At 51.6% G+C, this 140,785-nt stretch overlaps 2 protein-coding genes, 3 long non-coding RNA genes, 3 other non-coding genes and 2 pseudogenes across 8 annotated transcripts; 6 read left to right on the forward strand and 4 right to left on the reverse strand.

Annotated features, from left to right (window-relative positions):
- Window positions 1-13,160: 13,160 nt before the first annotated feature.
- On the reverse strand, window positions 13,161-14,234 carry LOC134509656 (olfactory receptor 5B21-like). The gene has a single exon (XM_063322237.1). It carries the CDS (start codon window positions 14,232-14,234, stop codon window positions 13,161-13,163), a length of 1,074 nt encoding a protein of 357 aa, XP_063178307.1.
- A 13,329-nt stretch (window positions 14,235-27,563) lies between these two features.
- Window positions 27,564-39,154, forward strand: LOC134509658 (NACHT, LRR and PYD domains-containing protein 12-like; annotated as a pseudogene).
- Window positions 39,155-45,405: 6,251 nt separating this feature from the next.
- LOC134509746 (uncharacterized) lies at window positions 45,406-46,438 on the reverse strand. The gene is made up of 2 exons (XR_010069399.1): window positions 45,826-46,438; window positions 45,406-45,695 (listed from the first exon to the last, which is right to left on the reverse strand). It is a non-coding gene; the product is annotated as an uncharacterized LOC134509746 (long non-coding RNA).
- Window positions 46,439-46,444: 6 nt separating this feature from the next.
- Window positions 46,445-62,678, forward strand: LOC134509692 (medium-chain specific acyl-CoA dehydrogenase, mitochondrial-like; annotated as a pseudogene).
- Window positions 62,679-67,130: 4,452 nt separating this feature from the next.
- On the forward strand, window positions 67,131-67,215 carry LOC134509770 (small nucleolar RNA SNORD45). Its single transcript, XR_010069424.1, has one exon. It is a non-coding gene; the product is annotated as a small nucleolar RNA SNORD45 (small nucleolar RNA).
- Window positions 67,216-70,038: 2,823 nt separating this feature from the next.
- LOC134509765 (small nucleolar RNA SNORD45) lies at window positions 70,039-70,120 on the forward strand. Its single transcript, XR_010069420.1, has one exon. It is a non-coding gene; the product is annotated as a small nucleolar RNA SNORD45 (small nucleolar RNA).
- Window positions 70,121-72,234: 2,114 nt separating this feature from the next.
- On the forward strand, window positions 72,235-72,319 carry LOC134509760 (small nucleolar RNA SNORD45). The gene has a single exon (XR_010069415.1). It is a non-coding gene; the product is annotated as a small nucleolar RNA SNORD45 (small nucleolar RNA).
- Window positions 72,320-77,849: 5,530 nt separating this feature from the next.
- On the reverse strand, window positions 77,850-94,849 carry LOC134509732 (major vault protein-like). The gene is made up of 10 exons (XM_063322340.1): window positions 94,783-94,849; window positions 93,570-93,744; window positions 92,766-92,961; window positions 91,944-92,067; window positions 91,738-91,869; window positions 90,700-90,795; window positions 89,785-90,017; window positions 88,926-89,051; window positions 87,076-88,467; window positions 77,850-85,708 (listed from the first exon to the last, which is right to left on the reverse strand). Exons 1-9 carry the CDS (start codon window positions 94,793-94,795, stop codon window positions 88,255-88,257), a joined length of 1,308 nt encoding a protein of 435 aa, XP_063178410.1. The 5' UTR covers window positions 94,796-94,849; the 3' UTR covers window positions 77,850-85,708; window positions 87,076-88,254.
- A 15,835-nt stretch (window positions 94,850-110,684) lies between these two features.
- On the reverse strand, window positions 110,685-113,111 carry LOC134509748 (uncharacterized). Its single transcript, XR_010069401.1, has 5 exons — window positions 113,000-113,111; window positions 111,947-111,982; window positions 111,783-111,821; window positions 111,304-111,372; window positions 110,685-110,810 (listed from the first exon to the last, which is right to left on the reverse strand). It is a non-coding gene; the product is annotated as an uncharacterized LOC134509748 (long non-coding RNA).
- Window positions 113,112-129,015: 15,904 nt separating this feature from the next.
- LOC134509750 (uncharacterized) lies at window positions 129,016-131,442 on the forward strand. Its single transcript, XR_010069404.1, has 5 exons — window positions 129,016-129,127; window positions 130,145-130,180; window positions 130,306-130,344; window positions 130,755-130,823; window positions 131,317-131,442. It is a non-coding gene; the product is annotated as an uncharacterized LOC134509750 (long non-coding RNA).
- The last annotated feature ends 9,343 nt before the right edge of the window (window positions 131,443-140,785 follow it).

The following is a 140,785-nucleotide window of genomic DNA, read 5'->3' on the forward strand; positions in this document are numbered from 1 at the left end:
GCGGTGGACCAAGGAGGCGAGCTCAGATGGCATGAGGAACCAGGCTGAGATAGCGCAAGGAGCAGAGCTGGCCCTAGGAACCCTGCGGAGCCAGCGTTGGAGCCTCCACCCGGCATGCCAGGAGCTGCGATGTGCCGGCCAAGGAGTTGGGCAGAGCTGGCCACAGGAGCCCATCTGACTTTGCGCCAAAAGACAAGGCAAGGCTACGACGAGGTCCGAACGGAGTCAGCTCAGGAGTTGGTCCAAGATGCCCCACAGGCTGGGTGCAGCAAGCCGCAGGAGCCGAGGGCGTGTGTCCCAGGAACCGAGTGGAGGCATCCCCAAAAGTGGAGCTTCACTGGCCGCAGAATCTGAGCTGAGCTGCCACCAGGAATCAAGGTGGGTTGGCCCCAGGAGCCAAGCTGAGGCGGTTCAAACAGGGGAGGTGCGGGGACAGAAGGAGGCATGTTGAGTTGGTGCAGGGAGCTGAGTTGAGTGTGCCGTAGGATCGATGCAGAGCCAGGCCAGGAGACTTCTGGAGGTGTCCCAGGAGGCAAGTCGAATACAGCGCGAATGCCGAGCTGCGCTGGATACAAACATTCAGAGGAGTCCGTCACAAGAGCCAAGCTGATGCGGCCCCAGGTGCAGAGCAGCGGTGGACCAAGGAGGCGAGCTGAGATTGTACGAGGAACCAGGCTGAGATAGCGCAAGGAGCGGAGCTGGCCCTAGGAACCCTGCGGAGCCAGCGTTGGAGCCTCCACCCGGCATCCCAGGAGCTGCGATGAACCGGCCAAGGAGTTGGGCAGAGCTGGCCACAGGAGCCCATCTGACTTTGCGCCAAAAGACAAGGCAAAGCTGCGCCGAGGTCTGAGCGGAGTCATCCCAGGAGTTGGTCCAAGATGCCCCACATGCCGTGTGCAGCGAGCCCCAGGAGCCGAGCGCGTGTGTCCAAGAAACAGTGGAGGCGTCCCAAAAAGTCGAGCTTCGCTGGCCTCAGAATGCGAGCTGAGCTGCCACCTGGAGTCAAGGTGGGTTGGCCCAAGGAGCCAAGTTGAGGCGGTTCAAACAGGGGAGGTGCGGGGACAGAAGGAGGCATGTTGAGTTGGTGCAGGGAGCTGAGTTGAGTGTGCCGTACGATCGATGCAGAGCCAGGCCAGGAGACTTCTGGAGGTGTCCCAGGAGGCGAGCTGAGGTGTTCCCTGTAGCCGAGTCGAACACAGCCTGAACGCTGAGCTGCGCTGGATACAAACATTCAGAGGAGTCCGTCACAAGAGCCAAGCTGATGCGGCCCCAGGTGCAGAGCAGCGGTGGACCAAGGAGGCGAGCTCAGATTGTACTAGGAACCAGGCTGAGATAGCGCAAGGAGCAGAGCTGGCCCTAGGAACCCTGCGGAGCCAGCGTTGGAGCCTCCACCCGGCATCCCAGGAGCTGCGATGTGCCGGCCAAGGAGTTGGGCAGAGCTGGCCACAGGAGCCCATCTGACTTTGCGCCAAAAGACAAGGCAAGGCTACGCCGAGGTCCGAACGGAGTCAGCTCAGGAGTTGGTCCAAGATGCCCCACAGGCTGGGTGCAGCAAGCCGCAGGAGCCGAGGGCGTGTGTCCCAGGAACCGAGTGGAGGCATCCCCAAAAGTGGAGCTTCACTGGCCGCAGAATCTGAGCTGAGCTGCCACCTGGAGTCAAGGTGGGTTGGCGCAAGGAGCCAAGCTGAGGCGGTTCAAACAGGGGAGGTGCGGGGACAGAAGGAGGCATGTTGAGTTGGTGCAGGGAGCTGAGTTGAGTGTGCCGTAGGATCGATGCAGAGCCAGGCCAGGAGACTTCTGGAGGTGTCCCAGGAGGCAAGTCGAACACAGCCCGAATGCCGAGCTGCGCTGGATACAAACATTCAGAGGAGTCCGTCACAAGAGCCAAGCTGATGCGGCCCCAGGTGTAGAGCAGCGGTGGACCAAGGAGGCGAGCTCAGATTGTACGAGGAACCAGGCTGAGATAGCGCAAGGAGCGGAGCTGGCCCTAGGAACCCTGCGGAGCCAGCGTTGGAGCCTCCACCCGGCATCCCAGGAGCTGAGATGAACCGGCCAAGGAGTTGGGCAGAGCTGGCCACAGGAGCCCATCTGACTTTGCGCCAAAAGACAAGGCAAAGCTGCGCCGAGGTCTGAGCGGAGTCAGCTCAAGAGTTGGTCCAAGATTCCACACATGCCGTGTGCAGTGAGCCCCAGGAGCCGAGCGCGTGTGTCCCTGGAACCGAGTGGAGGCGTCCCCAAAAGTGGAGCTTCCCTGGCCTCAGAATGCGAGCTGAGCTGCCACCAGGAGCCAAGTTGAGTTGGCCCAAGGAGCCAAGTTGAGGCGGTTCAAACAGGGGAGGTGCGGGGACAGAAGGAGGCATGTTGAGTTGGTGCAGGGAGCTGAGTTGAGTGTGCCATAGGATCGATGCAGAGCCAGGCCAGGAGACTTCTGGAGGTGTCCCAGGAGGCGGGCTGAGGTGTTCCCAGTAGCCGAGTCGAACATAGCCTGAACGCTGAGCTGCGCTGGATACAAACATTCAGAGGAGTCCGTCACAAGAGCCAAGCTGATGCGGCCCCAGGTGCAGGGCAGCGGTGGACCAAGGAGGCGAGCTCAGATGGCATGAGGAACCAGGCTGAGATAGCGCAAGGAGCAGAGCTGGCCCTAGGAACCCTGCGGAGCCAGCGTTGGAGCCTCCACCCGGCATGCCAGGAGCTGCGATGTGCCGGCCAAGGAGTTGGGCAGAGCTGGCCACAGGAGCCCATCTGACTTTGCGCCAAAAGACAAGGCAAGGCTACGACGAGGTCCGAACGGAGTCAGCTCAGGAGTTGGTCCAAGATGCCCCACAGGCTGGGTGCAGCAAGCCGCAGGAGCCGAGGGCGTGTGTCCCAGGAACCGAGTGGAGGCATCCCCAAAAGTGGAGCTTCACTGGCCGCAGAATCTGAGCTGAGCTGCCACCAGGAATCAAGGTGGGTTGGCCCCAGGAGCCAAGCTGAGGCGGTTCAAACAGGGGAGGTGCGGGGACAGAAGGAGGCATGTTGAGTTGGTGCAGGGAGCTGAGTTGAGTGTGCCGTAGGATCGATGCAGAGCCAGGCCAGGAGACTTCTGGAGGTGTCCCAGGAGGCAAGTCGAATACAGCGCGAATGCCGAGCTGCGCTGGATACAAACATTCAGAGGAGTCCGTCACAAGAGCCAAGCTGATGCGGCCCCAGGTGCAGAGCAGCGGTGGACCAAGGAGGCGAGCTGAGATTGTACGAGGAACCAGGCTGAGATAGCGCAAGGAGCGGAGCTGGCCCTAGGAACCCTGCGGAGCCAGCGTTGGAGCCTCCACCCGGCATCCCAGGAGCTGCGATGAACCGGCCAAGGAGTTGGGCAGAGCTGGCCACAGGAGCCCATCTGACTTTGCGCCAAAAGACAAGGCAAAGCTGCGCCGAGGTCTGAGCGGAGTCATCCCAGGAGTTGGTCCAAGATGCCCCACATGCCGTGTGCAGCGAGCCCCAGGAGCCGAGCGCGTGTGTCCAAGAAACAGTGGAGGCGTCCCAAAAAGTCGAGCTTCGCTGGCCTCAGAATGCGAGCTGAGCTGCCACCTGGAGTCAAGGTGGGTTGGCCCAAGGAGCCAAGTTGAGGCGGTTCAAACAGGGGAGGTGCGGGGACAGAAGGAGGCATGTTGAGTTGGTGCAGGGAGCTGAGTTGAGTGTGCCGTACGATCGATGCAGAGCCAGGCCAGGAGACTTCTGGAGGTGTCCCAGGAGGCGAGCTGAGGTGTTCCCTGTAGCCGAGTCGAACACAGCCTGAACGCTGAGCTGCGCTGGATACAAACATTCAGAGGAGTCCGTCACAAGAGCCAAGCTGATGCGGCCCCAGGTGCAGAGCAGCGGTGGACCAAGGAGGCGAGCTCAGATTGTACTAGGAACCAGGCTGAGATAGCGCAAGGAGCAGAGCTGGCCCTAGGAACCCTGCGGAGCCAGCGTTGGAGCCTCCACCCGGCATCCCAGGAGCTGCGATGTGCCGGCCAAGGAGTTGGGCAGAGCTGGCCACAGGAGCCCATCTGACTTTGCGCCAAAAGACAAGGCAAGGCTACGCCGAGGTCCGAACGGAGTCAGCTCAGGAGTTGGTCCAAGATGCCCCACAGGCTGGGTGCAGCAAGCCGCAGGAGCCGAGGGCGTGTGTCCCAGGAACCGAGTGGAGGCATCCCCAAAAGTGGAGCTTCACTGGCCGCAGAATCTGAGCTGAGCTGCCACCTGGAGTCAAGGTGGGTTGGCCCAAGGAGCCAAGCTGAGGCGGTTCAAACAGGGGAGGTGCGGGGACAGAAGGAGGCATGTTGAGTTGGTGCAGGGAGCTGAGTTGAGTGTGCCGTAGGATCGATGCAGAGCCAGGCCAGGAGACTTCTGGAGGTGTCCCAGGAGGCAAGTCGAACACAGCCCGAATGCCGAGCTGCGCTGGATACAAACATTCAGAGGAGTCCGTCACAAGAGCCAAGCTGATGCGGCCCCAGGTGCAGAGCAGCGGTGGACCAAGGAGGCGAGCTCAGATTGTACGAGGAACCAGGCTGAGATAGTGCAAGGAGCGGAGCTGGCCCTAGGAACCCTGCGGAGCCAGCGTAGGAGCCTCCACCAGGCACCCCAGGAGCTGCGATGAACCGGCCAAGGAGTTGGGCAGAGCTGGCCACAGGAGCCCATCTGACTTTGCGCCAAAAGACAAGGGAAAGCTGCGCCGAGTTCTGAGCGGAGTCAGCTCAAGAGTTGGTCCAAGATTCCCCACATGCCGTGTGCAGTGAGCCCGAGGAGCCGAGCGCGTGTGTCCCTGGAACCGAGTGGAGGCGTCCCCAAAAGTGGAGCTTCGCTGGCCTCAGAATGTGAGCTGAGCTGCCACCAGGAGCCAAGTTGAGTTGGCCAAGGAGCCAAGTTGAGGCGGTTCAAACAGGGGAGGTGCGGGGACAGAAGGAGGCATGTTGAGTTGGTGCAGGGAGCTGAGTTGAGTGTGCCCTAGCATCTATGCGGAGCCAGGCCAGGAGACTTCTGGAGGTATCCCAGGAGGCGGGCTGAGGTGTTCCCAGCAGCCGAGTCGAACACAGCCTGAACGCCGAGCTGCGCTGGATACAAACATTCAGAGGAGTCCGTCACAAGAGCCAAGCTGATGTGGCCCCAGGTGCAGAGCAGCGGTGGACCAAGGAGGCGAGCTCAGATCGCATGAGGAACCAGGCTGAGATAGCGCAAGGAGCAGAGCTGGCCCTAGGAACCCTGCGGAGCCAGCGTTGGAGCCTCCACCCGGCATCCCAGGAGCTGCGATGTGCCGGCCAAGGAGTTGGGCAGAGCTGGCCACAGGAGCCCATCTGACTTTGCGCCAAAAGACAAGGCAAGGCTACGCCGAGGTCCGAACGGAGTCAGCTCAGGAGTTGGTCCAAGATGCCCCACAGGCTGGGTGCAGCAAGCGGCAGGAGCCGAGGGCGTGTGTCCCAGGAACCGAGTGGAGGCATCCCCAAAAGTGGAGCTTCACTGGCCGCAGAATCTGAGCTGAGCTGCCACCTGGAGTCAAGGTGGGTTGGCCCAAGGAGCCAAGCTGAGGCGGTTCAAACAGGGGAGGTGCGGGGACAGAAGGAGGCATGTTGAGTTGGTGCAGGGAGCTGAGTTGAGTGTGCCGTAGGATCGATGCAGAGCCAGGCCAGGAGACTTCTGGAGGTGTCCCAGGAGGCAAGTCGAACACAGCCCGAATGCTGAGCTGCGCTGGATACAAACATTCAGAGGAGTCCGTCACAAGAGCCAAGCTGATGCGGCCCCAGGTGCAGAGCAGCGGTGGACCAAGGAGGCGAGCTCAGATTGTACGAGGAACCAGGCTGAGATAGCGCAAGGAGCGGAGCTGGCCCTAGGAACCCTGCGGAACCAGCGTAGGAGCCTCCACCAGGCACCCCAGGAGCTGCGATGAACCGGCCAAGGAGTTGGGCAGAGCTGGCCACAGGAGCCCGTCTGACTTTGCGCCAAAAGACAAGGCAAAGCTGCGCCGAGGTCTGAGCGGAGTCAGCTCAAGAGTTGGTCCAAGATTCCCCACATGCCGTGTGCAGTGAGCCCCAGGAGCCGAGCGCGTGTGCCCCAGGAACCGAGTGGAGGCGTCCCCAAAAGTGGAGCTTCGCTGGCCTCAGAATGCGAGCTGAGCTGCCACCAGGAGTGGACGTGACTTGGTGCAAGCAGTCAAACCGAGGCGGTTCAAAGAAGGCTGCGCTGAGGTCCCAGCAGAGTCAGCTCAGGAGTTGGTCCAAGATGCCCCACATGCTGGGCGCAGCGAGCCCCAGGAGCCGAGCGCGTGTGTCCAAGAAACAGTGGAGGCGTCCCAAAAAGTCGAGCTTCGCTGGCCGCAGAATCTGAGCTGAGCTGCCACCTGGAGTCAAGGTGGGTTGGCCCAAGGAGCCAAGTTGAAGCAGTTGAAACACGGGAGGTGCGGGGACAGAAGGAGGCATGTTGAGTTGGTGCAGGGAGCTGAGTTGAGTGTGCCCTAGCATCCATGCGGAGCCAGGCCAGGAGACTTTTGGAGGTGTCCCAGTAGCCGAGTCGAACACAGCCCGAACGCCGAGCTGCGCTGGATACAAACATTCAGAGGAGTCTGTCACAAGAGCCAAGCTGATGCGGCCCCAGGTGCAGAGCAGCGGTGGACCAAGGAGGCGAGCTGGGACCGAATGAGGAACCAGGCTGAGATAGTGCAAGGAGCGGAGCTGGCCCTAGGAACCTTGCGGAGCCAGCGTAGGAGCCTCCACCAGCCATCCCAGGAGCTGCGATGTGCCAGCCAAGGAGTTTGGCAGAGCTGGCCACAGGAGCCCATCTGACTTTGCGCCAAAAGACAAGGCAAGGCTACGCCGAGGTCCGAACGGAGTCAGCTCAGGAGTTGGTCCAAGATTCCCCACATGACGTGTGCATTGAGCCCCAGGAGCTGAGCGCGTTTGCCCCAGAAACCGAGTGCAGGCGTCCCAAAAGTGGAGCTTCGCTGGCCTCAGAATGCGAGCTGAGCTGACAGCAGGAGCCAAGTTGACCCAAGGAGCCAAGCTGAGGGGGTTCAAACAGGGGAGGTGCGGGGACAGAAGGAGGCATGTTGAGTTGGTGCAGGGAGCTGAGTTGAGTGTGCCCTAGGATCCATGAGGAGCCAGGCCAGGAGCCTTACGGAGGTGTCCCGGGAGGCGAGCTGAGGTGTTTCCAGTAGCCCAGTCAACACAGCCCGAACGCCGAGCTGCGCTGGATACAAACATTCAGAGGAGTCCGTTACAAGAGCCAAGCTGATGCGGCCCCAGGTGCAGAGCAGCGGTGGACCAAGGAGGCGAGCTGGGACCGCACGATGTACCAGGCTGAGATAGCGCAAGGAGTGGAGCTGGCCCTAGTAACCCTGCGGAGCCAGCGTTGGAGCCTCCACCCGGCATCCCAGGAGCTGCGATGAACCGGCCAAGGAGTTGGGCAGAGCTGGCCACAGGAGCCCATCTGACTTTGCGCCAAAAGACAAAGAAAAGCTGCGCTGAGGTCTGAGCGGAGTTAGCTCAGGAGCTGGTCCAAGATGCTCCAGATGTTGAGCACAGCGAGCCCCAGGAGGTGAGCTTTGTGTGTCCCAGGAACCGAGTGGAGTCCTCCCTAAAAGTCGAGCTTCTCTGGCCTCACGATCCGAGCTGAGCTGTCACTAGTATTCAAGTTGAGTTTGCCCAAGGAGCCAAGACAAGCTGGTTGTAAAAGGAGAGCGGAGTCGGCAGAAGGAGGCATGTTGAGTTGGTGCAGGGAGCTGTGTTGAGTGTGCCCTAGGATCCATGCGGAGCCAGGCCAGGAGCTTTACGGAGGCATCCCAGGAGCGAATTTGAGGCATTCCCGGGAGCCGAGTCGAACACAGCCCGAATGACGAGCTGCGCTGGATACAAACATTCAGACGAGTCCATCACAAGAGCCAAGCTGATGCGGCCCCAGGTGCAGAGCAGCACTGGACCAAGGAGGTGAGCTCAGAGCACAGAAGGAAGCAGGCTGATAGCGCAAGGAGCAGAGCTGGCCCTAGGAACCCTGCGGAGCCAGCGTAGGAGCCTCCACCAGCCATCCCAGGATCCGAGATGAGCCGGCCAAGGATTTGGGTAGAGCTGGCCACAGGAGCCCATCTGACTTTGCGCTAAAAGACAAGGCAAGGCTGTGCCGAGTTTGGAGCGGAGTCAGCTCAGGAGTCGGGCCAAGATGCCCCACATGCTGAGCACAGTGAGCCCCCGGAGCTGAGCTTTGTGTGTCCCATTCGCTGGCCCCAAGAGCTTAGCTGAGCTGCTACCAGGAGCCAAGGTAACTTCGTTTAAGCTGCCTAGATTAGTCTGTCCAACATCCCAGCTGAGTTGCCTTCAGGACAGAAGTTGCAATCAGAATTGTAGCTGAGGAAGACCCGGAAGCCAAACTGAACTGGCCCTAACAGTTGAGTGTCCTTTTTTGGGACGGACGGTCCACCTAAATTAAAGAGAGATGTTCTACCCAACTCTCTGAGGAGACTTGTAAGAGAGAGAAAGAGACGAGTTCAGAAGAACTAAACTAATTTAATGGAAGTTTTAGGATAATAATAAAAATAAAAGAATGAAAAATATACAGTTCTTTCAAAACTGCATTTAGCTCCATCACCACAGACATTACTGTCACCACAAATCACCTTTCGCCCAGCCTGTTCTCTCAGGTACTTAATTACTTTTTTCTATGCTGGTCCGTTTGCTTGGATGGCATTCAATATCATCCCTGAAGGGATATCTGCCTTTTATGGCTGATACAGTTGCCTCCAGAGACTGAGAGTGTTTGTCTTTCTCCCAGTCACTTTATTGATAGCTCCGTCTCTGGCCAGGTTTCCCAGCTGCCTAGCTTCTTTACCTTCTAAGTCTATGGTATCAGCCCCATTGTCCCAGCATCAGAGCAACCAGCAGATAAGTATCTCACCTTCATGACAACTAAAGTCCTTCCTCATATTTCACAAATCCTTCACAGAGAAGGATTTAACAATTATCTCTGCATCTGAATCCTCCTCCTGCATTGACACTGCCTGAGAAGGACCTTCTCCCTGATCTGCTTTAGAAGGAATCTTTCCTTTGTCTGTTTTAGAAGGACTCTTTCCTTTGTTTGCTTTAGAAGGACCCTCTCTTGGATCTTCATCAGAACTCCCATGCTGTCTGGCTTGTGCTGGTCTTTTTCATAAGGGGCAGGGGAATGAGCTGACCTCCTTTTCTGCTTCCTGGTCACTGGGGCAACTTGTACCAGTTCTGATGGAGTTTGAGTAGCAGTGGTACTTGTTGTTAAAGCAGCTGGAGTAGTGATGGTGCTCGTTGTTGAGGCTGGAGTAGCTTGTGGCAGTACAGGCTGCAGAGGGGCTTGTGCCAGTGCAGGCGGCAGAGTGGCTGGTGCCAGTACAGGTCAGGGAGTGGCTCGTTGTCTTTGAGTAGCAGCAGCACATGTTACACAACGCTCACTCCTGCACTGGTTTAATAAAAAACTACCCCTGCAACACATTCAGAAATACCAACAACTAAATCATGATTTTATGAAAGTAACATTCATTTTTTAAACAGCCCAAAAGGTTTCCCCTAGCTCTGATGGTGTGACTTTGGGGTAAGTATTAAAGGGCGAAGTAAACTTTCCCCAGGTAAAATTGAAAGTGTAATTAGTAATAGAATACATCACTTGATGCCCAAGATATGCAGGAAGAACTGTTATCCAAGTAACCATATTATACATCTGAATTCCAAACTACAGCAAAATTGCACATTTAAACCACCGCATTCAAACCCAAAGAGCAAATAAACCATGCAACACATTCAGCAGGTTAAGCAGCGTTGCAACAACTAACTTCAAACAGAGCTGTCTAAAGGCGTGATACAACATTTTGCTTAAGAATGATATGATGTCAGCTTTCTCTTTTAATCTCTGAGCAAGCTGGAATTCAAACTATTCAGGCAATCTATCAGAGCTCTGGTCAAGCCCCACTCAAGCCCCACATTGGGCATCTGTCACGGTTTGGGCCAGACTGGCCACCGAGATGAATGACAGATGCTCTCCCCCACCTCTGTCTCCAAGGAGAGGAGGGACAGAGAAAAAGAAACTTATGAGTTTAGGAAAAAAACTGAACTACTTTAATGAAATATTATTAATAAAATAAAAAGAAAAGAATGAAATATATAAAATATACACAAAACTGTAGTAAGCTCCCAGGATGATGATCACGTTACCAGCAGGCATTGGGAAAGTCCCAGACTGGACTCAGCAATGGATGGGAACTGGATTCTGGATCTGGATTCAGGAAGGCACAGATTGGGATCAAAGGCAGATGAACAGAGTCCTCCTCGGACGCCAGCCATTGAAGAAAGAGGCTGACCCATTGATCCCTCAGCTTTTATTCTGAGCATGGGGCAGATGGGATGGAATACCCTCTTGGTTACTTTTGGGTCACCTATCCTGAACTCTCCTCACTGTGGGTGCGACCCCTTTATGCTTTCCCACTTTTGTCCCTCCAATGGGGCAAATAACAAAAGTTATCTGGCCTTGGTTGTTATAGTGGTAAGTATAAGCAAGAGCCTCTCTGCGTACCATCCCTTGGTCTTATCGCTCTGAGAATGAACAGTGTCTCCATAAGGCTTAGCTAAAAGGTAAAATTAATGAACAGAAAATTGGTTCACCTCAAACCAGGACAGTGACCTGGATCCCTCCAGATCCCTGCCTTTGGCCCTTCTGAACAACCTAGCATAACCTTTGTGTGTTCCTACAGTCCTCTTCATACATTCCCACAAACCCCATTCAATATCCCACAAGGAGTTTGCTCTTTACAGGAGACCAAGGATCATTTTATCCCTTTGTGATAGGGCCTTTCTTGAGCCTCTCCCAAGTTAAACCAAAGGAAGATCCTTCAGTGCCCATCCACCACTGACCCAAGAGCTCTGGTCTCTGTTAACTGCTGCTTGAGACTCTGGAAGCCAGGTTGCTATTGAGGGGCATCTTGAAATTTCTATGAAGCCGGATGGGATCCACCTAAGGGAGGATCCAACTGAGGGAGTTGGTGAATGTGCTCACGAAGCCACTTTCCATCATTTATCAGCAGTCCCGGCTAACCGGGGAGGTCCCAGTTGATTGGAGGTTAGCAAATGTGACGCCCATCTACAAGAAGGACTGCAAGAAGGATCCGGTGAATTACAGGCCTGTCAGTCTGACCTTGGTGGTGGGGAAGGTCATGGAGCAGATCATCTTCAGTGCCATCACGTGACGCGTACAGGACAACCAGCTGCTCAGGCGCAGTCAGCATGGGTTTACGAAAGGCAAGTCTTGCTTGACAAACCTGATCTCCTTCTATGATAAGGTGACCCACTTAGTGAACGATGGACAGGCTGTGGATGTTGTCTGCCTAGTCCTTAGTAAAGCCTTTGACACCATTTACCACAGCATTCTCCTGGAGAAACTGGCTGACCGTGGCTTGGATGTGAGTACACTTCACTGGGTGAAAAACTGGCTGGATGGCCCAGAGTTGTAGTGAACAGGGTTAAATCCAGTTGGCAGCTGGTCATAAGTGGTGTTCCCCAGGGCTCAGTATTGGGGCCGGTTCTCTTTAATATCATTATCAACAGTCTGGACAAGGGGATTCAGTGCACCCTCAGTAAGTTTGCAGACGACACCAAGTTGGGAGGGATGTTGATCTGCTTGAGGTAGGAAGGCTCTACAGCCTTCCTGGATCGATGGACCCAGGCAATGGTATGAGGTTCAACAAGGCCAAGTGCCGGGTCCTGCACTTGGGTCACACCAACCCCATGAATGCCTCAGGCCAGGGGCAGAGTGGCTGGAGAGCTGCCCGGCGGAAAAGGACCTGCGGGTGTTGGTTGACAGTTGGATGAATATAAGCCAGCAGTGTGTCCAGGTGGCCAAGGTGGCCAATTGCATCTTGACTTGTATTAGAAATAGTGTGGCCAGCAGGACTAGGCCAGTGATGGTCCCCCTGGACTCGGCACTGGTGAGGCCGCGCCTCAAATATTGTGTGCAGTTTTGGGCGCCTCACCACAAGAAAGACATTGAGGTGCTGGAGCGTATCCAAAGAAGGGCAACGAAGCTGGTGAGGGGTCTAGAGCACAAGTCTTCTGAAAAGCATCTGAGCCAACTTGGGTTGTTCAGCCTGGAGAAAAAGAGCCTGAGGAGAGACCTTACTGCTCTCTACATCGACCTGAAAGGAGGTTGTCGCGAGGTGGGGGTTGGTCAGTAACAGGCGATAGGACAAGAGGGAAGAGTCTCAAGTTGCACCAGGGGAGGTTTAGACTGGATATAAGGAAAAATGTCTTCACTGAAAGGGTTATCAAACATTGGAACAGGCTGCCCAGGGAAGTGGTTGAGTCGCCATCCCTGGAAGTATTTAAAAGACATGTAAATGTAGTGCTAAGGGACATGGTTTAGGGGTAACTTGGCAGTGCTAGGTTAGTGGTTGGACTTGATGATCTTAAAGGTCTCTTCCAACCAAAATGATTATATGATTCTATTATATGACATGCTGCAGAATGGGACTTTCAGGAGCATCCTGAAATCCAGCCAAGGCAGGGGCAGAGTCCTGCACATTGGGGTGCAGTAAACCCAAAAGCCCCGTGCAAAGCGTCAGCTAGGGCCCAAGTGATCAGAGAACAGCTTTGCAGAAGAGGCCACAGGGCTCTTGGTGAGGAAGCTGAAGAGGAGTCAGCTGTGTGTGCTGGTGGCAAAGGCTCCCATCCCAAAGGGGACTGAAGCAATCGAGATCTGTGGGAATCCAGACCCCAAGCCCACTCCTGTCCCTGGGCTCTGGAGGAAGGCTGAATCAGGGCTTTCCAGTGGAGAAATATGGCTGAGAAGGAAAGCCTGATCCTTCAAGGTGAAGAAGCTAGGATCAGGCTGTCCCTATTTCCCTACCAGAAAGGTGAAGAGAAAAGAACAAAGGTACAGCTGGAGCCAGAGGAGTGCAGCTGGGGCAGGGGCTTGTTGACCCCTCAGGGAACAGAGGAGGGAATGATATGCCCTCATGCTTGTCTGGATGATACTCGGATGTTGTCCCAAATTTGGTCTTCTACTTTCTCAGTAAAGGAGAACTGTCATTTAAGAAGTTCACACAAATAAGGTCACCAAACCATTTATCATGAAGGGAAAGGCCAACCCATTGCATTTTTCACAGTCTGTCCTCTACAAGAGTATTTATTTATAAGAACTCTCCTCTTTCATCCCTGCGCTAGTTTCAAGTAGGCGCAGTGGCACACACTTCTGGAGGTGTGCCCAGTATTCAGCACTTGCCCTTGTGAAAGACTTGCAAGTGGTTTGTTCCTACTGTCACCCTCACGCCAGGAGTTCTGGGTGCAGGCCTTTGCTTTCCTGAGCACCTTCCAGAGGGCCTCCCTGACCTCCTTGTTCCTCAAACTGGAGATGAGGGCGTTAATCAGGGCTGTGAGGACAGTGTAGAAAAAGGAGAATTCTTTGTTGAGCTGCCTCGGTGGAGTTGTCCTGGTCAGCATATAGACAATGATAAGAGTGCCATAGAAGAGAGTGACGACAGTAAGGTGAGAGGAACAGGTGGAGAAGGCTTTTTGCCTGCCCTGATGGGACGGGATCCTCAGGATGGCAGCTATGATAAACACATAGGAGGCCAGTGTGAACAGAAAAGGGAATACTGCATCCAAGAAGACAAAGATTAAAGCGGCCCCTGTAAGCACGTTGGTGTCACTGCAGGAGAGCTCCATCAACAGAGTAAAATCACAGAAGTGGTCAATTGCCTTGGGGCTGTAGAACTTCAACTGAAATAAGAGGAAGATGAGTACTGCAAATAGCAGCAATCCCCCCAGCCAAGACGCAGCTGCCAACTGGAGACTCACCTTCCAGGTCACGTGGCTTGCATAGAGTAAGGGCTGGCAGATGGCTAAGTACCGATCATAGGGCATGGCTGCCAGCAGGTAACACTCAGTACCAGCAGAACTGGAAAAAAAGTAGAACTGAGCCATACAGCCATGAGCAGAGATGGTCTTGTCCCCAGTCAGGAAGCTGGCCAGCAGCCGGGACAAGATGGTGGAGCTGTAGCAGATCTCCAAGGAGGACAGATTGTCCAGGAAGAAGTACATGGGGGTGCGCAGATGCTGATCTGCCATCACCAGTACAACAATGAGGATGTTCCCAAAGACAGTCACAGTGTAGATGACAAGTGAAAGGATGAAGGGCAGTGTCTGGAGAGAGGGATCATCACTCATTGCCAGCAGCAGGAACTCCACTGGTGGTGTCCCATTGACCCATTGCCCTCCATCCATGCTGTGGTGTTTCTCTTTTATTTCTGCAGTTCCCAAGAAGAGGAGCACCAAGAAGGAATGTGTATTTCTGTCTTTACTTTTAAAAAGATTTTTTTAAAGAAATCTCTTCACATTGACTCTGTGGACTCTGTGCCTAGAGACAGCAGCGAAACCGTTTCTTCCAGAGACCTCCTCATACCAAGGAGTTGAGCTGCCCTGTAGAGCTGCATGTTTCTCCCTACAGAACAAAACCAAAACGTGCACTTGGTCTCTCTGAGAGAGCTTTCCTTCGTGTGCCCAAATTTGCTCCCAGGAAGACCCAGTTTAGGTATCAAGGACAGAGGTCCTTCTGCTCTCAGGAGAGAGAAAGGTATTGGATATAACACACTCCTTTCACTCTGAAAGTCCTTTGTGTGAACTATGCGACACCAGAGACCCTTCTCCCTCCGAAGAAGAGGATGGACGCTGCACAAAGCAAGTGGTCCCAGCACTTCATGTAGGAGTCCCCCCAAAGCCACTTACTTCCCACACTGACCCAGAACAATCACTTCCACTGGCAAACTGAGTCTGGAATTCCTGCCTTGGAGAAACAGCAGGGTGGGGCTGTCGATGCTGTGGGACTCTCTGAGAGGATGCCTAAAATCACTTTGTGTATCAAACCATGGAGGAAAAACTGGTACAGAAGTTGAAAAACTAAACAGGAGGAAAACCATAACTGAGAGAATCGGGAAACAGGAGAGACTGTGCAGGAAGGAAGGGAAAGGGACAGGGAGGATCATTTCAGTCATGTCTTTCCCTCTTCGTTGGTGGATCCTGAGGGCTTTGGGGCTGCCTCCCTACACATCCCAGACCAGTAGCAGGACCTCATGAGGTCATCCCAGCCATCTGTGCTCACAGGGCTCACTGCCCAGCATTGCTGGGCACTGGCAAGGGTGTCCCCAGAGTGCCTGGGGGTGAGGTGGCACAAGAGCAGGGTCGGGGGCATGTAAAAGTGCACAGAACATGCCTGAGAGTGCAGCCAGGGGAAGTCCATGCCTGAGAAACATCCTTCTGCTCAGCACTCCCTGGAAGAGGGATCCCTTGAAATCCCATCTCCTGGTCTGGATGAATTGCTTCTGCAGGTGATGATGACAGACACCATTAGGAGAGGTTACTAGAGTCACTGCAGAGTCACTAATGTCTCCAGCCCTCCTCACAGACTAGAAGTGAGAAACATGACCACTGTAGATCAAAACCTACATGATCATCATACAATCAGAGAAAAAGTAAAAAAAAAAAACAGAAACAAAGCAGCAATTTGTGTGGCAAAATGAAGGTCACAGGCAGTCTGGCTGAAAACACCCTGCCCAGACACGTCTTCCATCCCAGCCAAGGCAGTGAGTGCCCAGGGATGGTCAAACACAGCCCAGCCCAGCTGTAACCCAGCACCACCAGCTCCTCCCAAGCTTCTCTGGTCCATGGTGCCTGGACTCAGGGTCTCTGGGGGAAGGAGGGGGCTGGGGTTGGAAGACATGCAGGAAAGGACAGGACCCTGTTCTCCCCTTACAAGTTTCTTCTTTTGAAAGATCCAGCAGTTTCATCAACAACACCCAGACTTCACTTAGAATCTAAGAATCATAGAATCATAGAATGATTCCACCCTTCCACCCTCAGCATCTTCAGCACCTACCTCAGCATGAAGGGGTGAATTCTGTGCTGACAGTGGCTGGAAATGAGGACTGAGGTCAGGGTCTCACTCTCTGCTTTTTCTCCACCATGCTGTTCCTTTCCCTGGGCTCTCTGCAAACCAGAGTGTCTCAGCCCTGTCAAAACCCTGTCTCTGCCCTTGCTGTCTTCCCCCAGCAGCTCCTGCAGTGACTTTTCAGCAGCACCCAAATGCTCCTGTTCTCCAGTGTGTCCTGGGGTTTAGAGCAGTGTTCAGTCTCCCACATGTTTTTTTTCTCTGTGTCTCAGCTCTCCCTAAGGATTACTCTTAATAAAGAGAATATAATTGATTCCCTGGTGGAATGACAGCTCTGAGCTGGTCGGAACCGCGTTCCCATCTCAAGAAAGGGCTGAGCTCCCCTAAAACCTCTAGGGTAGACTTGAAACCTGCTCTTTCAAAAAGGGAAAGTGAGGCAGAGCAGTGAGCACGGGCATGTCTGAACTTGGTTATCGGGAACACAAGACATGATGGGATCCCAGAAATGGTATTCAGCCCCTCTCCTCACAGATGACTGCGCTGTCATTGACTTTTAGACTAATACAGCCCTGGTGGCCTGAGCTGGTCCCTCCAGCTTGCTCCAGTGGCCAGTAGGGAGGAAGAGGCAGAGCCAGAGCCAGGAGCATTTTCTCCAGCCACAGAGACTTGCCCTGTTGGATGGGTTGAGTCCTCCTCAGGTGACAGGCTCTGTTCCCTGTTGGAAGAGGGCCTCCGAACCTCTCCCTGAGGCACAAGGGCCTGGAGCGTGATAGGATGAAGGGATGTTATGTTCTCTGAGGTGCTGACTGGAGAACAAGGATCATGTCTCGTCACCTCCAGGCCATGTTCCTCTTCATGCAGCCCTCAGTGCTGTGTGCACTCCTCGCTGCTTGAGCACACAAATGGCTAACAGCCACCTTGCTGTGCACCACAGCACCAAGGGCCTTTCCACAGAGCTGCTCCCAGTCCTGCTGATGTCAGGGCCCCAAGGGCAATAACAGGACCTGGGACCTGCCTTGTCCCTGTGGACCTGCCTGTTGAGTACTGGCCTCTCTTTGACCCTCATTACCCTCATTGAATCTAATCCTGATTTGCTCATCTGTGCTCCTCTCTTGATCTTGATCCTGCTGCATCACCACAAAGCCATCGGATGATCTGGACTCCCAGTTGACCCAGGCCGCCATCTCCAGGCCTGCCCCAGTCCTCTTGCTAGGTAGATCCCTGCCCTGGTGGCTGTGCTCCTGTGCTGGGTTCACAGTTCTCCATCCCTTAGAAGCTGGACCTCTCTGCTCCCCAAACATGGCATGACATATTTTCACTTAAGGATATTTCTGGAACTGAGATTTCTTTTTTCAACCTCTCAGCACAGGGAATAACTGAACATGGGAAATGAGGTCCTCTCACCCCAAGCTGTTGGACACTTTCCATTAAGGAAGAAGCATGAAAAAAATCCCTGAAAGGGCCTCCTTTACTCAGCTGGTGCCCCATAGAGTCCAGACTGCAAAGGGCCCTGAGGCAGATGCCTTTGTCCCACCTGGGGGCAGTGGGTTGTGTGGGCCCAGGGCCAGCCCCATAGAGAGGTCCCATAGAGAGGCCAATCCACACTCAGACACTTGCTTTTCAGCTCAGGTTTTCCCCTTGCCCTTTCCCTCTTGCAGGTACGGTCCCACCTGGTCTCATTCCTCACTGACTTGGCCCTGATCCCAACCTCCTGACTTGCCTTTCACAACCCACCTCAAACCTGTCCCATTATGACTAACCTACTGAGTACTGACTGGGCTCTCGGCTGACCCCTGCACCCATCACCACAACTGGTCTGTACTTCTTGGTCCAGTGCTGTCCATCACCAGACCTTGGCCCTCATTTGACTCACCAGAAGGAGGACAGATGTCCAGGCATCCTACCAGTTGCCCTTCCAACCTAGAGGAAATGTCAACCTTCCAGCCTCCTGGGCATGGCTGGAGAGAGGAGCCTGAAGTGCAGGAACAGCCTTCCAGTACCTAAATGAAGCCTACAGGAAAGATGGGGAGGGACTCTTTATCCGGGAATGGAGCGATAGGACGAAGGGTAACAGTTTTAAACTGAAAGAAGGGAGACTTAGATTAGGAAGAAATTCTTTGCTGTGAGGGTGGTAAGCCCCTAGCCCAGGTTGCCCAGAGAAGCTGTGGCTGCCCCATCCCTGGAGGTGTTCAAGGCCAGGTGGGACGGGGCTCTGAGCAACCTGGTCTAGTGGGAGGCGTCCCTGCCCAGGGCAGGGGGGTGGAACTAGATGATCTTTAAGGCCCCTTCTAACCCGAACCATTCTATGATTCTGTGAACAGGAGGGATTGAGTTCACTCAACTTTATGGTCAGAGGTGTACCCGTGCTTCTGTATTCTCCAGGTAATATAAGGCTCTCACAAGACTTTTCTGGAAACTCTTGAAAACATGTCCACTTGTGGCTCCCTGTATGCTTGCTCCCTGGACTGCAAGGAGAAGATACCCTGTGTAGAGGGAAGAACAACTTTCCCTTGAATTACAGGTTCACCCTCAGTGAGCAAGAGATTTTAGTCTCTGTCCATCTTGTCTCTCTGAATGCATCACCATGACTTCCAAGGAGCCTGACGGTTCCAACAGATGAGAAGAGCAGCCCAAGAGGGCAGGATGGTGGAACAGTGGCTCTGAGCAGCCCCAGTAAGCACAGAAGGCAGCACATCCACAGTCATGGCCACCAGCCAGATTTGCAAGGAAAGCAAAAGCTTTGTGGTTTAACCCCAGCCATCATCTAAGCACTACACATCCGCTCGCTCACACGCACCTCAGTGGCGTGGGGGAGAGAGTCCAAAGAGTGAAAATGAGAAAACTTATGGATTGAGATAAAGATAGCTCAATAGGTAAAACAAAAGCCACACATGCAAGCAAAGCAAACCAAGAAATTCATTCACTACTTCCCATTGGCAGGCAGGTGTTCAGCCATCTTCAAGAAAGCAGAGCTCCATCACATGCAATGGTTACTTGGGAAGACAAATGCCGTTAACTCCATACACCCCCGCTTCCTTCTCCTTACCCCAGCTTTATAGGCTGAGCATGACATCACATGGCATGGAATATCTCTTTGATCAGTTGGGGTAGGCTGGTCAGCTGTCCCAGCTGTGTCCTGTCCTGTCTTCTTGTGCACTCCCAGGCTCCTCGCTGGCAGGGCAGTATAAGAAGCTGAAAAGTCCTTGACTCTCTGTAAGCAGTGCTCAGCTTACACATGAGTGAAAACATCCCTGTGTTATCAACACCGTTTTCAGCACAAATACAAAACATAGCCCCATAATAGCTACTGTCAAGAAAATTAAGTCTATCCCAGCCAAAACCAGCCCACTAAGGCACTCGAGCATGGTTGACACCTCCATGGGGATCCTTCCACCAAAGCTGAGGAGAAGAGGTGCTTCTTCTGTAACTATCTTTGCAAAGATGATCCTCAGCACCTCAAGTTGCTTTTCTTGGGTTCGCCCATCGTCCCATCTTGGATTTGGACTGAGGATTTGGCCTGAACGAGTGACTTCCAAACCTCCTACAATACCAAGACAAACAATGGCTCATAAATGAGTTCCCGCTCATGGGGCCTCTGGAGATCCTCTGTCCCAGCACACTGTTGTAAGCATGAACAGAGATTTGGTTGTCCAGGTCCCTGCCAGGCTTAGCCTTGAGCATTTCCAGCAGGAGGTGAGGATTCATTGTGATCCCAGTAACAAAGGCACCCAGACTCTGTTAGGTGTCATTCACAATCCTATTTCTCAGAGCTATCAGAAGAATAAGAGAACACAGATAATCTTACATCCCTTCAGGTGCTGGGAACCTGGAGTGGTGCAGTATCAAACATGACTCCAACTCACGTGCAGCACGCTGAGCAGACACTGTCCACAGAAGAGAGTGTCTCTCTTTGAGTCATTCAAGCTATTATAGAGCTTTCTTACAAGAAAACAACTCTATTTGTCATTTCTATTGTGGTGGACTGACTGGTTTGCCCCCAGGTGCCCACCAAGCCACCCTATCGCTCTCCCTCCTCCACAGGACAGGAGGAGAAAATATGACAAAAAGCTCCTCAGTTAAGTTAAGGACAGGGAGATCACTCACCAATTACCCTCATGGGCTGAAAAAACTTGACTTGGGGAAATTAATTTAATGTATTGCTAATTAAACAGAGCAGGATAATGAGAAATAAGAACAAATCTAAAAACACTTTCCCCCTATCCCTCCCTTCTTCCCAGGCTCAACTTCACTCCTGACTTCTCTACCTCCTTCCCAGTGCAGGGGGATGGGGAATGGGGTTGCCATCAGTTTATGACACTTCATCTGCTGCTCCTTCCTTTATAACACAATCTCTGCTGCTCCTTCCTCCTCACACTCTTCCCCTGCTCCAGCGTGGGGTCCCACCCATGGGAGACAGTCCTTCACGACTTTCTCCAATGTGGGTCCTTCCCACAGGCTGCAGTTCTTCATGAACTGCTCCAGCGTGGGTCCCCCATGGGGCCACAAGACCTACCAGGAGCCTACTCCAGCATGGGTTCTCCACAGACTGCAGCTTCCTTCAGGGCACATCCACCTGCTTCGATGTGGGGTCCTCCTAAATATAGGGGGTGTGAATAAAAGTAGGTGCGGGAAACAGGTTTTTGAAGTGACACTACAGTCAAAGGGGAGGTAGCCAGTGCGGATGCTGGAGACTGGCAGGAATTTGACCTCAGTGTGCGTTTCTGCTTTCACTGGAAGTCTCTGAAATACCTCCAAGGCGCAGGGGCTGGTAGATCTGCCCCAATAAAACCTGAGCCCTCCAGGAACAGAGACATGACATTCCAGAAGACACGTCTGGAAACAATCAGAGAAATGTGGCTGTTCGGCTGCCTGTAAGAACCCTTCCGCCAGAACAGGAGCCTGACATGGCTAAGTAAAGTGGAAAAGTTTGCCATGCAGACATCTCAGGGTGAGTGAGATCTGCTTGAGAATGTCCTAGACCAAAAATTGTGCAGAGGAATCATGTTCTAGTGCAGCCAGTGGCAGCCTGTATTTGGTTGACCCTGGCCAGCTGCCAGACACTAACCTAGCTGCTCTCTCACTATCCCTCCTCAAACAGGACAAGAAAATAAGATGGAAAAGATCTTATGGGTGGAGTTAAAAGGGAGATTACTTGCCAGTTATCATCATGGGCAAAATAGAATTGACTTGGTGAAAATTAATTTAATTTGTTGCCCACAGAAATAGAGTTGGGTGGTGAGAAACAAAGAGAAAACTAAAACACCTTGTCCCCACCCCTTTCTTTTCCCAAGACACAACCTCACTCTTCATTCCTGACTCCTCTACTTCCTCCCTGCTGAGCAGCGCAGTGGGATGGGGAATGGAGGGTTTCAGTCAGTCCATAACAGTTCCTCTCCACCGCTTCTTCCTCCACATACTTTTCCCCTGGACCAGAGTGGGCTCTTCACAAGCCACAGAGAATAAGAAGAGCAAAAGTGACAAAACTTGTTAGCCAAGATAAAGAAACAGTGAACCACACATGGTGTCTTTGAGAAATAACCACGTAAATGTAAATTATTCACTTTGAGTGACTTAGTCCAGGCCTTATAGTTAGGGAGGCTGAATCCCAAACCCTTACAAATATCTAACACCTACTGAAGGGTCTCCCCTCCCAGCTGCCCAGCTGTGGCCCCTACGTGATGAGCACCCTCTGCTCTTGGCTGTAGAAGCACGGCAGCAACATGGCTGTGGCCTGGGCTCCTGTGTATCAGTTGGCATCCTGCTCACCCCAGGATGATTTGGCTGGCTCTCTCCCTTGTGTTTTTACACCACCTGGACCTGTCGCTTCACCTTTTATGTTTAAAAAACCAAAACAAACAACTCAGAGAATAAACCTGGCAATTCTGAGAGAAATGCTGTCAGGTGTAGACATTGCTTGATACCAAGCAAATAATACCAAGAGAAAAGGCATTATTCTAAAAATCCCATGCAAGAAGCTAAATATTGAAGTTACAGCATTTATTTATTTATTTATTATTTTTAAGGTAAGAATGGCTGACAAGACTAAAATTAGATAACTTTGGTTATCTAATGAAGAAGATGTACATTCCACCATTACTGTTATTAGCGATAGCAGCACTAACTCTAAAACCTCCCTGAGAACTTTTTAATCTTTCCTCTGCTGCACAGGTCAGCCTGCTTAGGCCCGAAGTGGATGACCTCAACCCTTCCAATCGCCGTTGCTCCCAGCACTTTTTCCATAGGAGATAGAGGTGTAAAATAACCAATGACACTGCTGGGACGAAGTTCCTCAGCCAGGCCACAGGGAGGACAAGTCCTCTCCTGAACCCTTTGCAGGGCTGGCAGCATCTGGGAGCCCCACAGGAGAAGGGAGCATGTGGAGGAGGTTCTGGGGCCCTGTAGAGCATTGTCATACCCATAGGGGTCCTCAAACATGATCCCTGACTTCAAAGATCCAGCCCAGCTTCTTGTTGTTTGAACAGGCAAAGAGACTGCCCCGGACGCTCCTTCCAAACCCAAGCCCTTATATCAGCCATTTCCAGACCTGGCCATTGATCACAGAGCAGGTGAGGTCTGTTCTTTGAGATGTGATCAGCTTCATTCTCCTTCTGGGCTTCAGTGCCTGTATTAGGTGAATAGTCAATCCTGCCTGGTTCCTCTCCCAGTCCAGACCCTGGCAGACCCCAGAGCACGATAGAAGCAGTGCTGGCCACGGGCTGGGCACCGGGGGGAGCTCTTGTGCTCTGAAAAATGTCCTTCAAGAGCTGCCAGCGGCCGTTCACTTCCTTTGTCCCTGAGGGCAGTTTCCCAGGGGGTCCCATCTGCTGTCTTAAAATTCAGGGTCCTGACTCTACTCTTCACCAAGCCCATATCCCTCAAGACTGTGAATTCCACCAGGGTTTGATCACTGCAGTCCAGGCTGCCACCAGTCTTGACATCTCTAATTAGTTCATCTTTGTTGGTAAGCAACAGGTCCGGTAATGCTTCTGCTCTGATGGGACTGTCTGTCATCTAGATCAAGAAATTATCTTCAACTCTCTTCAAGACTGCTTATATCTTCTGTGCTGCTTTTCCAGCAGATGTCAGGATGAGTGGAGTCCCCCAGCAGGATCAGAGCCTGCAAGTGTGATGCTTCCTGTAGTTGAAGAATGCTTCATCTACAGGTTTCTCCTAGTCAGGGGACCTGTAGTAAACACCAACCACGAGGTTTCCTTTGTTATCTTGGTCCCTAGTTTTTACCCAGAAGCTCTCAACCTGTTCCTCGTTCCTTTCTCTGGCAGCTCTGGGCAGTCAATCCATTTTTTACAAAGAGGGTAATGCCCCCAACCCACCCTATCTTGACTGTCACTTCTGAATAATTTGCAATGCTCCAGTCGTGTGATTCATCCCACCATGTTTCACTGATTAGATTGTAGCTTTTTAGATGCACGGTGGCTTCCAGATTCTCCTGCTTGTTATCCGGGCTGTGTGCAGGGTGCCTACAGAGGCACTTCTGCTGGCCTATTGACGATGACACCTTTTTAGAGGAACACACCCTAATTCCTTTGAGGCATTTCACAGGTGTTTCCCTGTTGGTTCCAAATACACCAGCAGTTCCTGGCTCTTCTCTGTTGCTCAAAGCCCCAACCCCTTATCCTTCTTGATTTTTTCATTTTTCTTGACATTTTCAAAACATTTCTGTTATAGTCAGGACTGCATCATTAAAAAAAAGAGCATTTTGCTTCTTGCAGAGACCTGTGCCCTAAAAACGCTCCCGTCCCAGCAGTGTGCATTCCACAACTCACTAAAGAGTGAGTCAGCCAGCTGGGTTCTTCACAGTATCTTTTACCTGATACTGGGAAGCAGGGCGACCAACTTCAGTGAAACATCATTTTTGTGTGGCCAGATTTGCACACTCCCGTTGGCTTAATGATATGGGACTCCATTTTTGGTGAAGAAAGGGAGGAGACAGGTCTCCTCAAACACCAGATACCTCAGTGCAGATATCCATCTCTAATCAACTAGTCTAGACTTTGCTTTAATGGAGAGAAGGAAGTTGTCTCCAATGAGGTGTTTGGAAATACTTTAACTGGTGACCAGCTAATGCTTCAGAAGAGCTCCCATAGGTGCTGGGTCAGGTTTCCAAGCAGCATACTGATACTTCAGCTACCCCAGGGCATCTTGGACGCTAACAGCTGCTGGATGTAGGCAAAGGAATCAAACAAATGGTTTTGCTCCATCAGCTTCCAAGGGGCTGAGATAAGGCTGACCAGCCTGTCATTCCACGGCTGCTCCTTCTTGCCCTTTTTGAAAATGGGTGCAATGTCTTGAACAGGGTCTTGATTTGAGAAGTACCTGCAGTAGGATGAAGAGCCAAGTATCTGTCCAAGTAGGCTACTTGGATCTGGAACCTACTGGTCTCCAACTAAGCTCCAGACCCTGTTCAAGCCCCTACTCAGCTCTCGCCCCTGCTGGGGCTCCAGCTTGTCTCTGGCCCCTGTTTAGGCATCCACAGCACTACTGCACCTGCTCTAAATACAAGAGATAGAGCAGGTAATTGTCTCTGCATCTTCCTTGGGGAGCTATTACCTCCTTAGCTCCAGTTCCTGCTTTGATGGCCATTCAGAGCTGGCATCTGTTGTGGCATCTACTTGTCTCTGGACATTTCACTAGCTTTGCTCCAGCCCCTAAACTCTGGTAACAATCTTGAATGAGTACTGTCTGAGACAGATCAAAGACCAGTGGCTGACCAAATAGGGGCTGAAGGTTGTAGCAGCCAGAGCAGAGGCTGGCACAGAGTTGGAGCCCAAGGACTACAGAGCTGAGTGCACAGCAAGGAGTGGCAGCAGCTTGTGGGAGCCCAAGGAGGGACTTCAGTTGAGTGGCATCATGAACCAGTAGAGATGTCGAAGCCCAAGAAGGGGCCAGAGCATGGGCTGGAGCTGAGTAAGAGCTTGAGCAGGGGCTGCATTTGAGTTGAAGGTTGAGCAGGGCCGATAGCCGAGTTGGTGTCTGAGCATGGGCCAGAGGAGAGTAAGAGCTTGAGGAGGGGCTGGAATTGAATTGGAGCCTGTCATACTTTAACTCTGGTAAGCAGCTAAGCACCATGCAGCCACACACTCACTCCCTCCCCAGTGGGATGGGGGAGAGAACTGGAAGGGTGAAAGAGGCTCAGCTTTGGGCTCTGCTTGGATCCTAACAGTGCTCCACTGACCCAAAGATCAGAGCTCCTTTCTTGACCCCAGAAGCCCCCTCCCCATCCTGCCCTTGCCTTCTCCTCTCCACTCCTGGGCCCTTTTGTCCTGTCACCCTCATGCTCCCAGGCAGCCACTCACCTCGACCCCAGGCCCATGGGTAAGGGGAGGACAGACCCTTCCCTGTGGCCAAAGGGGCTCCTGGCTCCCTCTGCCACTACTCACAGATGCATGCAGAGCACCCCAACATCCAGTGATGCCCCCATGTTGGGGGCTTGCTCAGTTTTCACCCTCCTCCTTGGCGTTGAGGGCTTTATCTTCATGGTGGGTGCAGCCACGGACAATGGTGAGCGCTCCCAAAACCCTGTTCATGAGCACGGGGGTATCTCCTCTGGGTGCTGCTCCATTGGCTCTGAGGGGGAGCAGAATGAAGTGAGTCTCCAGCATGGGACCCCAGTCCCAGGATGCGGGGGCCACCCCTCCCTCAGCGCAGAGCCACCGCTGCCCTCCTGCCCACTGTGACACCACGGGGACACAGCCACCACTGCCCTCCTGCCTGCTGTGACACCATGGGGACAGAGCCACCACTGCCCTTCTGCCTGCTGTGACACCACAGGGACAGAGCCACCACTGCCCACCTGCCTGCTGTGACACCACAGGGACACAGCCACCACTGCCCACCTGCCTGCTGTGACACCACGGGGACGCAAACATTGCTGCCCTCCTGCCTGCTGTGACACCATGGAGATGCAGCCACCTCTGCCCTCCTGCCTGCTGTGACATGAACAGGACACAACCACCACTGCCTTCCTGCCTGCTGCGACACCACGGGGACACAAGCCACTGGTGCCCTCCTGCTCACTGTGACACCATGGGGACACAGGCACAACTGCCCTCCTGCTCACTGTGACATGGCCATCACAGCACCGAGGCTATAAAACAAACTCACAGCATTTAACTTATGTGTTTGATTTCTCCCCAGATCCCGGTAATCGCGCTGCAAATATTGAGCAATACTTTTACATATTGCCTGGCTGCAGGTTAAATTTGCCTGTTTGTACCCTGTTTATCTACCTATTTATCAATAACATGATGGCGAGCAAGCTCTCAATAAACATTACTGTTCTTCCTTCATCATTAAAAAGCTGTAGTTCAGCAGCTTGACTTGTCTATTGCCTAGAAAAGAGCAAAAGTCCCCAAGCCCTCAAACAGTGTAAAATCAAGTCTCTGCAGCTTCCAGGCCGTTGGGCAGGAGAGTGCTACGGAGCTGCCTGGCTGAAGCCCCTGCAGCTCCTCGCAGTGCCGATGTCGTCCCTCTGTGGAAGATGCTGAGAGTGCTCTACAAAGGGAGAAACCTTCTAACAGTTTGGTTACAAGTATATCATTGCGGGCACATTAGCAAGGGATCAGTCCCCCATCACATAATCATTATAGACAAGTAACGAAGTAATCTCGGGAATGCTCACGGCTGGACCAGATCCTGCCAACTGTGAAACTGTTAAGGGATGTCAGGAGTGGCTGCCTCCTGCCTGGCCACTGTAGCCTGGTCGTCCCAGTGCCAAGGGACCCAGGGTCTCTGCCCAGGATGAGGGACAGGGCTGCTGCTTTCCCCTTTGCTGCTTCAACCAGCGGCGAAGCTGAGCACGTCTCCCAGAGACACACACGGACACAGGACACAGAGAGGACACAGACATGGCTGGTCACACAGCCTGACACAGACAAGACACTGCCGCCAGCAGCACCCGCACACAGGACCCCCATCACACACCAGCACCTGCAGCCATGTCCCCTCCTCCTCCGGGGCCAACACCGGCAGACGGTCACTCCTGCAGGCACACGGGCACGCTCGGGACCCTGAGCACCAGCACGGCGCCTCTGCCACCCGGGACCCCTGCCCGGACCCCAGCCCTCTAACCCACCCCATGGGTCCCTGACCTACCCCATGGGTCCAGCTCGGTGCTGCTGCTCCACACAGGCAGCATTCGCACCCCCGTCCCACGGGCACCCAACACCCACGGGTCCCCCCAGCTACCAGCACCGACTCCTGCCCACCTGAGACCCCAGCCCGGACCCGAGGCCCCCCTGCTCCTGAAGTTTGCTAGTGAATACACACACACACCCCCAGCACATGTGGTTGGGGGGATACAGACCATTGGAACTGATTTCCCCAAACCACTTCCCTTTTTGCACTTTTTTACTGCTTCCTTGACAGAAGAGTTTTTTCTTCCTTCTTTTTCTTTATTTTCTTTTTTGTTGGTCTGAGCTTATCCAGGGTTGGCCAGATGGCTGCATACGTCTCTCAAGAAATATTTATGTGCCAGGCAAGTGACAATTGCCCTGCTAGGTCTGTGGGTTCGGGGTATTTGCCTTAACCCTTCACCCTCTGGTGTTTTGAGACCCGCCCCACACTGATGACGCAGTTGAGGGCGTGCACAAGTGCTGCGGATCAGAGGTTGCAGTGGATGAAGGTGGCCGTCCATGTGCTGGAAGGGAGACATGGTAGCTCACCTGAGGCAGAAGGAAGAAGAAGGTGAGGAAGCAGGAGGTTACTGACAGCTTTTCTTTCTTTTTCTCTGCCTGCTCCCTGGAAAAAGCATGAAGCTCACTCCTCCTCAAAAGGCTGAGAGCAGATTTCAAGTCCTAGGGCAAGGGGAGAAGGAGAGGAGGCCAGTGCTCTCCTTGCTGGGGGGAAAGCTGCAGGGCCCCCCTCCTGCCAATGCCACCCTTGCCCATTTTGGGGACTGCTGCCACGATTGCTCTGGGGCTCTATGTGCCCTCTTGATGAGGTGGGGTGGGTTGTGGCCCGCAGCTCAGGTAATTTGTTCTGCTCTGGGACGGAAGAATGTCCCCCTGTGGGACCTGGGGCTCCCCGGGAGGAGAGGGGGCTCCTTCCCAATGTCAAGGCAGGTTGATTTGCAGAGGACAGGGAACGTTCACAGTGCTCGTGTGGCACTACCAGTAGCAGAACTCTGCCTTATCTGCTAGGATTTTGGGCAGGCTCATGAGGGATCCGCTGCCACTGAGTGTTGTCTCTGGGACTCTGCCACACCGCTATGGTAATACTCATGTTCATTTTGCAGTTTCAGCTCCCAGTCCCGGAACATCAGCTGACGGTATGTGACATTTCAGCAGAAGCTACTATGCTACACGCAGCTATCTCAGCCAGGAGATAACGGTGCAGAGCCATCTGTGCACGTAGGGAATACAAGGGACACATCAGATCCTCCTTTTCTGTCAGAGTTTGAAGAAGAGAGGTGATTCAGTGGGTGTTCTCTAAGCAACCGACAGTATCACCCGCTTATTGCAGTGGAGGTTGGCTGGAGCTCTGCTCTCCGAGTCTGATTTGGGCCAGGGGACACACCATTAACCATGTGTCTTCCATTTGAGAAACGAAGGTGTAAGTCCTCTCCTGCTTTGGTAGAGAAGCCAGGGTGCTTTACGGAAAGAGGAGCATGCTTAGCAACTGTTTTCCAAGTAAATACTCACCAGTCTTTCCCACCAATGTGTTCTTCCTCCATTGGGTTCCTTCTGCCCTACTTGGTTAAACTTAATGGAGCCGTGTGAGGAGGAGCTGGTTCCCCCCACCTTCCCTAAATAAGAGGTAGATAGAATTGCTCAGGTGGTTACTCAGTGCAAGCCATTGTAAAGGTCTTTGGAAATCTAAAACCGTCGTGTAGAACAAGTGCTGCATACTGGGAATGTGTTGTGGGAATAATTTTGAGAGGCTAATGCGAAGTTTGCCTTTATTAGAAGGTGGTGCTCATGTTTCTCATTGGTGTAGATTACAGGCAGAAGTACAGAGACCATGCAGCAAGAGAGTTCTGTACTTCTAGAGAGGTGAACACTCGCCAGGCTGGGAACATGTCTCTAAGCAGCAGATATGCCAAGCTGATGAAGGTTGCAAAGACTCAGAACAGAACTGAACAAGAACACAAGGTCCTGTGTTCTTGACATGAGACATGAGGAGGCCAGTAGGGAAGGTGCTGACCCTACCATCACTGTGGAAACTCTTTTTCAGCCTGATAAAAGAGGGCAAATACCACAGATCTTTGTGCTAGTGGGAGCTGCAGGGATTGGAAAGACGGTGACATCAAGAAAGATCATGTTAGACTGGGCAAACAGAGCCCTTTATGCGCAGTTTGACTATGCTTTCTACATAAGCTGTAGAGATCAACCTTTCCTAGCAGGAGGACATGCTGAGTCTGGGTGACTTGATGTCAGATTGCTGTCCTGATTGACAGGCACCACTTAGAGACATCCTGGCTAATCCCCAGAAGCTTCTGTTCATCGTTGATGGCTTTGATGAAATGAGGTTTTCCTTGGAACAACCAAAATGTAATTCATGCTCAAGTGCTGAGGAAAAGAAGCCCATGGAAATTATTCTGAGCAGCGTATTGGAGAAGACTCTCCTTTCAGAGTCCTCCTTACTCATCACCACAAGACCAACAGCTCTTCAAAGCCTGGAGCAGTGTTTAAAGACAGAGTGTTTTGCAGAGATACTGGGGTTTTAGGAAGCTGAGAGGGAGGAATATTTCCACAAGTTCTTCATGGATGAAGACAAAGCAAGGAAAGCCATTAGCTTTGTCAAAAGAAATGACATTCTTTTTACCATGTGCCTTGTACCCGTTGCGTGTTGGACCATCTGTGCTGTTCTTGAACAAGAACTTGATGAAGGGAAAGATCTTTCACAGGCTCCTACAACAATCACAGAGCTGTAGGTGTCCTACCTTTCCAGATTACTCAAGTGTGGGAAAGAAGATCTGAAGCAGGATCTGAAGAAGTTCCTGGGCAGACTTTGCTGCCTGGCTGCTGATTGAATCTGGAAGCAGGAGATGCTCTTTGAGGAAAAGGAGATTGAGGAACATGTCTTAAATCACCCAGTTCTCTCCTCCCTTTTTATGAATGAGAGTGTTCTGAGAAAAGATTGGGAGTGCGTGACTGTCTACAGCTTCATTCATCTGAGTTTTCAAGAGTTTTTTGCAGTGTTGTTCTATGCACTGGGGGATGATGGGGATGCAAGGGGACACTCAAGGACTCCTGAGAAGACAATAAAGGTAGTGCTTGAAAATGAGAGTGAATGTAAAACACGTTTGATAGTGGTGTGATTCCTGTTTGGCCTGTTCAACAAGGAACTAAAGAAGAAGCTGAAGGAAATAACTGGATGTGAAACTTCACCTCAAATTGAGGAAGATTTGCTGAGGTGGATTCAGATAAGCCAAGGAGTAGCTTCAGGTTCTGATAGAGTGATTTATGACTTGATTATATTTCACTGTTTGTTCGAGAGTCAAGACGAAACATTTGTGAGCCGTGCATTGGAGCCTTTCACGGGGATTGCTCTGAGAGACATCAGCCTGACCCTGATCAAAGGGTTTTCTCCTTCTGTGTCAAACACTGGAAGGGACTGGACTCCCTTCATCTTGAATGGTACTTCCTTACATGGGAAGACCATGAAAATGAGGTTATTCCAGGACCCCCAGAGAGACCTTGTTTGTAAGTATTGTATTGTTTGACCACCACAGTGACAAAGTTCCTTGAGCCACTAAGTTGGTCTTCTCTCCCTTTTTAATAACTAAAAATGCTAGAAAAATGGTAGTTTGCTTTCCCGTCAAACTAATGCTATTATAGCGAAGGGACTCTTCTCACGTTCCTATTAACAAAACTCTTCCCCCGACCCCTTCCTCATTTTATTCCGGATTGACTAAGGCTGTTGTGGAGACCATGCTGATGGAGTTGAGACCTGCTTATGTGAGCAGCTCCATAAAGGACCTGCGGAGCTGTGTAGCCATCCACTGTCTCTACAAAGTCTCTTCTAGGTCCAGGAAAGGACCAAGCCAGAGTGGTTTTTCCTCTGCAGGAAATACAGGTGCTTATCTCCACCACATTGCCCTAGTAGAGGGAGGCACTGCAAAGATATTTTTAAAAGCCTTTTCATTTGCACTTCCTGAAAATGCAAACCTGTTTTTTTTTTTTTCACTACCCCTTTCCCTGTAGCCCTTGGTCTGAAAGGCTGGAAGGTTTGACTTGGATTAAGAGAGGGACCTAGCAGAGAAGCAGAGCAAAAAGCTTGGACCACCCTGTTTGAGTCTGGAAGGGGTTAAGCTGCAGGCTTCTCCCTTGATGCACTTGACTCTGTTGGCGTCGTGCAGGCTGGCAGTCTGTGGTGGAGATCTGCTCACAAGAGTGCTATGCTTGATTGGGAAAAGGGCTCTGGTAGCCAGCTAGGAGAGATCTGTTCACCTCTCAGCAGTATGGCAAGGCAAGTGCCCACGAGTCCTGAGTGAGCTGGAAGAGATGCTCAGCACAGCAGAAAACGAGCCCGGACTCCTGAGACGGGGCAAGAGATGTCTCATGTTGCAGAAGGCTTTTCAGGAGTTTGGTACTGGAAAAACCATAACCCCTGTAAAAGCATGTTTTTTGCCTCTATCCCCTCTCCTCTGTGGGGTGCAACCTCCTCATTGTGGTGAGGCTTTCTTGTGGCATTGGGCACTATCAAAGCACAGTCTTCTTTCACGGCACTGTAGGTGCACTTCCAAGGTCAGCAGTGGGACTGGCGAGGAGTTTGAGGAGGTGTGGTAGTATTGGGCACTACCCTGCACCTGTTTCCCCATCAGTGTCAGGAAGAGAGATCCCAGAGTTCCCTCCCCAACACCGAGGAAGTGTGGTGAAGAATGCCTCAACAGCACAAGCAAGTCAGATGCAAGCGCAGTGCGAGAAAACAGGTCTGTTGTCCTGCTCCACGTTGCAGTGATCGTGTGTGGGGCTGGTGAATGGGTACCCCCAAACAGCATGCCCACCTGGATTCTGGGCCATCTGGGGCTCTGAGTGTCCACAGACCTGGTCAGATACAGCCCCTCACGGGCTGTATCCCATAGCCAGCCTTCCTGAGGTAGCTTCTTGCCCTTGTACTGGGGCTATTGCTCATGGCACCAGCTGTCAATACCAGGCTGGACTCGACCCCTGTGGTTTTTCCCTGTGAGAGGTGTGTCTGTTCCAGCAGCTCTGATAACCCCCGTCCCCTCTTTGGTGCGTCTCCCTGCAGCCTGTGGCAGTGCCAGCTCACCAGCCTCGCGTGCAGGGACCTGGCTGCAGCACTGAGCACCAGCTGGAGCCTGAAGAAGCTGGACGTGCAAGACAGGCAGATGGGAGACACTGGGCTGCGGCTGCTGTGCGAGGGGCTGAAGCATCCCTCCTGCTGCCTGGAGACACTGTGGTGGGAGACCCGGAGCTCCTCAGGGTATTTCCCTGGGCAGCACTCTGTGGGGCTGGGGCTGGGCAGCTGCTTCTGCCAGCTGGGATGTGGAGATGGAAGCGGTGTCTCCCAAATGGTGCTCATCAGAGAGGTGCGCTGAGAGAGGATATAACACCTAAGAGGGAAGGCAGCTCTTCCGCGATGATGGGGTGGGTGAAAGTGCTGCTGAGCTTGAGGTCCCCACTGTTGTACTGGGACATGGGACATGGCTGAAGCTAGGGTGGTCGCATGGAGCTAATGTGGGAGGAAATGGATCCCAAAACACAGGCAGGTGGGCTGGACAACTAAAATGGTCTTGCTTGCCCTCTCTTCCATGCAGGAAAAGAACAGCTGGGCAGAAGAAGGATGTCCTGGAGAGGCCAGTGGAGGTCTTTACATCAGCCTTTGCATGGCGGGATTTTGCAACCCTGCCATGAATGAGCAAGCCCAGCAGTAAGGGTTGGGTTGGCAAAGGGGGAGTTAGTGTTGTCACGTTTTCGGTTGAAGGAGTGCATCCTTACGTGTATGTCCTGAAGGCAGGCAGGGTCTGAAGGATTGTAGGAATAGGCCTGTTTTCCAGACTCTCCACAGCTCCAGCCATTTGCAGAAGGGCAGTTAACCAGCAGGGTCTTGTCCAGATCCAGAATCATAAAGTACTTTAGGTAGGAGGGTCCTCCAGAGGTCATGTAGGACTTCTTCACATTCAAAGCTGGGCTGCCATAATGAGTTGTTCAGGGTCCTGTCCACTGGGTTAGGAATGTTTCCAAGGATGAGGATCCCACAGTCCCTCCGGGGTCTTGTTCCATTGTTTGACCACACTTATGGTGGAGGGATGGGGGTCAGAGAGATCTGAAGTCTAATGAGTTTCCTGTGTTGCGACTCGTGGCTGTTGCCTCTTATCCTTCCATTAGGCAGCACTGAGAAGAGCCCTTTGTTCCCTTCTGGAAAGAAATGGGTTCAGAGGAGGCCAAGGGCTGGGCTTGGAGCAGGCGGTGGCTCCAGCGCTGAGCCCTTGGCCAAGCACTGGATCCCATGAGTGTGGGCAGGGTTTCTGGCCGTGGTGTGTGGGCATAGGCCCTTTGAGAGGCACGTGGGTGGTTACATCTCTCCGGGTGGCTGTGATGGTCTTGTGGCTCCTTTTCCTGCATCTCCCTTGCAGCCTGCGACATTGCCAGCTGACCAGCGCCGGCTGCGGGGACCTGGCTGCCATGCTCAGCACCAGCCCACGTCTGCGGGAGCTGCACCTGGGTGATAATTATTTTGGAGATGCTGGGGTGCGGCTGCCGTGAGAGGGGCTGAAGCAACCCACCTGCCGGCTGGAGATCATGGGGTGAGGGACCCAGGGCCCCCTGGGGCATTTCCCGGGCATTTCCCTTGATGGGGTCTGGGATGGCACTGGAGCTGGGACGCAGGGATGGGGAGAGGCTGCCATGGAGGTGAGCCTGCAGCGCTGGCTCCCTGCTCATCCCATGCTCCCCACCTGCCTGCACGGGGAACGAGAGGAGTGTGTGAAAGTGGTGCCCTTCCAGGTGCCTGTTTCCCCAGACCTGGTGTCTGCTGAGCCCGGGGTGTTCAGTCCCACGTGAGCAGGCACCAGAGGAGGGCAGAGGACACATCCTTGTGAGAAGTCCCTCTTCTGCCATGGGCAAGTCATCCTGGGCTGGGCCACAAGGCTCCCTCCCCGTCCTTGCCTTTACTCCCATCTCTACATTGGCTGCTGTGTTGAGCGTTGGGGCTCTTGTGCAGGCCCTGTGCCATCTCTGCCACCTCTGCCTGGGTGTTTGAGCCATTTTGGGCATCTCCTGTGGCTCTAGAGTGCTCTGCCAAGCCATGGGAATGAGCGGCACAATTACTGCTTCCCTGGTGGGATCTTAGTGGGTGCCCACTGAGAGGACTTTGTGAACAAAACAAAGTGCCCAGAAATTCTAAATTTGTTTTGTCTGTAGCCTTGGGGAGAGCCCAGTGACTGGGGAAGCTCAGGGTCGCGGACTAGTGGGACTGAACTGGGAAGGCTGGTGGGTGGGTGGGTATGGCTTGTCTCCTGGTGGCTGTGACAGTCCCACAGCTCCTGTGTCCCTCCCCTGCAGACTGCAGTGGTGCCAGATCACCAGCTTGGCTGCCGTGCTCAGCGCCAGCCCGAGTCTGTGGGAGACACTGGGGGGCAGTTGCTGTGCGAGGGGCTGAAGCATCCCTCCTGCCGGCTGGAGAGGCTGTAGTGAGGGACTCAGGGCTCCCCAGGGATTTTCACATGCTGTTAACACTCCCTCTCCCATCAGTCCTTTTTCCTCACAGCCTTCTTGGCCCTGGGGCTGCCATCACAAATTTCAGGGCTCAAGTACAGGCCTTGTATCATGATGGGCCCAAAGTAGTGGGAAGGATGGTTGGGGATAAGAACCAGCAGGAATTATTGAGAAGATGGGTCTGATGAAAGGTTGCATCCAAATTTGCAAGAAGAGAAGAGCTGGGACATTGGATACATGGGGAGTGTCGTGGTTTAGCCTCAGATGGCAACAAAGAACCACGTGCCGCTCGCACGTGCCTTCCTAATACAGGAATGTATTAGTTTGGGGAGGAATAATGAGGAGAAATAACTGGACTCCAGACGATCCAATGTGAATCAACAGAAGCCGTTTATTAAGCACAGATCATCATCTTTTATACCCTGTGTTGTAGCTGTACATGCTACTTGCTTATTTCTGATTAGCTAGTTACACCGTCCACGCGCTGTGCAGGCAGTTCATTCACAGATCAGATTGGTTACAAGAATTCACATAGTAAATTACTTAGTCATTAGCACAACATGTTTTCTACCTTCTCAGTTCTCATTTTTCCCATATACTAATTCCATCTTCTACCACCTGTTTTGCTCTTAATCTAATCTCTCATAGTAGGGAGGCTGGCTCACATGACCATTTTCTCTCAGACACATTCCTACAGAATAACCCCATGCATCATGTTAGGGGCTGACCTGCTGGAGAGCAGCTCTGTGGAAAGAGACCTGGGACTCCCAGTGGACAACAGGATGACCATGAGCCAGCAATGGGACCTTGTGGCCAAAAAGACCAATGGCATCCTGGGGTGCATCAAGAAGAGTGTGGCCAGCAGGTGGAGGGAGGTCATCCTCCCTCTCTACTCTGCCCTGGTGAGGCCGCACCTGGAGCACTGTGTCCAGTTCTGGGCTCCCCGGTTCAAGAAGGACAGGGAACTGCTGGAGAGGGGACAGCAAAGGGCTACCAAGATGATGAAGGGACTGGAACATCTCTGTTATGAAGAAAGGCTGAGGAACTTCTGTCTTTTCAGTCTGGAAAAAAGATGGCTGAGAGGGGATCTTATCAACACTTATAAATACTTAAAGGATGGGTGTTAGGAGGATGGGGCCAGGCTCTTTTCAGTGGTGCCCAGCAACAGGACAGGAGGTAACAGGCACAAACTTGAGCATAGGAAGTTCCATCTCAACATGAGGAGGAACTTCTTTCCTGTGAGGGTGGCAGAGCCCTGGCACAGGCTGCCCAGAGAGGTGGTGGAGTGTCCGTCTCTGAAGACATTCCAAACCCGCCTGGACGCATTCCTGTGCAGCCTGCTCTGGGTGACCCTGCTCTGGCAGGGGGTTTGGACTAGATGATCTCCAGAGGTCCCTTCCACGCCCTATCATTCTGTGATTTTGTGAACAAAACTGCTGATGTAGAGGGCCTGATGTTCACTCTTGGGATGTTTTGGGTTGCTTTCCTTTCGGCTTACCTTTGGGCTTGTGCTATGGACTGGAAGCCTACAGACAGCCGGAGCGCATTAGTTGTGCTCCCAGAGTAGAACTTCTGGGACCAGCTCATCACAGAGGCACCCAGTTCCCACCCTCTGAGGCTGCTCCACAGGGTGAAACGAAGCACAACAACTGGGCCAACCCACAGGTGTATCTCAAAAACATGCCACTGACAGGAGTGAAAAGACTCATGGAAATGCTCAAAGAGAAAGTGCCCCTGCCATTTCCTTCCACTACTACCACAGTCCTCTGTCGGCTGATCTGTGTGACTCCTGGCTACCTGGGCATGGCTACAGTTATCGATCTCCAAACACATGCCTCAGTGTTTCCAGGCAGTTCCTCTTGCTGGGCTGTGCGCTCTCAGCCATGCTTCTCTGTCACAGTCACTGCTGGTGGGGACACTCTCTTGGGATACCTTTGCCCAAGGAAGCTTTAAAACCCAACCCAGAAGAAAAGGTTCTCTGAACGAGGTGCCCACCTGCCCGTCTCTGTTCCCCATAGGCTCTGCTGTGGGCAGCACAGACCCCATCGGTGCAGTTGTATCTGCGAGCCAAGGCCTGGGCTGTCAGCCACTCCTCTACTTTTGTGTCACCTCCAAACTTGCTGAGGGTGCACTTGGTCCTTGTGTCTAATGAAGATGTTGAACAGTATCAGCCCCAGTGTTGATCGCTGGGGTATCCCACTGGTGACTGGCCTCCAGGTGGACCCAGTGCCACAAACCTTGAGTCAAGCCGTTCCGCCGGTTTAAAATGTTTTAAATCCATCTCATGTCTGCTTTCCTAGCCTTTCCTAGCCACTAGTGTGTCTAAGTGGGTGTTGCAGAAGACAGTGTCAAAATCCCTTCTGAAGTTCAGATAAATGACATCCAGTACTCTCTCCTCATCCACCAAGCCACTCATTTTAGCAAAGACAGCTGTCAGGTTGGTCAGACGTGGTTTGCCCTTTGCAAATCCATGCAGTCCTTCCAGTCACCTTCCCGTCCTTCCTGTGATCAGAATTGGTTCCCGGGATTATTTGCTCCATCACCTTTCCTGGGATGGAGGTGACTGACCAGCCTAGAGTATTGTCCCAAAGTGGGGTCATTTACCTGGTGTGCGACGCCAATATACGCACAGAGTAGCGGTATGAGCTATTTATTTAATGTCTGCAGAGATGAGTGCTGGGTGGTGATCCACAAAGCTAGCACACTGGCCTACAAACCCCTCCGAATATTTATATGGTCCAAAACACAGAAATACATGCCCTTAATTATAATAATTGGTTAGTACCTTATCATAACAATTTCTATTGGTTAGTACAGTCTCTCGCTTTCATTTGGAGTAACAAGGTCCTTTCATTGCTATGTGCATGCTCCAGCACCTTGGGGTCCAATCCAGTCTCCACTTGAGTTGGTGGTCGCGATCTCCCACTGCCACATTTACCTCTCCCCCCAGTTACTGCAAATTTTTGTTGACTTTATGCCTTATCCAGCAGCTGTCTGCTTTTCAGACGGTTTCGGCATCCCCTGTGATGGGATGTTCCTTATTATCAGCCTTCTGTTCTTCTTCAAAGGTATATACATTAGGAAGGCATTTATTGTTGATACCAAGCGTCTGGTTTCACAGGGCCTTTTTACAGCTCTTTATTCTTACTTACTTAATGAGAGATTCTACCTTCTAAAATATATTTTACCTTTTTAAAAGTACATTCTACCTTCTTAAAGTACATCAGTGGTTCCCTGGATCCTCTTTCTTGTCTCTCTTGAAGACAGGGGCAATATTTGCATTCTCCAGACCTCAGGAACCTGCCCTGACCATCATGACCTTCCAGACATTATCAAGAGTGACCTCGCAGTGACACCAGTCAGCTCCCATGGCCCTCGTGGCTGCATCCCACCAGGTCCACGGACTTACCTGTGTCCCATTTGTTTAAACACCAAGGATAAGCCTGCCTTACCGTGGACTCTCCCATTGCTCTCAGGGACCTGGAATTGCTGAAGGCCAGTCTTACCAGTGAAGACTGAGGTGAAGAAGGCATTCAGTACTTTGGCCTTCTGCATGTCCTTTGTGACCAGGCCCCTGCTCCCGTTCAGCAGCAGGCCCACATCTTCTGTATTATTCATTCTGCTGGGGATGTACCTAGAGAAGCCTTTCTTGTCGCCCTTCACATCCCTCACCACATTCAACTCCAGTTGGGCTTTGGCTTTCCTAACCTGATCCCTGCCCTCGGACAGCATCTCTGTATTCTTCCCAAGACACCTTCCTGTGCTTCTACCTCCTGTATGCTTCCTTTTCGTGTTTGATGGATGGTCTGGTTGTTGAGCCTGGAGGAGGTGATCCTTGATTGTCAACTAGCTCTCCTTGACCCTTCTTCCCTGGAGGACAGTCTCTCATCAGATTCTTCCATGCAGGTCTTTGAAGAGGCCAGGGTCGGCTCCCCTGAAGTCCAGGGCTGTGATCTGCTGCTCTCTCATGTAAAGGGCAAGTCCCCCACCCTTCTTTCCCAGCATGTCCATCCAAAAAAAGCCTGTATCCACTCATTTTGAGCTACCCCAGTATGACTCTGTGACCCCGATGAGCTACTAAAGCCCTGAGACTGCACGCAGACCTCCAGTTCCTCTTGTTTCTTCCCTGTCCTGCGTGTATCTGTCTAACAGCACTTCACAGAGGTGCCCAGCTGGGCCGACTTCCCAGGAAGGGGGGGGAGCTCTCCTCATGGCTGTGTCCAATGGGCACTTCCTCTTGTATGTGGATATTCTTGGGCTGCGCTGGGAGCAGGGGTTGTCTCCAGCGCTGGTCCCTCACTGGCCAAGGGACGTGCATTTTGGGGTTATAGGTGGGATTTGTGGCCATTCCTTTTGGGCAACGGCCTAGTGAGGTGTGTGCACGTCTGTCATCCCACCTGTGACGAGACCTGTTGTATTCCCCCGGGGAATACAACCCCGGGGGGGGCTGACGGCACCCCTGGCTCCTCTTTGGGGCATCTCTCCGCAGGCTGCGGTGCTGCCAGATCACTGGCACCGGCTGCAGGAACCTGGCCGAGGCGCTGGGCACCAACCGGAGCCTGTGGGAGCTGGACATCGGTTTCGATGAGCTGGGAGATGCTGGGGCGCTGCTGCTGTGAGAGGGGCTGAAGGATTCCACCTGGCAGCAGCAGAGCGTGGGGTGAGGGACCTGGGGCTTCCCAGGGCATTTCCCTGGCTGCCCCACAGGCAGCGCTCGATGGGGCTGGGGCTGGGCCGCAGGGATGGGGAGGGGCTGCCATGGAGATGAGCCTGCAGCAATGGCTCCCTGCTCATCCCATGCTCCCCGCCTGCCTGCCCCGGGGACAAGAGGAGTGTGTGAAAGTCTTCCTCCAGGCATCTTCTTCCCTTGACCTGGGTCCTACACCCTTGGGGTGGCTTCCAGGTGTACCTTGTGTGGAGGAGTGGATGGATTTTCACTTAATGCCCACTGGTAGCTCTAATTTTGCTATTGCTTTGGTCCAGCCGCATCCAGTCAGTTCCTGGCCATGTTAGCCTCCTACCTGGAGAGTCGTATCCCATTTCTAGAATTGCCATTCAGATATTTACCTCTTTCTTAAGGTTGTTGAGAGGTTGAACTATATTGCTGTTTCATGGTGTAAGATCTGAGGTTGGATTTAGATGGTTGTCCTATCCCCAGCCAGCACGGAGCAAAGACTCCACGTCTCCAGCACTGGGAGATCTTTGCATTGCGAGCATGGGGAGGTTGTGTCTCTTCTCAGTCAAAGAAGGGTTCTGCTATGAAGGTCCTTATTCTGAAGGAAGGCCAGGGTCTGTTCAGAACAGGCTCATTCGTGGGGCTGCTGACGGAGTTCTTCCAAGACCACAAGGTCTTGTGCTGTGCTGTTTTGGCTGGAGGATCAATTAAGAGGGGCACCCTGCTGCACGAAAGGCGTGCTGATTGTGGTTTGCACGCTTTGAACAAAGAGGAATTGCCTTGGTGAAGGGTCTTCAGGGGAACAGAAATCCTCAGACCAGCTCAGCCTTTTAAGCTCCCCGCACCCCTCCCCATGACAGCTCCTGGGCAGGGGGAGCAGCAGTTGGGGAATGGGGATGACAGCAAGAGGGGGCTCTGGAAGGCACTTGGAGCAGGATGGGGTGAAGCAGAGGTCTTGCTGGTCCCTGCAGTGCACTGGGGTGTCAGGCAGTGGTCACTATCGGGCAGATTTAACAGTTGTTCTTCTCTGCTTCCCTCCAAAGGTTGATCAGATCTGGATTAAATGAAAGAACACAGCAGAATCTGGCTCCCTGAAAGAGGAAAAGCCCAGGTGGAATAAATGTCACACTTCTTGAGCAGGCTGGTCCGCAGGCAAGGTCTCTGGCCTCATGATGCTCTCACAGAGACGGGCTAAAAGTTAAAAGTGATTTGGGAATGAGGGGATGTTCCCTGCATTTATGGATATTTCCTTTAAAGCCAAAAGGGGGTAACCAATGTGTATGGTTGGGATGTCGCTGCAGTCTTGGCTGGCCGTCATAAGGAGGGTGGGAGATGCTGGCCTCTGCTCAGGCATAACAGCAGCTTTTTGGGTCCTGCCTGGATCTCCGTTAGGTTGGGAGGGGAGCAGAGGGCAGAGGGAGTGAGGGTAGGGATGTAGAGAACAGCACTGAGGGATTGAGTAGGCCCTCCTTGAAGTCTCTGAGAGCTTTGCATGTGAGGATGGATGTTTAGCCTGTTCCCAGGAATTTTTGATTTTGATCGTTCTGATTTGACAGCTTCCAAGGAGGTTGCTACTCTCTCTTTTGTTTATGTATGCTTTTATCCAGGAGAATTTTTTCTGATTTTTGCATAAAGGGCCTGACTCGGGGATCTCCTCAGGTTGTGCCATTTTCCTCCCTTCCTGTAGTTGGTGGCAGTCTCTGGGCTCTCCTAGTTCCAGACAATCCCTAGGGATGGCACCCAGGAAATCTTTCCAGGGTCTGGTTTTCAGTCCACGACAAACAACATCGCAGTGGCAAAGTAGGAACTCCCTGAGCCGCAGAGACGTCCTCTTCTTTTCTCCAGTAAATCCCTGTAAATACGTGTCCAGGTACTTCCTCCTCCTGCCTTGCTGTTCTTCTGTGTGTGTAGTGACAGGATTAAGGATCGCTTGTGTCGCACGGGGACTTTGGCGTGAACAAGCAGCAGTTTGTACCTGTAACCATGTAGAGAAGCCAGGTGTGCCCGAAGGAGCCAGGGGGAGGATCCACAGAAGCACCAAATCACAGAACAGCTGCGCTGGGAAGGAACCAAACCCCTCGCGTCAGCTCGGGCAGGCTGCCTAGGTCACGTCCCATCAGGTTTTGAATACCTCCAAGTGCTACCTGAAATGAAAGCCCTCGAAACCAAAAGTAGTTCAGAGAGGAGATATTGCTTTATTCGCTGTCGGGTGCTAGGGGGAAAAACCCACAAACCTAGCACCCCTTACCGGGGATATTCACCCATTATTTATACACAAAATATTCTCATTATTCCGCCTACCTAATACATAACTCCACCTAAGCTTACATATTCATTAGGATGACTGAATAGTCTTTTTGTACACACATACCAAATTTTGCTACGTCAGCAAAACACTTCTGCGCAAGCATGAGTGTCTCGGTGGTCATTTGGGTAAGGAGACCCTTCCTCACGTTATCCTTTTAAGGCATTGAGTCATCTCAGGACAGTAAAAGTTTGCTGTAAGTTTGCCAACTTCTTGAAGATAATAAGGATGTTCTTTCAAGTAGCTGTAACTCTATCCTAATTGGTACAGGCGTACATACTTGATGTACAGAAGAACCTTGAGGTGATTAACTACTTCTTGTGATCACACCCTTGGTGATGAGCTACTTCTGGCTGTCTCCTCATTATCGCTATCTGTAACATCAGCTCAGTGAATAACTGTTTTTTTGTACACAGTAAGAAGGTCAGTAATTAGCTACTTTCTCACACAATAAGAAGGTTAGTAAGAAACGATCATTTTAGAAACAAAGCAGAGGCCTGTCTTTGGTAACACAAGGACTGAGAATCCACAACTCCTCTGGGCAGCTAGCGTAGCTCACAGGAAAGAAAGTATTTTCTTATGTTTGCAAAGTCCCGAAGTGCAAAGTCCAGCACCTGGGGAGGTGTGACCCCCTGCACCAGCACATCCTGGGGGCAGGCCATTCGGAAAGCAGCATTAGATGGCTCCTGCGAGGCTGCAGGCTGGGATGGGGGAAGAGGGGGCTGTGTCTCAGCTGGGGACTGCTCCTGGCACAGGGCTGCACCACAGAGCGCAGCCCCTCCAGGCTCTCTGCCACCGCGGGGGGGGTCAATGCAGAGGAGCACATCCCTCCTCCTGCACCGCCTCTGCCACCCCCGTGTGTGTCACATCTGTCCCCGACGGCAGCAGCGGGAGCAGGGAAGGGGACAGGCAAGTGCCCTCCCTTGCGTGAGGGCTCCGATGGCCGGGGGAGCTGTGGCGGGGACACGGGATGGGAAAGAGGGGCTCCAGGTGAGTACAACCCCCCCCAGCACACACAGCTGGGGAGATACAGACCCTCACCCCCCCCAGGCACAGGGGCTGTGACCCACGGTTCCGCTCCAGGGGCCGGCGCGGAGCCCCTCACTCATTCCACACCCGCCCAGTGTCTGGTTTTGGGGACACAGACCCGCCCTGCTGCAGTGGCTGGAGATTAAAGACTCCCATTTGCCCCCGCAGCTGCGCTGGGAGCCCACTGCTCCAGTACCTGCGCTGGGAGCCCACTGGCTCCGGTAGCTGACACCACAGCTCAGGGACACTCCACCCTTGGTCTGCCACCAGCAGCTGGCACCAAATTCCACTCACACACACAGGGGTGTCACCAGCAGCCGGCACTTGGTCCTTGCAGCACAGAATCACAGAATCATACAATGTGTTGGGTTGGAAGGGACCTCTAAAGGCCATCTAGTCCAACCCCCTGCAGTCAGCAGGGACATGTTCAACTAGATCAAGTTGCTCAGAGCCTCATCAAGCCTGGCCTTGGATGTCTCCAGGGATGGGGCATCTACCACCTCTCTGGGCAACCTGGGCCGGTGTCTCACCACCCTCACTGTAAAGAACTTCTTCCTAATGTCTAATCTAATCTAAACCCACCCTGCTCTAGTTTAAAACTGTATGTCTTTTAACAATTAACTCCTCTACGTTTCACGCAGGTGAAATACAAACTTAGATGGTTTCCTAAGTCCTTGTTCCTTAACGCAGTTAGTCCTGAAAAGCCCTACACCAAACTTCATCATATTTTGGAAAAGGTCAGGACCTTTCCTCCAGGGGACGAGGCAGAAGCTTTGTTCTGAGCCTTGCTCTGACCGTCCTTGTCTTCACAAAGCCAGACAAGCCAACATTACTACCAGACGCAACCAAATGGTATATCCAACCCTTCTTTTTCTTCATAGTTCATGTTAGATCGTCATAGAAATGTAACCCCGTACCTTCTTATGACATTAAAAAAAAAAATTCCATGTGTTTACATGCAGTAGTCAAATTAAAAGCCTCCAAGGCTAGGAGGAGATATGGATTTGTAATTAAAAATAAAAGACTGACAATTTGAAATGAAGTAATGTTTGTGATACTCAGGAATCGAACAAGCTAAAAACATACCTGAAAATATTTTAATTATATTTTAAAATGTTCTTTCATGGCAGTAGCTTCAGTAAATTGCACTACATCAGTCCCTGCATACCATTCAAATTGCGTTCCATTTCTAGAATAATGGTTCACTAGCAAATGACAGAATACAGTTTGTTCCTAATAATTTAAAAAAAAACAACAACAAACAAACTGTAAAACATTTATAACTACTACTAAAAAAATAACACTTCAGCCTAGATTAGAATTGCTAGCTTTAAGGAATGAAATATATTTTGTGGTGTAATATTTTTACTATGTTTTCTTGCTAATTTATACATCTCAGCAACAAGCGTGAGGTATCCTGGTGGTTGGTATAAAAGAGGATTCCAGTCTAACAATGCACGGGACTGCGGAGGTTGTCATTTACACTGCAGTAAAAGTAAATGGCAGAGTAATAAGGAATATTAGAGTTCTTACAAAAGAGTTCAAGAAATAAAAAGGAAAGAGAGAGGCTGTTATTTCCTTCTTCTGTAAGAAAGGCTACAAACACTAGATGTGCCTAACAGAAACGTCTAGTGTCATTTCTTCACTAAACAACTCGGGAAGTCAAGGTTCGAGCGGTTCAGGCTCTGGCAGATATCCCTTTCTTCCCAAATACTTAGCAGCGTTGGGGATTTTTTTAATGTACCCCTTGAGGTGAGTTGAACATATCTGGGCTTAAATATATATTAAAAAAAAATAAAATAATGAGCAACGCTTGGGGCAGAGTCCTACCACCACGAGCAGTTCTGTGAGGGGTCTGCAGAGAGGGGGCAGGAGCCGATTCCTTGTGGGCCCTGGGACCCTGCACCCACCCTGTGAGCATGGGGCCGGGGGTCCATCCCCAGCCCAGCGCTGCTGCCCGCAGGTGGTCCCTGGGCTGCCTCGTGCTCCACGGTGGCTGCAAGACCAGGCTGCTCCTTCCCTCACCACCAAGGGAAACCTCACCCGGGCATTCCTGCCTCCAGCCAGTTCAACCCCTGCCGCGGCTGGACCTTCTCGCCCTCTGTACCCCAAATTAAAGGAGCTTCTTTACTTGCCAAAGGGTTATGGATCCCAAGCTTGAAGACGCTTAGAAATAACAGTTCCAATCCCGGCTGTATCTAAATCCCTTCCAGCAACTAGTAAAGGTCCTTAGTCTATGGCATTCTTATAGGTGTCCCTGCAGTGCTGCCTCCAGCTCTGGGGCCACCAACAGCAGAAGGACACGGAGCTGTTGGAGCAGGACCAGAGGAGGCCACGGAGATTCTGGGAGGGCTGGAGCCCCTCTGCTGCGAGGACAGGCTGAGAGAGCTGGGGGGGTTCAGTCTGGAGAAGGCTCCGGGGAGACCTTCCAGCCCCTTCCAGTCCCTAAAGGGGCTCCAGGAAAGCTGAGGAGGGACTCTGGATCAGAGAGGGGCGCCATGGGACTTGGGGGAAGGGTTTTACACTGAAAGAGGGGAGACTGAGATGAGATCTCAGGCAGAAATTCATTCTGAGGGCGGTGAGCCCCTGGCCCAGGTTGCCTGGAGAAGCTGTGGCTGCCCCATCCCTGGAGGGGTTCAAGGCCAGGTTGGACGGGGCTTGGAGCAACCCAGTCGGGTGGGAGGTGTCCCTGCCCAGGGCAGGGGGTGGCACTGGGTGATCTTTAAGGTCCCTTCCAACCCAAACCATTCTGTGATTTTGTGATACTGACCCGCCTACCTGTCTCTAGAATTGCGTTGTGGGTGGAATCCTCGTTAGCGTACTCACAGTAAAAGCTGCACTGCTCATTAAAAAAAAACCAAAACTGTTAAAACCTTTATTGGTAAAATGGGATGAATATATTTCTCTACATCACAGGGCTGTTGTGATGTTAAATGAACTGAGGAATACTGAGATATGAGGTATGCAACTATACAAATAAGAGATAAATAATACATGAATAAAAAGTGGTCTGCTCAGGAGTACCACACCATAGTCAGAACGACCTATGGAGAACCACCATGTAAGATGCCACACAGAACGCAGGCTTGAGAGATGATATTTAAAAGCCCCAAAGCCACACAATTCCGTGTCCTTGAGACTCCATTTAAAGCTAGAAGAACACAAAAAATCTTCATTAAATATTTTAATAACAAAGTTACAAATCCCCTTTTACTCAACTGCTCTCAAAGTACAGGGAGAAAAAAAATCCACTGGTAATGGAGTGAAAAATCAGTACTTACTACAGTCAGTAAATGCCCGGAGTCACGTCAGTACAAAGCCTGTACGAGATTACCATCAGCTTCTTTTTAATCTCCTGATAAGTGTGCCAAAAAATAACTCTTACATGGCCAGCTTCCTCCTAACGCCTTTCTGCTGCGGTAGGTACAAAATCAACAGTTACAGCCGTCGGCAACAAACCCAGCAACCCAGAACCCAACACACCCAGGCAACAACGCAACTAAAAATACTTGGCACACCTTACCTGGAACCGTCATGCAAAATTAAAACGCTGCCCCAAAACCCAGCTTTCAGAGAAAGGGGCTTCACGTCTCAGTAATTCGGTTAAAAATCTCGTACCAAAGGAGGTTGCTCATAGAGAAATCAAATTTCTCTCCAAAGCGTATTTTAATAAAGCTTGAAGTAACACCGCTTTAATCCACTTAATTTTAATAATACAAAAAAAAAAAAAAGGGCTGATAATTTGCAAGATTGATGATTTTGGGTGCAGCCGGAGCCGGGAGCGTTTTACAGCCCCGTCTCCCCCCCCCCGCACACCTCCCGGCGGTGCCTCAGACCGCCATGAAACCTCACGTTTTAAAACAAAAAAAAATAAAAATAAACATGTTACCAGCGTGAGCGGCTGCGGGCGGGGAAATGGAGGGCGCAAAGGCCCCTCGGGCCCGCGGGGTCCGGACCCGCCCCGCCCGGGCCGGGGCGGGCAGGCCCGGCCCCCCTCGGCCCCGCCTCCGCGGCCCGGCACTGCCGCGAGCCCTCCCCAAGATGTCGGCGTTTGCAGCCAGCCGGGTGAGCGGCCCGAGGGAGGGGGGAACGGGGAACGCTGGAGGGTGAAGAGCCGGGGGGGGAGCCGGGCGGGCGCTGCCAGCCCCCATCGGCCCCGCGGGCTCCCAGTCCGCCATCGGCCTCGCGGGCACCCTGCCTCCCCTCACGGCCTCCGAGGCGGACTCGGCTGCGCCGCCGGTGGCATGCTTTGATACGCCGTCCGTGAAAGCTGTTTGCTGAAGTACTAACCCTCCCCCTAGGAATTAAGAGCGTTCCTGCCGTAAGAAGTTGTGGGTGACCTCCCCGCCCCGGGCAGCAGGGCGGCTCACGGCTCGGGCAGCCCCCGCTGCGCGCCCGCCCGCCCCCGGCTCCCCGCCCGGCTCCTGAACTGGGGGAAGGGTGAAGGGCGCTGGGACGGGGCGGCTGGGCAGCCGTCCCTCCTTCCCTCAGACAGCCGCGTCTGTCTCTCCTTCCCCGGGGCAGCCGTTTGCTCCCCTCAGACAGCCATGTCCCTCCTTTCCCCGGGCAGCCGTTTGCTCCCCTCAGACAGCCGCGTCCGTCCCTCCTTCCCTCAGACAGCCGTGTCCCTTCTTCCTTCCTTCAGGCAGCCATGTCCTTCCTTCCTTCCTTCAGGCAGCCGTGTCTCTCCCTCCGTCCCCCGGGTAGCCGTGTTCCTCCTTCTCTCTGGCAGATGCGTCCATCCTTCCCTCAGACAGCCATGTCCCTCCTTTCCCCGGGCAGCAGCTGTGTCCATCCTTCTCTCAAGCAGCCATTTTCTTCCCTCAGGCAGACATGTCCTTCCCTCGGGCAACCGTGTCCCTCCATCCCTCAGACAGCCATGTCCCTCCTTCCTTCAGACAGCCGTGTCCTTCCCTTGGGCAACCGTGTCCATCCTTCCCTCAGACAGCCATGTCCCTCCTTCCTTCTTTCAACATGGTCTCCCAAAGCATCCTCACAGGGAAGCTTAGAAAGTGTGGGTTAGGTGACTGGACACTGGGGTGGATTGAAAACTGGTTGAAAGACAGAGCTCAGAGGGTGGTGATTAGGGGCGCAGAGTCCAGTTGGAGGTCAGTGACGAGTGGTGTTCCCCAGGGGTCAGTTCAATACATTCATCAATGACCTGGATGAAGGGACAGACTCAGCAAGTTTGCCAATGACACAAAGCTGGGGGGGGTGGCTGACACACCGGAAGGCTGTGCCGCCATCCAGAGAGACCTGGACAGGCTGGAGAGTTGGGCAGAGAGGAACCTTATGAAATTCAACCAGGGCAAGCGTAGGGTGCTGCACCTGGGGAGGAATAACCCCATGCACCAGGACAGGTTGGGGGCTGACCTGCTGGAGAGCAGCTTGGTGGAAAGACACCTGGGAGTCCTGGTGGACAACAGGATGACCATGAGCCAGCAATGGGACCTTGTGGCCAAAAAGACCAATGGCATCCTGGGGTGCATCAAGAAGAGTGTGGCCAGCAGGTCGAGGGAGGTCATCCTCCCCCTCTACTCTGCCTTGGTGAGGCCGCACCTGGAGCACTGTGTCCAGTTCTGGGCTCCCCGGTTCAAGAAGGACAGGGAACTGCTGGAGAGGGTGCAGCAAAGGGCTACCAAGATGCTGAGGGGACTGGAACACCTCTCTTATGAAGAAAGGCTGAGGGATTTGGGTCTCTTCAGTCTGGAAAAAAGACGGCTGAGGGGGGATCTTATCAACGCTTATAAATACTGAAAGGCTGGGTGTGAGGAGGATGGGGCCAGGCTCTTTTCAGTGGTGCCCGGGGACAGGCACAAACTTAAGCATAGGAAGTTCCACCTAAACATGAGGAGGAACTTCTTTACTTTGAGGGTGGCAGAGCCCTGGCACAGGCTGCCCAGGGAGGTGGTGGAGTGTCTGTCTCTGGAGACATTCCAACCCCGCCTGGACGCATTCCTGTGCGACCTGCTCTAAGGTGACCCTACTCTAGCATGGGGGTTGGACTAGATGATCTCCAGAGGGCCCTTCCAGCCCCTACAATTCTGTGATTCTGTGATTCCCTCAGACAGCCGTGTCCCTCCTTCCCTCATGCAGCTGTGTCCTTCCCTTGGGAAACTGTGTCCATCCTTCCCCCGGGCAACCATGTCCATCCTTCCCTTGGGCAGTTGCGTCCTTCCCTTGGGCAGCCGTGTCCATCCTTCCCTCAGGCAGCCATGTCCTTCCCTTGGGCAGCAGCTGTGTCCTTCAACGTGGCCAAGCGCTGGGTCCTGCACTTGGGTCACATCGACCCCATGATTGCCTCAGGCCGGGGGCAGAGTGGCTGGAGAGCTGCCCGGCAGAAAAGGACCTGGGGGTGTTGGTCGACAGCCGGCTGAGTATGAGCCAGCAGCGTGGCCAGGTGGCCAAGAAGGCCAGCAGCATCCTGGCCTGTGTCAGCAATAGTGTGGCCAGCAGGACTGGGGCAGTGATGGTCCCCTTGTACTAGGCACTGGTGAGGCCCCACCTCGAGGGCTGTGTCCAGTTTTGGCCCCTCACGACTAGAGAGACATTGAGGTGCTGGAGCATGTCCAGAGAAGGGCAACGGATCTGGTGAGGGATCTGGAGCACAAGTCTGGTGAGGAGTGGCTGAGGGAGCTGGGGGTGTTCAGCCTGGAGAAAAGGAGGCTGAGGGGAGACCTTCTCGCTCTCTACAGCTCCCTGAAAGGAGGAGGTAGCCAGGGGGGTCGGTCTCTTCTCCCAAGGAACAGGCCATGGGACAAGAGGAAACAGCCTCAAGTTGCACCAGGGGAGGTTTAGGATGGATATTGGGGAAAATTTCTCCACTGAAAGGATTATCAAGCATTGGAACAGGCTGCCCAGGGCAGTGGTGGAGTCGCCATCCCTGGAGGGATTTAAAAGCCGGGCAGACATGGTGGTGAGGGACATGGGTTAGTGGTGGTTTTGGCAGTGTTGGATTAATGGTTGGACTCAATGATCTTAAAGGTCCCTTCGAACGGAGACAATGCTATGATTCTAAGATCCCTTCCCTCGGGCAGCCTTGCCATGTCCCCCGGTGGGACGCAGATGCTTCCCAAAGCGTCACAGTGATGCTGGAGGTCAGAGAAGGCAGCTCCACCTGACGGCAGCCGGTCCCTCACAGACCAAGGGTGATGCTTTGGGCATCAGTGGTTGGAGTTCAGCCCCCACCAACCATCGCGCCGCGGCCGCATTTCCAAGGGTGGCAGAGCTGGTGTAATGCGCGAGGAGTTGGCTTTGAGCATGGCCACCGGCGACATTGGCCACTGGGGACTTGTCGCTGAATCCACCCAACGACAGGGAGGTTGGCAGAGCGGGCAGGTCGTTGCCCAAATCCCTACATGTTGTGAACTGTGGTCCTTTGTCACCCCTTTGTGCCACCTCCAGGTATGAACCCCCCTCTCCAATCCGTATTTCTATTTGTTGGGGGCAGTGTTGGGTGTTTTCAGAGTAACCGTCAGTGTTGCCCACCACTCAGGTACGAAAACCATGATCGACTTGGGTTTTCTAGCATGAATTTGGCAGCTTCTTTCTTGTAGGGTGTCACCTTTAGCATTATATTGAATTTAGGACTTTTGCTAGTTTAGACAAAACTTTTTGGTGACAAAGTTATATGGGACTGGGTCATCCTTAATTAAAAAAAAAAAGTCATTACAATTACCTGGCTTTTCCTCAACCTTATCTTCTTGTCTGTTTCCAGGTAAAATAAGGTATGAAAAGTTGGGAGGACTGAGGTCTCTCTAGGTGTTTGTGGGTATTGTTTGATTGGTTTGTTTTTTTCTATGTAGTGGTGGTAACAGTTAGGTAAGAAAGCTGAGGCAAGAAGGTAAAACTGAGGTGAGAAAGCAACGTACCGTTTTGTAATGGCTGTGGCTTGGGAAAACTCCAGATGAGTAATACATTGCCTACTGGAAAATACAATCCTGAACCATTAATACACTCACTTACCTCTTCAGTATTCAGAGCTTCTACGCCTAGCAGTGGTCTTCCTGCATTTCTTCACCTTTTAGCTTTATAGATGTTTTCGGTATTTTCTGAAAATACTTCTTTTTCGCTGTGTTGATACTTGTCATTGCCCGTGTTCTTCATGCTTCGTTCTGCAGTTGTGCTGCAGCCGGGCTAGTGGCTTTAGGAGACTTGAGCTGCAAAGATCTTACACCTCATCTTCTCTTTCTCTTTAGCAGATGCTCCGAACCATTGCAGGCCACGGATGGAGAGCACGTTCTAGTAAACCTGCTCAAAACGTACACATAAGCAAACCTGGAGCTGGCTTTAGCTTTGGTAAGTACTGCAGTTTTTACAAGAAGTACAATGCTTAAGGACAAATTGCAGTGTGTGGAAAAAACCAAAACAACTGTATTGCCGTTTGGCATGAATTTACAATGAAGGTGTTTATTCTGAATAGATTTCTATTCTTTTTTTTAAAAGTGTTCGCAAACCAAAATTATGTTTTTCTCCAGGTATGCGTGTGATATTTATGAGATTTTCTTCCTTTTTAAACTAACATCTGTCTTGAGCTTTTTTCATTGCCAAAGTTGCCTTAGCTTTGCATAATTATCTCATGCTGGCTTTTAAAATGTTAAAATAACTGTATGTAGCCTTAGTTGAACTTGATTGTAAAGAATTCATCCTCATCTTGGTGTATTATGTATGTAAAAGTGAATTTAGTGGGTCAGCAGGTAGATGTTTGGAACTGGGTAGCCAGAATTGTCAAATAAGGAACATTTATCTGCCTCCGTCTCCTTCATTCAATTAGCACAGCCAGCTTCTCATTTCTGTTGGTACTGCATTTTATGGTACATGGTACGTCCTTCTGCATTTTCAGTATTTTGTGAATAATTGCGTCAGAAGTAATTAAGTGCACTGTACATGTTCGTTAGAGATGAGTGGAGGTTTTCTCCAGACGAAGGAGGAAGCTGAGCTTCCCTGGTTTCTGGAGAGGCCCAGGACGGTGGGTCCTCACAGTTTGAATTGTCCTGGAAGGACCTGAGACTTGTCGTGTTTTTTTTTCTTTTCTCACAGTCTGACAACTGGCAGAGAATACAGAATTTGTGACTTTATTTTTTACTTTTCTTTTTTTAATAGAACTTACTGATGAACAGAAAATTTGCTTTGGAGGAAATTATTCCTGTTGCTGCACAGTATGACAAAACTGGAGAGGTAAGTTTACCATAGAGTAGAGGAAAAATAGATTTTTATCTTAACCTGTGTAAAATTTAAAACATCAACTGTGATGAATCAGGCAGTGACATTCCCTCTCTATTTCAGTATCCTCTTCCGCTCATAAAACGGGCCTGGGAACTCGGTCTTATAAATTCACACATACCAGAAAGCTGTGGTAAGTAAACATTCTTTTTAATCTGTAAAATGAAACAAAGAAAAGGCCTTGGAGGATTTTTATATGTGTAATTATGCGTTCTGTATAAAATGAAGAGTTGCATGCTTGAGCACTGTAAATTTAATCAGTAGGCGGGTTGACACATACAAATGTTATTAGGGGTGGATGTAATCCGGCAACAAATTAGACAGATCACGATTTAGTAACTTACAACCAGTTTTTCTACCACAATTACAACTGACTGATGTTCCCCTGGTGCACCGCCTCAGCTGTGGAGGCAGAGAAATTGGAAAGTCGTATTTTGATCTAGTCTCTGACGCAGGCTGCAGCAATTTAAGAGTTTTTTCCAGAAGGACAGTTTTCCAGTTTCGGTGACAGGTACAGCTGTGCTTTGGCAGTGCTTGGGTATGTGACTGACCAGGGTAAAAAATGTTAAAATTTTTAGATTTTCTTTATTGCATCTGTATTGTGTGAAAAAGAATTTGTGGAAATGTCCATAGCAGACCCTATTTTTTTTTTTGAAGACTCATCAGAGTGTATAACTTGTATCAAAAATGTAATTAATGAGGCTAAGGCACAAAGAGACGAAAGGAGCAATTGTGATGATGACATTTACTCCATCACAAATTCTAGGGAAACTCACAGCTGAAATAGCTGGATTATTGCAATGTGTAATCGCTCCGTTATTAAATTAAAACTTAAAAGTGACAAATTGGACACCATTTACAGGCTCTCCCGAGGGAGAGCTGGGAAAATACCAATGAGCCTGATACGCCGTGTAAATAACGAACACATAAGGTGAAGTACAGCTAGAGTGGACATACACAAACGAAGGGTTTTTGTAAAAGGAAGTCATGGCACAAAAAATAATTAGGGTTCTCTGAAGTAGCTAATAAGTGTGTGAACAGGAGCTGCCTGCTTGGTGTAAAAATGCTGGAACTTCCAAAATGAATTTGAAAAATCATCAGGTTTCACAGCAGAAAAATCAGCGGCATGGTCTTGTTGGTGCTTGTGCTATTTGGAATATCTAGAAATAATCTGGAAAAGGACATCAATAGTGAGGCCACAGAGTTTACTGATGATCCTAAATTATTCAGTATAGGAAAGGTGAGGCTGGTGCAAAGAGCTGTAGAGAAGGTTGTGAAACCAGGTGACTGTTAAAACGGCAGATGGAAATTCAAAATAGGAAAAATGATGCACACAAGGAAGGAAAGAAGCAATCCAAACTTCCTAAATAAAACAGTGTCTTCTGAACAAGTTACTACCTCTAAAAAAAAAAAAAAACAAAAAAAAAAGAAGATATTTTTGGGGTTATAATATATAGTTTGTTGAAGATGTCAGCATGATGCCCAGAAGTGGTCAAAACCGTAACTGTAAGGTCAGAAATTAAGGAGGGAATGACAAAAAAAAAGCAGAAGCCATAATTCTGCTGCTGCTTGAATCCAGACTGCTCTTGCCTCTTTAATGTGTTGATCCTTCCACCCCAAAAGGGTGTTGTGGGAGTGGAGAAGGTTCCTAAATGGATGACAAAGATGATAAAAGACAGAGAACAGCTTCTGTGTGAGAAACACCTGAAACGCCAGTGTCATGGAGTGTGTGAAGAGGGATCCATGGCTCGTTGTCCCCTTCACACAACCAGAAGGCAGCAAACGAAGGCAGCAGGCTCAGGATAAACGAAAGGAGATGGTTTTACGCTCAGTGCAGGGTTAATTTGGGAAACTCATTACCCCTGGATGATACCGATGCTAAAATTGTACACAGGTTCAAAAAGAGGCCGGGCAAATTCACAGAAGTGTCTATCAGGGGTTAGCTGACAAAGACACCGAAGATCCTTTTGGCTGAGGAAGTCACCTGAAGGCTGGGGAAAATATTTTGAGGGAGTATTGCTGTAGTGTTACTGTATTTTTATGCACTTCCCAAAGTGTTGGCTTGTGTCAGAAACAGACCACTGGGTTGGTTTTCTGACCAATACAGATGCTTTGGGTTTTTATTTCTAAGCGCTGTGGTAGCCCCTGTGGCCCTTTCTCTGCTTCATAAGAACTCTTAAAAAAATTCTCAGATGTAAAGTAGTCAAAAGATTCCAGTGGTACATTCTTGCCGTTCAGTGCAACATGGCCCACAGCAAGAAGGCAAGCAGCCTGGCACGGCGAGCTGTCCTTCCAAAGTCACCTGTTAACTAATCTGACGAAACTTCATTTAGAAAGCTTGGATGGGAAGGCCTAATCGAACACCGTGCTCAATTAAATGGACGTGGGGGAATGTGTTTTTGATAAGTAAATTTTGTAAATCACTGATACCATAATGGTATCAGTGGGTTGGGGTGGGTTGAGAATGGTTTGGGTCGGAAGGGACCTTAAAGACCATCTAGTGCCACCCCCTGCCCTGGGCAGGGACACCTCCCACCAGACCAGGTTGCTCCAAGCCCCGTCCAACCTGGCCTTGAACCCCTCCAGGGATGGGGCAGCCACAGCTTCTCTGGGCAGCCTGAGCCAGGGGCCCAAGTTCCACTTTTAACTAATTTTAGTCAAATATTTCAACTGTAGGTGGCCTTGGCCTCGGCAGTTTTGAAGCTTGCCTTATTACGGAAGAGTTAGCCTATGGATGTACGGGCGTCCAAACGGCCATCGAGGCGAACTCCCTCGGGGTGAGTTCTGTCTTTTCTTACCTCCTCTAAACTAGAAGCAGTGCCCTTTGAAAAGGTGAATGAATGGTCCATTTTCTTGCAGCAAATGCCAGTAATCATTGCGGGAAATGAGCAGCAGCAGAAGAAATACTTAGGAAGAATGACAGAGGAGCCAATGATGTGTGTAAGTATAGCTTAGGAACACTGTGGAATGTTCCTAAATCATATTAATCAGGTTGGTTGGTTTGTTTGTTTAAAATACTGATACCTACTCACAACTTAGCCTGTTTTAGTTTGTAAATTAACAGTGGTATTTACTGAAAGATAAGGAATATTGAACTAGATATATTCAATAAGCAAATGGAAGATGTTACCTGGAAAACTATCCTAAGTCACTTACTGAAAATTAATACCTTTCATTTCCCTTTCAAGAGAAGGTGTAGGAGTTTAAGAAAAATGCAAGGCTTATGTGAGCACACACTCAACTCAGATGGGCGTTAAACTGCAGTTACGAACCTTAAATATTACCTAAGCAGTACTTGTTACACGGGAAGGAGTAAAGATTCACGTGCAATGGGTTAAAATCTGAACAACTAAGCCTCATAAAATGGAGCGCACAGTAACCGTAGAATGTTACCCTGTGCTCTTATTTTCAGATTTTAGAGATCCTTAGCTTTTCTATCAGAGTTTGCGAAGCATGAGGAAGTGATGACTTGTTAAAAAGTACAGAATGGTCCTGTATATCATTAAAGTAAAAGACAATTTTAAGTATTATTATGGATTTATAAGGAAAATTAACCTTAGCGTGTTTGGATTCTTGCTCAGACAGCTGTTGGGGTTGTTTGCTGTCATATTTTGGTGTTCTCCGTGCAGTTAATTTAAAACCTTTGCAGGTCAGTTTGGTGCATGTAATTCTGCAATAATTTGTGGTTGCTTAAAATGAAAATTTTTATTCCTCCAGATTTTGTGTTTTGTTTTCTTTTAGGCTTACTGTGTAACAGAGCCCGGAGCAGGCTCTGACGTGGCTGGGATAAAAACAAAGGCTGAGAAGAAAGGAGATGAATACGTTATTAATGGCCAGAAGATGTGGATCACAAATGGTGGGAAAGCAAACTGGTGTGTTGACTTTTGACTCACCTTCCACTTTCTGTTATTCTGTTCTATACTGACATGTGTCATTCCCCCCCCACAACCCAAGGTAGATGCTGGTGTTTCTTTAAAGATCTGCTATAAATCCGAACGCTCATTATGTTTCATCGCACTGCGCTTTAATCAGTGACCACTTTGTCAGGACAAGGTATGAGAAAGCAGTCCCAAGTGCTGTGCAGTGCCTAAAAAGGAAACTGAGCGATGACAAGACTCCCTTCAAAAATGCCTCTCAAATTTTGCTGCTATCAAACAAAATCAATTCCGCTTTCTCTTCAGGGAAGGGCAGCAGCAGTATGAGTTAACTCGCAAAGTGCTCGAGAGGCTCATGTTACCAGCGACCTTGCTTTGTGAGTGTGCTGACCCAGACCAGTTGCTTCTGATTCTACTGGAAACATCTCTCACTTTTAGTGAAGATAGGCAACACCACAGTCCGGGAGTTTGTCTTTCATTTTCTTAAGGAAAGATATTTTCCAAGTGTCAAAGAATCCAGATTTTGCTGTGGTGCCTATGGATCGTGCTTTACAATATCGACCTCTTTCATCATGTCTCACATAAGATCGTGCTCATCCCCAACACATAAATTCTTTCGAATTCAAGAGGAAAAACTTTATACATTTATGGATAAAGCTGAATTTTCTCGTTATTTATTTCCTGGTTTAAGGCAGAACCATCAAAGAGAATCTACCAGCTATCTTTTCATCTTACTGAACACCATAAATGTGATTTACAACTGTTTAACTTCTAACAGAAAAAAACTTACTTAAAGCTTATACTGAGAAGAATAAAATTATGATGTTTGAAATCAAGAGGATAACATAACATTCTGTAAGCAATACTGTATTTCCTAAATAACAATTTTCACGTCTGTGCTGTGAATGCGTTTCTTTTGTACTATTTGTGAAGCTGATCGTATTATTAAGACTTGGATTACATGGAAAAGGTGCAGAACCTTTGCACGTTGATCTGAAGTAATTTTTTTAAATCTTGACTTTTGTGGTAAGAGGTGCACTGCCACTTCCTCTCCCTCACTCCCTTTCGCTTTATTTTTGGAAGGTCCAAGAAAGAAGGGTTGTTAACTTACTGATAGATGTATTATATGGTACAAACGCACATAAAAATATTTAACATACGAGCTAAAAAAGTATCTGCTTGTTAATTGTGAGGATAAACTGACTCCCTTCTTCTTTGTTTTCCACTAGGTATTTTTTGCTAGCTCGTACCGATCCAGACCCAAAAGCTCCTGCAAGCAAAGCCTTTACTGGATTCATTGTGGAAGCAAATACCCCTGGAATCCAAATTGGAAGAAAGGTGAGCAGCGATCTCTGATTTGACAAGCCAGGAATTACTATTCACTTCCAAATCCGTAATGCATCAAATTGCCATCAAAGAAAAAAGCCTGTTAAGCCACCGAATGTTTTCATGTGCTCAATGATCTTTCCATTTCCACAGCACACAGAAACTATTCATGAGACGTACTTAGTAATTACATTAGTTCAGATAAGGAATTACTCAGAGTGGTCTCAAGTAAGATGACTTTGCAGAGCTGCAAAAGAATCTTTGCCACCCACTTAATTGACAAGTGCCAATTAAAATGAAGTAGCAAGCCTTGAAAGTGTAAGCAGCAAGGTGGACAACTAACCGTAAACATGGCGTGCTTTAATGTTAGCTTCTCCTGCTCAGGGAACGGGCCTCTGAGACACTGGGCGAGTTCTTGTTTGAGGGGGGAAAGAAAGAAAGAAAGGAAAGAAAGGAAAGAAAGGAAAGAAAGGAAAGAAAGGAAGAAAGAAAGGAAGAAAGGAAGAAAGGAAGAAAGGAAGAAAGGAAGAAAGGAAGAAAGGAAGAAAGGAAGAAAGGAAGAAAGGAAGAAAGGAAGAAAGAAAGAAAGAAAGAAAGAAAGAAAGAAAGAAAGAAAGAAAGGAAGGAAGAAAGGAAGGAAGAAAGAAAAGAAGGAGAAAGAAAGAAGAAAGTACTATTTTTGGTAGCAGGGAAAATTGGACATTGAACATTAGGAAAGGAGTCGGAAATCTTGAACATCTCATTTATTTATTTGTGTGTTTGTAGTACAGCTGCATTTTACTACTGCCTGCGTTTTAGGTTCTTTACTTTTTCCTCTCTCATCTCAAAAGGATATAATTGAACTAGAAAAACACAAACGAGTGATTACAGCTACAGAATTAATTTCACAAACGAAGAAAGTAAACTGCCCGGCTTTGAGAAATAAAGGGCATGCGGATCAGTAAATGCAGAACTAGTATTTGGTGTGTATGTGGTGATTTTTAGATAAAAATGTAGTGTTTGACGGGGGCGGGGAGGGGGGAGCTTTCTTTATGCTTTGAGGAAACTAAGGAATGAAAACGTGTTGTACCTTGGAAGAATGTAATTTAGTTGCCCGTCTGTAAACTTCCCTTTTCAGGAAATGAACATGGGTCAGCGCTGCTCTGATACAAGGGGTATTGTCTTTGAAGACGTAAGAGTGCCAAAAGAAAACGTGTTAATAGCTGAAGGAGCTGGCTTCAAGATCGCAATGGGAGCTTTTGATAAGACCAGACCACCTGTAAGTATCAGAAATAAGTTACTTCATAAATATGATAGGTATTTCTGATTTTCACTCTGTACTGTGTTTAATTCAGGTAGCAGCTGGTGCTGTTGGGTTGGCAAAAAGAGCGCTCGATGAAGCTACTAAATATGCTTTGGAGAGAAAAACCTTTGGGAAACCAATTGTTGAAGTAAGTTAAATATATGAAAATGAATATATCGAAAAGCTCTGTTTTCATACCAGATGCACTACTAGTGAATTTTCAAGGTCATTCCTTGATATTTAGTATGTGTGATTTATTATCTCTGCCATTGCTTGTTTTCAAGTGCATAGGTCAGTGCTATCTAAGTAAATGTAGCTTTGCAGTAACTCCTGGGATTCTTCAATAATTTATTAATGACAATAGTAAAATCACAAAGCAAACTCTGCCCCAAACCCTGAAACTCGTGGACTGTCAGGCCATACTTAAGTTCTTCAACGCTAATGCACAGGGAAGTTCAGGGAAGGAAAAAACCTCCTTGAGGTACGTGAAACAAGACTCAACGGTATTAAGACTAATAGAATACATCGCTGGTCACGCTGCTTACCAGGCCGAAAGAAATACCAATAAACATCAAACTAAATACAGATCTCATAAAAAGTAAAGCACAACTTCATAATTCAGTACTTGATCTCTGTGACTACATGAATTTTAGAATTAAAAGTCTAATTCAACATACAGTTATGAGAGCCTGATCCAAATTCGGTACAACTCCTCAAGTCGAATCTCCCCAGCGTGTTAAATTTGCAAACTAAGAAATTGAGAAGACTGTATTCTTCTCGGATGCCGTGGAATTTTCAGCGGGCGGTGTTAACCCAGTGCATTCCATCACCCGCAGCACCAAGCAGTGTCTTTCATGCTTGCTGAAATGGCCATGAAGGTGGAGCTGGCTCGCATGGCTTACCAGCGAGCTGCCTGGGAGGTGGACGCTGGTCGCAGGAACACCTACTACGCCTCCATTGCAAAGGCCTTCGCTGGAGACGTCGCCAACCAAGTGGCTACAGACGCAGTGCAGATTTTTGGAGGGAACGGATTTAATACCGAATATCCTGTAGAAAAACTAATGAGAGATGCTAAAATCTACCAGGTAAGTAAACAAGAGAACGTCATCTTTATAGTAATGCATCCATGTTATATAAAACAAACTAATGGCTGCTTACTTGCAATCATGATATACGTATATAAAAAAAGTTTCATGGATGAGAGCAATAATCCATTTAAAGAAAGGGCGTTCAAGTCAGGCAAATTCTTTCATGCAAAACTCTTTGCGTTAGATCAATAACTTGACCCACGCAAGATAAATAAAGTTTGTGGTGTGGGTTTGTTTTTCTGATGTGGTAACTCTTGGAAATTCTCGGACTCGAGAATTCTTGCACTCGATTCAAATTCTTGCACTCTTCGTTCCAAAGCTTTTGGACCCGTAGGAAACAACACTGCAGAGAACACTGATGAAAACAGCAATGCGTGCTGGGGGGTTCTGTAAGTGCAGGTGGTTTATGTACGTTCTCATCATCGCTTCTTGCTGTGCTTTAACACTTCTGTCTGAAACTCTGGTGTCATAAGCCGGGCAGATTACTTCAGTGAAGATATCACCAGCGCTGTGTGTCATGGAGTAATTATCTTGCACGTATTAGCAGAGGTGTGACACAGCCCGGAGCGCTGCGCCTTTTTTTTAAAAAAAAAACCAAAAAACAAACAACAAAACTCAACAGCAAAATGTGCTCATATTTACTGATGTTTAGCCCGTAGTCACCCATAATCCCCAAATCTTTTTCTGCAGTTTTATTACCAGGAAATTATTCGATGTCGTAATTCTGCTCTTAGCAAATACTAAGCTACAGTGCTTTATTCAGCAAACGCGATTTAATTATGTTCAGGAAACCCGGTAATTTTGTATCTTTTCACCTCTTTCTGACATTACTAGTGACCGGATAAAACATATAAAAATAGACGATATCAAGAAATGCATGTGGCCTGTGCTCTGTAATGTTGGTTGTAACCGCTGCCATCCGTGAGATTCTGGGTGGTTGAAGTTTCTCTTACAGCTGACTTTAAAATGAAAAGTATTCTCACTGGCCACGAATTTTTCTGTTCTAGGATAGAAAACTGCTGTTTTGGAATCAAAAGGTTCTTAGCCCTAATTGCGCTCCTGCAAGCGAGGAAATGAATGAGCAACTGAACTTTGTTATGATCGGGCTTTTTTTCCTGGGGGGTTCCATATGTTTCTAGAGAAAGAGGGTGGGAGGGTTAGAAGTTTTATTTGAAAGCTGAAACTCATTTTACAGGATCCCAGTTACTTAGAGTTTCCATTACACTGATCTGTCATGAATGCCTGGCTAGATAGACTTTTTTGGTTTTGATTGTTCAAATTAATCAGATTTAGTATTACTTTTTTTTTTGGTGTTTTTCTGCTCCCCTTCATTCCCAAAAGAATACAGGAAAGGCTTTTGTCTTTACAATTATTTCATCCGTGTCTCTTGATTGCGCATCACTATATTTCTGCCCAGTTCCAGACGGTAAATGCTTTTGGCCGTATGTTTCCTGTAAAGAAACTTTGTTTTCCACCTGTTCTTTTCTGCCGTATATTTGGTATTTCTCAGGGTGACACAGTTGTGCTGCGGCGCTTACTGGTGACACTCTTACACGTCCAGGCTGGGCTCTGGGCGTCTGTCTGGCCGCAGATCCAGGCTGCTGGGACAGGCCCTCGTGACTTAACTTCTCCAATTCAGAAAACTTCCCGTCTTTAATTGGCAGGGATTCTTGCAGCTACTCCCATCGCCTTACGAGCCAAACCCCTTTGTAAAGCCTAAATTAGGTATTTTCTTCCCCGGATAAGACATTTTCCCCATTGTTCTTCACCCACTGTGTCCGTTAATTTCCTGAGAGCCTTCCTGAGCTTTGATGGGGGCGTGTGAGAGCATGACTGTCTCTCCATGTCTCCTCTGGGATTAGCCCACTGTCATTACTCAAGCCACGCTGGATTTTTTTTCGGTTTTCTCTGTCTTTCTGCACACACTAATCGACATCGGATTAGTGCTACAAAGGCTTACAAGCGTAGGAAGACCCGTTAAAATATTTTCTTAAAAAATGATCAGCTATCGTTACTTTAATTCCACTTTGCAGATTTATGAGGGAACTGCTCAGATCCAAAGGATGATCATTGCTCGTGAACACGTTGGCAAATACAAGGCTTAAAGATGTGTTTCAAGCACGGCTGGCGCCGCTGTAGTCCTGTGTTCTCATGGAAGAAGACAATTAGAAAGGCCTGGAAAAACGCCTTTTCCTTCGAAATCTTTCTGTTGCGTATGCAATTAAGCAGCACTTCTGTACTCCCCGCCCCTTCCCTCACTTCGTGCCTCCTGACTAGCAAACTTGGTGTTTTCTAAACGTTTCTGAATTCCAAAGTGATTGGTGGTCGTCTTTCCCCACTCACTCTCTTTCACTCAGATCTTTGGCTTTTGGTGGGAGAAGAGGTAAACACCTTCCCTGGAAAATTTATACGATCAAAAAAGTGCACAAAAGTCAGATTTTTTTTTTAATTTCTCTTTTTTTGGTCTGTGAAGGAATTGGATTTTAGGTGTTTCTGTATTGTTTATAATGATACAGTTTTGCTCCCCCTCCTTTAGCCCTGGAGTTTGGGCGGATTTCAAATTAATAAATCTCAGGGAAATCTAAAAAAGCGGTTCTGCTTCCTCGGGAATGCCATGCTGCAGCACACGGTCTCTACGTCACCACTTGCTAAAATAAACATGCTTACAGTGGGGGTTTGTGGCCTTTAGCAACTTGCGTCTTTTAAAAAAATTGGAAGTGACTATATACTGACTTATGGACCTTTCAGAAACGTACAGTCTCATAAATTACAACACGGATTGGTGTTATTTTTCTCAAACAGTGGTGATATTACTACTTGCAGATTATCTGTATTTTTACCTGCGTCCAGAAACTAGTTTTTTGTTTTCAATAATAGGGCTGCTTTTCTGTGACTCAGCCATCTCAGTCCTCTGAATCCGGCAGACAGAAATTGTCCTTTAACGCATTTATCTCTGTGCCTCCAAGAAGGCCGTAGCGTTTATGAAGAAAACATCTGTTTGCTTGTGCCTTAAGCAAGATTTCTTCTTCGTGGATGAACGTTAAGGACAGCTCTTGAGAAATTCAGGTATGTGTTTTTATCAACGTAGGAAAAAAGAAGTATGATCGTTCAATTTTAAGCGTGTTTTCATTTTAACTGGTCCCATGTGGGAGAACCTGTAGGAAACTGCCTTATGTTCAGTTATAACGGCACTGTTCTAAGCTCGGGTATTACCCCAGATACAATAAGCGGCAAGAAATGAGAACCTCGCAACGCAGTGCTTTTCCACTGTAAAATTAGATGATCAAAATGTTGTTTCCAACAGGCATCACTGCATTCTAATAAAAAAAAAAAAAACACAACTACTTTTAAGCAGAGAGGTGCGGTTGCTTTTATTTGCTTTGCTTGCCCCATCGTTTAAATTGTATTTCAGGCGAGTTGTGCAGTGTCCGAGGCGCGTTCCGGCCCTGCTGCTCTCCGCCACAGCCCTCCCAGCTCAGCGCCCCGAAGCCCTGCGCTGCCGCCCTCTCTCCTCAAGGATTTAGATGCTGCCCAGTAAGAGAATACCGGCTTCCCGGAGCGCGGCCCCTCTCACCACCTCGCTTCCTGAGCAAGGCAGTGCTCTGTCAGGGTGAGGCAAGTGGAAGTGCGTAGCTTTTCCTCAGGCATCGCGTTTATTTCAAATCCAGTATATTTAAACCTATTATTCCTTTCCATTAGTACATGTGTATTATAGTTTGAGAAACCCACAATTTAGACAATATATTTAGACAATTATTCTGTCACACGGTGACCCCTCCCCACCCAGGAAGGAGAACTGGGGAAAAAACAAGGAAACCCGAGGGCTGAAATATAAACAGATTTAATAGGCTAAGACTAGATAACTGACACTAAAGAACAGTATTGATCCTGATACCAACATAAAACACACAAGGTTTGTACCCACCTGTTCCATCATCAGGAAGCCGTGCACTCCCCGCAGGGGACAGCAAATGTTGGACACTGCCAGCGCTGCGGCTTTGGGAGGAAGGGAAGGGCTCTGGGCTCCGGCACCGGGGCGAGGAGTTCTCAGGATCGCAGCCATCAAGGAAAAGAGAACTCCTCAGCAAATTTCCTAATTTTTATTGAACGTGACGTTCACGGCATGAAATAACCCTGTTGGCAGCTTGGGTCAAGTGCCCGGGTCTCACTCCTCCTCATCCCCGCACCTAGTGAGCTCGAAAACACTGAGACCTTGAAACCTGCCCACCAGAGCTGGCTCTAAAGTAAATATTTTCAAAATTCAGACACTAGAGTCTTGTAAAAGTGCAGTCTTCCCAAGCATTAGAAGAGAAATTAGACCTGTGTCCCTCAAACCAGGACAATGTATTTAACGACATCTGCAGCAAGAACAGCTGGGAAGGAGGAATTTTTCTGAGATTTTTTACCATGGATGGCCCTTCTTTCAGCGCTGGCAGAACGCACCTTCCCCAGACCTCCTGGAAATGGCTGGCTGCTGGTGAGTGCAGTGTCCGGCGCTGGGATCCCCGTGTCCAAGGCCTGGATGTACTGGAGAGAGTCCGTGGTGACGGCAGAGGGTCTGGAGCACGAGGCTGAGATCTGGGACGGTTCGGGCCATGGAGGCTCGGGGGGATCCTGTCAATGCGCATCAACACCTGAGGGGATGGAAGGAAGCGGAGGGAGCCCACTCACAGCGCGAGAGGCAACAGGCATGAATTAAAACATGCAAAATCCCACTAGGAACACAAGGAAACATGCCTTTTTTTTTTTTTTTTTTTTTTTTTACTGCCAGGGTGGGTCAAAACCTGGCACAGGTTGCCCAGATGGGCTGTGGAGTCTCCATCCTTGGAGACAGTCAGAGCCCACCTGGACGTGGTCTGCTGGAGTAGGTGGCCTCCAGAGGTGCCTCCCCACCTGAACCCCTCTGTGATTTCCTCTGCAGCTGTTCACCAAAACGCCCTTGCTCCACCATGGTCCCTGTCACCCCCACTCTGGGCAGTAGACATCCTGTCACAGCTTGCGTTCCGCTTGCCTTACTGAACCACAGAATCATAGCACTGTCTCGGTTCGAAGGGACCTTTAAGATCATTGAGTCCAACCATTAACCCAACACTGCCAAAACCACCACTAACCCATGTCCCTCACCACCATGTCTGCCCGGCTTTTAAATCCCTCCAGGGATGGCGACTCCACCACTGCCCTGGGCAGCCTGTTCCAATGCTTGATAACACTTTTAGTGAAGAAAATTTTCCTAGTATCCATCCTAAACCTCCCCTGGTGCAACTTGAGGCCGTTTCCTCTTGTCCCATGGCCTGTTCCTTGGGAGAAGAGACCGACCCCCCTGGCTACCCCCTCCTTTCAGGGAGCTGTAGAGAGCGAGAAGGTCTCCCCTCAGCCTCCTTTTCTCCAGGCTGAACACCCCCAGCTCCCTCAGCCGCTCCTCACCAGACTTGTGCTCCAGACCCCTCACCAGCTCCGTTGCCCTTCTCTGGACACGCTCCAGCACCTCAATGTCTCTCTAGTCGTGAGGGGCCAAAACTGGACACAGCCCTCGAGGTGGGGCCTCACCAGTGCCTAGTACAAGGGGACCATCACTGCCCCAGTCCTGCTGGCCACACTATTGCTGACACAGGCCAGGATGCTGCTGGCCTTCTTGGCCACCTGGCCACGCTGCTGGCTCATACTCAGCCGGCTGTCGACCAACACCCCCAGGTCCTTTTCTGCCGGGCAGCTCTCCAGCCACTCTGCCCCCGGCCTGAGGCAATCATGGGGTCGATGTGACCCAAGTGCAGGACCCGGTGCTTGGCTGTGTTGGCCCTCACACCATTGGCGTGGGCCCATCCATCCAGCCTGGCCCGATCCTTCTGTGGAGCCTTCCTGCCCTCCATCAGACCCACACGCCCGCACAACTCCGTGTCCTCTGCAGATGTACTGAAGGCCAAGCGCTTAATGGCTGTAACCTGCCACCTCCTTTACCTGCGGGACGATCAACACTGTGACAGGCTGGACAAGTATTTGCTCTAATTAAAAAAAAAAAATAACACACACCCCCCTCCCCCCCCAAAAAAAACAACCCCACCACCACTCCATAACCCCTCACACCCATAACCCAGACCCCCCCAAAAAAACACCCACCCCGAACAAAACAAAACAAGAGACCTCATTTTCAACTGCTCTATGCCAGCCAGCATTACAGATATATAGACTATATATTACACATACATATATATATATATATACATAAATATTATATATTTATAGATTTCTTGTATAGTCTCAAAATGGCGTTGCCGCCCGGCAAGGATCACGGCTGCCGGTGCCCCACGTTGGTAATTAACAGCGCAATCAGAGTAATCGCCTTTAATGAGGGACGAAAAGGGTCTGTTTCCCAGGGGAAGCTCCCGGGGCTGAGCTCCGCCACCGGCTCCCCCACAGGCCGCGGGGCGTCCTCCCGGAACGCCTGCTCCCGCCCGCCCGCGGCGCCGCCTCAGCCGGCCGGCGCCACTCAGGCGAACGGCGCGGACAGCTATGACGGGGTCCTGCCGGGCAGGTACCCATAGCCCCGCCCCGGGACGGGACACTCTTTTCGGCGCGGGCGGCGAAAGGGGCGGATGTTGTGCACCGCGTGGTGCGGACGGGCCTGGGACTGGTGGGGGCTCCAGGCCCTGGTGGCTCTAGGTCCAGCGGTGCGATGGGCCCGCCCGGGCCGGGCCTGGCGGCGAGGGGCGTCCGCCGGGGTGAGGAGTGGGGGAGCCCGTAAGAGGGGCACGGCCTCGGAGGGATGGGGGGGTGGGTAGCGGGGTAGCCGGGGGTTGGGGGGTGGCTCCGGAGGGGGAGCCCGTAAGGTGGGGGAGGGGTCTTTGGGGGAGGGCGTCCGTAAAAGGAAGGGGGACTATTCAGCGGGGGGGGGGGGATTGTCCATAATGGGGGAAGGAACGGCCTTGGCGGGGGGGGAGGTACGGTTCTCAGGGTGGTGGCGGGGGGGAGCCTCCGTGAGGCGGGGTAGACGGTCCCGGAGGTGAAGAAGGGGGGCGTCCGTAAGGAGGGGGGACACAGCTCCCGGGGTGGCGGTGGTAGGGCCTCCGTAAACGCGGGGGGTCGGCCCCAGAGGTGGGGGGAATAGGCGTCTATGTGGAGGGGGGGCGGTCTCCCACTGGTAGGGCCTGCCGGCGGCGAGCTGGTGGTTCGCCTCGGCTCCTCGGGGGGGTTTCCAGCGCGAGCTCTTCCCGGGGAGGGTCCGGCCAGGCGGGGGTGTGCCCGCGGCCAGCGCTGATTGGCGGCATTTGACCTCGTTTGTGTTTCAGCCTCACTCTTGGGATCATCACCAACTTCTCCTGAGCCCCACGTTGGACCGAGACTTATCAACGGGTGGCCTGACAGAGGCAGGCAGGTAAGTAAATACCGACTGATCTCAGCGCAGCTGTGCTATTATGAAGAGTAACAAACCTCACTCAACTTATTGAGAGTTAGGGGTTCTTTTTTCCTGACAATTACACTGGTCTGTTCAGTGACTATTTATTTAGTATGTCCTGTTCCCCACAAAAAAAAAGACTTAATCTCAGTCTTATTTGTTTACTGTAGCTATTTCCATTGTAAGCTAAATTTCTTACCATCATGGTGAAAAACAATACCCGAAAGGCTCTAATGCTTCCAGCCAGTGGCTTGATGGCCTGTGTAATGTATCTCTTGTCCCATCTCAAGAAGAAAGAAATATATTGGTGGTGTTACAAATAAAGCAGGTAGCGTCCTGTTTTAGGAAGAAAGTGTGTTGTGTTGGAAACCCTTGGGTAGAGCAGAAGGAGGTGTCCTGCCTGGGTCAGTGATGAGTGTTGGCATGTATTATCTGATCTAAAGTTGATGTCCATCACCACTTTAGCTCTAGAATTACTCTGAGACCCAGACAACTCCAGTTTTATGTAAAATCTCTGTAAGGAGAAGGGGGCACAAGTTTGAGTTCTCTCTCCTGGATGTGTTAGCAAGGTGTGGCTCTGGCTGTCACTCAGAGATGCTTCTGCGTGACCTGAGAGCAGCTCAGGATAGCCGGAGCTGAGCAGTGCCAGCAGATGCTGAGGGAGAGATTTGGGGGTAAGCTCAACCTGCCTGTTTCAGCGAGTGTGTTGTTGAGTTGCACCATTTCGTGCCACCTGCAGGATGCTTAAAGGGTGCTGTCCCATCTTCCTTTGGTCACAATGAGCAGTCAGCTGTTTGGAGTTGCTTTTTAAAGAGAAAAAGCAATGATGATATTGTGTTTTCTGTTGGGGCTGTATGTTGCATTTTGCAGTTCTGTAAGACATAAATTTTAGCTAGCTGGTGATTAGAAGATTCCAGCTCTCTCCAGGCATGGAAAGCTAAAGTTGCTGAGGGTAGCCCCAGGAGTCTTCCTTAGTTTCATCTGTTCCTTCTATTATGCTTTGTATCATAAATTCTTAATTACTGTCTTTGCTCCCAACTTGTGTAATGTGTAAAGACACAAAGGCAGCTGGGGCTGAGGAGCAGCGCTGTTGTATTCACAGGACGTTTTGTCACAGGGATGTACTGGCTCCAGTCAGTGCTAGCTCAGAAATCTTTGTATTCCCTGCTCAGACCTTTCTTTTTCCTCCAGAATATATTTCCTGTGCGGTTTGTGTCTGACCACATTGTTCGTGGGGTTTTGTTTTTGTGAAGTTTTTAGGCAGCAATAGATGAACTGCAGTTGAACAAGTTTTACTTTAACAGATCTTACCAAAGAGTATTCACAATCCATTTAATGAAGTCTTGTACAAATCTAGGGGTTTGATTTTCCTTTTTTAAATAACTAAATGTTAACACCCTTGCCCCTCTGTGATTTTTTGCTGTGTTTTTTTTTTCCCCCCAAGTTCCTTTCTGATGTCTCCGTGATGTAAATGAAATTGTTGAATCTATAAAGAAGTTAACCAAAGAAGGTGAGTTGCTTGCTGACCACAAATGGGTTACATTTAGATGTTTAAAACACAGTGACGAGGCTGAGGTGTGTAAGCCTATGAACTGAAGTTTGCTTGGGTGATCTCTTTGCTTACATATTATCTGTGAACGCTTGTTCTTTTGCAAAGGACAGAGTTGGGTCTCTCATTCCTTTCTGAAAGATTCTAAACTTCATGTCTCTTGCATGAAAAATAAATCGTCCTGCTCCTAAGGAAGGAATCCTTTGGGCACTTGCGAGTGCTGGCTGATGTACCAGTTATGCCAGTCCCTAGGGAATGTTTTGTGTTTGGTTATTAATGGCCATCAGTTGTGACTGTTGGCTGTGAAGGACACTGGTCTTGCTGTATGGGAATGAGAAAGAGAAGAACTTTCTGTGCTCGTCAAGTGTGGTTGCTGGTAATTTAGTTTGTGCCCATGACGAACTTCTGTGTGACCACAGGCAGTGTTTATCAGCTGTAGCATGAATATTTAGCAACTCGGTCTTTCCGTGGGGATAGGGTTTCTTCCAAATCTACTGTATTTCCCTCATGTTACTGTTCTAGCAGAATTCATCAGTCAAGACTCTGACAGTGGATGTTTGCGGCACTAAAGCTGGCTGTTTTGATGCTGAGTGTTGAAATGGCTCATTATTCGCAGCACCCTTTTTGTTAGCGCACTGAAACTGATCTGCCGAGCGCACAGTGCCTTTGTGTTGTTTCTGAAAAGCGATAAAAGCTCAACTGAAGGAGGGTGATACCTGATACCGCAGAGAAGAGTGTGTGTTTTGTTGCTTTCAGTTTGTGGATTTCTTAAGGAGAAAGGCCTTGCATCAGTTTTACCCCAAAATTGCATTGGTTCAAAGTTCGTCTCTGGGTTGAAGTCGAAATGCTGACTTGAAAATTAATTGCTGCCAGTGTGTGTCACGAGAGCTCCGTTGGTGCGGGCGTGCTGAGCAGTGGTTCGTCTGCGTGTGTGGTGTTTTGGGTTTAGCTTCCAGGTGTGAGGATGCCGAAGAAAACTTGCAACTGGAGTCAGTCTTGCTCTAAAACCAGGGATGGTTTCCACTTGTGCCCGGGCGTCTGAGGGAGCTGTGGCCATTTCAGGTGGGCCAAGAGTTGTGCCCCAGAGTTTCCCTGGGAGTCCCCAGCTCTGCAGTTAGCCAGTGGAGGCTAAAATGGCATAGCTGTTAGCAGCTTACGCTCGTTGAGTTGTGGGGAATGTGGGGGATGCGTGTCTGACTGTATCCCCAGCTGAATGGAATTGTTTGCTTTTATGTGCCCTAAACCCTCAGGTCACTTGTGTGTATGTGTCAGTTCTTGAGGAAGCTCTCTGGGGGCTGGAAAAGGAAATGGTGCAGGGAAACTGTTTATTTAGTTTTTGCGTTCAGTGTAAAACCTGGAGTTTAGCTTTTTGTCCCTTATTTTCAATGCTGATCTAAATGTCTTTTTATTGTTATTAAATAGTATGTATTTCATTCCCTCCTCTCTTATGTTTTAGGAGAAATAGCTACAAGGTTCTCCCTCTGCGCTGCAAGACAATGCTGCGAAAGGACCTGATAAGACAGCCTGCTGCGCCGAGCATGTTTCTTTGGGGAAGCACGTGCCCTGTGTAGCTTTGTGAGGGAGAAGGAAAGGTGACTACATGAGTATTGACTTGTTTCAGCCCAGCCATGCTTTTCTCTAGAGGAATAAGCCTCAGGCCCTTGTTGGGAGTTGGGGGCTGGGTGTGGGTCCCCAGCTGCTCCTCTCTTGCCCTGCTGTTCCCTGTGACACACAAATGGGAGCTGCTGTGTTCGTTCCCCTGGGTCTGTGATGGCTGTTGGCATGTATTACCTGAGCAGACAGCTGAGGATGATCGGTTGGATCTAGAATGACTCTGAGACCTGGGGAGCAAGCTTCTTGGTGCTCCTTTACCTGCCAGGAGACTGCAGCTGTATTTCCTCCTGGCTCTTTTGGTAGGAGAAAGCTCTGAGTGTGGCCGCAGCGCTGCTCTGTGCTTGCTGGAGTTGAAAACCGCTGCCACTAGTGTTGGCTTTGAAGGTGTGGGGTACCAGATGTAACCACAACAACTGGATTGCAGTTCCGGGAGGCGGGAAGGGTGGATAGCTGCTTATGTCTGGGGGAGAGAAAGCTGCAGTTGTTTTTGGTGTCCCAGAAGAACTGGAGGCACTCTTGCTTATGGTTGTTGTTGCTGTGCTGAAAACATGCAGGTTTTAAGTACTGACTCAAGAAAGAATGCTTGTGGGTAGTTGTGGTGGTTTAATCCTATCCAGCAGCCAGGACCACACAGCCCCGCCCTCTTCCTGCAGAAGGGCAGGGAGAAAAGGAGGGGAAAGGAAAAGGGAAAAAACGGCTTGTGTGTTGAGACAAGGAGAGTTCAATAGAACAAAAACAGAAAAGGAAGTAGCACTAAGGATAATGATGTACTCGCCACCTGGTGAATTGGTCCCTTCCTGAGCAGTGATTGTGGGTTACAGCCCCCGGCCAGCCCCCATCTGGATACGAGCACGATGCCTATGGAAGGGAATATTCCATTGTGCTGTCTGTGCTGCTTCTCAGCTTCTGTGGGAAGCTGAAAAGTGTCCTTGAAAAGTACATAAACATCTGCCTACCACCAATTAAAGCAACATGCATTCTTGACATTCCTTTCACAGCAATCACTGCAAAGAAAATTAACTCTTTCCCAGTTCAAACTGGGACAGTGTGTAGGTAGACAACAGGAGAGAGAGAGATCAGTGTATGAGTATTCCCTTCCTCGTGCCCCCTCCGACGGTGGGAGCAACCAGAGGGGAGGAAGGAAATGCGGTAGCGCGGGTGTCTGCATGCACATGTGTGTGTATGTTTGTGTGCGTGCTGCAGGTCGTGTGTGAGTGCTCAGCACATCTGAGCTGTTGACGTGTTGGAAAATGTTGGAGGCACCGTGAACTTCATAAATGTTGAGGAAGGGCTTTCCTTGTCTCTGTTTCACTGCTGTGCTTCTCTGATTCAGAGCTGAAGCCAAGCCCTGCTCAGGGGCACAGTGTGTGGCGGTATTTGAGGAGGAGCTGTGTTTCCTGGGGGCAGGCAGCAATGGATCTCCTGGGACAGCTGCAGGGAAGGGAGACGGATGGAATTCTGGCCTTCATCCAATCCTGTCAGCACAAACGTGGTGCAGGAAGTGACAGCACAGGTCATGGCGCTCCTCCTGTGTCGACCCTCGTCATGCCCAGGTAAATGTAATGGGGTAACTGTAGAAATGACCGCTTTTGGTTAACGATCCTGATGATTGCAGAATAATGAACTGGGTGCTGTTGGACATCGATGGCCAAAACTCTGTCAGGACCTTATTGGAAAAAAGGAATCATGCAATGTGCAAAACTTTAAGATTCATCTAAAAAACATTGTCAGATTTGGGAACGCTGTGCTTTCAGTGTTGCTTTACTGGCAATTTTGTCTGCATTCTTCATGAATTTTGTAGTGGTCTTCCTGAAATACTTGTTAGCTACAGGTGTTTATATAAACAATTTGTTTATGCAGTACCTATAAATTGTGTGTGTTGTGTATTTATGCTTTAGTACTATACAAAAGTGTTGTGGTAGTCAGCTTTTAGGTTGTCTTCCTCAAATCTGCTTTTTTCCTGTAACTTAAGAATTATACCAGGCTTTTGTGCACTTGATTTATTTGGTGTGCTCTTCCCCTGGGGGGAAAAAAACCATGAACAACGAAACCAAACGAAGAAAAGGACTAAGTCTGAGCTTTATTGTTTTCACCAAAGCTGTCTCCATCTAGTCTGTCTTCAGTTTTCTTTCTCATGCAAACCATGGTGAAAAACAATACCCGAAAGGCTCCAGTGCTTCCAACCAGTGGCTTGATGGCCTGTGTAATGTATCTCTTGTCCCATCTCAAGAAGAAAGAAATATAGTGATGGTGTTACAAATAAAGCAGGTAGCGTCCTGTTTTAGGAAGAAAGTGTGTTGTGTTGGAAACCCTTGGGTAGGGCAGAAGGGAGGTGTCCTGCCTGGGTCAGTGATGAGTGTTGGCATGTATTATCTGATCTAAAGTTGATGTCCATCACCACTTTAGCTCTAGAATTACTCTGAGACACAGGCAACTCTAGTCAGCTTTTCAGATTTGATTTTTAGGGGGGGAAAAAAGCAATGATGATACTGTATTTTCTGTTGGGGTTGTACATTCCTTTTTGTGTTCGCAGTTGGTGTTTCCTGGAAGGGTTACATTTGTTGGGCATGTTCACATACCTCTTAGAATACTGTAAATGACAACTGCTTTGCCTGCACAGGAGTTCAAAAATGTGGGAATATTACATGTTCTTGCAGTGTTCTTGGATATGCACATCCCTGTTGGCGGTTGCTTTGGGTTTTGGGTTTTGCTTGGGTTTTTGGAGGGTGTTTTCTTATCAGGGGATTGTGAGCAGCCTTTGGTCAATACTGTGGTTTCCTGCAATTTGTGTTTTCTTAGTGACTGCCTGAAATGTGGCCAGAAGCACCACAAAGGTTGTCTCCCAGGGAAGATGGAGGGGTTTGTCGATGCCTAGGTATTATGTGACATGTTGTAAATGAGCCTGGTGGTTGATCTATGTGGGATTGCCAGGAATCAGAACATAGGAATCTAGAACATAGGAACATAGGAAGTTCCGTTCAAATACACGGAAAAAACTTCTTTACAGTGAGGGTGACAGAGCACTGGAACAGGCTGCCCAGGGAGGCTGTGGAGTCCCCTTCTCTGGAGATTTTCAAGACCCGCCTGGATGCAGCCCTGAGGGATGTGCTTTAGGCAATCCTGCTCTAGCAGGGGAGTTGGACTAGATGATCTCTAGAGGTCCCTTCCAACTCTGAAGATTCCGTGAATGTTAACAATTGGGGTTAACCTGTTTCTGCCAGAGAGCCCATTTGGCCTTCAGCTTGCCCTCCTCCGTAAGCCTTAGGGTCAGAGGAATGGACAGGATTAAACCACAGGCTGGATGCAGAATCGTCTTAAGGCTGTATCCAGCCTCCAGGAAGCAGTTTAGTACTGCTGTGGGGATTTTTGAAGAAGAGAGTAGTGCTCTGCTTATCTTTTAGGATCTTTTTTCCAAACTTTCTACTAATGTAATATATTAGTTAAACATTACCATTCTATAATTGCATTGTGTAACTGGAACTTCCATACAAAAGCAACATTAATCCAGTGGAAAAGTAAAACTAATTTGAAACTAAAAGGTGAGATGTGTGCTTGTTTTGCATCATGTGTGCAGGACTGCTTCTAGATCTTCCTGCATTTACTCTGCTAAATATACTTATTTTTTCAGTACAAGCTTACTTCTGTAATTTTGGATCTGGATAATAAGTGCAACATCCCACACTGGAGTCAGGTGCTGTTCCTTGTATAATTCTGGTTCCCAAAACACAAACCATGAAAATGGCTTCTCATGAGGCCACTTAAAAGATCTCTGTAAAAAATGTTATTTTTAAAAAAAAAAAAAACAACAATTTGTAAGCTACTAGAGACCATGGTGGGTTAATTAGTCTTCAGCTCTTGGTGCTTTTGCCTGATCTAAATGAGTCAGAAATTGCTGTTAAGAATCCCTATGCCCCAGGGTCGGCTCCATGCCAGCCCACCTAGTGCAGAAATCCTCTCACTGCCATTTGTCTTGATGAAGGAGGAAGAAGATTTTGGGGTGACATGATGAAAAGGAAGTGGAAGTCATTGAGATGGTCCAAGTAAAGTGGCGGATTAAGATCACGTCTTTCAAGGGTGCTGGCCAGATAAAAGTGTTATGAGATCTCAGTGGCACTTCTATAGAACGCTTGGCGGTTTATTTGTCAAAGGTTGGGGGGAAATTGTAGCTGGTTTTATTACAGCTGTCCATGTCTTGTCCTTTCTCCACGTGAGTGTAAACAACTGATGCAGTTTTCTCTTCCTTTGTAAGCTGATACATTCCTCGTGCTGGTGGGGCAGGGGGTGTCTGTTCTGCACTGTCACTTCGGAAGGGTTTGGGGGGAGTTAAAAAAATTGTGGGTTGTTTTTTTTTTTTTTAAATTTCTGAGGACTCATTAAAAAAAAAACCCAAACCCAACAAACATTTTCTCTTCAGAATGCCCTAAGAAAAGCTTAACATCTGAAGTCCTGATGCTTTTCTGGTCTTGGCATTAAACTTGAGCTCTTTCTGTCTTGCTGGAAGACCAAGTTGGCTGAGTTCTTCCGTACCTAATGCAGGCACCTTTGGGGGCTTTTGCATATTATATTTAGCAGGCGTTTTGTGCTATTTTTACTTGTCATATCTATTGTGGAAGTGGGCGCAGCCATAGAAACATTGGTGCTTACAGGTCTTCCCTTTCTTCCTGCACTAACCCATTCCTAACAGATCCTGTTAGGTTTTTGCTTGCTTTATTTTTTTTTTTTTAGATTAGTTTTCGATCGTAGTCTTTTGACTTGACAATTGTGGTTGTATTTCAGGTTTTGAACCATTCGACTGTTAAGATTTCTGTCTTTTAAGTAGCTTGGAACCTAGTGTAGTAGTTGTGCCTATTAGCAGGTTTTTCCTTTTGTATTTGCTTTTAAACAAGAATTGCAGAGAGGAGCGGGACGTGATGCGGCTGTAGATGCATCTTCTCGGCATTCATGCTTCCCTGAAAACACATACAGCTCACCAGAGCCTGAGTCTGCAATTAGTAACTTCATTTGCCCACTTGCCAGTGGGGAACATGCCCCTCTCTGAGCATCCCATCTGTACCAGGGAAGCTTGTCTTCTTGTTCCGGAAGTGTACTGACTTTAATTATTATGTTTTTATACTTCTCCTCTATAGCTACGTATTGGTTCTGGGAAGGAACAAGTAAACATACACACCTTACCTGTGTTTGCCAGACCCCTGTGGGGCAGGACTTGTTGTGCCAGTGTAGTTTTAACCCTCTGTGATGAATGGTGGGGGCTCCTGTCTGGTTGTAACACGGTAATTCCCCTCGGCTTGCTGCGATGTACAGCCTTTGCGATGAGATCCAGCAGTTCCACTTGCACACGCAGGACGCACCCTGCAACCCAACCCCGTGGGGGATTTTGGAGAGGATTTTGTAGAATGACTGATGAACCCCACTGACGGGATGCTCAGCTCGTGAGCCTTTCAGTAGCCTCGTGCAGTTGTGTGGTGACAGTTGCTTCTGGGGAAGGTTCATGTGGTGAAGGAACACTGGGATGCCAGATAACTGCTGCCTCTTTGGGGTTGTTTTTTTCGTTCCTTGTATTTTTTTCCTTCCAGTTCTATAGCACAGTAGGCTGCTGCTCCCCTCGGGGGTTTCCAGGAAAGCTCTAGTCGGAGACCATCAAAGAACATTATGCTGTTGCTGAAGAGAAAACGGGGAATTTGGGGAAGAGGCACTTGGAGGTGATCAAATTTACCTTTTCAGCCTTGGTTATCTTTGCTTCTGCTGCTGATGCCATCAGGTGTGATTGGGGACACATCAGTGCTTCCTGCTGAAGGCAGAGTTGGAAGCTGTCTTACAGCAAATGATCTACAGGTGTCTCTGAGTATATCATAGGGCTGTAAATGCCACAGAAATTGCTCTGATGGGTGTTGACAGGCAAGACAAATAAAAGTTTATTCAGTTGCAGCAGCATCTTCAGCCATGGAGGTTTGTGTTTCTCTTGCTGACAAAAGCTCCATCCTGTACAAATGACAGCTGGACGGCTTTTTGGAGATGAACCAAACTTTCTTTTCCCAGGTGGTTCCATTTCACAACCTGTTGGGAATTGCTGGACCATCTCTTTTCAGAAGAACAAATGAAGGCTGTCAGTCCTGTCTTTCGTATGCCAGAAGATGCCCTGCAAGAACAAAGGCACAGCGTGAGCTGTCTCACAGAGAGAAAAGGTGTCTGCCCTCTTGCCGTGGTTTGACTGCTAGAAGGTCATCTCCGAAACCATTACCGTATTCTCTTTTTAAATGTGTTTATGTTACTGTAGTAGAGCAAAACTTTGGCCTGGGCTTTGTCACTTTGGAAATTGTGTAGAACAGGCTTGTTCTAATCATCGGAGCGTAACGTGTTGTTTCGTTGTATACGAGGTTTAGAAACCTTTCTAATCTGTATCCAGATGTGGGGCTTTGGATGTTTTTCTGAATATTCAAGTCAAAGCAAGAGTGTGATTGGCTTAATTTTTGTATCCCTGTGATACCAACTGTATTAACCATCATCTGTCTTTATACGAAGGTGCTTTGATGATGGATTAGAGTGTACTTCAAAAGAATCTGAAAAAAGCCCTACCTAAGCTCTGCGTTAATGCCACACGCTTGCGTATTCTTCCCATTCATGCTTGACATGGCTTTTACACGCTGAGACACAAGCTGTTTCTTCTGATGGTGTGAAACCAGCGAAAACAAAAATTATGGTTTCAGTAAGTGTAGATAAATGTCTTCATTGATTGAAGTCCCTCAGACAAGATTTCCCTGATATTTTGAATAAAGCATACTTGAGTGTGCGTGTATGTAGTGAAACTAGCTAATGTTTAGCACTCCAGAGAAAGTGTCTATAGGAGAGTGGCTTGTTATATAGTGTTGATCCTAAATTTGCTGGGTTAAAATTCTGCTGTCATGGCATTTAAGACAACATCTAATAACATGTTGGCAATTAAGAATAAAACTAGCCATGGAAAACACTTGCTTTCTGAAGGTTGGAGTCCTCTTTGTCTTCAGGAGCCTTAAAATTGCCTCTTACTTTACATCTTGCACGTTGTTTTTTGAGACTGGGTGGTATTCCAGATGAAATATAAGGTAAAGATAACTGCAAAGGGGAAGGAGTTGCTAATAATCTCTATACATCTACTCCCACCTCCTGCCCTGGGCAGGGACACCTCCCACCAGCCCAGGTTGCTCCAAGCCCCGTCCAACCTGGCCTTGAACCCCTCCAGGGATGGGGCAGCCACAGCTTCTCTGGGCAACCTGCGCCAGGGGCTCACCACCCTCACAGCAAAGAATTTCTTCCTAATATCTCATCTAAATCAAGGCTTAAATAAAAAAAGTTACAGTAGGCTTTGTGTGCATGGAATGAGAGCACTGGCCAGGTGTTCCCTAGACTTTAAACAGAAACTTTAATTTATTTTTTTTTTTTTTGTAACTCCAAGTTACCTTTGCAAGTGCTGCTCCTCACAGTGCATAAGAATTTGCCAGATTTTTTTCCATGTGTAGGAATAAAAAATCCTCTTCTGAGCCTCTGGTATAGAAGGAGAGACTGTGGCAATTAATATGTGGGTAACGCTACATGACAATGTAGACCATGGTAGGTTGAAATCCCATTAATATTACTGGAGGTTTTCTCTGGAGCGGGTCTGGTTAACTTCATTTCCTAAGTCAGCTGTGATTTTTTTAAAGGCCTCTGTATAAGATCTACAGGTTAAAGGAGAGTAAGTATGTGTACGAACAGAAAACTTAAGAATATTCATGCATTTTTTTACATCAGATCTTTAAAGAATACTGAATTTGTAAAGGGTCGTCACACCTTAAGTGAACAAAATCACTTTTTTTTTTTTTTTTTTAAAATGAACTGAGAAATAGTTGCCCAACGTGTGTGTGTGTCAGCCGCCACAGGCAGGGCGCAGGAACAACTACAAAACCAGGGATGAAATGCGAAGAGTAAATATAATCCTGATGCCTTGCAAACTGGGGGATCTTGGAAGCAGCCCCCAGGCGGAGGCACGCGAGCGGGAACACAGGCACTGTGGTGCTCGGTCCTTGTTAGAGAGTGATGGAATCTGCTGTTCTCCCCTGTATTTCAGGGACAGAAGCAGGCCGAGTTTTCCACTGTGCTTTGATCTTTCCCGCAGCAGGGCAGGAACCTCAGGCAGGTTCGATGAGGTGCCTCAGAGTCCTTCGCAGGCCGATGGTACCCAAGCACAGATGTTCTACTTGGCGAGCGCACAAGGCTAAATGATCATTAGTGTGAGGTATGGGGTTTTTCGACACCTCAGCTGCAAGTCACTCGAGCATGTTAACACTCCTCCGCGCCGATCTCCCGCTGTTTTCCCACCGCGTGTTAAAACACTTGTGTCATTGTGGTGCAGAACACATTGCTATTGCCTGCCTCTACTATTTTGTTAAATGTATTTCTTGATATTTCTGAGCTTTCATATGTAGAAACCTTGCAGTAATTAATCTGCTGTTCTCAGTCTTCGGTTGTGTTTGAGAAGCGGAGAAGGTCTACTGCCAGCTTCAGGAGCCTGACTGCAGCTGGGAGTGTCGGTGTGGGACTCGGCAGGGGACCAGCACTGCTGTCTCCCATCCCGTGCTCCGCGGTGACACTGAAGTTCCCGATGCTGGAATTTTTAAAGCCGGGTCTGTCTGACCCGAGAGTCGGTTCCTCCGTGGGGGCTGGGAGGGAGCAGCACTGCTCAGGGCTCTGCTGAGGAGCTGCCACCCGTTGTCATCTCTGTAGGGCTTGTGTGGCGAAGCCAAGGAGGTGTCAACCCACCACTGCCCACAAGGTGCTGTGTCCTGGTAAAGGCTGGCGGCAGCTTGGGGTGGCTTTTAATGCAGGGCTGCTAAGTTCAAGAGGCAAAACGTCTGGTTGAAATGTTTTGTTTCTTAATTGAAAGAGTTTTAGTGGTGGTAATATGTGCTAATACACGGAGCAGCGCACTCTAAAGCGTGGGTAGAAGCACATTGTGGTGGGCTGACCTTTGCTGGCTGCCAGCTGCCCTCAACATCGAGAGGTCAGACAGAGCACTGGCAGTTACCGACGTGGGCAAAACAGACTCCATGGGTGGGGAAGGCAGGGGGAACTAATTTAATTTATTGCTAATTAATTGTAGCAGTAGGATAGTGAGAAATAAGAGCAAGTCTTAAAACACCTTCCCCTCTTCTTCCCCTTCCCTTCTTCCCAGGCTCAACTTCACTCCCCATTTCTCCACCTCCTCCTCAATGGGGAATGGGGGTTGCGGTCAGTGCGTCACACGTTCTTTCTGCTGCTCCTTCCTCCTCACGCTCTTTCCCTGCTCCAGCGAGGGGTCCCTCCCATGGGAGACCGTCCTCCATGACCTTCTCCAGTGTGAGACCTTCCCATGGGGTGCAGGTCTTCATGACCTGCTCCAGCGTGGGTCTTTTCCATGGGGTGCAGTCCTTCAGGAACAGACTGCTCCAGCGTGACTCCCCCCATGGGGTCACAAGTCCTGCCATCAAACCTGCTCCATGGTGGACTCCTCCCTCTCCATGGGTCCACCAGTCCTGCCAGGAGCCTGCTCCGGCGTGGGCTTCCCATGGGGTCACAGCCCTCTTGGAGCACATCTACCTGCTCTGGCGTGGGATCCTCCATGGGCTGCAGGTGGATATCTGCTCCACCACGGACCTCCATGGCCTGCAGGTGGATTTCTGCTCTACCACGGACCTCCATGGGCTGCAGGGTGACAACCTGCCTCTCCATGGTCTTCACCATGGGCTGCAGGGGAACCTCTGCTCTGTGACCTCCTCCTCCTCCTCATTCTTCACGGACCTTGGTGCCTTTTTAGTTGTTTCTCTCACACATTGTCACTCCTCCCAGCTCCTGGGCAGCAGTTTTTACCCCTTCTTAAATACATTACCATGGAGGTGCCACCAGCTCGCTGATGGGCTCAGCCTTGGCCAGCAGCGGGTCCCCCTTGGAGCTGGCTGGAACTGTCTCTGTAGGACACGGGAGAGGCTTCTGGTGTCTTCTCACAGAAGCCACCCCTGCGCCCCCCACCCCCTACCTGCCACCAAAACCTTGCCATGTAAACCAAATGCACACATTTATTTCAGACAACGTCTAGATCTTAACAAGCACCGTGGGTTTTACTGGGAGCTTCTGGTATCTACACTCACAAGGAGGAAGAGGGAGACAGTGTGTGACGTCCTGGCTAAAATAGTCCCTGCCTGCCGTGTCAGGTGAAGAAAAAAATGTGGCACAAGCCACGTGTAAATGCTCCACTGGTGTTCTGAAGAGCAGCAGCGTTGCCTTCTCTTTCTGGGTCTTTTTTCCCCTCTTTTTTCATCCTCCTGCCCTCTCCGCTGGGGCCGGGCTTCGAGAGTCCTGCTGTAAGCGGTGCTTGGGCTGAGCAGCGGCATCTCTACATCTCTTTTTTCCTTCCACCCCCTCAAAAAGAATGGAGGCGTCCTTCACTTGTCTTTAAATAAAACCTTATTATTTTCTTTGCCTAAACCTTTTTGATTGCACTACCTCAGTTCCCTGCTGGGGTCAATAAACTGGTTTGATTTGCAACACGATGTTTGCATTAACCGCCTGGATACAAGCTGGTTTTCAAAGCAGACTTATTTTCTATTTAATTTCGTACTTGGGCTACTTCAGGGAGCTTTTACAGAATGGTGGTGAAGTTTATTGCTTGGTTATCTCTACTCCTAGTACGAAAAATGAACTTTTCTGAGGCGTATTTTTAGGTATTGCTTTCTGAATAAAAAAGCACTTATTTTTCCCCCCCCAGTTAGTGATCTACAATTTAATGCGTCTCTTCTGAAAGATTGATTCCCCCAGCCCCTCAGAACCGTATTTTGGGGACAGGCGTTGTTGTGTAGGCAATGCTGGCACCGCACGTGGAACTCCCCACGTTCTGCTGCCCGTGTCCAGGAGAGCAGGAGTACAGGGAAAATGCCGCTCTCCCCCAGGGGATCCGATTGCAGGAGCCATACCCCTCTTATTTGGGTAAAACTGGCAGTTCTTGCAGTAAATAGTCCAGCTTAGCATCCATTAATTTACTAAGCATCTTATTTTTTACCATGATGCAGTGAGATACTGAAATATAATCAAAACGCACGTACCACTGAGGATGCCTGCCAACCAAAGATGCATCTGTAAGGGAAGATGCTGTTTTACGCGTAGATGTTTTGGCGTTGCAATCTCCTGTTACGTATTTTGTATTCATAAAATATTCATACAGCTAGAATTCAGATTTTTTTTTCTTTTTTTTTTTCCCAAATTGTCCAACACTGTATCAGATTTGTGAATGTCTTGGTTTCTGCGGTGACTGAAGAGCCCAAGTCATATGCATGCACAACTTTTCTCGTCAGGGTCTCTTTTGATGCCCGTGACGCATCATACCACACGTATCATGATGTAACACTCACGGGTTTTTTGACCCAAGTTCTGTGCGTTTTTGTGTTGGCATCTTCAGAGGTGCCGAGCACGGGGGTCTGTAGAGGAGCACTCTATCAGACACAATTGGACAGGATTCAAAGTTGGTCTTTTCATGGTCTGACTTGGCATTTTCAGTTCAGTCTTTTGTGATCTTTAAGGTACTTATCGTTAGTTCTCTAACCAATTAAACTTTAAAAAACATTTATTCCCGATAAGACTACAAATTGTCTCTCCACTTGCTACTGAACTGAATGAATTTGTTGCAAAATTTATGTAGCATGAAGCTTCTCATTTCCTACAGCCATTTGTGATCCTGTTTTCTTTGCGACTGCTCCAGAACTGGAGATCGGAGCGGCTGCGACACTGAGAGCCGCAGGGCCGGCTTCTCAAGCCTTTACACAGCTCAACAACGAAACAAAACCACAGCAGCTGTCTCCTTCGATTTCATTAGTGTGTGCGTGTGTATGTACGCTCATGTGTGTGCGTCTGTGTGCTCGTTCACACCTGCTGCATCGCGTGGGACATCCTTGGGTCACCCTTCCATGGATCTGTGTTGGAGACGGCACATCCAGATCATCGCATTTGGAAGAACGGTGCTTGGTCACGGCATTTTTTTTTTCCTGTGTGGCACGAACGGAAAAACCGTCTTCAGGATAAAATTACCGTACCGAATTTAAAATACTTCAAGGAAAGCACAGAAGGACTGTTCTTCCTTCTGCTGGCCTCTCCCTGCCTCCAGCAGCTGGAGGTTTTGGGGCTTGTGGCCTGAAGGCGGGTGTGTGTCATGGTGCTGAGGGGCCGGTGAACCTCTTGGATGCCAGTTTGGTTTACCCTCCTTGATCCCATTCGCACACTGACCACCGCCCAACACTCAGAGGAGCAGCAGGGTTGTGTGAAGGAGGACTCGAGGGCACATGGCGGCACCAAGCCTTGTGGGACTTTGCTCATCGCCATTCCTCCTAGATGGTGGTTTCACCTCTCCAGAAGTGCCCCCAGTTGCTGCTGGCCTTGCTGGGAAGGGTCCCACTGAACCCGTGTCTTCACAGAATCACAGAATTATCGCAGAGTCATACAATCCCAGGTTGGAAGGCACTTCAAGGATCATCTGGTCCAACCTTTCTTGGCAAAAGCACGGTCTAGACAAGATGGTCCATCTGAATCTTAGAGGCATCCAATGATGGGGAATCCCCCGCTTCCCTGGGGAGATTATTCCAGTGAATGATTGTTCTCACAGTGAAAAATTTTCCTCTTGCGTCCAGTTGGAATCTCCCCAGGAGTAACTTGTACCCGTTACCCCTTGTCTTTTCCACGTGACTCCTTGTAAAAAGGGAGCCTCCGTCTTCTCTGTGGCGACCCTTTAAATACTGGAACATGGTGGTAAGGTCTCCCCTGAGCCTCCTTTTCTCAAAGCTGAACAAACCCGGTTCTCTCAGCCTTTCTTCACATGCCAGGCTTCCTAGTCCTTGGATTATCTTGGTGGCCCTTCTCTGGACCCTCTCCAGCCTGTCCACATCCGTTTTGTATAGCGGGGACCAAAACTGAACACAGTGTTCCAGGTGACGTCTGACAAGTGATGAATAGAGTGGGACCAGGACCCCCAAGTCCCTGTCCACAGAGCTTCTCGCCAGCCAGGTAGATCCCAGCCTGTGCTGCACTCCTGGATTATGTTTTCCCTGGTGCAAGACCTTACACTTGTCCGTGTTGAACTTCATAAGGTTCTTGCTAACCCACTCTTCTCGGCCAATCCAGGGCTTCCTGCTGGGTGGCTCTCCCTTCCCAAGTGGCCACTTCCCCACTCTGGTATCATCAGCAAACTTCATCAGGGTACACCTGATCCCATCTTCCAGCTCACTTATGAAGATATTAAACAGCGTTGGCCCCAGTATCGATCCCTGGGGGACCTCACTTGTGACAGATTGCCAGTTCGAGAAGGAACTATTGACCACCACCGTAACGCATCAGTTTCTCTGGGAGGAGGCTGCAGGGAACCGTGTTGAAAGCCTTGGAGAAATCCAGGCAGACAATGTCCACCGCTCACGCCACATCAACCGAGCAGGTCACTTTGTTGTGGAAGGTGATCGGGTTTGTCAAGCACGATTTGCCCTTGGTGAATCTGTGGTGGCTTTTCCCAATCACGTGCTTCATTTGACTTGTGGTCACCCCCAGGAGCATTCATTCCATAACTTTCTGAGGGACTGAAGTAAGACTGATGGTCTATAACTTCCTGGATCCTCCTTTAAGCCCTTCCTGTAGAAGACATTAGCCTTCATCCAGTCTTCTGGGATGTCCCCCAGTCTCCACAACTTCTCAAGGATTATGGAGAGCGACCTCACAGCGACATCAGCCAGCTCTCTTCACACCCTTGGATGGATGTTGTCAGGGCCCATCCATTGGCAGGGGTCAAGCTCCTGTAACAGTTCACCCACCAACTCTTCCTTCACTGGCGGTGGGTTTGGGTTTGCATCAACCCGAATTGTTGTTCCCAAGGCCCAAGTTCACACCAAGGTGAAAGTGCTGAGAACCTCTGCCTTTCCAGTGTTGGTGACTAATTCACCTCTGCTGTTTAACAGCGGGACAATATTTTCCTTCCATTTCAGCTTGTTGTTCGTGTACCCGAAGAACCCTTTCTTGTAGTTTTTGACATCTCTGGCCACTTTCAATTTGAGCTGAGCTTTTTGCTTTTCTAACTGCATCTCTGCACGCCCTGGCAACACCCTTGTAGTTCTCAATGGGCATTTGTCCACTTTTCCATCTCTGGAACGCTTCTCTTTTGGTTTTGAGCAGACTCAGAAGCTCACAGTTAAGCCAAGGGGGTGTCTTGCTCCTCCTACTTCCCTTACCTTTAAAGGGGACATTCTTGTGCTTGCAGGAGTGTGTTCTTGCTCTTGATGGGAGCGTCTTCACTGTGAAGGTCTTCAGGAGCTATTTCATGGCTGTTGGCATAGGGCTCGTTAGCCCTGAGCCAAGCCCCAGGAGCTCTGAAACCTCTTGGGAGATGGCTGGGCGGGGCTGGTGGCTGCAGCAAGAGCCTGCATGGGGGCGGGGATCCCATGTGGCTCGGGGGCAATGGGGTAGCCGGGATTCCTGGGTCTCCTGGCTCTGTGCCTGGCTGTGTGTCCTGGTGGGGGGTTTGTTTTGGAGCCATCTGGAACCGGCTCCACCTGATGTGTGGGCAGCCCCTGGTCTCTTCTGTCCGGGGCCACCCCTGCAGCGCCCCCCATCCAGACCTCCCCAGGTGAACCCCATACAACACGTCTAAGCCTCACTGCTGGATGGACATTGAGGCTGTGAAGCTGTGGCAGCCTTGCCTGTCCCAGGCTGCCATATTCGTATTGTCCTGGCCTCTTGAAGGACTCACAATGTCTCTTCAGAGCTCTGCCTCAAAGAGTGCCCTTTATGGTCTGCTGATTCTTTACCTATTTGAATAGTTATTGCATCTATTTAGATAGACGGGCATATGCAATCATGGGCACTGAGGAGACTGACCGATAGTCCAGCTTACACCTAGGTGCTGTAGACAACCCTGGTGACGCACATGCCGACCCCAAGCGCGATGCAGCCATGCCCACCTGCATCTCTTGCAGGTCAGGGCTGGCTGCCTGGAGGACGCCACACGTCGTCTTGTGGCAGGTGATACCAGGCTGAATGGCACAGGTGATTTGCCAGAGGGGCGGGATGCCGTTCAGAGGGACCTGGACACACTCAAGAAGTCAGTGTGAACCTCATGAGGCTCAACCAGGCCAAGTGGAGGGTCCTGTCCTGCACCCGGGTCAGGGCAAGCTGCAGTCTCAGCACAGGCTGGGGAGGGAGAGATGGAGAGCAGCCCTGAGGAGAAGGGCTTGGGGGTGCTGGGGGGTGAAAAGCTGGCCATGTGCTGGCACCGTGCGCTGGTATCCTGGAAAGCCCCCCGCATCCTGGGCTGCATCCAGAGCAGCGTGGGCAGCAGGGCGAGGGGGGGGATTCTGCCCCTCTGCTCCGCTCGGGGGAGACCCCACTGCAGGACACCAGCATCAGAAGGACATGGAGCTGTTGGAGCGGGGCCAGATGAGGCCCCGGAGATGCTGGGAGGGCTGGAGCCCCTCTGCTGCGAGGACAGGCTGAGAGAGCTGGGGGGGTTCAGTCTGGTGAAGAGAAGGCTCCGGGGAGACCTTCCAGCCTCTTCCTGTCCCTAAAGGGGCTCCAGGAAAGCTGGGGAGGGACTCTGGATCAGAGAGGGGAGCCATGGGACGAGGGGGAAGGGTTTTAAACTGAAAGAGGGGAGATTTAGATGAGATCTGAGGCAGAAATTCTTTGCTGTGAGGGCGGTGAGCCCCTGGCCCAGGTTGCCCAGAGAAGCTGTGGCCACCCCATCCCTGGAGGGGTTCAAGGCCAGGTTGGACGGGGCTTGGAGCAGCCTGGTCTGGTGGGAGGTGTACCTGGGAGGAGAGAGGCTGGAAGTTACACCTGGAAGTTGCGGGGGGGTGTCAGCTGGTGTGATAAAACCTCTGCACACCCTCAACGGAGAACGGCAGGTGGAGGACCCTTCCCTTCCCCAAAATCTACCCCACGGCATCTTTGTGTCCCACCACAGGACTCATGGGCCCACGCATCTTCACAAGCCCAGAGGAGGGCAGAGGCAAGGGCACAGCAGCAGGAACCCAAAGGAAGGTGCAGGCCACCCAGGCTCCTGTCCTGGGAAGGGCCTCAGCCCCACGGTGCAGGTAGAAACCTGTCATGGTGAGTTAGGGCCAGCACACCCATGGGACACCTCGAGGGATGCTGGGGATAAACGTCTTGGCATCACGCAAGATGTTTCGCAGAGGATCCAAAGGAAGAATCCAGAGGATTTGGGGAAGAACAAGTAGTGGAAAAATGGACCAAAAGGGCCCACCACGCCTGCTGGTTGGTCACGCCGTGCCCTAGGTGTCACCAGCGCTGTCCATCCCACCTGCTTGTTGAACCCCTTCCTAACAAGCGCAGCACCTGCAGCCAGCCCATGGGGTCGTGGGGGGTCCGTGGGGCAGTGACTGGGGAGAGCAGAGCAAGGACTGGGGAGAGCGGAGCAAGGGAAACCACGTGGGAGAGGAGCCAGAGGCTCACGTGGGCTCCCGGATCCGGCCTGACGCCTCTGTGGCAGCCCCCACCCCCGTCATGGGCAAGTGTCCATCTTTGGACACTTGTCCCAGTTGCCATGATTGATCAAAGATTATCGAGTGTCCTCTTAATGACATCAGCCAGCTCCTTCAGCACTTGTAGTTACATCCCATTAGGGCTCATGGACCTATACATTTGTTTAGGTGTAGATGTACCAAGGGTACATCTTCTTTGCTCCAGACTCTCCCCCTGGTCTCTGGAGCCTGGGATCCCCAGTGTGACTTGTACTGAAGCCAAGGATATACCATGACACAAGAGTCCCTGCACCGTCACTTGCTTTCCAGGGCCCTACACGACCAACTCTATACCCAGCACCACTCTGCAACATGCCAAAAACACATGAAGGACATGGGTCACATGCCAAGGACGCACCAGTCCCCACACCGTCAGCTGCTCCCTGGGGCTCAGCACCGCCTGTGCTGGGCCCAGCATCAGCCGGCCACAGACATGCCAAAGACACTGGTCACACGCCAAGGACACACCATGGCACAGGGGTCACAGCAACATCACCTGCACCTGGGTGCCCAGCACCCTCCTCGGTGTCCCCTCCATCCCCACGTCCTCCTCCCACGCCCCCCGTACATCCACTACATCCTCCATGCCCTGCCAACGTCCCTCCTCCCCCGCACCCAGAACCACAGGTGCTCACTGTGCCCGCCGCTCCCGGTAGTCGTAGACCTGCATGGCAGCATTGTGGGGCACCTGGTAGGTGATGGCGCGGGTGCAGTCACGTTGGGGGACCCCAGCATCCGGGCTGGAGGAAGACTGGACCCCAATGTCCGTGCCGCGGATGTCTCCATGGGCTGCGGCCAGCAGCGCCTCCACCCCAGAGGGCAGCTCCTTCTCCCACAGCTCCTCGGACTCCGTCAGCATGTAGGTCTGGCCCATCACCACCCGCACCCGCAGCCAGAGCCACCTCAGGGTGCTGCCAGGCTCTGACAGCCGCTGGAGGGCTTGGGGGCACTGGAAGGGGGTGTCTGGGTGGCTTGGGGGGCAACAGGAGCACTTGGATGGGGTTCAGGAGTACTGGGAAGGGGTGTGGGGGATACTGGGAGGGGTTATGGAGGGTGTGCGGAGGCACTGGGAGAGGGTGTAAGGGATACCAGGAGCACTGGGATGTGGTGGTGGGGTACTGGGGGCACATTGGGATGGGGTTTGGAGGCACTGGGAGCAGGTATATGGGGTACTGGGAAGACTGGGATGAAGTGGGGGGGTGCATCTGGGGGCACTGAGAAGGAGGCTGGGAGACTGGGACTGTGTTTGGGGGCACTGGGATGGCATACATGGAATACTGGGAGTGGTGGGAGGCAGCGAGTGGATACCGGGATGGGGTATACAGTTACTGAGAGCACCGGGAGCGGTCTGGGAGCACTGGGACGGGGTATGGGGAGCACTGGCAGGGATGTGGAATACTGGTATGGGAACTGGGGGCATGGGGAAGGGTATGGGGGGCTAAGGGGGGGGTTGCATGGTTATGGTGGGCTGTAGGTGTTAATGGGGACTTATGGGGGACCATGGGGAGCTATGTGGCTTACGGGAAGCTACAAGGGGCTACAGTGGGATTCGGCAGCTCTAGGGGTTAGGGGGGAGCTCCCGGGGTCTATGGGGGGCTGTGGAGGAGCTGTAGGGGGGCTATGGAGGATGATGGGGGTCTACGAGGTGCTATAGGGGGTCTATAGAGAGCTGCAGAGGACCATGGGGAGCTCCACGAGTCTCTGGGGAGCTCTAGGGAACCGCAGGGGAGCTGCAGGGAGCAGGAACAGGGCTACGGGGAGCCACCGAGGTGGCTGTAAAGGAGCTACAGGAAGCCACAAAGGCCAGGGGGGCGCTATCGGGGGCTACAAGGAGCTGCAGGGGACGTACAAGGAGCCAGAGCGGGCACCTTGCCAGTGCGGATGTCACGCACGTAGATGCCCTCGTTGTCAGCAAGGGCCACAGCCCAGCGGCGCTCCAGCACGGTCACCTCAGCCGGTGGCACGTACTCGAGGGGCCCCCAGGCCAGCCAGCGGTCACCTGCCTGCTGTGTCACCTCCTTCCCCTCCTAAGAACGCAGGGATAGCATCAGTGACCAGCCTGGGGATGCAGAGACCCCGCCACCCCCTGGATGGGGACACGGGGACATAGACATTCCCCCATGGCCCTCTGCCACCGGCTGGCCTGAAGACATGGTGACAGGGACACCCTCCCTGTGTGGGAGGGACTCCCCCCGTGGCCCTCTGCTACCCACCTGGCTTGGGGACACAGGGATGAGGACAGGAGTCCCCACAGGTGCCCTCTGGGGCCTCCATAATCCTCCAGGAGTCCTTCATGTACCCTAACTGTCCCCAGGTGCCCTAACTGTCCCCAATGACCCCCAATCACTCCTGGGTCCCATCCCCCTCCCGTCATCCCCGTTGTCCCCCAACCACTTCTGGTTGCCCCAGTCATCCCAGGCTCACTGGGCCTCCCCCCCTAGTTTCTCCCAGGGGATCCTGAAACCCCAGGTGTCCCCTGGGCCACCTCATTGGTGTCCTTGATGGTCTGCAGCGCTTGGAGCAGCAGCCCCTCATCCTCAGAGAGCACGTAGACATCCTGGATGCCAGCCTGGAGCCATTCGCCCGGCTGCAGAAAGAAGGACTTCTCCCCCTGGGGACACAGGGACATGTCACCAGCAGGACAGAGATGTGGCAAACCTGTGGGGACATGGGGACACAGTGGAACATGAAGTAAGAGCACAGGCACACGGTGGCACAGGGGAGAAGGACATCAGGTCATGGCAGCACACAGGGCAGGGACATGAGTGCATTACAGTCCCTCAGGGATGTCTTAGGGTCCCTGTGGGCCACCTTCAAGACCTTTGGGGGTATGCCAGGGCCAGCTTCTTCTGGTTCCTGGTGTCCACCCATGGGTTCCTATGGAAGCTTAGGGTCCCTCAGCAAGACATCAGGGCTCACATAGGTGTTTTAGGGTCCCTTAAGACCACCTTTGCGACCTTTGGGGATGCATTTGGGTACACCAGGGCCACCTGTGGTCACTGGGGCCCTCAAGGGTATGTTAGGATCCCTCAGGGATGTCCTAAGAACTTTTAGGGACACCTCAGGGGTACATTGGAGTCCCTTGGAGCCACCTTTGAGACTTTTGAGGACACCTAGGCATAGAGAAGGTTCCATCAGAGCCATCCAGGTGTCCCTTAGAGCCACTCTCAGGTCCTGGGAGCCACATTTGGGTACCTCGGGGCACCTTAGGGTTCCCCGGTGACACAGTAGTGGTACATCGTATATCTTAAGCCCCTCAGGACCACCTTTGATACCTATGGGACCCTACATTAGGTCCCTTGGGACCAGCTGCAGGTCCCCAGGGGCCACCCTTGTGTGCCCACCTTGACAACAAGCTGCTGGCCCAGCTGGGGCTGCCCATTGGGCCCCATGGGGTCGAGCACCATGCAGTACTGCCGGGGGCCCAGCGTTGTCACCGCCACCTCCGCCACCACCTCCTCAAACACCTCTGGGATGTAGGCCTTGCTCTCCGCCTGGGTCACCAGCCACTCCTCCCCCGTGCGCCGCACCCGACCTTCTTCATCCTCAAAGGTCCACGTTGCCCGCAGGTGCAGGGCTTTCTGCAGGGAGGGAACACAGGGGGAGATGGTGAGTGATGGGACACCCAAAGGTGGCCCCAACTGGCCTTGTCACCCAGAGGTGCAGGGAGACGGGGTGATGGGACCCCCAAACCTAATCCTGAGGGACCTCATCGCCTGTGCATGCAGGGGGACAGGGATGGGGTGGGTGGAGAGAGCACAACCCCCTGGAGGGTCCTTGTCACCCATGAGTGCAGCAGAACTCATATGCCCATCCTGGGCATCCTTATCCCCCGGCGGGTGGAGGGGGCACAGGACCCCCAAACCTATCCCAGGGGGTCTTCATCACCCATGGGTGCAGCAGCAAAGGGGTCATGGTGGGCTGCAGGAGGGCTGGAGGCTTTTCATCATCCACTGAGGCAGGAGGAACAGGGACACCATGGGTGAAGGGGATGGGACCTCCTGGAGAATCCTCATCACTCATGGGCACAGGGGCCACGGGAACACAGTGGCTTGGAGGGATCCCCAGGTCCCACTGGAGGGTCCTTGTCACCCATGGGTGCAAGGGGTCAGGGTCATGGTGGATCAGGGGGTGATGGGACCCTTCACCCATCCTGGAGGGCTCCTGTCACCCATGGGTGCACAGGACCCCCAAACCCAGCCCAGAGGGGCCTCATCACCCGTGGGCACCCAGGAGGCGAGGGGTAGGATGCCCGGTACCTTGTCGGGTGAGGATGTAGGCGTCCACAACATCCACTACCTCCTCATAGACACCGGGCAGGTAGGCACCCACCTGCTTCACCAGCCACTCCTCACCTGGGAGCAGGGTGATGGGTGCTGGGGGAGCTGAGGACACTGGGGGAGCTGAGGACACTGGGGGGCTTGGGGAGGCAGGGGACCGGGAATCCCAGGGGTGCTGGGGTGGGATGTGGGTCATGAGGGTGCTGGGGAACAGGCAGCACGGGGTGCCACGGAGGTCCTAGGGGTGCTGAGGGTCCTATGGATCTCAAGTGTCCTTAGGGGCGCTGGGGGCAAGGGGTCCTACAGGTGGGATGGCAGCCCTGAGGGTGCTGGGGGGTCCGAAGGGTGGGATGGGAGGATGCTAAGGGTGCTGGGACCTGGAGGTTCTGGCGGTTCTGAGAGTCCTCTGGGTGCTGGGGGATAAGATGGGGTCCCAGGGGCGCTGCAGGGCCGGATGGCATTTATGGGGGATGAGATGGGTGAGCTGGGGATCCCAGGGATGTGTGGGGGGGGGTCCCATAGGGATCCTGGGGGTGCTGTGGGGTGGGATGGAGGTTTATGGGGGGGTGGGATGGGGGCACTAGGGATCCCAGGGATGCTGTGGGGTGGGAGCAGGTTTATGGGGGGTGGGTTGGGAATATTGGGGATCCCAGGAGCGCTGAGGGATGGGACAGGGCTCCGGGGAATGCTGTGGGGTAGGAAGGGGGTGCTGGGGGTGCCAGGAGATGGGATGGGGGTGCTGGAAGCCCCAGGGGTGCTGCTAGATGATATCGAGCTCCCATGGGTGCTGGAGGGTGACAGAGGGGTACGAGAGGTGTTGGAGGGTGAGAAAAGGGTCCCAGGGGTATGGGGTGGGGGTGTCCCAGGGTACGCCAGGGGTGCCTTCAGGCAACAGAGGGGTGCCATGGGTGCCCAGGGGTAGCACCAATGGTACAGGGTGATATCATGCCAGCTGACACCAAGGCCACTGAGCAAGGGCTGAACCCAGGAGGCCACCGGGCTGTCACCAGGTGCTACCTGTGATGTGGCGGGTGCCGTTGCGGTCGAGGCACTCCTTGCGTGCTCGCAGGTGGATGGCCTGGTTGTGCCCAATGACAGTGGCCTGCAGAGTCTCGGCCACCTCTACCTCCTTACGGGGGATGTAGGTGTCTGTGGGAAGGTGGCACCATCAGCCCATGGGTCCCCCAGGTGTCCCCAAAAGGGAATATCCCCCCTGTGCTCACTGGGACCCTCGAAGAGCCACTCGTCTCCTGCCAAGAACTTCTTCCCGTCCTCGTCCGTGAAGTCAAGCAGGGCCCGCAGGCGCAGGGCAGTGTCAGCCAGCACCATCTGCAGTGGGGTGATGTCCTGGGGACACACAGACACGGGGTTGAGGGAGAATCCCCTGGGGACACAGGTGTCACAGCAGAGGTATGGCAGACATGGGGACAAAGGTGCGTGGGGCACTTTGGAAGATGCCCTGGGGACACTCTGAGGACACAGGCGGCACGGTAGGAGACATGGGGGCCACGGGGGAGTCACAGCAGGGGACGTGGGGATGCATCTGGGGGGTCACCATGGGGGATGTGGGGACATGGGGGTCATGACAGGGTTGCGAGGGTAAGGGGGCACAGGGGTGACAGTGGGGGACATGGGGGGTGAAACCCTGGGGACTGGGAGACAGGTTTTTCGCTGCGGGGGATGTGGGGGACAGCCTGGGGATGGAGAAACAGAGAACGCTCCAGGGACAACCTGGGGAGAGGTACATGGGTTCAGAGCAGGGAGAGGGATGAGATGCTGGGGGCTATAGGGGGCCATGGGGGGAGGTTACAGGAGCAATGGGGGGGCAATGAGGAAACTATAGGAGCTATGGGGAGGGCACCAGGAGGTATATGGGCTATAGGAGCTCTGAAAGACGACAGACAGATCAGAGGAGCTACACGGGCTATGGGGGGCCATGGAAGGCTACGGCGGTGTTACAGCGAGGTTATGGAGCCTATAGGGGACCATGGAGGGGCTACAGAAGCTGTGGGGAGCCCTGGGGCTGCTATAGGGGCTACAGGTACCTGTTTGATCTCCTCGCCAGGGTATAGGGGGAAGGGCTCCTGGGCCAGGTGGATATCGAGGTCAGCGTGCCACAGACAGGCCTGTCCCGCTCCATTGATCACCACGGCCCCAGTGGGGCCCCGCGCCATGGGATTGAGCACCACGCAGTAGTGCCAGCGGAGCACCATCACCATGCGCCTGGGCACGAACACCACCCTGCTGGCAGCCCCCCGTTGGTCCCCTCAGCCCTATAGAGCCCCCAGGGCCCTACAGAACCCACCAGCCCCTCGATCCTCCAAAGCCCTATAAAGCTTTATAGAGCCCAAGTCCCCCAGTCCTATAGAGCCCCAGAGCTCCCCTATGGCCCTCTACAGCATGATGGATTCCCCATGACCCTATAGAGCCCCTATGGCCCTACGGAGCCCCCAAACACTGCCCACAGCCCTATACAACCCCAATGCTCCCCAGGGACCATAGAGTCCCCATAGTCCTAAAGAGCCCCCCAGCATCCCCCACAGCCCTAAAGGGCGCCAACAGTCCTACGGATCCCCTCAAGCCCCTCATGACCCTACAGAGCCCCCCAAACATCCCCCACAGCCCTACAGAGACCCCACACACCTGTAAGTCTAGACTGCCCCATAGCCATGGAAATCCACCCCCTGCCCCGTAGCACCCACATCTTGTAGTCCTACCAGACACAGGGGTAGGACCCATCATCCCACAGATCCCCACCTGGCCCATAGCATCCACTCTTTGTGGTCCTGCCAGAGGTGGGAACCGGACCCCCCCAACTCATAGGTGCCCCCCTGCCCCATAGCACCCACCTCTCGTGATCCTGCCTGATGTAGGTGTGGGGCCCAACCTCCACACGGGTGACATTGCTGTTGAGGTCCAGCACATGGACATAGTGGTAGGGGGGTATGCAGATCACAGGGTCCTCCATGGGGCAGCAGACTTCACTGTGGGGCAGGAAACCTTCCCGGGGTGTAGATGAGTTTGCTGTGGGACAGAACAGCTTGTTAATGGCTCACAGACTTTGCCACAGGGTGGAAAAGCGTGCCGTGGGGCTGACGGAAGTTGCCATGGGGTGGATGAGCTCATCAGGCGGGGGAGGACGAAGGACAGAAGACATCACCATGGGGCTTATGGTGGGATGGGAGACCTCGCCACAGGGTGGAAAAGCCTTCTGTGGGGCAGACCAGGTCGCTGTGGGGCAGAAGACCTCGCTGTGGGGCTCATGGTGGGGTGGGAGACCTCGCCACAAGATGGAGAAGCTTGCCGTGGGGCAGATGAGGCTGCTGCGGGGCAGATGGGGACGCTCGGGCAGGGCAGGAGACCTCACCAGAGGGCTCACGGTGGGGCAGGAGGCTTTGGCACGGGGTGGGAAAAGCTTGCCACGGGGGTGAGACTTTGCCATGCGGCAGAGGAGCCCCCCCGCAGGGTGGGATGCCCAGGGTCCCTGCCGTGGGGTGGGGAAGCTTGCTGTGGGGCAGGCGAGCTCGCCATGGGGCTGGGGGGAAATGGAGGCGGGGCGGGGGGGAAGGAGACCTCGCCGCGGGGCAGAACACCTCTCTGTGGGGCAGGACACCTCGCTGTGGGGCAGGACACCTCCCCGCGGGCGAGGAGAGCACGCAAAAGCCTTCGCCCTCGCCCAGCCCCGCCCGGCCCATCGGGGCCCGCCCCACAGGCCCGGATTCACACCCCACACGGCTCCCCCGGGCAAGATCTACCCTCCCCGGGAGGATCTACCCCACCCAGGGCACAACCTGTCCCCCCGCCACCCCCCAGGGCTGTATTTGCCCCCGCCCGGGCTGCATTCAACCCTCCCGAGGGCACGGTTCGCCCCTGCTCGGCGCCGGGATTTTCCCAGCGGGGCCGGGCGAAGCGGGAGCGGCCACAGGGTGCGGCGGGGGCGGGCGCGGACAGAGGGGTCAGCGCCGCTCCCGGCCCCGGCCCCGGCCCCGGCCCCGACCTCGGTGCCGGTCCCAGTCCCGGCTCCAACGAGGACCCGCCGGGCGCAGGCCCGAATCCACCGACCCGGCGCCTCCATCGGCAACCGGCAACCGGCGCCTCCATCTTGCCCGCCCGCAGTACGCGTGCGCCGCTTCCCTCCCGCCCCCGCGGGGGAGAGGCCCGGGGAGGAGGGTGTGAGGGCACCGGGAGGAGTGTTGGGGGGGACAGGCCCGGGGAAGGGGGTTTGAGGGGACAAGAGGAGGGTCGGGGGGAGACAGGCCCGGGGAGGGGTGTCTGAGGGGACAAGAGGAGGGTCGGGGGGAGACAGGCCCGGGGAGGGGGGTCTGAGGGGACAAGAGGAGGGTCGGGGGGAGACAGGCCCGGGGAGGGGGGTCTGAGGGGACAAGAGGAGGGTCGGGGGGAGACAGGCCCAGGGAGGGGGGTCTGAGGGGACAAGAGGAGGGTCGGGGGGAGACAGGCCCGGGGAGGGGGGTCTGAGGGGACAAGAGGAGGGTCGGGGGGAGACAGGCCCGGGGAGGGGGGTCTGAGGGAATGGGGGGATGAAGGGGGTGAGCTCTGGGGGGACAGGCCTTGGGAAAAAGGGGACACAAGTCCCCCAGGATGAATCCACGCGGGGGTGTGTTCCCGGCCCCCCCGGGTGACCTCTAATCCCGGCACCCCTCTCGCCCGCAGGTCCTGCCCAGCGCCTCGGTGGCACAGCCTGCAGCACCCGGGGCCACCGCCATCGCCCCTGGCCGCGGCTTCATGTGTCTGTTGTGCGCCTCGGTGCGCCCCACGCTGCCGCGTCTCCTGGGGGGCTTGGGGAAGGGGACACAGTGGGGATGATTAAAGGGGATGGGACCAGGGGGAGCAGGTGGGGGACATTAGGCGACGGGTAAGGGGGGGTGGGGAGCCCCTGCGACAAGGGAGGGGACATGGAGAGCTGTGGTGGGCATGTAGGGACCAGGAGGGGACAAGGTGAAGGTGGTGGTATGGGGATGTGAGTGGCCCCGGGGTGATGTGGGGCAGAGCAGGAGATGTGGGCACGGGCGTGTGATTTGGGGTCTGGGGGAGATGGGGCACTGGGAATGCTGGGGGGGGGTTAGGGAAGACTGCTGGGGGACACTGGGGGTGATGGTGGGGAGGGGTGAGGGGATGTGGGGTGCCCTGGGCACAAGGGAAGTGGCATGAAGATTGGCTGGGGGGACATGGAAACTGGTGAAGGACGGAGGGGGCGTGACATGGGGATATGGGATGAGGATGGTGGGACCCAGGATCAGGGGGGAATGTGGCGGGACAGTAGGGGATGAGATGGGGACCCGGGGGGTATTTTAGAGCTCCTCTCTGACACAGCACCCCACCCCCCATGTTACACTGCCACCAGTGCTACCCTGGAGCCTGGGCAGGGTCCGATAGGTGTGGGGGGTAGCAGGGGCCCCTGGCGTGTCCTCTGGGTGACAGATCCCCACCCCACCACCCCCAAGAAGGGGGATGTCCCAGTGTTCAGGGTGTTTCCAGGTAAAAGATGCCACCCTCCTCTCTACAGGCTAACCTGCCCAGCACCCTAGGGACACTGCTGTCACCTCCCGCCCCCTCCCAGGCCCAAGGCTGCCTGTCACTGGTGGCACCAACCTTCTCCTGTTCCTGCCTGAACATCTGTGTCCCTGGCACAGGGGGAAGCAGGGCACCCCCACGCAACTGGGACCCTTGGAGGCCTGGGTCCTCCAGATGTGGGCAGAGGGGCTTGCAGGGATGGGTTCCCTGGACTCCTAGGTCCCCCCAGACAGAAGCTGAGAGGGTTTGGAGGGCAGGGGGCAGCTGGACACCTGGGTCCTTCAGAAACTGAGGGGTTCATGTGGGAGGTGGAGCGTGGGTGGCTGGGTCCCTCAGTCACCTGGGTAAATTGGACGTGAGGCACAGGATCGTTTAGGTTGGAAAGGATTTCTTGAGATCATGTGGTCCCACCTCCTGCTCAAGCAGGGCCACCTAGAGCTGGTTGCCCGGAACCATGTCTAGGTGGCTTTTGATCATCTCCATGGATAGGGACTCCTCAGCTTCCCTGGGCAACCTGTGCTGGTGCTTACAGTGAAAGTGCTTCCTGATGTTCAGAGGGAACCTCTAGTTTGTGCCCGTTGCCTCCGGTCCTGTCACTGTCCTCTCTGCACCCAACCGTCAGGTATTTATATACATTGATAAGATCCCCCGGAGCCTTCTCTTCTCCAGGCTGAGCAGTCCCAACTCTCTCAGCCTTTCCTTGTAGAAGAGATGCTCCAGTCCCTTCACCATCTTTGCGAGCTTTCCTTGGTGTGTCCGTGTCTGTCTTGTACTGGGGAGCCCAGCACTGGACACAGCACTCCAGGTCGGGCCTCACCAGTGCTGAGGGGAAGGACCACCTCCCCCAGCCAACACTCCTGATGCAGCCCAGGCCATCCTTTGCCACCAGGGCATGCTGCCGGCTCGTGGTCAGCTTTGGTGTCCAGCAGGATGCCCAGGGCACATACAAACACACGTACACATAACGCCCACACGTGTGACCACAGAGCACAGACGCTCTCCCCACACTACGTGTCCTTCCTATAGCATGAGTGCAGCCATGCGCTTTTCATGCCCATGGGACCCTGACCCAGTGTTGATGCCACATGTTCACTTTCTGCTGGGCTGAAAAGATAGCAGCCTTTACGAGATTTGTGGAGAAAAGAGATGATGGTCATCAGCTGAAACAAGCGCAGGTCAGACAGGATGTGAAGGACAGAAGTCAGTAAGGATTATGAAGCATTTGAACGGCTCTGGAGAGGTTCTTCAAGGGTTTTAGGACTCTATTGGACAAAGCCCTGAGAAACTTGGGGTGGCTTCTGTGTTGATCCTCATGTGTGCACACGGTTGGGCTGGAGACCACCCAAGGTCCCTTCCCACCCTGATGGCTGAGTGATTCTGTCACCTCTGATGATCCCTGAGTTCCTCCTCTGCATGTGGGTTAGCACCAGGTATCCCCAGAGCTACATCATCTTGGTGGTGGGTTCTTCCCTTTTGGGCCCGAAACATTTTAAGTTCACAGTTTAATTACGCGTGACTACTTGCTCAGAACCATCCCTCCTCACAGCCTGCACCACCAGTGCATGTGGTGACAAACCAGAGCGATATCACGACAGGAGAATGACTACGTTTTAACGTAGGAGAGATGGAGGAGGAGATGAGGAGATGGAAGATGATCTCCAATGGCAATATGGAGGCTTTGGGTTAGAACCAGCTTTCTCAGAGGAAAGACAGGCTGACGAGGAAGCTTTTGCCCCTCCCAGCACTGGAGGTCTTCCCTCAGCTTCCTAATGCAGCCCTCCAGGATCTGGCACATTCTGCTGCTTCTGCTTTGGGAAAGGATGGATGTTCACAGTAACTCCGAAGTGTCCTCGTGTCCCCAGTTGTTAACACAAGGTGCAAAGGAAATGTGGTGCCGTTCCTTCAGACTGGTGGTTTTTTCCCTCTTTCTGTGTGCAAGTTTGAGATGGCAGCTGGAAAGCCATTTGGGAGGCCTGTAGGACCTGTGAAGTCCACCTGGGAAGAGGAGCGGGGAAAAGATGGTGCCTGGGCAAGATAGGTAGCGGAAGAGCTGATGGCAGGCAGGGGTGTGTGCCTCCTTCTCCTCCTGTCCTCCTCGGCAGGGGACTGGAGCCAAGGCTGCGAGACATGAGATGTGACGCTGCTTCCCTCTGATGGGAAGTCCCCAGTGACTCTTGGTGGTAAGAAAGTCTCAGGGTGGTCCAACGCTCCCAGCTGCAGCTGGTGTTCCCGAATTCCATGTGCACTGCGAATGGCTCTTCGGCGGGAGGAGTTGCTCGGAAGGGAGTCGAGCTTGAGGACAGTCCCTCCCCTCCTTTGTGATGCCTTTGTGAGGCTGAGGGCTGTGCTGAAGTGGCTCTGCTGGTTCTCCAGCATCCCTGCCAGCGGTACCTGAGGCCACACCAGACGGAAGGGGCTGGTGGCAGCACAGCATCTTTAGGCACTGGCTGCCCTAGTGGTCCACGTTCAGGGAGCTTGGAAGCAGGGCTAAAATATGTCGAATTGCCGCGCAGGTTCAGTGAAGTACTGAAACCCAACCGCTTGCATTGGTCACTCATTTCTAGCCCCAGCTGGGAAAGAAAAGACTGCTGAGAAGTTGCGTGAGGAAACGCCAACTGCTCAGGGGGTCCTTGAGTGCCACCAGGCATCAGATGAGGACTGTGACTGTGGAAGTTAAAACTTCCTTTGCACAAATGAGGAGGAGAAAAGAGCAACTGAGAGGATGGGGACATGGCAGACTGGTCCCACCAGACTCGGTCTCAGGCTGCCATGGGACCCTGTCTGGACACGGGCCTATGTCCGATCACGGCAAGCACGGAAGGGCCACTGGAGGCACATCCAAAAATGTGTGGCCTGAAGTAGTCCGCAGTATTTCTCCCCCTTTCTCCCCATGCCCTGCACTTTACATCTTTCTTCTTGCCCCTTAGCTGTGGGGAGAAGAGCCGAGTGAGGGGCTGGAAGGAGAGGCACAGGTGACTGCCAGCCAGGACGGCGCCCACTGAGCTGCGTTCGGTTGAATTACACCAATCACTGGTGCAGCTCATTCCTTGGCATGCTGGAAATGCTGGAGGGGCTTGAAGATTACAGCTCAGGAGCTGGGGGTTTGGTGCTGGTCCCTGCATCCAGGGCATCTCTCCTCCGGTGTAAGGGCTCTGCCAGGACGAGTGTCCTTGCCCTGGGGGCCTCTTGGGAGAGGAGGGAAGAGCTGGTTGAGACCTGCCAGGGCAGAGAAAGTCTGAGTCTGGGCCTTGCTTCTTGGGGATGATCCTGGCTGCACGACATGAGGTGACCCTCTGCTCTCATGGGTGGTTTTGGTGCTGGGGTTTTGGGGAAAAATGTGGATCCCAATGGCAAGAACGGGAATCTCATAACCAGGAGAATAGGGGCAAAGGCATTCAGTGTCTGCCTTGATTGTAGGAAACATGAAATAGTGGAGTTCAGTGGAGCACAGAAGGAGAGCAGCAGAGTAGAAACCCTGGATATCAGCCTGATTATGATAAGATTATCATATCTTCTTCAAGATCACTCAGTTCCTTCCAGAGTTGGTTTCAGAGTTGTGTGAAAGGAGATTTTGGATAAGGATTCTGAGTAGAGGCTGAGTTGAGTTGCACTCTTTCATGGCCTCGGTTTCTTTGACAACATGGTTTTGATGAAGGAGTGGTTTCCTCTGACGAGACCTCAGATTTATTCCTTGAAGGAATATCAAAATGCGGGGTTTGTGAGGTTTCCCGCCCTCGTACTGAAGTGGAGGGAGGGCCATGATCATAATAAATTATAGTCTGAATGGGTTCAGAGGAGTTTCTCCCTTGCAACTGATCTGGTCTGCTGCTGGTCCCAGCGTCCCGCAGCAGTGCAGCCACTCTGTGCAAACTGGTGGGAAATTCCTCCCGGCTGCTCTGGGGTGGGTGTCAAAAAGTCCTGAGCCTAACTTCGAGGAACTCAGTCCTCCGTGAACAGAAGCCACAAATTCATTTCTATTAGATGTCGCAGCACAGAGAGGAACTTTACCAGAGCAGATGCCTAAAAGCTTCTTTCTGGCTACGTAAGGTTCAGGATTTTCATTTGGCCTTTGAGTTCCCTAAACAGAGCGTTAAGACTCTTCCCCAGGAAAAACAGGGTTAAACCTCTTGCAGTCTCCTGTTGAAGTTTGTTGTCTGGGTTGGCTACAATTCTTAAATCTTCCCCAAACGTCTGCAGGTCTGTATCAGAGGGACTCGCGTGAGCCAGCTGGGTTCAGTGTTCTCAGTTGAAGCGTGGGTGTGTGCTTCATGCTCAAGTGCCCCAGCCCGCTCAAGCGCACCAGTCCGTCACAGCACTTCTATTTAAGGGACCTAACTGGTCTGCGATGGCCTCAGCCTCATGGGGCTCCCACCGAGAGGTGCCCTTACTGTTCTGAACACTTGCTGCTCCTGTCTCCACTGCCCTTTTGACCACTCAGGTTACTGTTGGGTCAACGGCGTGGAGTCCCTCCCATTAAAGATGGAAAGGAAACAGTGGTGGTGTGGCTTTGCAAGTTTCGGAACAACTTCTCGTGTGAGAAGGTTCAAGGTTTAGGAAAACATCAGGAATTTCCTCTGCCTTCACAGCAGCTGTTAACCCTTCAAGCAAGTTAAGTTTTTATATCTGCAATGATTGCACTCCCTCGACCCTGACTTATCTTGGTGGCTTTGTGTTGCTGTTCTGCTTTGAGGTGGGGGAGGGCATCTGGCATCTCGTCATAGGCCAGTCCGGCCCAAACCACGACAGTTGCTCTGCCAGTAGCTCTTTCTAAAATCGTCTGTTTCTAAATCTCGTACTTTCCCACTACACCAGTTGTGCAATTTGTCAGTTTGTAAACTGAGGCTCTGCCTGTGGTCCCCCAGATCTCCTCTCGTCTGACTGAAGTGGTGGTTTGTTCTCCTAATTTGGGGATTTCCTCCTCCTTTAGCCTCTGGGTTTCTTTTTGCCCCTTCTTTCCCTCCCCACCTTCCTCTGTTGGCAGACCCAGTGAGGCACAGCCCAAAGGGCACCAGCTGCCTTTTTACTGCCTTTCGATTTTGCCCCTTGGCAGTGAGTGGCAGAAGCCTCCCAGCCCGCAGAGGTGGGATCTGCTCCTTTAGAGTGGATCCTGCGGGGTCTTTTCCCTTGTTTAATCACCCACTTGTGGTGTTTAGTAACACCCTGCTGGCGAGGGCGGCCTGGGCTCTTTGGCCTTGTGCACTTCCCACGCTGCCCTGACGCACGCACACACAATCAGGAATTTTCTTGCTCCAACAGACCGACTTCAAAGGAGTTTTAAAGGGGTTTTTTTTGGTAAGAACTAGTTCTAGATTTCCTTTCTTTCCGGGCTCAGTTGCTTCTGAGCCCCGCAGAGCCAGAGGGCTGGATGCTTTTCTGGTCCTCACGGTGACCGCCCTCCCTCACAAGCTCCCGCTTTTGCTGCAGGGCCTGTCCCCCAGCTTTGGGGCAGCAGAATGAGCTGGGTCAATGTGCCCCACAGCGCCTGCGGAGGAGCTGGGGCTGCCCTCAGCCCGACACGGCGCTGCTGGTGCGGGTCCTGCTGGTGCTGGACAGGGGAGTCCGCACCACGGAGTTACTGCGGTCAGCGCAGGCGCCAAAAGCAGCCGCCGAGCCAGCACTGGGACAGCCCGTCGTAGAGGAGTACGGAATATCGGTGGTGCTGTTTTAAATAAGAGGAATGGCTTCGTCACTTGGTGTTGGGCTGTGTTGGCGTCCTGCTCACGGAGAGCTCAGGTGGCAGAAGTAGCTGACGTTGCCTTTGGGCCGCAGGCTGCGAACTTTCACCGAGATAAGTTGAACTTGTTTTGAACTTCTGCTTAGTTCCATGGAGGAAGGCCCGGAGACCGGTACAGCCCGGGAGATAAGGAAGCTGCTGCTGTCAGCAGAGGCTGCAAACCGACCAGAACGGAACATGTCAGTGCCCTCCTGGCGACAGAGGGAGAATCCAGTGAGGAATAAGAAGACCCCAGACCATAAATTACCATTGGACCAAGGGGCCCATGCAAGGGGCCTGAAGAGCCCATGAAGGGCAGGAGCACAGATTGGGAGGGTGTAATTGCCCAGGAATTTCCTTGTTCTGGGTCTCCCTCCAGGGGCACCCAGCTTCAGCTGTCCTTGCTGCTGTACCACTTGAATCAATAGGTATTTTTCGGGGGGAGTGTTGCCTGAGACTGCTGCGGGAAACCTAGGATGAAGAAGCTTCTTTAAGACCCGCTGGCAGATGCCCCCAGGGCAGTGTGGGGCGGGTCTTAAAGACACCAGAGGGTGAAGGGTTAAGGCAAATACCCCGAACCCACAGACCTAGCGGGGCAATTGTCACTTTGCCTGCCACATAAATATTTCTTGAGAGATGTATCCATCCATCTGGCCAACCCTGGATAAGCTCAGACCAACACAAAAGAAAAAAAAAAAAAAAAAAAGAAGGAAGAAAAATCTCTTCTGTCAAGGAAGGAGTAAAAAAGTGCAAAAAGGGAAGTGGTTTGGGGAAATCAGTTCCAATGGTGTGCACGCATTTGGGCTTGCAGCGTGCAGGCTAAGGGCCAAGTTCCCAACAAGATGCACGCGCAGGTTGGGATGTTCATAAATTCAGAGCCTTATTTGACGGAAATAAAACGCAGGAGCGTGAGTGTACAAGCATAGGCATTTTGTTATAGGGTGCCTCAGAACCACCTGCTGGTGAAACGGGATTCCTACTGCAGACAAGGAATCCTGCCTTCAGTCAGTCTTTGCAAATCCGGCAACTCTCGGTCTCACCCAACAGGGTCCATCTCCCCAGGAACCACCAGAAACGGACCCCCCGGCATCTGGAAGATTTCCCAGTTACAGCCCGGGAGACCTTCCAGTGCGGATGAGTGGCTGAGGACAGGGAGCAGCTTTCTGGTGCCAGCAAAGGGACAATGAAACCTTCAGTCTGGGGTGAGCAGTGTCTGAGTTTCTGGTGCCACTTCGCTGGCTCACTTTGCTTTTCTTGCCCACCTGCTTTCTCCATTTATCCTTCCCTTTTTCCTTTTATTATTATTGATTCTTCCCTTGATTCTCCTTTATCCTTCCCTTTACTCTTCTTGGCTGCGAGTCGCTCCTGCATGACTCCCCCTTAGGTGCAGCTGGGGCAGCTCTTCGACCCTCGCAGCTTGGGATCTGGCCAGCGTGTGTGTGAGCTGGTGGGCTGGGGGCAAGCTGGGACCTCTGCGCTGCTTGCCCCCATGTCCCAGCTTCTCCCGCCATGTCACCCCCATGTCCCAGCTCCTGCCCCGGCTCCCAGCACCACTGGAGCTACGGGGATGCTGAATCCTCCTGGCGCCCCCGAGCCAGGGGCAGCTCCAGCAGCCTCGGAGGGCAGCGCAAAGCCCCCCAGGAGCGGGCTGAGGTCTGGTGGTGAGGTGGGCTCGTGGCATGGCCAGCGTGGCGGGGGCGTGCAGGGAGAGGCCACCTCCCCTCTGCCTGGGCTGGGAACAGCTTGTCCCCAGGACACTCCCTGAGCAGCGTGCCTCCTGCCTGCCAGCCCGTGGCTGGCGCTGATGCCCCTGGAGAACAACTGCGGCCACTGAGTCCTTTCACTGACTCCCGCTGCCCTCGCTCCGGAGACCGTCACAGGGACAGTGCCCAGGTGTGGTCTCAGGGAGGCTGAAGAGGCCCTTCCCTGGCCCTGCGGCTCCTGCAGCCCAGGATGCTCTTGCCTGTCCCGGGCGGACTGAGGAATCCAGTTCAGGCCCTCGCTCGCAGGGACCCCAGGTCCTTTTCTGCAAAGCTGCTTCTGCAGCACAGTCGCCCTCTGCCTGTCCCGTGCCATGGGCTGTTCTGGCTCAGCTGATGTGTCCCCATGGGCCTGGCTCCTCCTCACCTCTCTCCAGGGGCTGCGCTTTCCAGGTTCCTGCAGCTCTGCCCGAGTGGAAGGAGCCTTCCTTCTGTGCCGGGAGCCACCGATGTCCATCCACTCCCGCTGTGGGGGGGTTTGTCTTGGGTCCAGCGCTCCTCCAGGGGTGGTCTCTAGCTGTACCTGCCATCCTGCGGCGCAGGGGAGGTCCCCGCAGAGACCCTATATTGCCTCAGTGGGAAGAAACGGGTGAAAAGGACCATCAGCTGATCATAGATGCACTTGGTACAACCCAAAACAATGTTTCCTTGGCTCTTAGTTGTATCCAAGTGCAATTGTCGATGCAATCTATGACAGCCGCAATCATAAGGGAAAGTGAAGAAGGCAACTTGCCCACTGAAATTCGAAAAGTAATATGGGATAACGCAATTGAGTTTGAGAAAAAATTTCAGTCCTGGTGGTATCTGGTTAATTTCACCTATGATCCCATCGAGAGCAAGGCCACAGCTTTTGTCTTAACAATACGCAATGCTTTGGTATACACCATATACCCAATCATCGCACTGGGGTTGAATCACCATGGAGCCGTACTCTATCCAATAGAGCATAGAGTGTGGGCACAACAAAATGAGAATAAATGGCAAACGATAAAAGCCATTGGTGGTTTCCCAATGCTAATAGAGAGGACTGTAGGGGATGTCTTAATTTGTCTGGATCACTAGCGGTGGTGACTACTTTGTTGGCAAGTATCTCAGCATCCATACTATTTAAGACTCCCAGGCCTGTTGCTAAGATACCAGTCACATCTCTCTTCAGTCGTTGTGAGGTAGCAAAAATTCGTCTGCGTAACCATGCTGACCGTCCTGCGTAAGATGTACTCAGGAATGGTGGGCAGGTGGGCTTGATCGCAGAGATATTAATCTGCATTGACAATTCTAGTCGTTTGAGGGAATATGTTGGGTTAAACAGTATCTGTTGTTGACCTGTGTGTTTAATAACATAAGGGCCAATGTTGAAGGTGTTTCTTGTTCCTGCCATCGCACTGTGTTTAACAAAAGCTTGAGACCATGGCCACTGTGGGTCTCTTTGACTACAAACAACAGGGAATAAAAAGGTAAAACTGAACAGCATCAATTCCATCTGCCAATTCGTCATTTCAGAATTTAGACCTCCAGATAGCCATACATAATAAGGGTAATATTATTGCCAGGATCAATGTCAGGATTCCCTGGAGACACTCAAGGTTAGCGTAGGCAAATCCGTCTGTCCACGTACAGTTCATCCAAGGTTCCTGTAAGACACAAAGGAAAAGAAAATCTGCTCGGTCTCATTTGACCGACGGGGTTAGAAAGAGGGCAAGATCCACCGGGTACTGATCCGGTGTATCTTCCCTGAACAGCCTTTGGCTTCCCATGCATGGGGATTTTTGGGAGTAGCTAGCACCATTGGTACCGTCCCAATTTGAGGGATTTTCACCAGCACAGGTTGCCCAGGGTGAAATCTTCCTGGGTATTTTCCCGGTTCATTGGGAACTTTTGGAGTGATGATATTGGCAGATACACAGAAAGCTTTCATTTTAGGACAGCCATCTCCACTCCATCTGTTATTTAATTGATAGATGGCATCATCCAATCACAAATGCCAACCAGGTTCATGAGTTTTTGCAAAACGCTTAACCAATCAATTGGTGCGTTCAACAATGCCATTAGCCTGGGGATAGTAGGGAATGTGAAATACCCACCAAATCCCTTCTTCTTTGGCCCAATCTTGTACCACCGTAGCAGTAAAGTGTGAACCGTTATCACTTTGGATTTCCTCGGGAAGGGGAAGTGTGCTGAACCGCCCTTTTAGGCCTTTCACTGTGTTGTCCCCGGTAGCTGATTTGAAGCTGGTGGCCATAGTGAGACTGGAGATAATCTCTACTCCTACTAGGACGTCTCTTTTCTCATCTGATGATCTCAAGGGCCCAATATAATCAATTTGCCAGGAATGCCACAATGTTTTCTTGTCCCGAATGTGTAAGGGAGGCGCCTTACTTGAATGATCTTTACCTAGTCGTAGGCGACATTGTGAACAGGCAGTCACTACTTGTTTGCACAGCTTAGCTGATACAGGCCACCCCTGGGCTAGTCCTTCCTGATACAGGTCAGCACGGCCTGTGTGGCCACGCTTAACATGTAACCATTCAAGTAAGCGTTCCCATTCCCGACCATCATCTACAATATCAATTTGCTGCAGCGCGTGAGGCCATCTACCTGTTGGTTGAACTGAGCAGTGATCGAGTTTGAATGATCATGGCCTTCTACCCAACCAATGTGCAATGTTCTCTGTCCTCCTATTTCTGACAGTTGCTTCCAACTATCTGTCTCCCAAACTGGGACTCTGTTCACCTGCCAATCATTGGCTGCCCAGTGACCTATCCATTCAGTGGCTCCTTTAAAAACAGCATATGAGTCAGTGTAAATGTAAGCAGAACCCAGTTATGCCGCTATTAGGACAGCTCTGAGTTCCCCTACTTGTGCACTACCTTCTCCTGTTTCAATTGCTCTTTCTCTCGTTGCTACTTCCAGTGATATGGCCTTGTATTTCCACTTATTGTTCTCACGGTGAGATGATGCATTAGTAAACCACACTCCTGTAAGATCACTGCCTTCCTTCAGAGGAGGTGCTTCTTGGATCGGAGATGGTCTGTTTGGGGGGGATTGGAAAAATAGGGCACCATCTATATCCTTCTGGAGCTTGGATACTTTAACACTGCCTTCAGAGATTGGCATGATTTCATTAATGCCTTCCAAATAAGCATACCACTTTCGAACTGTAGGTTTCTGGGCAATGCCAGCTGGTGGTGCTGTCATAGAATCATAGAATCATAGAATCATAGAATCATAGGGTTGGAAGGGACCTCTGGAGATCATCTAGTCCAACCCCCCTGCCAGAGCAGGGTCACCTAGAGCAGGTTACACAGGAACACGTCCAGGTGGGTTTTGAATGTCTCCAGAGATGGAGACTCCACCACCTCTCTGGGCAGCCTGTTCCAGTGCTCTGCCACCCTCAGGGTAAAGAAGTTCCTCCTCATGTTTAGGTGGAACTTCCTATGTTCCAGTTTGTGCCCATTGCCTCTTGTCCTGTCCCCGGGCACCACTGAAAAGAGCCTCGCCCCATCGTCCTGACACCCACCCTTTAAGTATTTATAAGCGTTGATAAGGTCACCCCTCAGACGTCTTTTTTCCAGACTGAAGAGACCCAAATCCCTCAGCCTTTCCTCATAAGAGAGGTGTTCCAGTCCCCTAATCATCCTCGTAGCCCTCCGCTGCACCCTTTCCAGCAGTTCCCTGTCCCTCTTGAACCGGGGAGCCCAGAACTGGACACAGTACTCCAGGTGCGGTCTCACCAAGGCAGAGTAGAGGGGGAGGATGACCTCCCTTGACCTGCTGGCCACGCTCCTCTTGATGCACCCCAGGATGCCATTGGCCTTCTTGGCCACAAGGGCACATTGCTGACTCATGGTCATCCTGTTGTCCACCAGGACTCCCAGGTCTCTTTCCACAGAGCTGCTCTCCAGCAGGTCAGCACCCAACCTGTACTGGTGCATGGGGTTGTTCCTTCCCAGGTGCAGCACCCTACACTTGCCCTTGTTGAACTTCATAAGGTTTCTCTCTGCCCAGATCTCCAACCTGTCCAGGTCTCTCTGTATGGCGGCACAGCCTTCCGGTGTGTCAGCCACCCCACCCAGCTTGGTGTCATCAGCAAACTTGCTGAGGGTGCACTCTATCCCCTCATCCAGGTCATTGATGAATATGTTGAACAGGACTGGACCCAGTACTGACCCCTGGGGAACACCACTCGTCACTGGTCTCCAACTAGACTCTGTGCCCCTAATCACAACCCTCTGAGCTCTATCTTTCAACCAGTTTTCTATCCACCCCACTGTCCATTCATCTAACCCACACTTCCTAAGCTTCCCTATGAGGATGCTGTGGGAGACCGTGTCAAACGCCTTGCTTAAGTCAAGGTAGACCACATCTACCGCCCTCCCCTCATCTATCCATCTAGTCATGCCATCGTAGAAGGCTATCAGGTTAGTCAGACATGATTTCCCCCTGGTGAATCCATGCTGAGTACTTCTGATAGCTTTCCTTTCCTCCACGCGCCTTGAGATGACACCCAGAACGAGCTGTTCCATCATCTTTCCAGGGATGGAGGTGAGGCTGACCGGCCTGTAGTTCCCCGGCTGTAGTTCCCTTTATGGACCACATCTAGGAGGCAGAAAGGTCCCCGAATGATCACACTCTGTTCTCTCCTTATCTGCTCTGCTCGTTGCAACGCCCGCACTAGGGACAGTAAACCCTTCTCAAGGTCTGAATATCTGCTCTCAGTGTCATTAAAGGAGCGAGAGCTAAATTCTAATGGTCTCTCCGGTCCTGCTGGTCTCTTCTGACATAAGTTACAATGAGAACCATGTTCACTGAACACCCATTCTACATGGACAGGGTCAGCTGGATGTATAGGATCAAGCTGTTGGAATAACCTTAGCTCTTTTATTAGCAATTCCAGAGCATTAGTATGTTGTTCAGTCCACTCCCAGGATTTACCCTTTTTGAGCAAACAATAAAGGGGGCGAGCAATGATGGAAAAGACAGGGATGTGTTTACGCCAATAGCTTGAAGTTCCCAGAACTTGCTGTAACTCCTTCACGCTGGATGGATTCTGTCCATGCTCTGTTTTTTCCAGGGTATCCTGAGGGACAGAAGCAGCTCCCTTAATCCACCAGACCCCCAGGAATTTAACTTCCTGTGCGGGTCCCTGACACTTTGAGTCTGGAATTTCCAATCCCAAATCCAGTAATGTTTTTCGGATGTTTTCCATCATTTTTATACTTTTATACTTTCTTGGTTCTCTCCTCCTATTAGGGTGTCATCAATATATTGGTATACCGTACATCCCTGTGAAACAGGAACCTCTGGTAGCACTTTAGCTAAAGCAGTATGAGCAATAGTGGAGGAATGTTTGCATCCTTGTGGAAGTCGGTTAAAGGTATATTGGACTCCTTTCCACGTGAATGCAAACCGCACTTTGTCCTGCTCAAAGAGGGGAATCATAAAAAAACATGTCTTTAACATCCAAGGCAGCCATTCAAGGATGGGCAGCTCCTTGTATCATTGTCACAATTTCAGCGATACTCGGAACCGTGGCAGTCAGGAGTGCAGTGTTGGTGTTTAAGTTCATGAGCACGACTAGACTGAAGGTGCAGTCCACAATTAGTGTATCCAAATCATAATTCTGTTACGATTTGCCCTTTTTCTGTTACGATTTCTGTTACGATTGCCCCTTTTCACGCAACAGAATTTGACGCAGTTGGCGGGATTGCCATGGATAAACTGCTGCAAAAATATGATTGTGCCCCTTCCCAGGCTGGGAAGGAGTGGGCCCAAAAATTTTGGAAGGATGAAGAAAAAGTGGTGGAACGTATTGAAGAGTGTTGGGCTTCACAAAAGCTCAGAGTGGAAAAAGGCACGGGTGTGATTTGTGCTGTGTTAGGCATCTGTTTAACCTGTGCACAACAAGAAGCTAGGGAAACCCCTGCTCCTAATCTGATTTCAGCTGTTGAATATGCAACACTGAAATCAGAGAATGAGGTGCTAAAGTCACCATTAGCTTTTCAAAAGGAGACAGGAGAAAAATTAAGAACTCAAGTCGATAAGCTTGGGAGTGAAAATCTCCAACTTAGAGGTGAAAATCTCCTAGTTAAAATGTTATGAGAAAGGGTGACTGGGCTCTTAGATAAAATGCAGCCCTCGACCCAGGTCCAACAAATACGTAAGTTAATGTGTTGTCCAAATTCTGGAACCCAGACTGGAGATTTTTGGTCTAATACTGAGGATGAGGAAGAAGATGAGGTGTTAGAACGCAAGGAGGTTTATCTTCTGCCAAAACCACTTTGCCCCTTTTCACACAACACCCCTCAACTGGTCCGTCAGGTATCGAGTTTCTTCTATCGCAGTTTAACAGCCATTTTGTCTGTCTTTTTATCCCCAAAATTACAAGGTCTCCCTCCCCTAGGTGACATGTAGTAGGATTTGGGTGGAGAGAACAGTGCTGCAGTCCTATAGGTTTAGCATGATCTCTAAAATCTTTGTTAGCATATACAAGGGTGGCAAGTTTAATATGCATTTCACAGGTAATGAGGCAAAGCTCAATTGTCGGGCACGGTAGCCTCTCGAGTAAAGGAAGAACTACACAGAGTCTCTGTTATCTTGAATTTACTGTCTTTGCTGAAGAAAAGCAGGGCTGTCCTGTCTCCACAAGAGAGCTCCATTATCTTGTGATAGCCAGACATGTCTTCAACCCCCTGGCTGGCCCAAGAGAGAGCAAAGCCAGCCTTAATTTCTCTTTGAGCACAGAGACTTCACCTCCTTATCCAAATGGCACCCCTTATCTGGGAGCACATGGTGGGTGGGAAGGGGATCGCCTTTACAGAGACACCCCAGGTGTCCGCGCTCCCTCCCTCCCTCTGCTCATCCCTGAGCTACAGCCAGAGAGGACCCAGGTGCCTGGGCGCTGGCAGACCAGAGGGGACACGGACAGAGACACACACACAGAGCGTAGCTTTGCTGATGAGGTTTATTGATGATTAGAGGGAAATGGGCCAGGGCTCCCAGGGGATCAGGTGGGGTCATGCAGCGATGATCATCTCCTCGTGCTGCTGGAGGGGTACAGGACATGGGTGTCACCATCAGTTCCAGGTCTGAAACACAGAGCCCACAATAAGCCCCCCAGTGTCGGCCAAGACATGAGAGTGGCCTTGTCTGCAACGGTGACTCTTTGCAGAGGCATGGGGAAGGAGCAGGGAACTGGAGCCATCCATATATAGGAAGGACTGGATTTGGCTCTCCCAAGATCCATATGGCACCCAGAGGGCCTTGCCCAGTGTGCCATAAGCCTGAGAAGCCCCTAAATCTCCCGGATGCCTGCCCAGCCCTCACTGTGGTCCCTTGGGGTCTGTAGGGCACCAGAGGCTCTGCCTGGCCTGCATGGTGACCCTCTGGGTCCGTAGAGCCCCACTGGGTGCAGGGAAAGGCATGGGGGGAGCTGTGTCCAGCTGCCCCTGGGCCATGGATCATGCACAGTGCCCTCTCTTTCGCTCTCCCACACCCAAAGTCTGGCCATCCCAGTGGGCTCAGGGATCCCTCAGGGCCCAGCATCCTTTTTGGGGCTGGAGACTCCCTGATGCCGCTCACCTAGGCATGAAGGGATGCGGCCACACTTCTCTTGCGCAAAAGGTCCGCATCTACGTCAGGCAGAGGGGGCTGGGGAGAAATCAAGGGTTAGAGAAAGGTGTGGCTGCAGTGGGCTGTACTGGGAAGCAGTAGAGGGGAAAGCAAGGGGGTCCTTGGGGAAGGTGCCTCTGGGGAGAAATGGGGTACACGAGCTTGTGTGGTGGTGCACAGGAAGCAGCGGGGGTCCTGGGGAAGGGGCCCAGCTGGGTGCATGGCTGTGTAGTGGGGCATCGTGGGGTGTACTGGGTTGTAACGGGCTGGATGGGAATGGCATGGGGGCCCTGGGAAGGGGACCCTGCCTGGGAAAAGAGTGGGGTGCGGGGGTGTTCTCTGGGGTTGCAGTGGGGTGCATTGGGGTGTACTGGGGCACTCTGGGATGCGCTGGAGTGTGGTGGCCATGGAGGGGAGGGACTGGGGACAGCAGAACTTGTGGTACCCACCGCAGCCCTCTTTGATAGCAGACCTCTGACTAGTGCCTCCTGTAAAGAGAACATGAGACCTCACTGGTGGCTGGGGCGTCCCCGGTCCCAGCAAGGGACGGGAGGACCAAAGTGCCCTCCTGTTCCCCAGTCTGGAGGCCCTCCAACTCCACCCAAGTACTTACATCCACGTCACTAAGTCCACTTGCTTCTAGGAGTGCCTAGGAAAGGAGGGCAAAGGGGTGGTCTGGATTGGGCTTGCTGGGGCTGTGGGTGCGACACAGGTGTCCCCAGTCCCCCCAGGCCCGTGGCTTCCCCCTGGTGTGAGGGGGAAAATCCTTCCTGCCCCTCGCCGCTCCATGCCTCAAAGTTTCACCTGGGATACCTGTTCATGCAGGGAGCAGGGGTGGGGATGGAGACGAGGGTAGCGTGGGGAATTCAGGGCCTCCAGAGAGGATGGGGGTGGGGAGAACCCAAAGACAGGGCACTGGGGTGAATGAGGGGACCCCAAGGGAGTGGGCAGGGGGTGTTGAATGGACAGCACTGTGCGGGATGCAAGTTGAGGTAAAGGAATTCAAGTGGAGGGGATAGAGGGACTTCAAGCGAGGTAGTTGGTGGGTGCAGAAGGAAGAGGACTGCAGAGGACCAAACCAAGGGGACTGGGAGAGTGTTTGGGAGTGGGGGTTCAGGGAAGGTGATCTGGGGACAGTACTGCAGTGAAGATGGTGAAAGGCAAAGGACTGAAGGGAAAGAGTGAAAGGCAGGCGTTGGGAACAATCAATGGAAGGTCATTTGGGGACGCTAGAAAGGACACGGAGGAGATCCCGGGGAGGTGAAGTCTGAGGGGACCAAAAGGATGGGCTGGGGAGGCCAGAAAGGGAGAGCTGTGGGGGCACCAAGACAAGAAATGGGTGGGCGCCCTCAGAGGAGTTTGTGGTGGACCCTCCCAGGGAGGCGACAGGTCTGACCGCTCACTGAGGAACTCGGGCTCTGGGCAGCAGAAGCTTAATGGTGGGGGAAGTGGAGGGAAGAGACAGAGTTGTGGGAGGGAGAAAGCTGCATTGCCCAGGGCTGGAGGTGCCTGGGAGCCTGGAGGAGCTCCTTGCGTGGGAAAGGGAGAGGCCAATTCAAGGGATTTTGTGCTCACCACTACGATTTCAATCTGCAGGAGAGCGGGTGCCCTGTTGCTAAGCCCCATCCTCAGCCTTGAGGCCCTCCCCATGGCGCTGGGGACTCACCTGAGCATCCTCCGGGGTGCACAGCAGGATGGTGAAGAGCAGGGCCACGCTGAGGACTGCGACCTTCATCTTCCTCTGCAGTGTGGTAAGTGCTGGGTGAAGCGTGAGAAGGTGAGGCGCCAATTTATTCCTCCCAGGACTCCTCCTTGTCCCTCCCCACCCCGCGAGCCCCCAGGGCAAAGCCAGGTCTGGCAGAGACACCAGCCCTGGCAACAAGCCCAGCCCCGGCACAGAGTCACCCCCCGCCTCTGGCACTGGCCCAGCCACCTTCCCTGGCATCAGTCCAGCTTCCTGCATGGGGCAGCTGCATGGGGAAGTGCCCAGGCATCTGCAGGTGGCGAGGGGGCGGGCAGTGCACCCCTGACAGCTGGACACGCTGCGATGATGACCCACTGCTCCAAGGAAAAGCCATCCTCCAACAGCCCCCCAAAGCCACATCCCCCCATCTCCCAGTGCCCCTCGCCTCCCAGCACTGCCATCCCCCAGTGCCACTCAGCTCCCAGGCCCGTTTTTCCCTCCAGGACTCCCCCAGAGATGGCGCCAGCCTCAAGCTAGGGGTCTCTCCCCTTGAGTAAACGGGGGGCTGGGACAGATCCCTCTTCTTGGGGCACCCTGGACTGCAGGATTGGGGAACACTGGGAGGTAGGAGGGAAACTCACAGCATGGACAATGAGGACAGCCAGATGACTGGGATCTTCAGTCACTGAAGGCAATGGGGAGCACTGCTGCATGTTGGGCACCGGGAGATGTGGGCTGGGCTTTGGGGAAGTGCTGCAGTTGTCGCAGTTCCCTGCTCCAGCCCACCCCATTTCCCTTGCGCTGCGCATTATAATCTGGTCCAGTTCCCAGCCACGTCCTCCCCAGAGCAGAAAACAGAGGGGAATATCCCTTGTCCTGGCCCTCACCATGCCCCTCCCTGTGTCCACCGTGCCCTCCAGACAACAGGGGTCCTACTCTGCAGAGCTTCCCCTGGATGGTGGGTCCCAGTGACACTGTCCCCAAGAAGGCTCTGGCTCATTCTGGGAGTTCCTGGCTACTTGGCCACTGGGAGCACTTGGCCACAACCCACCAAAGGCCCTTGTCCCCACGGAGCGTCCCTCCAATGCCCTCATCCTTGGCCCAGGCCAGTGCTGCCCCTGAGCAGGATGTGGCCATTCAGAGGGACACAATGAAATGGTTGCTTGTCCGCAGGCAGCCACCCGGAAGTAATTGTGGGGAAAGAGCTCTGCTGTCAGGAGGAGGGATGTTTGTTCCCGCAGCATCTCTGATAAGCCCTGTTTGCCCAGGGCCCGTGGCACAATGGGCCTGTTGAGTAAGACTGATGCTTCACAAGAGTGCCCAAGTTGGGGGAGTCTGGTGTGGGCTCAAGCAGCCTGGATGGCTGGGCTCCCTCCAGCCCTGGCAGCGAGGAGATCCAAAGAGGAGGGAGAGTAGGGAGGAGCAGTCCTGGGGTACCCCGCACGCCTGGGGTTCCCTGGCTCCCCTGGGGACAGGCTGAAGCCCGGAGGCAGGGACAGTCCTGAGGGAGCAGCCTGACACCTGGAGTGTCGCCGTCCTTCAGGAAAGCCTGGTGGCAGGGGAGTCCTGAAGGAGTGGGCCTTAGAGCAGCCGGGGTGATGGAGCTGTCTCCCCAGGGGCACTGCATCCCTGTCCCGCCCTTCCCCTGCCTGCCCGGCAGCTTTGCCTAGGGCTTTCCAGGGTGTTTTCCTTCACAGCCCCCCTGGCTCAAACATCACCACCCTGGGGGCCCTTGACAGCATCCTCTGACCAGAGAGGGACAGGGCCAGTGTGGGACTCAGACAACCGTAGAATGGTCAGAGTTGTGAGGGACCTTAAAGATCATGTAGTTGCAACCCCTCTGCCATGGGCAAGGACACCTCCCGCTAGACCAGGTTGATCAAAGCCCCATCCAACCTGCCCTTGAACACTTCCATGGAAGGGGCATCCTCGGCTTCTCTGGGCAACCTGTCCCAGTGTCTCGCCACCCTCACAGTAGAGAATTTCTTCCTAATATCTAATCTATATCTCCCCTCTTTCAGTTTAAAACCATTACCCTTTGTCCTATCGCTACACTCCCAGGCAAAGGGTCCCTCCCCAGCTTTCCCATAGTCCCCCTGTAAGTACTGGAAAGCTGCTATAAGGCCTCCCCGAAGCCTTCTCTTCTCCAGGGTCAACAGCCCCAACTCTCTCAGCCTGTCCTCACAGCAGAGGGGCTTGGAGCCTCCAACCATCTTCCTGGCCCTCCTCTGGACTCACTCCAGGAGGTCCATGTCCCTCTTATGTGGGGTCTCTCCAGAGCAGATTAAAGGGGCAGAATCACCTCCCCCAGCTTGCTGGCCACGCTTCTTTTGATGCAGCCAGGATGCGGTTGGCTGCCATTAGTGCTCTCTTCAAGGATGGCAGCGCCCCAAACAGCAGAGGGTACCTCTGTTAGCAGGGACACGCTCCTAATGAAGATGGGCATAGTTTGGATCAACAAGCTCAGGCCCCCCTGTTTTGCCTCCTGTAGGTGCACACATCTTTCAGAAGAGATAGAGAAAAGGACCGATATTTATTGATTTCTGCCTAACGAGAAGACCAGCACTTTTACGAGCGGTGTGAGGTAGCGCCGGGAGGAGGTAGAGCCAGGAAGGTCTCAGTCAAGAGATGCGATATGTGTTTACTTGTTTCTTTCGGTAGCTGATAGTCAGAAGTAACCCCATGGAATGACCAGCAAACCCTCTAGCTGCACTGAGCAAGAGCAGCATGGAATGCATTGGACTCCACACCTGTCCTGAGTTCATGGGACATCAATCTTCTGAGAGCAGATCCATGGATACTTTGTAGGGCTGGCACATTCCTCTGTAAACGCATCCTCACTTTGTTAAGTGCCACAGTAATTGAAGCTACCACGCTGTGCTTCCCACTCACCGTTCACTCCAAAACCATCCAGCACTCCATGTCACATGTCTGAAAGTAAAAGAGAGCTCCATTTTAGTCCTCTGTCTCTGAGGCTAATTTATTGTGATGAGACACAAGCTGGGAATCCAAGGATGGCGACAAAGATCTGGTGTAGGTTTTGGAGTCACTGGGAGGTTTTCCTGAGTTTTAGTGGACGCAAGGTGTCACTGCTTTTGTTCCCTTGATGATACAGACTGCTGTCACGGCTTCAAAGAAATAAAAATACAGTGAGAAGTGGTTCACGAGAACTGGAAATGGCTCAGCTTCTTCAGTGACATTCTATGTCGTGTTCAAGGATTTTGGGTATGATTATATCTTTACGGGCCACTAGTTATAAACAAGAGAAGTGTTGTGGGTCATCTGTGAAAAGATTAAGGCAACTGACTTGAATACTTGCTTTGGAAATTGCCCAAAGAGCAGGCAGTCACCTGGAAGATTTTCACGTTGACTGCTTCTGCTCTGTGTGTTATTTATTAGATAGCAAAGTTACCCAGTGTTGAATTCTTGATCATCTTTAAACATGCTGTGAGGCTGTTTGTATTCTGAAGTTATTCTGAAAAGACTTGGTGAATTGTGCGCACTGTCGTAATGGAGGAATATTGACTTAGGAGAGGTCAAGGCTGCCTTGGAGATAAGCGCAAATGAGGGACAAATGCATTTGATAGCCACTCAACATTCAAGGTGCTATCCAGGAAGATCCCGTCTGCTGCTTGAATGACATCTGAAAGGACTCATCTCTGTGGGGACAGACAGACAGTGTGGGCCCTTTTTTCCCCACAGTTACATTTTGCTTCCCATCTCCCAGCACCCTCCAGTCTCCAGTGAGCCTCAGTACCCACGGAAGGTGAGGGGAAGGACAGGACTCAGCAGGGGGTCTCTGTCCTGCTGCCCCACTTTTGGCTGGGATATAGAGTTTACAAGAGGTTTGAGCCGACCACGTTAGAGGGAACTTAGAACTGTTCTATCTGTTTAACAGTTGCTGGTCATGCTATTGACTTACCTGTTCCGGACATTAGTTTCTCTGCTCTGTGCCGTGCTCCCTTTTTTGTTGTAGAAAGGTGGCGAGAGCGAGAGCAGCGCTCAGGCAGTGAGGAATGCAGCGGTGGCAAGGGTAAGTTAAGTTCTGCGGCTGGGCGCTGGATAGAGGCGAAGGAGGGTGTTCCCGGAGCCAGGGAAAGCCAAGGAAGAGCTTTCCATGGTGGCATGACTGGCTGGGTAGCTGAGGGGAGAGCAGTGGATGTTGTCTACCCTGACTTTAACAAGGCTTTTGACACTGTCTCCCATAACATCCTCATAGCAAGCTTAGGAAGTGTGGCTCAGATGAGTGGACAGTGAGGTGGAGTGAGAACTGCCTGAATGGCAGAGCTCAGGGGGTTGTGATCAATGGCACAGAGTCCAGGTGGAGGCCTGTAACTAGCGGTGTTCCCCAGGGGTGTGTACTGGGTCCAGTCTTGTTCAACGTATTCATCGACGAGCTGACTGAACGACAGAGTGTGCCCTCAGCAGCTTTGGTGACAACACGAAGCTGGGAGGAGTGGCTGACACACCAGAAGGCTGTGACGGCATTCAGCGAGACCTGGACAGGCTGCAGAGTTGGGTGGGGATGGAGGAACCTCATGAAGTTCAACATTGCGAAGTGTAGGGTCCTGCAAGTAGGGAGGCATAACGCCATGCACCAGTAGAAGTTAGGGGCTGACATGCTGGAAAGCATGTCTGCAGAGAGGGACCTGTGAGTCCTGGTGGACAAGAAGTTGCCCATGAGGCAGCAATGTGCCCTTGTGGCCAATAGTGTGCTGGGGCGCAAGAAAAAAAGTGTGGCCAGCAGGTCGAGGGAGATCATCGTGCCCCTCTACTCTGCCCTAGTGAGGTCACATGCTGCGTACTGTGTCCAGTTCTGGGTTCCCCAGTTGAAGAAAGACAAGGAACTACTGGAGAGGGTCCAGCGGAGGGCTACAAAGATGATGAAGAACCTGGAGCACCTCTCCGATGAGGAAAGGCTGAGAGACCCGGGTCTGTTTAGCCTGCAGAAGACTGAGAGGGGATCTCATCAATGCCTATAAATATCTAGAGGGTGAGTGTGAAGAGGATGGGCCCAGACTGTTTTCAGTGGTGCCCAGTGACAGGACAAGGGGCAACGGGCACAAGCTGGAGCACAGGGAATTCCATCTCAACCTGAGGAACTTTTTACTTTGAGGGTGCCAGAGGCCTGGAACAGTGATGAAACACTGATGGAAGGCCTGTCTGCCTCAAGGAGCAACCTTGAGAGGTGTCTCAGCTCAAGAAGAGATCACCGCCATGCAACCGTTCTGCCTGGCAGGCAGAGCTCAAAGAAGGCTCATTTAGCCTCTCATATTTATGGGATGCAGTGGTTGGCTTGTAGTCAAAGTACATGTGATGGAAAAAACATGCATGAGACCCCTTGTACCCCCAACTTTCTTTGTTCCTTGATAAATGAGTCTTGGAAAAGCCACCTGTTGGTCATGTGGTAATGTCATGATTGGTGTTCCAAGCTCCTATGCATCAATGCTCACTGTGTCACTGTGCTCCTTTGTGGCTTTTCAGAGAACAGATTGGAACTAGAGAAGTTCTTGGCCCAGGTACGGCTTAGGCCTTTACCTCCTTTGGAGCCTGTACCAAACTACGGCTAGTTTGCTTAAGGCGTTGAGGGCACCCATCACAGATGTGAGGATGATCTGGAATGGGGAAAAGAAGGAGGAAGAAAAGAAAAGGTTAATGCCACGAGGTGTGCATGAAGGAAGAAGGAGCTCCTGGTGAAACTCAAACGCAACAAGGAAGCAGAGGGTGAAAGCAAAGACGGGTAATCTAGGAGGAGTACAGAGATGTTGTCTGAGAATCCAGGGATGAGGTTAGGAAAGATGAATCTGATAGAATTCTGACCAGGGATGTCAAAGACACCACAAAGGGCTTCTATAAGCACAAAAGTGAGGTACATCTTTAAGTACAAAGACTGAGAAAAGGGAGTCTACCGAAAATGTGAACCCACTGCTGAATCAAAGAATCATAGAATAGCTTGGGTTGGAAGGGAACCTAAAGCTCATCTAGTTCCAACCCCCTCCCATGGGCAGGTACACCTCCCGCCAGACCAGGTTGCTCCAAGCCCCGTCCAGACTGGCCTTGAACACCTCCAGGGATGTGGCAGCCACAGCTTCTCTGGGCAACCTGGGACAGGGGCTCACCACCCCCATACTGAAGAATTTCTTTCTAATGTCTAATCTAAATCTACCATCTTCTAGGGTGAAAGCCATTACCCCTTGTCTTATCACTACATGCCCTTGTAAAAAGTCCCTCCCCAGCTTTCTCGTAGGCCCCTTTAAGCACTGGAAAGCTGCTATAAGGTCTCCCCAGAGCCTTCTCATCTCCAGGCTGAAGAACCCCAGCTCTCTCAGCCTGTCTTCATAGGAGAGGGGCTCCAGCCCTCTGATCATCTTCGTGACCTCCTCTGTCTCTGCTCCAACAGGTCCATGTCCTTCCTGTGCTTGTGGTCTCTAAAGCTGGACACAGTACTCCATGTGGGGTCTCATCAGAGTGGAGTAGAGGGGCAGAATCACCTCCCTCCACCTGCTGGCCACACGTCTTTTGATGCAGCCTAGGATGCGGGTGGCTTTCTGGGCTGCCAGCGCACATTGCTAGCTTTTGTTGAGCTTCCCATCCACCAACACCCCCAAGTCCTTCTCTTCAGGGCTGTTCTCAATCCATTCTTTGCCCAGCCTGGATTTGTCCTTGGGATTGCCTCAACCAACATGCAGGACCTTGCACTTGGCCTTGTTGAACTCCATGAGGTATGCACACACCTACCTCTCAAGCCTGCCCAGGTCCCTCTGGATGATATCACTTCCCTCCAACACATCAACCGCACCACACAGCTTGGCGTCACGGGCAAACTTGCTAAGGGTACATTCAATCCCAACATCCATGTGGCCAACAAAGATCTTAAGTAGTACCAGTGCCAGTAGTGAGCCCTGAGGAGCAACACTCATCAGTGGTTGCTGCTTGGACATGGACCTGTTGACTGCAACTCTTTGAGTGGGACCGTCCAGCCAATTCCTTATCCACCGAGTGGTCCATTGGTCAGATCTGCGTCTCTCCAATTTTGAGAGCAGGATGTCACGCGGGACAGTGTCAAATGCCTTGCACAAGTCCAGGTAGATGATGTCAGTTGCTCTTCCCTTATCCACCAATGCTGTAACAGCACTGTAGAAGGCCACCAAATTTGCCAGGCATGATTTGCTCATAATGAAGCCATGTTGGCTATCACCAATGACCTCCTCATTTCCCATGTGCCTTGGCATAGTTTGCAGGAGGATCTGCTGCATGATCTTTCTGGGCACAGAGGTGAGACTGAGCGGTCTGTACTTCCCCGGGTCTTCCTTTTTTTCCCTTTTTAAAAATGGCGTTATATTTCCCCTTTTCCAGTCATCAGGAACTCCACTGGCCTGCCACGACTTCTCAAATATAGTGGATAGCGGTTTTGCAACTTCATCCGCCAGCTCCCTCAGGACCCACAGAAGAATCTCCTCAGGTCCCATGGATTTGTGCAGCTTCAGGTTCCTCAGCTGGTCTTGGACCTGATCTTCTCCTACAGTGGGTGGTTCCTCATTCTCCCGGTCCCTGCCTTTGCCTTCTGCAACTTGGGCAGTGTGGTTAGAACCCTTACCGGTGAAGGCTGAGGCAAAAAAGTCAGTCAGTACCTCAGCCTTCTCTGTATCCTTGGTGACCAGGCTCCCGTTCATTTCCTGAGTGGGACCACATGTTCCCTAGGCTTTCTTTTTGTCACTGACATACCCATAAATGCTTTTCTTGGTATGCTTGTTGTCCCTGGCCACATTTACCTCTATCGGGCTTTAGCTTTCCTAACCTGACCCCTGCTGCTTGGACAGCCTCTCTGTATTCCTTGCAGACTATCTGTCCTTGCTCCCACACCCTCTTTAGGCTTCCTTTTTCTGTTTGAGATTGTCCAAGAGTTCTTTGATCATCCATGCAGGCCTCCTGGTGTTTTTGCCTGACTTCCTCTTTGTTGGGATGTATCGCTGCTGAGCTTGGAGGAGGTGATCCTTGAATGAAGGAGGTGAGCTTGGAGGAGGTGATCCTTGGTGAAGCAAGGTGGGGAGCCAGCAGAACTGCCACCTTAGATTTCCGAAGGGCGAACTTTGGCCTGCTTAGGAGCATGGTTGAGAGTGTCCCTTGGGGGACAGTCCTGAAGGGCAAAGGTGCTCAGGAAGGCTGGTCTTACTTCAAGGAGAAACCCTTAAAAGCTCAGGAGAAGGCCATCCCGAAGTCCCCCAAAACGAGCAGACAGGGAAGTAGACCAGCCTAGTTAAATAGAGAGCTTTGGCTGGACCTCAGGAAAAAAAGGAAAGTTTATGATCTTTGGAAAAGGGGGTTGGCTACTTGTGAAAAATACCAGGATGTAGTGAAGCTATGCAGGGTGAAAATTAGAAGGGCCAAAGCTCAAGCAGAACTCATCTTGGCCAGCACAGTTAAAGATAACAAGAAGAGGTTCTTTTAGTATATCATAGAAAAAGGAAGACTAGGGAAAATGTAGGTGCACTAATGAATGAGATGGGCGCCCTAGTGGTGGAAGACACAGAGAAGGCAGAGCTACTGAATGCTTTCTTTGCTTCAGGCTTTACTGCTAAAGCTGTCCCTCATGAATCCCAGACCCTGGAGGCAAGGGGGAGGGTCTGGAGAGAGGAAGAGTTTTCCCCAGTAGAGGGAGATCAGGTTAGAGACCACTTGGCCAAACTGGACATCCATAAGTCCACGGGCCCTGACAAGATGCACCTGTGAGTGCTGAGAGAGCTGGCAGGTGTTATTGCTTGGCCTATTGCTTGGCCACTCTCCATGTTTTGTGACAACACGAAGCTGGGAGGAGTGCCTGACACACCAGAGACGTGAGGAAGGAGCAGGGGACTGGAGCCCTCCATATATACAAAGGACTGGATTTGGATCTGCAGGTGGCAAGGCGGCGGGCAATGCACTCCTGAAAGCTGGACACTCTGCAGTGGTGACCCACCGTATCCATCACATGTACTTTGACTACAAGCCAACCACTGCATCCCATAAATATGAGAGGCTAAATGCATTTGACACTGTCCCGCGTGACATCCTGCTCTCAAAATTGGAGAGACGCAGATCTGACCAATGGACCACTCGGTGGATAAGGAATTGGCTGGACGGTCCCACTCAAAGAGTTGCAGTCAACAGGTCCATGTCCAAGCAGCAACCACTGATGAGTGTTGCTCCTCAGGGCTCACTACTGGCACTGGTACTACTTAAGATCTTTGTTGGCCACATGGATGTTGGGATTGAATGTACCCTTAGCAAGTTTGCCCGTGACGCCAAGCTGTGTGGTGCGGTTGATGTGTTGGAGGGAAGTGATATCATCCAGAGGGACCTGGGCAGGCTTGAGAGGTAGGTGTGTGCATACCTCATGGAGTTCAACAAGGCCAAGTGCAAGGTCCTGCATGTTGGTTGAGGCAATCCCAAGGACAAATCCAGGCTGGGCAAAGAATGGATTGAGAACAGCCCTGAAGAGAAGGACTTGGGGGTGTTGGTGGATGGGAAGCTCAACAAAAGCTAGCAATGTGCGCTGGCAGCCCAGAAAGCCACCCGCATCCTAGGCTGCATCAAAAGACGTGTGGCCAGCAGGTGGAGGGAGGTGATTCTGCCCCTCTACTCCACTCTGATGAGACCCCACATGGAGTACTGTGTCCAGCTTTAGAGACCACAAGCACAGGAAGGACATGGACCTGTTGGAGCAGAGACAGAGGAGGTCACGAAGATGATCAGAGGGCTGGAGCCCCTCTCCTATGAAGACAGGCTGAGAGAGCTGGGGTTCTTCAGCCTGGAGATGAGAAGGCTCTGGGGAGACCTTATAGCAGCTTTCCAGTGCTTAAAGGGGCCTACGAGAAAGCTGGGGAGGGACTTTTTACAAGGGCATGTAGTGATAAGACAAGGGGTAATGGCTTTCACCCTAGAAGATGGTAGATTTAGATTAGACATTAGAAAGAAATTCTTCAGTATGGGGGTGGTGAGCCCCTGTCCCAGGTTGCCCAGAGAAGCTGTGGCTGCCACATCCCTGGAGGTGTTCAAGGCCAGTCTGGACGGGGCTTGGAGCAACCTGGTCTGGCGGGAGGTGTACCTGCCCATGGGAGGGGGTTGGAACTAGATGAGCTTTAGGTTCCCTTCCAACCCAAGCTATTCTATGATTCTTTGATTCAGCAGTGGGTTCACATTTTCGGTAGACTCCCTTTTCTCAGTCTTTGTACTTAAAGATGTACCTCACTTTTGTGCTTATAGAAGCCCTTTGTGGTGTCTTTGACATCCCTGGTCAGAATTCTATCAGATTCATCTTTCCTAACCTCATCCCTGGATTCTCAGACAACATCTCTGTACTCCTCCTAGATTACCCGTCTTTGCTTTCACCCTCTGCTTCCTTGTTGCGTTTGAGTTTCACCAGGAGCTCCTTCTTCCTTCATGCACACCTCGTGGCATTAACCTTTTCTTTTCTTCCTCCTTCTTTTCCCCATTCCAGATCATCCTCACATCTGTGATGGGTGCCCTCAACGCCTTAAGCAAACTAGCCGTAGTTTGGTACAGGCTCCAAAGGAGGTAAAGGCCTAAGCCGTACCTGGGCCAAGAACTTCTCTAGTTCCAATCTGTTCTCTGAAAAGCCACAAAGGAGCACAGTGACACAGTGAGCATTGATGCATAGGAGCTTGGAACACCAATCATGACATTACCACATGACCAACAGGTGGCTTTTCCAAGACTCATTTATCAAGGAACAAAGAAAGTTGGGGGTACAAGGGGTCTCATGCATGTTTTTTCCATCACATGTACTTTGACTACAAGCCAACCACTGCATCCCATAAATATGAGAGGCTAAATGAGCCTTCTTTGAGCTCTGCCTGCCAGGCAGAACGGTTGCATGGCGGTGATCTCTTCTTGAGCTGAGACACCTCTCAAGGTTGCTCCTTGAGGCAGACAGGCCTTCCATCAGTGTTTCATCACTGTTCCAGGCCTCTGGCACCCTCAAAGTAAAAAGTTCCTCAGGTTGAGATGGAATTCCCTGTGCTCCAGCTTGTGCCCGTTGCCCCTTGTCCTGTCACTGGGCACCACTGAAAACAGTCTGGGCCCATCCTCTTCACACTCACCCTCTAGATATTTATAGGCATTGATGAGATCCCCTCTCAGTCTTCTGCAGGCTAAACAGACCCGGGTCTCTCAGCCTTTCCTCATCGGAGAGGTGCTCCAGGTTCTTCATCATCTTTGTAGCCCTCCGCTGGACCCTCTCCAGTAGTTCCTTGTCTTTCTTCAACTGGGGAACCCAGAACTGGACACAGTACGCAGCATGTGACCTCACTAGGGCAGAGTAGAGGGGCACGATGATCTCCCTCGACCTGCTGGCCACACTTTTTTTCTTGCGCCCCAGCACACTATTGGCCACAAGGGCACATTGCTGCCTCATGGGCAACTTCTTGTCCACCAGGACTCACAGGTCCCTCTCTGCAGACATGCTTTCCAGCATGTCAGCCCCTAACTTCTACTGGTGCATGGCGTTATGCCTCCCTACTTGCAGGACCCTACACTTCGCAATGTTGAACTTCATGAGGTTCCTCCATCCCCACCCAACTCTGCAGCCTGTCCAGGTCTCGCTGAATGCCGTCACAGCCTTCTGGTGTGTCAGCCACTCCTCCCAGCTTCGTGTTGTCACCAAAGCTGCTGAGGGCACACTCTGTCGTTCAGTCAGCTCGTCGATGAATACGTTGAACAAGACTGGACCCAGTACACACCCCTGGGGAACACCGCTAGTTACAGGCCTCCACCTGGACTCTGTGCCATTGATCACAACCCCCTGAGCTCTGCCATTCAGGCAGTTCTCACTCCACCTCACTGTCCACTCATCTGAGCCACACTTCCTAAGCTTGCTATGAGGATGTTATGGGAGACAGTGTCAAAAGCCTTGTTAAAGTCAGGGTAGACAACATCCACTGCTCTCCCCTCAGCTACCCAGCCAGTCATGCCACCATGGAAAGCTCTTCCTTGGCTTTCCCTGGCTCCGGGAACACCCTCCTTCGCCTCTATCCAGCGCCCAGCCGCAGAACTTAACTTACCCTTGCCACCGCTGCATTCCTCACTGCCTGAGCGCTGCTCTCGCTCTCGCCACCTTTCTACAACAAAAAAGGGAGCACGGCACAGAGCAGAGAAACTAATGTCCGGAACAGGTAAGTCAATAGCATGACCAGCAACTGTTAAACAGATAGAACAGTTCTAAGTTCCCTCTAACGTGGTCGGCTCAAACCTCTTGTAAACTCTATATCCCAGCCAAAAGTGGGGCAGCAGGACAGAGACCCCCTGCTGAGTCCTGTCCTTCCCCTCACCTTCCGTGGGTACTGAGGCTCACTGGAGACTGGAGGGTGCTGGGAGATGGGAAGCAAAATGTAACTGTGGGGAAAAAAGGGCCCACACTGTCTGTCTGTCCCCACAGAGATGAGTCCTTTCAGATGTCATTCAAGCAGCAGACGGGATCTTCCTGGATAGCACCTTGAATGTTGAGTGGCTATCAAATGCATTTGTCCCTCATTTGCGCTTATCTCCAAGGCAGCCTTGACCTCTCCTAAGTCAATATTCCTCCATTACGACAGTGCGCACAATTCACCAAGTCTTTTCAGAATAACTTCAGAATACAAACAGCCTCACAGCATGTTTAAAGATGATCAAGAATTCAACACTGGGTAACTTTGCTATCTAATAAATAACACACAGAGCAGAAGCAGTCAACGTGAAAATCTTCCAGGTGACTGCCTGCTCTTTGGGCAATTTCCAAAGCAAGTATTCAAGTCAGTTGCCTTAATCTTTTCACAGATGACCCACAACACTTCTCTTGTTTATAACTAGTGGCCCGTAAAGATATAATCATACCCAAAATCCTTGAACACGACATAGAATGTCACTGAAGAAGCTGAGCCATTTCCAGTTCTCGTGAACCACTTCTCACTGTATTTTTATTTCTTTGAAGCCGTGACAGCAGTCTGTATCATCAAGGGAACAAAAGCAGTGACACCTTGCGTCCACTAAAACTCAGGAAAACCTCCCAGTGACTCCAAAACCTACACCAGATCTTTGTCGCCATCCTTGGATTCCCAGCTTGTGTCTCATCACAATAAATTAGCCTCAGAGACAGAGGACTAAAATGGAGCTCTCTTTTACTTTCAGACATGTGACATGGAGTGCTGGATGGTTTTGGAGTGAACGGTGAGTGGGAAGCACAGCGTGGTAGCTTCAATTACTGTGGCACTTAACAAAGTGAGGATGCGTTTACAGAGGAATGTGCCAGCCCTACAAAGTATCCATGGATCTGCTCTCAGAAGATTGATGTCCCATGAACTCAGGACAGGTGTGGAGTCCAATGCATTCCATGCTGCTCTTGCTCAGTGCAGCTAGAGGGTTTGCTGGTCATTCCATGGGGTTACTTCTGACTATCAGCTACCGAAAGAAACAAGTAAACACATATCGCATCTCTTGACTGAGACCTTCCTGGCTCTACCTCCTCCCGGCGCTACCTCACACCGCTCGTAAAAGTGCTGGTCTTCTCGTTAGGCAGAAATCAATAAATATCGGTCCTTTTCTCTATCTCTTCTGAAAGATGTGTGCACCTACAGGAGGCAAAACAGGGGGGCCTGAGCTTGTTGATCCAAACTATGCCCATCTTCATTAGGAGCGTGTCCCTGCTAACAGAGGTACCCTCTGCTGTTTGGGGCGCTGCCATCCTTGAAGAGAGCACTAATGGCAGCCAACCGCATCCTGGCTGCATCAAAAGAAGCGTGGCCAGCAAGCTGGGGGAGGTGATTCTGCCCCTTTAATCTGCTCTGGAGAGACCCCACATAAGAGGGACATGGACCTCCTGGAGTGAGTCCAGAGGAGGGCCAGGAAGATGGTTGGAGGCTCCAAGCCCCTCTGCTGTGAGGACAGGCTGAGAGAGTTGGGGCTGTTGACCCTGGAGAAGAGAAGGCTTCGGGGAGGCCTTATAGCAGCTTTCCAGTACTTACAGGGGGACTATGGGAAAGCTGGGGAGGGACCCTTTGCCTGGGAGTGTAGCGATAGGACAAAGGGTAATGGTTTTAAACTGAAAGAGGGGAGATATAGATTAGATATTAGGAAGAAATTCTCTACTGTGAGGGTGGCGAGACACTGGGACAGGTTGCCCAGAGAAGCCGAGGATGCCCCTTCCATGGAAGTGTTCAAGGGCAGGTTGGATGGGGCTTTGATCAACCTGGTCTAGCGGGAGGTGTCCTTGCCCATGGCAGAGGGGTTGCAACTACATGATCTTTAAGGTCCCTCACAACTCTGACCATTCTACGGTTGTCTGAGTCCCACACTGGCCCTGTCCCTCTCTGGTCAGAGGATGCTGTCAAGGGCCCCCAGGGTGGTGATGTTTGAGCCAGGGGGGCTGTGAAGGAAAACACCCTGGAAAGCCCTAGGCAAAGCTGCCGGGCAGGCAGGGGAAGGGCGGGACAGGGATGCAGTGCCCCTGGGGAGACAGCTCCATCACCCCGGCTGCTCTAAGGCCCACTCCTTCAGGACTCCCCTGCCACCAGGCTTTCCTGAAGGACGGCGACACTCCAGGTGTCAGGCTGCTCCCTCAGGACTGTCCCTGCCTCCGGGCTTCAGCCTGTCCCCAGGGGAGCCAGGGAACCCCAGGCGTGCGGGGTACCCCAGGACTGCTCCTCCCTACTCTCCCTCCTCTTTGGATCTCCTCGCTGCCAGGGCTGGAGGGAGCCCAGCCATCCAGGCTGCTTGAGCCCACACCAGACTCCCCCAACTTGGGCACTCTTGTGAAGCATCAGTCTTACTCAACAGGCCCATTGTGCCACGGGCCCTGGGCAAACAGGGCTTATCAGAGATGCTGCGGGAACAAACATCCCTCCTCCTGACAGCAGAGCTCTTTCCCCACAATTACTTCCGGGTGGCTGCCTGCGGACAAGCAACCATTTCATTGTGTCCCTCTGAATGGCCACATCCTGCTCAGGGGCAGCACTGGCCTGGGCCAAGGATGAGGGCATTGGAGGGACGCTCCGTGGGGACAAGGGCCTTTGGTGGGTTGTGGCCAAGTGCTCCCAGTGGCCAAGTAGCCAGGAACTCCCAGAATGAGCCAGAGCCTTCTTGGGGACAGTGTCACTGGGACCCACCATCCAGGGGAAGCTCTGCAGAGTAGGACCCCTGTTGTCTGGAGGGCACGGTGGACACAGGGAGGGGCATGGTGAGGGCCAGGACAAGGGATATTCCCCTCTGTTTTCTGCTCTGGGGAGGACGTGGCTGGGAACTGGACCAGATTATAATGCGCAGCGCAAGGGAAATGGGGTGGGCTGGAGCAGGGAACTGCGACAACTGCAGCACTTCCCCAAAGCCCAGCCCACATCTCCCGGTGCCCAACATGCAGCAGTGCTCCCCATTGCCTTCAGTGACTGAAGATCCCAGTCATCTGGCTGTCCTCATTGTCCATGCTGTGAGTTTCCCTCCTACCTCCCAGTGTTCCCCAATCCTGCAGTCCAGGGTGCCCCAAGAAGAGGGATCTGTCCCAGCCCCCCGTTTACTCAAGGGGAGAGACCCCTAGCTTGAGGCTGGCGCCATCTCTGGGGGAGTCCTGGAGGGAAAAACGGGCCTGGGAGCTGAGTGGCACTGGGGGATGGCAGTGCTGGGAGGCGAGGGGCACTGGGAGATGGGGGGATGTGGCTTTGGGGGGCTGTTGGAGGATGGCTTTTCCTTGGAGCAGTGGGTCATCATCGCAGCGTGTCCAGCTGTCAGGGGTGCACTGCCCGCCCCCTCGCCACCTGCAGATGCCTGGGCACTTCCCCATGCAGCTGCCCCATGCAGGAAGCTGGACTGATGCCAGGGAAGGTGGCTGGGCCAGTGCCAGAGGCGGGGGGTGACTCTGTGCCGGGGCTGGGCTTGTTGCCAGGGCTGGTGTCTCTGCCAGACCTGGCTTTGCCCTGGGGGCTCGCGGGGTGGGGAGGGACAAGGAGGAGTCCTGGGAGGAATAAATTGGCGCCTCACCTTCTCACGCTTCACCCAGCACTTACCACACTGCAGAGGAAGATGAAGGTCGCAGTCCTCAGCGTGGCCCTGCTCTTCACCATCCTGCTGTGCACCCCGGAGGATGCTCAGGTGAGTCCCCAGCGCCATGGGGAGGGCCTCAAGGCTGAGGATGGGGCTTAGCAACAGGGCACCCGCTCTCCTGCAGATTGAAATCGTAGTGGTGAGCACAAAATCCCTTGAATTGGCCTCTCCCTTTCCCACGCAAGGAGCTCCTCCAGGCTCCCAGGCACCTCCAGCCCTGGGCAATGCAGCTTTCTCCCTCCCACAACTCTGTCTCTTCCCTCCACTTCCCCCACCATTAAGCTTCTGCTGCCCAGAGCCCGAGTTCCTCAGTGAGCGGTCAGACCTGTCGCCTCCCTGGGAGGGTCCACCACAAACTCCTCTGAGGGCGCCCACCCATTTCTTGTCTTGGTGCCCCCACAGCTCTCCCTTTCTGGCCTCCCCAGCCCATCCTTTTGGTCCCCTCAGACTTCACCTCCCCGGGATCTCCTCCGTGTCCTTTCTAGCGTCCCCAAATGACCTTCCATTGATTGTTCCCAACGCCTGCCTTTCACTCTTTCCCTTCAGTCCTTTGCCTTTCACCATCTTCACTGCAGTACTGTCCCCAGATCACCTTCCCTGAACCCCCACTCCCAAACACTCTCCCAGTCCCCTTGGTTTGGTCCTCTGCAGTCCTCTTCCTTCTGCACCCACCAACTACCTCGCTTGAAGTCCCTCTATCCCCTCCACTTGAATTCCTTTACCTCAACTTGCATCCCGCACAGTGCTGTCCATTCAACACCCCCTGCCCACTCCCTTGGGGTCCCCTCATTCACCCCAGTGCCCTGTCTTTGGGTTCTCCCCACCCCCATCCTCTCTGGAGGCCCTGAATTCCCCACGCTACCCTCGTCTCCATCCCCACCCCTGCTCCCTGCATGAACAGGTATCCCAGGTGAAACTTTGAGGCATGGAGCGGCGAGGGGCAGGAAGGATTTTCCCCCTCACACCAGGGGGAAGCCACGGGCCTGGGGGGACTGGGGACACCTGTGTCGCACCCACAGCCCCAGCAAGCCCAATCCAGACCACCCCTTTGCCCTCCTTTCCTAGGCACTCCTAGAAGCAAGTGGACTTAGTGACGTGGATGTAAGTACTTGGGTGGAGTTGGAGGGCCTCCAGACTGGGGAACAGGAGGGCACTTTGGTCCTCCCGTCCCTTGCTGGGACCGGGGACGCCCCAGCCACCAGTGAGGTCTCATGTTCTCTTTACAGGAGGCACTAGTCAGAGGTCTGCTATCAAAGAGGGCTGCGGTGGGTACCACAAGTTCTGCTGTCCCCAGTCCCTCCCCTCCATGGCCACCACACTCCAGCGCATCCCAGAGTGCCCCAGTACACCCCAATGCACCCCACTGCAACCCCAGAGAACACCCCCGCACCCCACTCTTTTCCCAGGCAGGGTCCCCTTCCCAGGGCCCCCATGCCATTCCCATCCAGCCCGTTACAACCCAGTACACCCCACGATGCCCCACTACACAGCCATGCACCCAGCTGGGCCCCTTCCCCAGGACCCCCGCTGCTTCCTGTGCACCACCACACAAGCTCGTGTACCCCATTTCTCCCCAGAGGCACCTTCCCCAAGGACCCCCTTGCTTTCCCCTCTACTGCTTCCCAGTACAGCCCACTGCAGCCACACCTTTCTCTAACCCTTGATTTCTCCCCAGCCCCCTCTGCCTGACGTAGATGCGGACCTTTTGCGCAAGAGAAGTGTGGCCGCATCCCTTCATGCCTAGGTGAGCGGCATCAGGGAGTCTCCAGCCCCAAAAAGGATGCTGGGCCCTGAGGGATCCCTGAGCCCACTGGGATGGCCAGACTTTGGGTGTGGGAGAGCGAAAGAGAGGGCACTGTGCATGATCCATGGCCCAGGGGCAGCTGGACACAGCTCCCCCCATGCCTTTCCCTGCACCCAGTGGGGCTCTACGGACCCAGAGGGTCACCATGCAGGCCAGGCAGAGCCTCTGGTGCCCTACAGACCCCAAGGGACCACAGTGAGGGCTGGGCAGGCATCCGGGAGATTTAGGGGCTTCTCAGGCTTATGGCACACTGGGCAAGGCCCTCTGGGTGCCATATGGATCTTGGGAGAGCCAAATCCAGTCCTTCCTATATATGGATGGCTCCAGTTCCCTGCTCCTTCCCCATGCCTCTGCAAAGAGTCACCGTTGCAGACAAGGCCACTCTCATGTCTTGGCCGACACTGGGGGGCTTATTGTGGGCTCTGTGTTTCAGACCTGGAACTGATGGTGACACCCATGTCCTGTACCCCTCCAGCAGCACGAGGAGATGATCATCGCTGCATGACCCCACCTGATCCCCTGGGAGCCCTGGCCCATTTCCCTCTAATCATCAATAAACCTCATCAGCAAAGCTACGCTCTGTGTGTGTGTCTCTGTCCGTGTCCCCTCTGGTCTGCCAGCGCCCAGGCACCTGGGTCCTCTCTGGCTGTAGCTCAGGGATGAGCAGAGGGAGGGAGGGAGCGCGGACACCTGGGGTGTCTCTGTAAAGGCGATCCCCTTCCCACCCACCATGTGCTCCCAGATAAGGGGTGCCATTTGGATAAGGAGGTGAAGTCTCTGTGCTCAAAGAGAAATTAAGGCTGGCTTTGCTCTCTCTTGGGCCAGCCAGGGGGTTGAAGACATGTCTGGCTATCACAAGATAATGGAGCTCTCTTGTGGAGACAGGACAGCCCTGCTTTTCTTCAGCAAAGACAGTAAATTCAAGATAACAGAGACTCTGTGTAGTTCTTCCTTTACTCGAGAGGCTACCGTGCCCGACAATTGAGCTTTGCCTCATTACCTGTGAAATGCATATTAAACTTGCCACCCTTGTATATGCTAACAAAGATTTTAGAGATCATGCTAAACCTATAGGACTGCAGCACTGTTCTCTCCACCCAAATCCTACTACATGTCACCTAGGGGAGGGAGACCTTGTAATTTTGGGGATAAAAAGACAGACAAAATGGCTGTTAAACTGCGATAGAAGAAACTCGATACCTGACGGACCAGTTGAGGGGTGTTGTGTGAAAAGGGGCAAAGTGGTTTTGGCAGAAGATAAACCTCCTTGCGTTCTAACACCTCATCTTCTTCCTCATCCTCAGTATTAGACCAAAAATCTCCAGTCTGGGTTCCAGAATTTGGACAACACATTAACTTACGTATTTGTTGGACCTGGGTCGAGGGCTGCATTTTATCTAAGAGCCCAGTCACCCTTTCTCATAACATTTTAACTAGGAGATTTTCACCTCTAAGTTGGAGATTTTCACTCCCAAGCTTATCGACTTGAGTTCTTAATTTTTCTCCTGTCTCCTTTTGAAAAGCTAATGGTGACTTTAGCACCTCATTCTCTGATTTCAGTGTTGCATATTCAACAGCTGAAATCAGATTAGGAGCAGGGGTTTCCCTAGCTTCTTGTTGTGCACAGGTTAAACAGATGCCTAACACAGCACAAATCACACCCGTGCCTTTTTCCACTCTGAGCTTTTGTGAAGCCCAACACTCTTCAATACGTTCCACCACTTTTTCTTCATCCTTCCAAAATTTTTGGGCCCACTCCTTCCCAGCCTGGGAAGGGGCACAATCATATTTTTGCAGCAGTTTATCCATGGCAATCCCGCCAACTGCGTCAAATTCTGTTGCGTGAAAAGGGGCAATCGTAACAGAAATCGTAACAGAAAAAGGGCAAATCGTAACAGAATTATGATTTGGATACACTAATTGTGGACTGCACCTTCAGTCTAGTCGTGCTCATGAACTTAAACACCAACACTGCACTCCTGACTGCCACGGTTCCGAGTATCGCTGAAATTGTGACAATGATACAAGGAGCTGCCCATCCTTGAATGGCTGCCTTGGATGTTAAAGACATGTTTTTTTATGATTCCCCTCTTTGAGCAGGACAAAGTGCGGTTTGCATTCACGTGGAAAGGAGTCCAATATACCTTTAACCGACTTCCACAAGGATGCAAACATTCCTCCACTATTGCTCATACTGCTTTAGCTAAAGTGCTACCAGAGGTTCCTGTTTCACAGGGATGTACGGTATACCAATATATTGATGACACCCTAATAGGAGGAGAGAACCAAGAAAGTATAAAAGTATAAAAATGATGGAAAACATCCGAAAAACATTACTGGATTTGGGATTGGAAATTCCAGACTCAAAGTGTCAGGGACCCGCACAGGAAGTTAAATTCCTGGGGGTCTGGTGGATTAAGGGAGCTGCTTCTGTCCCTCAGGATACCCTGGAAAAAACAGAGCATGGACAGAATCCATCCAGCGTGAAGGAGTTACAGCAAGTTCTGGGAACTTCAAGCTATTGGCGTAAACACATCCCTGTCTTTTCCATCATTGCTCGCCCCCTTTATTGTTTGCTCAAAAAGGGTAAATCCTGGGAGTGGACTGAACAACATACTAATGCTCTGGAATTGCTAATAAAAGAGCTAAGGTTATTCCAACAGCTTGATCCTATACATCCAGCTGACCCTGTCCATGTAGAATGGGTGTTCAGTGAACATGGTTCTCATTGTAACTTATGTCAGAAGAGACCAGCAGGACCGGAGAGACCATTAGAATTTAGCTCTCGCTCCTTTAATGACACTGAGAGCAGATATTCAGACCTTGAGAAGGGTTTACTGTCCCTAGTGCGGGCGTTGCAACGAGCAGAGCAGATAAGGAGAGAACAGAGTGTGATCATTTGGGGACCTTTCTGCCTCCTAGATGTGGTCCATAAAGGGACAGCACCACCAGCTGGCATTGCCCAGAAACCTACAGTTTGAAAGTGGTATGCTTATTTAGGCATACCTAAATGGCCTTATGGCAAATACCTTATGGCACACTGGGAAGGCCCTCTGGGTGTTATATGGATCTCAGGAGAGCCAAGTCCTCTCCTAGGTGTATTGATGGCTCCAGTTCCCTTCTCCATCCATTCTCCCTTCCCTTCTCCATCGCCAGGTCTCTGCAGAGAGACATGGTGTTTTAGGCCATTCTCTTTTTCACACTTAGTATTATTTTGACCATCTTAGGTATTATTTTGACCTCTGTCTTTCAGGACTGGAACTGGTGGTAACATCCTTGTCCTTTTCCCCACCAGCACATGAAATGTTCATCTCTGGATGATGCCACTTTTTTCCCTGGGAACCCTGGGCCATTTCCCTCCAAAGACCAATAAACCCATCAGCAAAGCTACGCTCTGCATGTGTGTCCGTGTTTCCATGTCCATGTCCCCTCTCATCTGCCAGGGCCCAGGCACCTGCGTCCTCTCTGCCTGTACCACAGCAATGAACAGAGTGACTGAGGGAGCCTGGACACCTGGGGTGTCTCTGTAAAGGAGATTCCCTTCCCACCCAGTGTGTGCCCCCAGATAAGGGCAGATTAGGGCAAACTGGATTGTCCCCCCCATGAATCTGCAACATGAATCTAGCGAAGGGCTAGACTGTACTTTGGAGACATGGCAGGAAACAGATTCTTGCTGGGGTTCTGGTGAGCCCCATCCTCAAACAGCACCATTTGGTGTCGGGGCAGGAGAGGAGCACAGACAGGCAGCTCAGAGTCCTGGGTCCTCTGCCTCGCTCTTGGAGGAGTGGTGGTTCCCTGCCCCATGGAGCCAGCCCTCCTGGATTCACAGGCACTTTCAGAGCCACATGCTTTGGTTTTGTCTCTCCAGGCACACACTGAATTACCACCGACTTTTACATTAGGAATTTTTCCCTCACCCCACTGCCTGTCATGACCTTAAGGGTCTTTTCCAAACTAAATGATCTTATGATATTATGAGGTTGGAATTCAGATGGTTGTTGGCTGCAGTGCTTCAAGTGGAGTCTCACAAGAACTGAGTAGAGGGGAAGAATCACCTCCCTCAACCTGCTGGCCACACTTCTTCTGATGCAGCCCAGGATATGATTGACTTTCTGGGCTGCAAGTGCACATTGCCTACTCATGTCCAATTTATCACCCATCGGTATCTGTAAGTCCTTCTCTGCAGGGCTGTTCTCATTATTCCTTTCATTCCCCAGCCTGTACTGATAGTGGGGATTGCACTTGGCCTTGTTGAACTTCATGAGGTTTGCATGGGCCACCTCCCCAAGGCTGGCAAGGTACCTCTCGAGGGCATCCCTTCCCTTCAGCAAATGAACTGCACCACTCAGCTTGGTGTCACCTGCAAACTTGCTCAGGGTGCACTCAATCCCACTGTCTGTGTCCCTGTAGAAGATATTAAATAGTATTGGTCCCAGCACAGACCCCTGATGGACACCATTCCTTACTGGTTTCTGCTTGGATATTGTGCCTTTGACTAGAATGCTATCTATAGATGCTATTGAGAATGCAGTTAGCGCTGCTGATGCCATAGCAGGTGCTGGCAGCATTGCAGATGTAGGTACCATTTCAGATGCAGATACCATTGCAAAGGGGATTGCAGACTCAAATACCATTGCAGAAACCTCTGCAGAAACCTTTTCAGATGGCCATGCCATTCCTCATAATGTTGCCATAGCAGATAACAGAGCACATACCACTGCAGATACAGATACCATTTCAGATGCTGATACCATTGTAGCAACCGCTGCAGATACCATTGCTGATGCAAAGTCAGATGCAGGTACAATAGGAGAAGCAGATGCCATTGCAGATATCACTGAAGATGCAGAGACTATTGCAAATGCCATTGCGGATGCATACACCATTGCCAATACTGATCCCATTGCAGGTATCCATAACATTACACATACCACAATGATACCGAAACCATCAGTGGTAGAGAGTCCATTAGAGATACTGTTGCTGATACTATTTCAGGTAGTGAGAGAATTCCTTCTGCACATACAAAATCCAAATACGCGTACGCATACAGAAACCATTGCAAGCCCATGTGCAGACACAGAGTGTGTCTGGGATGGAATTAACTCTCCCCACAGCGTGGCCCTCATGGTGCTGTGCTTTGTTTTTGTATTTAGAACAGTGTTGATAACACACCAATGCTTTGGCTACTGCTGAGCAGTGTTCGCACAGCAGCCACACTGGAGGTTCTTTCCGACCACCACACTCAAAGACCAGTACGCTGTAGGTGGGCAAGAGGCTGGGAGGAGACATAGTCATGACAGCTGACCCAAACTGACCAAACGGATATTCCATACCATATGACGTCATGGTCAGCATTCAAAGCTAAGAGAAAGGACAGGGTGGGGCATTCATCATTTAGGCATTTGTCTACTGAAATAACCACTATGTGTACTGGGCCCTTTCTTCCTGGGAAGTGGCTGGACATCCCCTGCTGCTGGGAAGTAGAGAATAATTTTTGTGTTTCCTTTGATTCCACTTGTGGCCTTTGCTTTTCTTTATTAGACTGCCTTTATCTTGACCCACAAGTTCTCCATCTTAATTCTCCCCCATCCTGCTTAGGAGGGGCAATGGTAGAGCAGCTTGGTGGGCAATTGGCAGCCACCCAAGGTCAACCAACCAATCTGGTGAATGATAGCTAATTTGGCTATTGTAGATTTTTCTACAGTTCAGTATTTGCTCTCACTAGAAGTTATGAACCTACGCTGCTTCCATAACTGTCCAGGGACATGGCATACTCCAAAAGTATAATGAGACTCAGTATAAATATTTAGTCTTTTCTTTGGACAGATGGAAAGTCTTGGTTAATGCAATCCTCTTGGGTTGCCTTTCTGGCTGTCTGAAAGAGAAGGGGACCGAAGGAACTCAGGGCTGATCATGCCTGACCATCCTCATTGCTTCCTATGTTGACAGGACCACAACTGTGGGCGAAGGGAGAGGAGCGGGTGTCATTTACTGGGATACAAGAAAGTCTTGGTTAATGCAATCAATTCTGCTGCTTCCACACTCAGCTTTGGACTCAGCAATAAAGCCTCCGCTACTTTATTTTCAGTAAATACTGAATAACCTGTAACCCTATTACGATTCAAATAATATTAGGACCCACCTACACATAGTTTAAGATTAGGATCTCGCAATGTCATGTCTTAGTTAATATATTATATTATATAATATATATATGAAATATATAAACACATATTAAATAGGTTTGAGTCTTTTTGGCGTCATGGGTTGTCACCACACAATCATGATGTGGGGTTTTGTTGTGGTTTGCATCAGATTGGCCATTCAGAATGACAGATGCTCCCCCTCCACCTCTCTTTCCAAAGAGAGGAGGAAGAGAGATAAAGACATTTATGAGTTTAGAAAAAACTAAACTAATTAATTGAAAATATTAATAAATTAATAAAATAATAAATACAAGAAAATAATGACATTGATGCGATATATACAAAATCGTATCAAGCTCCCAGGATAATTTTTGTGTCACCAGCAGGCGCAGGGAAAGTCCCAGGCTGGACTCAGTGGAGGACAGGAGCTGGATTCCAGATCTGGAGTCAGGAATGCTGGGTTCGGGATCAACAGCAGACGAACTGATGGAGTCTTCCTTGGACCTTGGCCACTGAAAAAAGAGGACTGATCCTTTGATCCCTCAGCTTTTATACTGAGCGTGATGCAGATGGGATGGAATACCCTGTTGGTCAGTTTTGGGTCACCTGTCCTGTCTGCTCCTCCCTGCAAGTGTGACCCCTCTACGCTTTTCTGCTTCCAACCCTCCAACGGGGCAAATGACAACGTGAACTGGCCTTGGTTGTTATAGCAATAAGTATAAGCAAGAGCCTCTCTGTGTACCATTCCTTGGCAGAAACTATAAACATAGGTCTTATCACTCTGGGAAGGACCAGTTTCTGCATAATATGCTGTTAATTTCAGAGCAAGTTAGAAGAGGCTTAGATGAAAGTGAAATTACTGAACAGAAAGTTGGTTCTGTTTTACCTCAAACCAGGATATTCCACCTTTATTCCATACCATTTGTACCTTGCTCAGATCACTATTACTTTTATCTATCAAATCTGTATACACATATATATAGATAGATACATGCAGGTCACTCATTTATGATTTATCTTTATATACAAAAGTTCGCTAAGTCTAATTAGTTCATAACTACAGGATTTAATCTATCATAGCAGATTCTCAGGGTAGGAGAAAACGTGTGAAATTCATTGTAGTTCATGCCCATGCGTAGCACGTCCTTCTCAAAGAGTTTTGCTCAACACCACTTGATGAAGTTAGCTCAGGTTTCATCACTGCTGTGCTATCTTGAAAAATACTTATTGTACATTGTTAGTATTATATAACAATTAACATCCTACATTTCAGGATTAAGTACTCTCACCAAGGGTTAAATTTCCTTGAGGTACATGTTGAAATTTTCCATTCTTCAGCATAAAGAACATAAAGACCCTTCAGCAAAAACAGTCTCACGAATTGGTTTGCCTTTGCCTGAAGCAGGAAAAACGCAGTTTTCCCTGACATATTCCTTTCATGCACCACAGGGACTTTATCCCCTTCTATAGTATGTAAAAGGTCTGACTGAGCAGGACCAGCTCAATTGATGGATCCCCTGGTGTTAACTAACCAGGTAGCTTGTGCTAAATGCTTGTCCCAATTTTTAAAGGTTGCACCACTCTCTGCTTTCAGGCTGGTTTTTAACAGTGTATTGTATCACTCAGTTTTCCCAGAAGTTGGTGCATGACCTCCTTCTATGACAAGATGACCCGATTATTGGATGAGGGAAAGGCTGTGGATGTTGTCTACCTAGACTTTTGAAAAGCATTTGACACTGTCCCCCATAGAATTCTCATGGAAAAACTGGCTGCTCATGGCCTGGATAAGCATATGATCTGCTGGATCAAGCACTGGCTGGCTGGATGGTCCCAAAGAGTGGTGGTCAATGGAGTTAAATCCAGCTGGCAGCCGGTCACACATGGTGTCCCTCAGGGCTTGGTGTTGGGACCACTTCTGTTTGACATCTTTATTGATGACCTTGACAAGGACATAGAGTGTATCATCAGCAAGTTTGCAGATGACACGAAGCTAAGCGGGAGTGTTGATCTGCATGAGGATAGGGAGGCTCTACAGAGAGAGTTGGATAGATTGGATCGATGGGCCAATGGCAATGGTATGAGCTTCAACAAGGCCAAGTGCCAGGTCCTGCACTTGCGCCACAACAACCCCATGCATCGCTACAGGCTTGGGGAAGTGTGGCTGGACAGCTGCCTGGCAGAAAAGGACCTGGGGGTTCTAATTGACAAGCAACTGAACGTGAGCCAGCAGTGTGCCCAGATGGCCGAGAAAGCCAATGGCATCCTGGCTTGTATTAGAAATAGTGTGACCAGCAGAAGGAGGGAGGTGATTGTCCCCCTGTACTCAGCACTGGTGAGGCCACACCTTGAGTATTGTGTCCAGTTCTGGGCACCTCAATATGAGAGAGATATCGAGGTGCTGGAGCGAGCGCAGAGGAGGGCAATGAAGCTGGTGAAGGGCCTGGAGAATAAATCTTATGAGGAGCAATTGAAGGAGCTGGGACTGTTTAGTTTTAGGAAGAGGAGGCTGAGGGGAGACTTCCTCACTCTCTACAACTACTTGAAAGGACATTGTAGAGAGGTTGGTGCTGGTCTCTTCTCACAGGTAATTAGCGATAGAACAAGAGGGAATGGATTCAAGCTGCAACAGGGTAGGTTTAGGCTGGACATTAGGAAAAAATTCTTCCCAGAAAGAGTGGTCGGACACTGGAATAGGCTGCCCAGGGAGGCGGTGGAGTCACCGTCCCTGAATGTGTTTAAGACTCATTTAGATGTGGTGTTAGGAGATATGGTGTAGGGGAGAACTTTGTAGAGTGGGGTTGATGGTTGGACTCGATGATCCCAAGGGTCTTTTCCAACCTAAATGATTCTATGATTCTATAGGGGATACAATATGCCCTCCCAGGGCAGAGGTGAAGGATAACATCCCTGCACCAGCTGGCCATCCTCATCATAATGCTTTTGGTTACCAGCAGCTGAGGTTTCCCTCTAGTCACCACGAGGACAGAAGCATGCGGAGTGCCTACACACCCTTGCCTCTCAGACCTGGCACTGCCCACCTCACCCTAAACCTTTGCTTTTACCTTAACCCTAATGCCTACCCTGGAGCTCTCATCTTTAGCCCTTCCCTGAACACTAATGCCAAAGCTGAAACCCTCATCAGATGCCTGAAGCCTAAACTCTAACCCAATTCCCTAATCCTGTCCTTCAACCTCCCTTCATCTTCAACCCCTCTTCTAAGCCTAACTCATGTTTCCCAGGATGTAGGAGGGCAGGGCTTGTGAGGGGAGATGAGATGTTAGGGGCAGGCAAGAGGAAGATGAAGGCAAAGGTGACATTGCATTGCTTGGAGAGTAGGTTGGGATGTCATTTCTGCTGGAGGAAGATGGCTGGTGAGGAGCAGTATCGTGAAGTGCTCGAGATGACTGAGAGTTTCATGAAAGACAGAAGAGAGTGTGGGGAAGGTGAAAGGTGAGGCATGTGAGAGGGACGTCAGTTGGTTGAAGAATTCCAAACCCTCACCCTGAGCCCCACCATGATCCCTAGCCCTAAAAGGGAAACTCTTACCCCTTCCCCTAGCCTGATCATGAAGCAGAAACTCTCACCAGTTTCAAGTTTGCCTGAACCCAAACAGAAACCCCAACCCCTTAAGCCCTAGCACCCTCCCTTGAACCGCTAGCCTTCCACCTGTCCTCTAGCCCTCACCATAAGCTGCTTTTCTCCCAGCAGGCAGAATGAAAGCAGAGATTGTGAGGTCCCAGCGCAGTCGCATGA

Source organism: Chroicocephalus ridibundus, unplaced genomic scaffold (genome assembly GCF_963924245.1).
Source record: "Chroicocephalus ridibundus unplaced genomic scaffold, bChrRid1.1 SCAFFOLD_26, whole genome shotgun sequence".
In the NCBI taxonomy this organism is placed as follows: Eukaryota; Metazoa; Chordata; class Aves; order Charadriiformes; family Laridae; genus Chroicocephalus; species Chroicocephalus ridibundus.

Coding starts and splice junctions, on each gene's coding strand:
- LOC134509656 (XM_063322237.1), bottom strand. CDS start 14,234: ATGGATGGAGGGCAATGGGTCAATGGGACACCACCAGTGGAGTTCCTG.
- LOC134509732 (XM_063322340.1), bottom strand. Junction 91,870..91,943: donor GTGGCTCTTCGAGGGTCCCA/GTGAGCACAGGG, acceptor ACCTTCCCACAG/ACACCTACATCCCCCGTAAG. Junction 90,018..90,699: donor CTACATCCTCACCCGACAAG/GTACCGGGCATC, acceptor CCCTGCAGAAAG/CCCTGCACCTGCGGGCAACG.